Source organism: Cherax quadricarinatus, chromosome 19 (assembly GCF_038502225.1).
Source record: "Cherax quadricarinatus isolate ZL_2023a chromosome 19, ASM3850222v1, whole genome shotgun sequence".
NCBI classification, from domain to species: Eukaryota; Metazoa; Arthropoda; class Malacostraca; order Decapoda; family Parastacidae; genus Cherax; species Cherax quadricarinatus.
In genome coordinates this window covers 38038186-38153185 of record NC_091310.1, presented here as the reverse complement: position 1 = coordinate 38153185, position 115000 = coordinate 38038186, and the positions used below count along the sequence as shown (strand labels likewise).

Below are 115000 nucleotides of genomic sequence, written 5' to 3'. Positions count from 1 at the left end.
CTACAACATCCCCCATCCTTCCTTCATAGTGCAGGTGCTGTACTACCCACCTCCAGGACTACAACATCCCCCATCCTTCCTTCAGAGTGCAGGTGCTGTACTACCCACCTCCAGGACTACAACATCCCCCATCATTCCTTCAGAGTGCAGGAGCTGTACAACCCACCTCCAGGACAACAACATCCCCCATCCTTCCTTCAGAGTGCAGGTACTGTACTACCCACCTCCAGGACTACAACATCCCCCATCCTTCCTTCATAGTGCAGGTACTCTACTACCCACCTCCAAGACTACAACATCCCCCATCCTTCCTTCAGAGTGCAGGTGCTGTACTACCCACCTCCAGGACAACAACATCCCCCATCCTTCCTTCAGAGTGCAGGTACTGTACTACCCACCTCCAGGACTACAACATCCCCCATCCTTCCTTCATAGTGCAGGTACTGTACTACCCACCTCCAGGACTACAACATCCCCCATCCTTCCTTCAGAGTGCAGATGCTGTACTACCCACCTCCAGGACTACAACATCCCCCATCCTTCCTTCAGAGTGCAGGTGCTGTACTACCCACCTCCAGGACTACAACATCCCCCATCCTTCCTTCAGAGTGCAGGTACTGTACTACCCACCTCCAGGACTACAACATCCCCCAACCTTCCTTCAGAGTGCAGGTGCTGTACTACCCACCTCCAGGACTACAACATCCCCCATCCTTCCTTCATAGTGCAGGTGGCCCGGTGGCCTGGTGGCTAAAGCTCCCGCTTCACACACGGAGGGCCCGGGTTCGATTCGCGGCGGGTGGAAACATTTCGACACGTTTCCTTACACTTGTTGTCCTGTTCACCTAGCAGCAAATAGGTACCTGGGTGTTAGTCGACTAGTGTGGGTCGCATCCTGGGGGACAAGATTAAGGACCCCAATGGAAATAAGTTAGACAGCCCTCGATGATGCACTGACTTTCTTGGGTTATCCTGGGTGGCTAACCCTCCAGGGTTAAAAATCCGAACGAAATCTTATCTCTTATCTTCTTGCTGTACTACCCACCTCCAGGACTACAACATCCCCCATCCTTCCTTCAGAGTGCAGGTACTGTACTACCCACCTCCAGGACTACAACATCCCCCATCCTTCCTTCAGAGTGCAGGTACTGTACTACCCACCTCCAGGACTACAACATCCCCCATCCTTCCTTCAGAGTGCAGGTACTGTACTACCCACCTCCAGGACTGCAACATCCCCCATCCTTCCTTCATAGTGCAGGTACTGTACTACCCACCTCCAGGACTACAACATCCCCCATCCTTCCTTCATAGTGCAGGTACTGTACTACCCACCTCCAGGACTACAACATCCCCCATCCTTCCTTCAGAGTGCAGGTACTGTACTACCCACCTCCAGGACTACAACATCCCCCATCCTTCCTTCAGAATGCAGACTAACCAGTCTACTAGTTTCCACGAATCCCTTCGTAAGCGATACCTTGCTCACACTCCAACAGCACGTCCAGCCAAGAAAACCACTTATCTCCACCCGCTCCGATTTAAGAGGCTCTTACAAGCCCCTACCAACATTTTAATAGGTTTCTAATAAGGTCACAGTTATTTTCAAATTACCTCACTATATCACACATTTCCTAATTACCTCACAGGCCTATTAAAAAGATAGGCTGTTTCTTCAGTTAATTCACCATAACGAGGCACTTTTCCAGGACAGCCTACTGAGCCGTTGTTTTACATTTAAATATACCTGCCAGGTATATTAGAGGTGTGTCCAAGTACCGACATGGGTCTGAAACTGCGTCTAGGTACCGTTAAAACTCTTGGTATCGTCCTCTCACTAGTAATACCGAGTAATTATATATATATATATATATATATATATATATATATATATATATATATATATATATATATATATATATATATATATATATATATATATATATAAACAATTCGAATTTGCATGAAAACTACCACTACCAAGGCTACTACTACTACCACCACTACTACTACTACCACCACCACTACCATCAACACTACACACACACACATTATATAGAAATTCCATCAATATCCTGGTATCAGTTTTCTTCAGAAACTATTACGGACTCTCACGAGAGTCTGAGAAAAATACACTAACAGTTTTCTCCAATGATAAAGCAAAGCTGCCATGACGTGGCGGCCTCTGATTGGGCATAATGGCTTCATTATCGCTATTGGTCCACATACGAAGCCACCGGGGGGAGGGGGGGAGGGGGGGGAGGGGGGGGGAGGGGGGGGGAGGGGGGGGGACGCTAGTGAAAGGGTTGAGACACTGGTGAGGGGGGAGGGGGGTGTGGATGACTGGTGGGGGAGATGAAAATGGCAGGATGATGCTAGGAGTGTTACTTATGGATACGATCTGGTATACAGAGGCTTATTTAGTTTTCATATATATATATATATATATATTTATATATATATATATATATGTATATATATATGTATATATATATATATATATATGTATATATATATGTATATATATATATATATGTATATATATATATGTATATATATATATATATGTATATATATATGTATATATATATATGTATATATATATATATGTATATATATATGTATATATATATGTATATATATATATATATGTATATATATATATGTATATATATATATATATGTATATGTCGTGCCGAATATGTAAAACTGGTCAATTAGCAAGAACTCATTTAAAATTAAGTCCTTTCTACAATTTTCTCTTATACGTTTAAAGATATATTTTTTTCATTAATGTTAATGTAAAAATTTTTAATTTTGCAGCAAAAGAATCTTAGAAAACTTACCTAACCTTATTATAACAAACGCAATTTATTTTAGCCTAACCCAACTAAATATATTTTAGATTTGTTGACAGTAATTTAATACTAAACAAACACAGTGAAATATATTTTTTTCGTTAGGTTCAGAATGATTTTGGCGAAATTATTGCATACACAAATTTTCACTTGTCCTATATGGCAAGATGAACGTTGCTATTTAAGCCAAGATCGCAAGTTCTGCCTATTCGGGACGACATATATATATATATATGTATACATATATATATGTATGTATATATATATATGTATATATATATATATATAATTATATTATATATATATGTACATATATATGTAGTGCCTAATAGGTATAACTGGTCAATTAGCAAGAATTCATTTAAAATTAAGTCCTTTCTAAAATTTTCTCTTATAAGTTTAAAGATATATTTTTTCATTAATGTCAATGTAAAAATTTTTAATTTTGCACCAAAAGAATCTTAGAAAACTTACCTAACCTTATTATAACAAGCGCAATTTATTTTAGCCTAATCCAACTAAATATATTTTAGATTTGTTTACAGTAATTTAATACTAAACAAACTCAATGAAATATATTTTTTTTCGTTAGGTTCAGAATGATTTTTGCAAAATTATTGCATACACAAATCTTCGCTTGTCCTATATGGCAAGATGAGCGTTGATATTTAATCCAAGTTCGCAAGTTTTACATATTCGGCACGACATATATATATATATATATATATATATATATATATATATATATATATATATATATATATATATATATATATATATATATATATATATATATATATATATATGTATATATACATAAACATACGTACACATAAAAGAAAAAAACAGTGGAGAGTAGGTTACCTGGGGTGTGGGGAGATAGGTACTAACTGCTTGCAAATTCTTGACCTAACCAGGTCAACTAGCTAGTAACTTCAATGGGGAGACATAACTAGTTCATCGTCGTAACTACAGTGAATGTTGCCTAGTTAACATTTGCACTGTCTAGTATTCTTGAAGTATTGAATCTCTAACATTCTTAAATTTAATATATTCTATGCTTAACTTATTGTATACTTGGAGTAGCTTCCGGACGTCACCGCCCCGTTGCCCGGTCCCAGACCAGGCTTCCTGGTTGTTAAATAACAAAAAAAGGCACAATACTGTGACTGGAACGATACATAAATAACCCGCACATAGAATAGAGGAGTTTACGACGACGTTTCGGTCCGATTTGGACCATTTACAAAGTGACTTTGTAAATAGTCCAAGTCGGACCGAAACGTCGTCGTAAGCTTCTCTCTTCTATGTGCGGGTTATTTGTGTTTCCTGGTTGTTACTTGATCGATCAGGCTGCTAGTGCCCGCCGCCCACATTTCGACGTATGCATCATAACTCGGCTGATCAGGGAGTATTTTGAGTAATCTGTTGAGTTTTCACTTAAAGGCAGCTAAGTATCTCTTGGTGATTCCCTTATGCATGAAGGCTGTTGAAGAGTCGTGATCCTTTAACATTTATTGAGTTCTCTCTCACTGTATTCATAAGTAATAATTTCAGAATGCGAATTTAGACCAGTCCCTCCAGTATCTTCCAGGTGTAGATTATAATGTATCGTTCTCATCTACGTTCTAAAGAGGATAGTTCGAGGGACCTCAAGCGGCCCCAGTAATTTACGTGCTTGACTGATTTCATAAGAGCTGTGAAGCTTCTCTATACGTTTTCCAGCTCAGCAATTTCACCTGCCTTGAAGGGGACCGCTAGTACACAGCAATATTCCGGCCTAGAGAGAACAAGTGACCTTAGGAGTGTCATGCTTGGCATCTGCTGTTTGGAAAGTTCTCGTTATTCAAAGCATTATTTTTTCTTAAAGTTGCGAGGATAATATTATTGTATTCCTTGAACACATTATCACATTGTCTCTCCCATGTCTCTCACATTTGACTTACTTTCTCTTGAGTGGTTTAGGTTTCATCTTGTTATTTTTTCCTCCATTCATTCGTAACGAAAAAAACTTAAAACTGTCCTCACTGAACATCATATTTTTGTCAGTGGCTCACTGGAAGACTTGGTTCATGGCTCACTGGAAGACTTGGTTCATGGCTCACTGGAAGACTTGGTTCATGGCTCACTGGAAGACTTGGTTCATGGCTCACTGGAAGACTTGGTTCATGGCTCACTGGAAGACTTGGTTCATGGCTCACTGGAAGACTTGGTTCATGGCTCACTGGAAGACTTGGTTCATGGCTCACTGGAAGACTTGGTTCATGGCTCACTGGAAGACTTGGTTCATGGCTCACTGGAAGACTTGGTTCATGGCTCACTGGAAGACTTGGTTCATGGCTCACTGGAAAACTTGGTTCATGGCTCACTGGAAGACTTGGTTCATGGCTCACTGGAAGACTTGGTTCATGGCTCACTGGAAGACTTGGTTCATGGCTCACTGGAAGACTTGGTTCATGGCTCACTGGAAGACTTGGTTCATGGCTCACTGGAAGACTTGGTTCATGGCTCACTGGAAGACTTGGTTCATGGCTCACTGGAAGACTTGGTTCATGGCTCACTGGAAGACTTGGTTCATGGCTCACTGGAAGACTTGGTTCATGGCTCACTGGAAGACTTGGTTCATGGCTCACTGGAAGACTTGGTTCATGGCTCACTGGAAGACTTGGTTCATGGCTCACTGGAAGACTTGGTTCATGGCTCACTGGAAGACTTGGTTCATGGCTCACTGGAAGACTTGGTTCATGGCTCACTGGAAGACTTGGTTCATGGCTCACTGGAAGACTTGGTTCATGGCTCACTGGAAGACTTGGTTCATGGCTCACTGGAAGACTTGGTTCATGGCTCACTGGAAGACTTGGTTCATGGCTCACTGGAAGACTTGGTTCATGGCTCACTGGAAGACTTGGTTCATGGCTCACTGGAAGACTTGGTTCATGGCTCACTGGAAGACTTGGTTCATGGCTCACTGGAAGACTTGGTTCATGGCTCACTAGAAGACTTGGTTCATGGCTCACTGGAAGACTTGGTTCATACCAGCTTGGAGGTTCAATGTGTCTTCTCTGATGGCAAATTCTAATATTGTCTGCGAAGATCGATGCAATGTTATGATTTTATGTCTTTATGTCAGAAATGAGAATGAGGAAGAGAAGCGGGGCGAGTACCGTACCTTGTGGGACAACAAAGTGGGGCGAGTACCGTGCCTTGTGGGACAGCAAAGTGGGGCGAGTACTGTACCTTGTGGGACAGCAAAGTGGGGCGAGTACCGTGCCTTGTGGGACAACAAAGTGGGGCGAGTACCGTGCCTTGTGGGACAGCAAAGTGGGGCGAGTACCGTGCCTTGTGGGACAGCAAAGTGGGGCGAGTACCGTACCTTGTGGGACAGCAAAGTGGGGCGAGTACCGTGCCTTGTGGGACAACAAAGTGGGGCGAGTACCGTGCCTTGTGGGACAGCAAAGTGGGGCGAGTACCGTACCTTGTGGGACAGCAAAGTGGGGCGAGTACCGTGCCTTGTGGGACAACAAAGTGGGGCGAGTACCGTGCCTTGTGGGACAACAAAGTGGGGCGAGTACCGTGCCTTGTGGGACAGCAAAGTGGGGCGAGTACCGTACCTTGTGGGACAACAAAGTGGGGCGAGTACCGTGCCTTGTGGGACAGCAAAGTGGGGCGAGTACCGTACCTTGTGGGACAGCAAAGTGGGGCGAGTACCGTGCCTTGTGGGACAACAAAGTGGGGCGAGTACCGTGCATTGTGGGACAGCAAAGTGGGGCGAGTACCGTGCCTTGTGGGACAGCAAAGTGGGGCGAGTACCGTGCCTTGTGGGACAGCAAAGTGGGGCGAGTACCGTACCTTGTGGGACAGCAAAGTGGGGCGAGTACCGTGCCTTGTGGGACAACAAAGTGGGGCGAGTACCGTGCCTTGTGGGACAGCAAAGTGGGGCGAGTACCGTACCTTGTGGGACAGCAAAGTGGGGCGAGTACCGTGCCTTGTGGGACAGCAAAGTGGGGCGAGTACCGTGCCTTGTGGGACAACAAAGTGGGGCGAGTACCGTGCCTTGTGGGACAGCAAAGTGGGGCGAGTACCGTACCTTGTGGGACAACAAAGTGGGACGAGTACCGTGCCTTGTGGGACAGCAAAGTGGGGCGAGTACCGTACCTGGTGGGACAGCAAAGTGGGGCGAGTACCGTTCCTTGTGGGACAACAAAGTGGGGCGAGTACCGTGCATTGTGGGACAGCAAAGTGGGGCGAGTACCGCGCCTTGTGGGACAATAAATTGGGGCGAGTACCGTACCTTGTGGGACAACAAAGTGGGGCGAGTACCGTGCCTTGTGGGACATCAAAGTGGGGCGAGTACCGTGCCTTGTGGGACAGCAAAGTGGGGCGAGTACCGTACCTTGTGGGACAGCAAAGTGGGGCGAGTACCGTGCCTTGTGGGACAACAAAGTGGGGCGAGTACCGTGCATTGTGGGACAGCAAAGTGGGGCGAGTACCGCGCCTTGTGGGACAATAAATTGGGGCGAGTACCGTACCTTGTGGGACAACAAAGTGGGGCGAGTACCGTGCCTAGTGGGACAACAAAGTGGGGCGAGTACCGTGCCTTGTGGGACAGCAAATTGGGGCGAGTACCGTACCTTGTGGGACAACAATGTGGGGCGAGTACCGTGCCTTGTGGGACAACAAAGTGGGGCGAATACCGTACCTTGTGGGACAACAAAGTGGGGCGAGTACCGTGCCTTGTGGGACAACAAAGTGGGGCGAGTACCGTGCCTTGTGGGACAACAAAGTGGGTCGAGTACCGTGCCTTGTGGGACAACAAAGTGGGACGAGTACCGTGCCTTGTGGGACAACAAAGTGGGGCGAGTACCGTACCTTGTGGGACAGCAAATTGGGGCGAGTACCGTACCTTGTGGGACAACAAAGTGGGGCGAGTACCGTGCCTTGTGGGACAACAAAGTGGGGCGAGTACCGTGCCTTGTGGGACAACAAAGTGGGGCGAGTACCGTACCTTGTGGGACAACAAAGTGGGGCGAGTACCGTACCTTGTGGGACAACACTCTTCCTTGCAGCAACCTATGACTTTACTCGGTATACTATTACTCTATTACTTTATGGGTTCTATTAGGAATATCCACACAACCTTGCATCTGGTACCTTCCCAGTTATTACTTTTGCACGCATTTTGTGTACAATCCCCCCATCCTAGGCCGTCCTAGGCCGCACTTGTCAGTGTACAGTAATGTATACAAATATATTATTATTTCCTTGTGGTAAGCCTAATTACCTCACATCCCTCAGGCGATACATGAACCTACGGGTTTACCACTTCTCTTTGAATACAATAATAACTATGATAATATTAATAATGAGATATATCCCACACCCCCGTTATCAAGCATCATGTTAAGAGACGTGAAATATATCCTATAACTCTTATAGAACGTAAAATATATTTCGTACGTTTGTTAAGGAACGTACAATATATGGCGCCTGTGACTAAAGCTTTGTAACGCAAGTCTTAACCTCCGGTTCTTAACTGAACGTTTGTGTTCGGTGACAAAGCACCGCAATCCAACTCTAAATGACCCTTATTAGCAAGAGCATTTACCCGGTGGCTGAAGTTCCGCCCTAGCTAAGGTGGTCATTAGAGCAGAGTGCAGTAATTACCTGTGATTACTATACATGTAGGTGGTAATTACCCTCTCACGTGCCTCTGCCTGCAAATACAACCCTCATTACACTGCTACTGTTTATGTGTATATATATACATGTATATATATATATATATATATATATATATATATATATATATATATATATATATATATATATATATATATATATATATATATATATATATATATATATATATATATATATATATATATATATATATATATATATATATATATATGTCGTGCCGAATATGTAAAACTGGTCAGTTAGCAAGAACTCATTTAAAATTAAGTACTTTCGGAAATTTTCTCTTATACGTTTAAAGATATAATTTTTTCATTAATGTTCATGTAAAAATTTTTAATTTTGCAACAAAAGAATCTTAGAAAACTTACCTAACCTTGTTATAACAAGAGCAATTTATTTTAGCCTAACCCAACTAAATATATTTTAAATACGTGTACAGTAATTTAGTACTAAACAAACACAATGAAATATATTTTTTTCGTTAGGTTCAGAATGATTTTGGCGAAATTATTGCATACACAAATTTTCACTTGTCCTATATGGCAAGATGAGCGTTGCTATTTAAGCCAAGATCGCAAATTCTGCCTATTCGGCACGACACACACACACACACACATATATATATATATATATATATATATATATATATATATATATATATATATATATATATATATATATGTCGTGCCGATTATGTAAAACTGGTCAATTAGCAAGAACTCATTCAAAATTAAGTCCTTTCTAAAATTTTCTCTTATACGTTTAAAGATATATTTTTTTCATTAATGTTGATGTAAAAATTTATAATTTTGCACCAAAAGGAACTTAGAAAACTTACCTAACCTTATTATAACAAACGCAATTTATTTTAGCCTAACCCAACTAAATATATTTTAGATTTGTTTACAATAATTTAATACTAAACAAACACAGTGAAATATATTTTTTTCGTTAGGGTCAGAATGATTTTGGCGAAATTATTGCATACACAAATTTTCACTTGTCCTATATGGCAAGATGAGCCTTGCTATTTAAGCCAAGATCGCAAGTTCTGCCTATTCGGCACGACATCTATATATATATATATATATATATATATATATATATATATATATATATATATATATATAATATTATGTATATATATATATATATATATATATATATATATATATATATATATATATTATGTATATATATATATATATATATATATATATATATATATATATATATATATATATTTTTTTTTTTTTTTTTTTTTTTTTTTTTTTTTTTTTATTATCACACCGGCCGATTCCCACCAAGGCAGGGTGGCCCGAAAAAGAAAAACTTTCACCATCATTCACTCCATCACTGTCTTGCCAGAAGGGTGCTTTACACTACAGTTTTTAAACTGCAACATTAACACCCCTCCTTCAGAGTGCAGGCACTGTACTTCCCATCTCCAGGACTCAAGTCCGGCCTGCCGGTTTCCCTGAATCCCTTCATAAATGTTACTTTGCTCACACTCCAACAGCACGTCAAGTATTAAAAACCATTTGTCTCCATTCACTCCTATCAAACACGCTCATGCATGCCTGCTGGAAGTCCAAGCCCCTCGCACACAAAACCTCCTTTACCCCCTCCCTCCAACCCTTCCTAGGCCGACCCCTACCCCGCCTTCCTTCCACTACAGACTGATACACTCTTGAAGTCATTCTGTTTCGCTCCATTCTCTCTACATGTCCGAACCACCTCAACAACCCTTCCTCAGCCCTCTGGACAACAGTTTTGGTAATCCCGCACCTCCTCCTAACTTCCAAACTACGAATTCTCTGCATTATATTCACACCACACATTGCCCTCAGACATGACATCTCCACTCCCTCCAGCCTTCTCCTCGCTGCAACATTCATCACCCACGCTTCACACCCATATAAGAGCGTTGGTAAAACTATACTCTCATACATTCCCCTCTTTGCCTCCAAGGACAAAGTTCTTTGTCTCCACAGACTCCTAAGTGCACCACTCACTCTTTTTCCCTCATCAATTCTATGATTCACCTCATCTTTCATAGACCCATCCGCTGACACGTCCACTCCCAAATATCTGAATACGTTCACCTCCTCCATACTCTCTCCCTCCAATCTGATATTCAATCTTTCATCACCTAATCTTTTTGTTATCCTCATAACCTTACTCTTTCCTGTATTCACCTTTAATTTTCTTCTTTTACACACCCTACCAAATTCATCCACCAATCTCTGCAACTTCTCTTCAGAATCTCCCAAGAGCACAGGTATATATAAAGGGAGCGGGACGGGACGGGGTGTAGGTGAGTCCATGGTATTGGTGAAGGGCTCTATCTAGGTAACTATCTTTCCCTTCCTCTTCTTCCCATTCCCCAGATAACGACCCTATCAGTATATAACACTGTTGTTTCTCCATCTTCAGGAGGACGAGAGTGTGGTGAGAAGACCATGGTGGGCTTTATCCTTCACCACCATCAACGCCACCACCACCACCATCACCTATACCACCATCACCACCACCATCCCCTGCTACTCCTGCTGCTCCTGATGCTGGCTACGGTGAGTGCACAGTTGATCTTCCATGGGTACTTTTACTAGGAAGGCAGCTAGTACACGTACCCTCTCGATACCCTCTAATAGCGCCTCTCTCTATGTTAACTGATGGAGTATCGAGCCTCCACAAGTCCTTGCACTGTAGCTTTTACAAAATTTGTATAACGCACCCTCCCTCCTCCAAAAAATAAAAAGACTAAACCCAATTTGGAGTGTTATTGACAAATCCGATACTCGATTCGGATTTGAAACTCGCGAACGATCAACCTAGAAACCCAATATTTGATCTCGTTACGCTTCTCTCTCCAATCTCTCAAACATCATCGTAAAAGACATATATGCCTTCGTGAATAATGAAATGATGGCGTGCGGGAGCAGAAGAAAAAAAAACCCACGTGTATAAACCCATTCACCGTGCGTGTAAATTGGCCTCCAGCCTGAATTACCGGAGGTTTTTTAGCGTGAGAGTGATGGGTGGCGGCGCGGCTCTCTCCTCAAGAACGCCAGCCACTTCATCCGTCTGGACGACACGGTCTTCAAGATGGATTACACCAGTAAATTGATGCTGGCGATCTCGGTGAATGGAAGAGTGTTGTACGTTTCTCACACTTGAGGAATGTCTTACAAACTCTTATTAAGAGAGAGAGAGAGAGAGATAGCAGGATGGAATATAACCTATATTATGACGTGAAAATGGCATAGATTTAGAGATGAGTTGAATGGGGGTAGCACCTTGCTTAGAGAACTGACGTTGGCACATTTCCTAGGGAGAGTTGCGAGTGGTACCTTTGCTAAGGAGAGTTGCAGGTGACATCTTTGCTAAGGGATTTGCAGATGGCAGCTTTGTTATGGAGATATGCAGGTGTCATCTTTGTTAATTTGCAGGTTACACCTTTGCTAATTGAAGATGACACATTTGCTAATTGCAGGTGGCACATTTGCTAACTGCAGGTGGCACCTTTGCTAATTGCAGGTGACACCCTTGCTAAGAGAATTGTAGGTGGCACCTGCAAGATAGATGCAATCTGCAGGGATAGACAGATGTAGTTTTCAGGAATAGAGAGATTTATTCAGCAGGGATAGATAGATGCAATCTTCAGTGATGGACAGATAGACAGATGCAATCTGCATGGATTTAACGCCGAGCTAATAATAATAATAATAATAATAATAATAATAATAATAATAATAATAATAATAATAATAATAATAATAATAATAATAATAAAACGATGTTTCTTTTGAGCTGTGAAACATCTCTTAAGGAAACATCTGTGAAACATCTCTTAAGGAGGAAACCTTTGACGACGTTTCGCTCAGTCCTAGGACCATTATATTTCGGTCCTTTCTGGACCATTACTTTTCGGTCCGTCCTGGAGCTTTGCGTTTTGGTCCGTCTTGGACTGAAGTCAAGTTAACAGAGCGACGAGTAAACAAAGGTCGTTCACCACTGGAACTGACGGTTTCACCACTGGAACTGACGGTTTCACCACTGGAACTGACGGTTCACCACTGGAACTGACAGTTCACCACAGGAATTGACGGTTCATCACTGGAACTGACGGTTTACCACTGGAACTGACCTAATCGCTGCTAATTTCTTCCCAGGTTTCTTTATATATACATATATGAGAAAAAACACAGGTAAGGACAGGGTAAGGACGACGCAGGTAAGTACACACACAGATAAGGATGCTGACATGGACACGGATATTGAGGCATATTGTACCTCTCTTAAGTTGTCGAGAGAACTGCAGCAGATATTTGCAGCCATTTCTGATGTTCTCCCTTCAGGTGTTTTATGCACTGTAATACGTCTTCCACTAACTTGGCGAGTTCTCCTCCCCACGTAATCCCCTCCTACCACCACGTTCTCGTCACCTTCGTGTTTTGTGTTGCAGGGGTCGTGGGCGCAGTACCAAGCAGACTTCGGCCTTGAGAGAGCCGGTAACCCAGTGTCCATCAGTCAGTTGGAGGTGATGTGTGGGAAGGACTACCTAACAGTGCAGCTAGCTTTTACCGCTCCCTTCCAGGTCAGTAACCCCCCCCCCCTCTCTCTCTTCTGTCTCTGTTTCACCTTCTCTTCTACAAACCTTTCCTCGGACTTCAACTTCCATCAGTTTCTGCATAAACAGTGTGACACACTCTGCAAACGTTATATAAGCCTAAATATTTCATATATATATATATATATATATATATATATATATATATATATATATATATATATATATATATATATATATATATATATATATATATATATATATATATTATATTAGTAGATGAAAGTTTCCGTGTGGCAAATGTTGCTAGATTAAACACCAAAGAGCCTTAAAAAAAAAATCTCGATATTAGTGCACATGTCGATGCTCATTTACCATCATGGCCGCCAGCCACTCCCTCACCCAAATCCCGTGACACCCCGGGAGTTTGGGAGGGATGAAGTCTTTATTCGGATAATTAATTCCGGTGGCTTAATAACCCCGTATAATTTAATTAAGGAAGTCAAGCATTGTGGCTTATCACCATCAGAATATTTAATCCTTCTTCCCCAGGATATGACCCATAACAGTTGATTAATACCACCAAGTAAATATTTGCTACTAGGTGCATAGGGACAGCAGGTATTAGGATATTTGCCTTTATGTCTTACCCTCTCCCAGGAACGTATCAGGGGTTATTTCGGCCGTGGACTGAACGTTCCACCACGGAGCCCCGTGTCCTAAATTCCTTCTCCGGGCTTGGCTTGCTTGTGTTTCCCAGCCCCGTTATTCAGTAACTCTGGCAGGTACTTGAAGGTTATTTGTGTATGTAAGAGAACCTCAGATTTGTTTGTATTTCCCGGAGCAGCCAGACGTTCATGGTGCAGGCCGCACGAGGCTTGACTGCTCTTAATATACCGCTAGAAACCACGGTGAACATATGGTGAGAGAGAGAGAGAGAGAGAGAGAGAGAGAGAGAGAGAGAGAGAGAGAGAGAGAGAGAGAGAGAGAGAGAGAGAGAGAGAGAGAGAGAGAGAGAGAGAGAGAGAGAGAGAGAGAGAGAGAGAGAGAGGGTGGTACGAAGTAGATAATATCACTGAAAACAAATCAACATTCACTGACTCTTGTATGCGTGAACGACATGACGGAAGGGATATAGATGTGACTGTTCGCAGATGTTGGGAAACTAATGAGCAGAATACAACCAAGAGAGGATCTGGTAAGATGACAAATGGATCTGCACAAGCTGCAGGATGGTCCCATAAGTGGATCCTGGAATTTAATCCCAGCAAGTGCAAAGCTGTGAGGCTTGAGATGGGCGAAGAAGACCATGGGCTCGAGAGGCAAAGACTTCAATCCTCACCCAAGAAGGACCTTGAGGTGAGCATAGTACTGAGCATATCACCTGATGAGCGCATCAGCCGAATAACTGCTGCAGCAAATGCTCATTTACTTCCAGAAACCTAAGCAAGGAGTCATTCCTCACACTGTACACCGAGTACTTCAGGCCCTTACTGGAGTATACAGTACCAGTATGAAACCCACACCTGGTCAAACACCTCAAGAAATTGGAGAAAATGAAAAGGTTTGCAACAAGACTAGTCTCGGAGCTAAGGGGTATGTCCTGTGAGGAGAAGTTAAGGGAACTCAACCTGACCACATTGGAGGACAAGAGGACTAGGGAGGGAGGGGGAGGACATGATAACAAAGTACAAAATACTGAGAAGAAATGACAAGGTGGACGAGGGCACATTGTTCGAGAGGCGGGAATCAGGAACAAGAAGGCGCAGCGCTAGAAATTGAAGACACAGACGAGCCACATGGATGTTAGGAAGTATTTCTTCAGCCTTAGGGTAGTCACGAAGTGAAACAACCTGGACAGTGGAATGATAGAGGCAGGATCTAAACACAGCCTTAAGAAAAGTACGAGAAAGCCTAGCAGTGAAGCGGGGCCAGGAGCTGATACTCGATCCCTGTAACCACATATAGGTGAGTACAGACAGACAAACACACACACACACACACACACACACACACACACACACACACACACACACACACAATTATGCATCCCACTTCCATCATATATCGAAACCACTGCAGCTTACGTGTCACCCCCCCCCCAACCACCACCACCACCACCTGCGTGTGTCTGAACGCTGGCAGCTGTTCCTACACCGGTATCTTAACACACACCAGTACCACTGGACAACAGCTGAGTCTCCATCTCTTGGCGTCTCTCGCAAAAAGAACCTTCAGACACAAAATATTGTATACAAAATATAACGCCAACGAACTTACGTTAGACTTTATTCTAGAAGCTATACACCCAGAGTGTATCTTAGAAGTAATCACTTCTCTGTACACACACACTCACACACCGGTGTTCTTCAGGGTGTTCCACTGAACCTTGCCACTTCTCCATACGGCCTGGTGTTCTCCAAGACCCAGTACTGACCTTCCTACTTCTCCATCGGGCCTGGTGTTCTCCAAGACCTAGTACTGACCTTCCCACTTCTCCACAGGGCCTGGTGTTCTCCAAGACCCAGTACTGACCTTCCTACTTCTCCACAGGGTCTGGTGTTCTCCAAGACCCAGTACTGACCTTCCTACTTCTCCACAGGGCCTGGTGTTCTCCAAGACCCAGTACTGACCTTCCTACTTCTCCACAGGGCCTAGTGTTCTCCAAGACCCAGTACTGACCTTCCTACTTCTCCACAGGACCTGGTGTTCTCCAAGACCCAGTACTGACCTTCCTACTTCTCCACAGGGCCTGGTGTTCTCCAAGACCCAGTACTGACCTTCCAACTTCTCCACAGGGCCTGGTGTTCTCCAAGACCCAGTACTGACCTTCCTACTTCTCCACAGGGCCTGGTGTTCTCCAAGACCCAGTACTGACCTTCCTACTTCTCCACAGGGCCTGATATTCTCCAAGACCCAGTACTGACCTTCCAACTTCTCCACAGGGCCTGGTGTTCTCCAAGACCCAGTACTGACCTTCCTACTTCTCCACAGGGCCTGATATTCTCCAAGACCCAGTACTGACCTTCCTACTTCTCCACAGGGCCTGGTGTTCTCCAAGGGTCAGTATGGCCAGCCAAACTGCATGTACGCGGGTCCACACTCCGGTAAGACTCACTTCGAGTTTCAGATATACTACAACAGCTGCGGCACCAAGCCAGACATGGGTGACAAGTTCTACGAGAATACTATCATCATCCAGTACGACGCTGACCTCATCGAGGTAGGTAGGACCCGAGAGGTGGTGCTCACTGGTCAGTTCATCACTACGCTGGACTTGCAGGTCAGTGTATTAATACACGGGACCTGCATGTCAGTAGTCGATGTATTATCATGTATAAATCAAGGAATTATATATGAAAGAAACAAATACAGTTCCCCTTAACCGTAGTTACTCCCATCCAATAACAAGTGTAGACTATACATAATATATGTCACCTGTATACCAGGCGTGTTACTCCGCATAAACAAGTGTTACATGTGAGGTGTACGTGTGTGACAGGTATGGGACGAGGCCAAGCGTCTACGGTGTGAGTGGTACAATGACTACGAGAAGACGGCCAGCAAGCCTCCCATGAAGATTGCTGACCTGGAGGTAGTCGAACTCAACTTCAGAGGTGAGCAACGATACAAGAACAACAATTATACACTCAAAATATACAGATAATGTGTGTATATATATATATATATATATATATATATATATATATATATATATATATATATATATATATATATATATATATATATATAAGAACAAGAACATAAGAAAGGAGGAACACTGCAGCAGGCCTGTTGGCCCATACTTGGCAAGTCCTTTACAATCCATCCCACTAATCAAACGTTTGCCCAACCCTATTTTCAATGCCACCCAAGAAATAAGCTCTGATAACTCAAATCCAACCCCTCTCACTCATGTATTTATCCAACCTATATTTGAAACTACCCAAAGTCCTTGCCTCAGTAACCCAACTAGGTAGACTGTTCCACTCATCAACTACCCTATTTCCAAACCAATACTTTCCTTCATCCCTTCTAAATCTAAACTTGTCCAATTTGAAACCATTACTGCGAGTTCTCTCCTGGAGAGATATCCTCAAGACCTTGCTAATATCCCCTTATTAATACCCATCTTCCACTTATACACTTCGATCATGTCTCCCCTCATTCTTCGTCTAACAAGTGAATGTAATTTAAGTGTCTTCAATCTTTCTTCATAAGGAAGATTTCTAATGTTATGTATTAATTTAGTCATTCTACGTTGAATGTTTTCTTACGAATTTATGTCCATTCTGTAATATGGAGACTAGAATTGAGCTGCATAATCTAGGTGAGGCCTTACTAATGATGTATAAAGCTGCAGTATGACCTCTGGACTTCTGTTGCTTACACTTCTTGATATAAATCCCAATAATCTATTTGCCTTATTACGTACGCTTAGGCACTGCTGTCTTGGTTTTAGGTTGCTGCTTACCATAACCCCCAAATATTTCTCGCATTCTATACGGCTAAGTTCAACATTATTAAGCTGGTAGGTGCTAGGGTTATGAACATTTCCGAGCTTTAGAACTTTACATTTATCTACATTGAACTGCATCTGCCACTTTTCTGACCACAAATTGAGTTTGTCTAAATCCTCCTGAAGTTGTGAGACATCAACGTCTGAATCGATTATCCTACCTATCTTCGTGTCATCAGCAAATTTGTTTATGTCACTAGTAATTTCCTCGTCAAGGTCGTTTATATATATAATAAACAACAATGGGCCTAAAACTGATCCCTGCCGAACGCCACTTGTTACAGATCCCCACTCAGATTTAACCCCATTTATACACACTCTCTGCTTCCTATTAGTGAGCCATGACTCCATCCATGACAGCATTTTCCCCCAATGCCATGAGCAGCTACTTTCTTCAAAAGTCTCTGATGTGGTACTCTATCAAAAGCCTTACTAAAATCTAAATAAACAATATCGAATTCTTTATTCTGATCAACGGCCTCAAAAGCTTTGCTGAAGAAGGTTAATAAATTAGTTAGGCAGGAACGGCTCCTGGTGAAACTGTGTTGAGTATCATTAATCAAATTATGCCTATCTAGATGGCTTCTTATATTATCAGCTATAATTGACTCTAGTAATTTGCCTACAATTGAGGTTAGGCTTATTGGGCGGTAATTTGACGGTAACGACTTGTCTCCTGCTTTAAAAATAGGAATTACATTAGCCATCTTCCACATATCAGACACTACACCTGTTTGAAGAGATAAATTAAAGATATTAGTTAAAGGTTCACAGAGTTCCATTTTACACTCTTTAAGAACCCTTGAAAAAAGTTCATCAGGGCCCGGGGATTTATTTTGCTTTAATCGGTCTATCTGTTTGATAACCATTTCGCTGGTGACTGTGATATTGCATAATTTATCATCTTCAAGCCCACTATAAAAATTAATTACTGGGATATTGTCAGTGTCTTCCTGAGTGAAAACCGAGAGAAAATAATTATTAAGAATAGATCACATTTAATTCTCCTTGTCAGTGAGATGCCCAGAGTTATTTTTAAGGGGACCTATCTTATCTCTAACTTTTGTTCTATAAACCTGGAAAAAACAAAAGTTAGAGATAAGATAGGTCCCCTTAAAAATAACTCTGGGCATCTCACTGACAAGGAGAATGAAATGTGTTCTATTCTTAATAATTATTTTCTCTCGGTTTTCACTCAGGAAGACACTGACAATATCCCAGTAATTAATTTTTATAGTGGGCTTGAAGATGATAAATTATGCAATATCACAGTCAGCAAAACAACCACTGTGAAAGAATTTCACTACTCTTTCACAGTGGTTGTTTTGCATATTTTAAAAATCACCTGTTTACTGTGATCTTATTGCATATATATATATATATATATATATATATATATATATATATATATATATATATATATATATATATATATATATATATATGAAAATATACATACACACATACATACATACATAAACACACACACACACACATGTATATATATATATATATATATATATATATATATATATATATATATATATATATATATATATATATATATGTATATATATATATATATATATATATATATATATATATATATATATATATTATATAATGTGTGTGTGTGTACATATGTGTACATGTGTATACATGTATGTGAGAGCGTACGTGTGGGTGTCTTTGTGTTTATGCATTTATTTACCTAGATGAGCGTGTGCGTGTGAAATAATTCAGGTGTCTGTATATTTTGTAAGAGAGAGAGAGGAATGAGGAGGAACAAGATACATATGGGGGACCAATAACGAAATAGATATGTGCACCAGTGTTGATCCGAGGCTTCCTTCTACAGGTGACAACGTGGACTGTTGGATGGAGATCCAGGACGGGAAGGGTCCCTGGGCCTCCCCTATCACCGGCATCGTTCCTCTAGGCTCCACTCTCACCATGGTTATTGCTATCAATGATCAGGCAGGTCGGTGTGCCACGCTCGTACCTCCTTTGTTACACCGCTACCCCTTCACCTTATAACATAGACATGGGGTATATACTGTTCATTGTATATACACTGAAATATCACTTTAATTCCTATTTTCAGAATTCACGTAATTTTGGATTCTGTTTTTTATGGCTCAGATGCAGTATATAATTGTGTAATCATAAACTAACTTACCTACATAATATATCTCCACTTCCTGCCCTTGGTACCTCGGTACTAGTTAATCACCTTTGTCACTCGGCACAAGTTCTGGAACTTACAATGTGCCACTTGATTTTGTAAAAAATGTGACTTTATCACGCAGGATATAATTTGATCTTACACCTGAGCACTTGTTCCTTACAATATTGAATTAGTTTTCCCCTTGTGTTAGTTTTTACCTTGCAATATTGATCATGTCTTTGTAGTGGTTTTTTCTTTTTCTCTGTAGGCGAATTCGATATGCGGGTCACGTCATGTGAGGCGTCAGACGGCGTCAACTCCCCCATATACTTGAGCGACCAGTATGGGTGCGTCCTGCGTCCCAAGATGATCTCAAAATTCATGAAACTTCGTAACAACGACGGCCGCGCTACCGTCCTCACTTATGCTCACTTCCACGCCTTCAAATTCCCTGACTCAATGGCGGTCCACTTGCGCTGCAAGGTTGAGATTTGCCGATTTGGCTGCCCAGACCATTGCCAGAAACCCACTGCCGGCAATCCAATTGGGGACTACAGCCGTCAGACACTAGCTAGACAACCCAGTGACGTATATGCTGCCCCAGCGGAGCCCGTTGCCCAATACCAGGAGCCTCCAAACAATGTCGACACCTCTAATTTCGGGGACAAGAAGGATGCGGAAGAGCCCCGGCCTCGCCATGCTTCCCTCGACTCTATGGCAATAAAGAACAAAGTACCCAAAGGTCCTCTCATCATTCCTGACGAGCAGTCTGCCCAGATATATCTCGACGGCACACCACTCCAGGGCAGCGAAACTATCGAACTCCCTAACTTCAAGGAAGACTTCCCCTGGGGCCCAAGAAACCTTCGCCGTCGACGCCGCAATGTGATTCTAGAGCGTCATATCCGTGCCTCCAACATCGGTGTCTCATCTGACTACCAGGTCATCTCGGAGGCAGATCTGGAGTTCACCCCTGAGCTGGATGACCGTGTCACCGTCTTCAAGGGTCACCGTGAGGACGTGGTGTACGGAGTTTGCTTGCCGGCACCAGGGTTCTCCGCATTATTCGTGCTACTAGCCATGTGTACTGTTATCTCTGTTCTGGTGGCCGGTTTCATGTGCCACCACCGACAGCTGCAGAAAGACACAACAGAGTCCCCCGCTGCTCCACACTCACATCAACAGGTCTTCAGCATGGTTCAATTCCTAAGGGGTCATCTCCCGGGCTACGCTCAGTGATAAGAGATATCACCATTTCAGGACAAAACTGCTCAAACCATAACTATCTCTCTCAACTTCTACCACTTCTAGGACTGTCGTGACGATGCGACCAGCGCGTAGCTGTTTCATAAAAGTTGATTGTTGAGAGATATTAGTAAAGTACAAGAGAAGGATCAATAAAAGAACGAATCACCTCATAGCAGTGATAGCACCTAGGACACGTGCTGGCAAAGCAACAATTTTAAATTAATCTCTAGCCTTTTGTTCCTGGTCCTTCACAGCTTGATGAGCGCCCCGAGCAGCCATCACATCAGTCCGAGTGTTGTATATAGTCTACCTGAATCTCCTCTCGTGCGACTAAATGGGTCTTGCTAAATTATCGTTTCGACATAATCTTTCAATACTCAGAATAAACCTATTTTTATAGTTTTACTAATTTTTACAGTATTTTAATATGATGTTTCTTGTATATTGAGGGCCCATTTAGTCCATGTCAGAAGCTGAATTAAGAAAAGCACAAGATATTACTCCAGTCAAGTTCTGTGTATTAATGACGTTATGACAACTGTCCAGCCACTGGGGTGTGGGCGGCTAGGGATCCGGGAAGGTCTATGAGTACTGCTATGAATCTTTCTGCCTGTGGGAAACTCAACAGGTATCCCCCTCGGACCAAAACACACTTTCCCATTAGATGAACGAGGCTCTAGAAGTCACTTTCGCTGATAATGCACTGGTGTAAGCGTTAATACCGAGCGTGGGGGTGTAGTGGTGCTGTCCGTGAGAGGGCCTCCTCTCTAACATTAAGGCTTGAGAGCTGCCTTCGTATCAGCTGGCAGAGAACACATAAGTAGATGCAGTGGATACCTTTATTATCGATAACGTTTCGCCCACCCAGGGGGTTTTGTTAATAAACTGATAATGACCCTCCCTTAACGAGTTGCTCGAGTTTGCCCAAGCCTAATAGTGATACACTTTTGACTACATGACAGCTGGGGTTAGTGACCCTGCCTACTGGTGACGACACCAAGCCCAGTCAGTGATTCTGGCCAAGTTGGTAGGAAAATTCCCAAAGTGACTCCCTCGGAGTTTATTCTCCTTGGTTGTGTTGACACAGCCGCGATCCCGAGAATGTTATTGTGTACATTGTGGCGGCCCCGGGGTGATCCACGGCACCCAGGTGACCTCTACAAATTAGTTGCGAGTGTATGTTAATTTATGTGTGTGAAAGCGATTGTATGTGCGTGTTTATGTAAGGGCGGGGAGTATGTTGGCTCAGTCCGTAATGTTTGTACTGTGTTAATTATAAGTTAAGAACCCATCCGTCGCCTCCCAATAATTTTCTCCTTTTAGAAGTTATTTATAGCATAAACTGACTTTCTGTTTCCCTTTTAAAGATGCTTAGAGATCTGCAAATGTCTACTTTGACTCGTGGCTCAGAGTGCCTTAATCTTGTAACTAATATACCCGGGTTCGATCCTAGGGTGAGTAAAGACGTTGGGCATGTTTTATTACCCCTGTTTTTCCCCACTGAGCGACAAAGACCCATTGTGACCTCTGTAATCCTGATTTTTTGAGCTACCGGTGACAGGATGAGCTGTAGGTATACAATATACTAGCCGTTCAGACGACACAACTAACACACCTGTTTCTCCTGTTCACCTTGCAGTAAGTAGATACTTGGGCGTTAGTCGACTGTTATGCGTCGCATCCTGAGGAAGAGGCCCATGGGACCCAGTGGAAATAAATCACCGATTGGTTCTCTTGGGTTATCCTGGGTTACTAACCCTGTGAATTAATCCGAAAATTCTTCTTCGTCTCATCCTAAGACAAACAGTGACTTAGCGGCTGCTTTTCAGGTCGTATATCATATCCGTCTATCCAGAGGCCTCTAGTATCTAATTTAATGCGTTATGCTAGCCGTATAGTGTACTTATACCTTACTTTGTTAATAACGTAAATAAAAAGAAGTAAGAAAGATGATATTTTTTGACCCTGCATACTTTCAAAATAGAAACTCAATTCATTTTTAGTTATGATTATTATTATTATTATTATTATTATTATTATTATTATTTTTAGCAGTTTAGCCTGCATCACCCAAAAAGTCATTTTCTTTCACTTCCTCATCAGTAACAGAAAATGGAAACCTAAACCCATCGCTGGAACTTTTTTTGTCCAGTTTTCGTTAATGTTCTCAAGTATATAAAGATGATAAAAACTTATACCGCAATTGAACGTCTGTTGATAAGCTTCACTGTCAGTATGATGTTGACTAGTGACCACATGTATGGTGAGTGGTCGCCCCTCACTATGAGAGCCAGGGACTCCTCTACGTATATCACTGACTTACACAACTAATTGTTATTGATACTAATAAAAAATATTTTGAATAAAACGTTTTTGTATGTTTTACCTTGTGTGTGTGTGTGTGTGTGTGTGTGTGTGTGTGTGTGTGTGTGTGTGTGTGTGTGTGTGTGTGTGTGTGTATGTACAGAGCTGTATGACTCAGTATCTCTCTCAATCAGTCATGTTAGTGTACATTGTGATATATCCAGAATCGTGGAGCAGTGTTTGGCCAGTAGCTAGGTATGGTGGCTCTTGGCCTGGTATGGTGGCCCGTGGCCTGGTATGGTGGTCTAGTATGGTGGCCCGTGGTCTAGTATGGTGGCCCATCGCCTGGTATGGTGGCCCGTGGCCTGGTATGCAAAGATCTCGCTTCACCTCGACCAGTCGGGCTGTGGTTCGTACGCTGGACTGCGTGCAGCCAGCAGTAACAACCTGGTTGATCAGGCCCTGATCCACCATGAGGCCTGGTCACAGACCGGGCCGCGGGGGCGTTGATCCCCGGAACTCTCTCCAGGTAAACCCGTTGAATTTCCGTGGTTCGATTCCCGGTAGGGGTGGAAATATTGAGCGTGTTTCCTTACACCTATTGTCCTGTTTACCTAGCAAGTAAGTAAGTACCTGGGTGTTACTCGACTGGTGTGTGTCGCATCCTGGGGGACAAGATTTAGGATCCTAATGGAAATAAGACAGTCCCTAGATAACGTACTGCCTTTCATGGGTTATCCTGTGTAGCTAACCCTCCGGGGTTAAAAATCCTAACGAAATCTTATCTTACCAAGTAGTTAATCAGGATACAGAGATTCCAATCAACGAATATTGGATATTTAAGACTCCTAATGTCGATAGGGAAGGTCACACAGGCTTTGTGACCACAGACTTTCATAAGGTATTTAACAGAGTTAACCATAGCAGGTTGTGTAAGGAACTACATGGAAGCGACAGATTCTGTAGACTGATTTAAGTCTTATTTGAGCAACAGAATTGGCTGGTAAAGCAGCTCACACACTGAGTGTCCGTGGTTCGATCCCCGGCACGGGCCGAAATATAAGAAAGAATGAACACTGCAGCAGGCCTACTGGCCCATGCGAGGCAGGTCGAAGTCACCTCCCGGCTTCAATTAATGACTCACCTAATCAGGTTAGGTCACATCCACTTAAAGAAGGATCACGGCATCCGACCTTGTAGCACAAGCTAGTCAGGCCCAACTCACACCCACCCACACCCACTCATGTATTTAACCAACCAATTTTTAAAACTACACAGCGCCTTAGTTTCTATGACTGTGTGAATATTAACATGGTATACAATACCGACAGGTTGGTAGGTAAGGCACATGAGCAACAGTTAGGCAACACTACATTCTCTCTACTACCACCCTGCACGTCTCCTTCCCACAGTATATAAGTCTCCACACTGTCGCTTGTTCCTTCAGATTGTTTCAGACTATGGAACAGAACTCCTCCAGGCTGAGGGACTGACAACCTCAAATCTTCGATTTCAGGGTGATGGAATGATTATATCGTCTTCACATCTCTACTGCTCCTGCCTACTTTTGTACTCGACTGAAGAAGCCTAAAGTGTAGGCGAAACGTTTCGGAATAAAGCTGCCTAACTGTTGCCTATGTGTCTTACCTTCTATGACGGTACTTGGGGGTTTGTTCCACTCATCCACAATTCTATTACCAAACCAGTGCTTTCCTATATCCTTACTGAATCTGAATTTTCCCAGCGTTGGCCATGTTTCCTTATACCTGCTGTCCCTGCTCACCTAGCAGTAAGTAGGTACCTGGGTGTTAGTCGACTTATGGATCACATCCTGGGAGATAAGAATAAAAGACCACAATGGAAATGACGCACTGACATAATTAGGTTTTCCTGAGTGGCTAATATTCCCCCGGGTTAAAAATCCCAACAAATCTTATCTCAGAGTTAAAACCACTGCCGATAAAGTGTGGAGTTCCACAAATGGGCATTCTAGGTCCCTTACTGTTTCTGTGTAATATCAATGACATGCCCATTAGTGTTACGTGTAAACTCCTGCAGTATGCAGATAACACACAGTGTTAGTTAAATCAAGTGGATAAAGACCCATAGAATATAACTAAAGCATTATCACTGCAGTCTTCTAGCAGACAGTTTAACAAACTCTCGTTACACTTAAGAAAAACTAAAGCCATACTGTTTGACTTAAAGGATAAACTTAAAAAGTTTAATAATTTCAGAGCGGTGCGTACCGAGGAACCCGTCACAGAAGTGACTAGCGAAATATCCTTCGATCTGTGCATGTCAGATGTAACAGTGAGCAGTACAGCAATAAAAAACAAATGTATCCAACTCCAGTAGTGGAGAACTGACGAATTGGGTTCGAATCCTGCTGGGTGCGATAATCTATGTATGTCGTGCTGAATAGGTAAAACTTGCGATTTGGGTTTAAATAGCAACGCTCATCTTGCCGAATACGACAAGCGAAATTTGTGTATGTAATAATTTTGCAATAATTATTCTGAACCTAACGAAAATAATATAATTGTAATTATTATTAAATTATTGTAAACTTATATAAAATATATTTAGCTGGATTAGGCTAACTTAAATTGCGCTTGGTATAATAAGGTTAGGCAAGTTTCCTAAGGTTCTTTTGGTACAAATTTATTAATTTTTATATTACATAAATGAAAAAAAATTTTAAATGTATAAGAGAAAATTTTAGAAATGACTTAATTTTAAACGAGTTCTTGCTAACTGACCAGTTTTATATATATATAATATATATATATATATATATATATATATATATATATATATATATATATATATATATATATATATATATATATATATATATATATGTGTGTGTGTGTGTGTGTGTGTATGTATGAGAGGGAGACTATAAAACGCACATGTTACTAATATGAAGACATCTAGTGGTGGATCAGGGCATGATCAACCAGACTGTTACTGCTGGCCGACATACAAACCACAGTCCGGTCGGTCGGGAACTAATTTTAGGTGTTTGTCCAGCTTCCTATCGAAGACAGCCAGGGGTCTATTGGTAATTCCCCTTATGGCTGGTGGGAGGCTGTTGAACAGTCTTGGGCCCCTGCCACTTATTGTATTGTCTCAGTGTACTCAACCCTACTTTTCACTGGGGGATATTGCATCACCTGCCGAGTCTGGGAGAGACTTCCGGGTACGTTATTCTAAATTATATATCATACAAATTACAGATATTCTTTAAAATTTAAGTGTTGAAACCGAGCCTCGTATATTCACCCGGCCGGTCCATCATTATTATGATCAAATAAAGCGCTACACCGACAAGGGTCATGCAGCCGTCCATCAGAATTATGTTGCACACGAAGAAACATGACTGATGTTATGACCATCACTGACCTGTCAACAACATACCTCCCGTTCAATATATTTGGTCCCCTTTTTAAATGATTTTATGGATTTATGATTGTGGATGTGATAACTGACCGGTAAAATATGTCTGCATTCGTATTATAATCAAGGGGGAAGCGCCAAACTCGTAGGAGTATACAGGGCCTGTGGGGGTTGGATTCAAGGTATTCCGGCTTAATTCAGGGAACCAGAGCACAGATCCAATTGCCTAGATCAAGAGCCCCTCACCAGGGACAAGGAAGCTTCCTCGAGGGTCAGCATTCATAGATCTAACAGTCCTGGCAGGTAACTTGGTCATCAAGTCACCATTATCGTTACAAGCCACGTTAATTCACTCATTACAATGGTCATTACTTTTCTATTTACTGTAAGTTAACATATATCACTTCTGCTCTACATGAAGTGTCAAAAACTTTCTTCCACAACTGATTACGTATTATTATAATCAAAATAGAAGCGCTAAACCCACTAGGGTCATACAGCACTGTTTCCACAAGTGAGTTATGACACCTGACTCATCCTTCACAGTTTTGCGATGTAAACAAGCCCAAAGGGACACATTAACAATATGTTAGTTAGTAAGGTATGGTTTGTTAGCAAAATATTGGTTAGGCCTCGCATCTGGGTAAGCCCAAGATGCAATAACACGATACACTCAAGGACATAACAGCTCCCGTTTCTCGGCTCAAGAGCCCCATACCATTATTAAGGCAACCCCTAATGAAGGAGCGTGAGGCTCACCTCAACATCAGAATGTCTTACTATTGAAGAAAGTGTTGATTACTAAATTTATAATAGAATTTTTGGTAAAGTGGATTTTTTTTATTTTACGTACATTTTACCTGGGTTAGGCTTGTTTGCTATGTTAATTTTGATGGAAAATAAAAGATACATATTGCTGGGGACAACTTCATTTCGTAAAAGAAATAATATGAACTGAAGATGTAGTCATTTTAAACCTCTTTCATTTTAGGTTATGATAAAAAGAAAAATGTTCATTGGCAGAGGACGACCTGGGAATTGGTAATTCATGGAAATACCACAAGGCAGACTTAACGAGAGAGGATATTCCTGGCCGACCCTTAAATACCTCTCAGTGGCAAGGAATTGGAAAGGCAGATGTTGCTCTCCTCTTTACCTGTATCATCCACGAAGGATCCAGATGGGAAAAGATCACTAGACGTAACAGTACTTGGCTAGAATAGATGCCCACGCAGCTTCCGGACATTCTAAAAATTCCTCAGTGGATAGTGGTCAGGCGCTGGAGCGGAAAACCGCATCCGCTGGGACCAGTGGCACACACACAGACGTAAACAAGATAATAACTCAAAAACACTAACCATGGACGAACTTTTATTTTACGTTTCATCCTATGGCCACAAGTAATGTTTACCTACACACATGAACAATCAGCAACAACCACAGTTTCCCTACACACATTCTGCGACAACCATAGTTTGCCTACACACATTCAGCCACAATCACAGCTTACAAACACATTTAGCAACAATCCTGATCATTAGAAGACTCTCAGAGAAGCTCACAGACGTTGTGACAACTAGAGGAAGATACAGCAAACTTCACCAAGGCCGCACTCTCCCTTGAGGTCCCTTGGGGCTCTACCACAGACGCTTTCAGGGACACAATCTCCCCCACGTTCCCTGCACACGATTATGTTGTCTGGCACTGTGGAGGGAGACAGACATTTATTTTAATTAAAAATACAGTAACTGCACCAACAATATGCTGCTACATTGCAATAGCTAAATCATAAAAATGTTTTATAATTCCATAAATTAGGAGTTCATCAGCAATGTTTCCCAGTCATATTTCATGACACGGGATCGGTTTTAAAATAGATGACGTAATGAAATCTATCAGCCTGAGGTGGGAGACTCGGACTGATAGCTGCTATCGTAGTTTCAGATTTCTCTCTAGCAGAGTTGGAGTTACTGCTATGTGGAAATTACCATCTCTCAGGGTGACCTCTCACACAGGAAGAACCAAGTAACGTGAGCAGGGAAGCTATGCACACGAAAGGATACTTTTTTTTTATTATTGTTAAAGAATATTACGTGTATCAGTAGTTTTCCACTTTGAGAGAGACTGAATGATAAAATTATTCGACTTATTTCCATCAGGGTCCCAAATTTCCAGTCAAGGTTCGTACTCACCCCCGTAGCAGCACTCTGCGCCCAGACCCTGCTGGGCTGGACACAGTCCCTTCTCCGGATGTCGCAGCTCAACCGGGCAGGCAGTACCCAGACCACAGATCCCACCTTCCGCCGAGCATGGATCCTCTGGCCGGAACTATGGAGACGCAGAAAAAAAAGTGAGATATTAAGAGAAAATGGGGAACTTTAATTATTTCCACATTAATTGAACAAAAAAAAACGTTAAATCCGTAAGGATCATGCAGCACCCAGGAATGGGAGGTAATCATGGTTCATCTTAGGAAAGGTAAAGTAATTTCAATTCCATAAATCAAGAGCCCTTCACCGGCATCAAAGTACTGCTTGAAGGGAGAGGGGATGGGATGTGTAAAGAGAAAACAGGTGATGGTAACTGCCAAGAAAAATAAAATAATTTAAGCCGAAGGAAAACGAGTGGGTGGTGTCGACAGAAGAAAACGGGAGGTGAAGTGCCAAGAGAAACTGATGAGGGGAAAATCAAAAAGTATATACAGTGGTCCCTCGTTGTTCGTAATTAATCCGTTCCTGGAGCCGTTACTATAAACGAAATTTACGATTTACGAATCAATTTTCCCCATAAGAAATAATGTAAATACAATTTATCCGTTCCTGACACCCAGAAGTATTAAAACAAAAAAATTTTTAACATGAAATATACATGTAGTACATAAACAATACAATGGGAAATGATGAATGAAACATTAACAGCATAACACTTACCTTTATTGGAGATTCTTCTTAGTGTATGGGAGACTGGAGGAGGAGAGAGAGTGGATTGTTTATAGTTTCGAAGGGGAATCCCCTTCCATCAACACCTCAGGTACCATTTGCTTTTCTGAGGTTGATTCTCTTCTCTGTTTCTTAATGCCACTAGGACCACCTTAAGAGTCACTGGAGTCCTGTCTCACAAAATAACTGTGGAGAGAGCTCTGTTTCTGGCGTCTCTTTAACACTTCCCTAAAATGGCCCAAGACTTTGTCACTGTACATGTTGCCAACCTGGCTTGCAACAACCTTGTTAGGGTGATGTTTCTCCATAAAGCTTTCCATCTTACCCCACATAGTAAAAATCTCTAATTTCTGCAAAAGGCACCTTCTTCCATCTCTCTTCCTCCTCCTCTGCAGCAAGATTCTGAGCTGCAATGTGTTGCTCTTCCTGCTGAAGCTCTTGCAGTTCCTCAGTGGTGAGCTCTTCATTGTGGTCTTCCACCAATTCTTCCACATCCTCCAAACTCACATCTAACCCCATGGAACTCCCCAGTGCCACAATTGATTTTACAACAGACATAGGCTCATTAGGGTCAGTCCCAAATCCTTCAAAATCCCTCTTGTCGACACAATCTGGCCACAATTTTCTCCAGGCAGAGTTCAAAGTCCTGGTAGTCACTCCCTCCCAAGCCATACCTATAAGGGTTATGCAGTGGAGGATGCTGAAGTGTTCTCTCCAAAATTCCCTTAGGGTCAAGTGAGAGTCTGTGGTCACAATCAAGCACCTGTGAAACATTGCTTTTGTGTAGAGCTTTTAAAAGTTTGCAGTAACCTGCTGGTCCATGGGTTGGAGGAGAGGAGTGGTATTCGGGGGCAAGAACTTTACTGTGATGAACCCAAACTCCTCGAAAATTAGGTCATCCAAGTTTGGAGGATGAGCAGGTGCATTGTCTATTACTAGCACGCACTTGAGATCCAATTTCTTTTCCAGGAGATACTCCTTCACACTAGGGCCAAACACTTCATTGAACCACTCTACGAAAATTTCCCAAACACACACAATTTACTCTTCATAACATTGTTTTTCCTGAACACTCTGGGATTTTCAGAATGGTACACTAGTAATGGCTTCACTTTGAAGTCCCCACTAGCATTAGCACAGAACATTAGTGTCAGCCTGTCTTTCATAGGCTTGTGTCCTGGCATTGCCTTTTCCTCTTGTGTAATGAAGGTCCTCTTTGGCATTTTCTTCCAAAAGAGGCCTGTTTCGTCACAATTGAACACTTGTTCAGGTTTCAGTCCTTCACTGTTTATGTACTCCTGGAATTCATGCACATATTTTTCAGCCGCCTTGTGGTCCGAACTGGCAGCCTCACCATGCCTTACCACACTGTGTATGCCAGTACGGTTCTTAAATCTCTCAAACCAGCCTTTGCTGGTCTTAAATTCACTCACTTCACCACTATTTGCAAGCAATTTCTTTACCAAATCTTCATGCAACTGCCTAGCCTTTTCACAAATAAACGAAGTCATAAGAGTATCTCCTGCTAATTGTTTCTCATTTATCCATACCAATAATAACTTCTCAACCTTTTCCAGTACTGGTGATCTCATTTTTGTCAGCATAGTTACTCCCTTTGCAGCAACAGCATCCTTTATTTCATTTTTCTTGGCCACTATGGAACATAAGGTTGTGTAGGGTTTTTTATACATCCTTGACAGTTCGGCCACACTTTTACCACTTTCATATTGTTCAATGATGGTTTTCTTAAATTCAATCGTATTTCTCACCTTCTTTACCACAGGCTTGGCACTAGGAGCTTTCTTTGGAGCCATGGTAGCTTATTTAGTACTTGCAAGCACTAAAATAAATGGAATATTATGAAATATTTCGCTGGAGCATGTGAGGGGACCTTCGCTCACTGGTAAACAATGCCAGACTGGCTGCCGCCCTGGCTCACGCCGTGGGTACGCGTCCCAGACGAACTACGACTCGCGAGTCAACCTATGAAAAGCGAGTCCATGTTTATACGAAAATACCTCTATGATTGGCGAATTTTACGATTGCCGGGAACTACGAAAAGCGGGGGACCACTGTATATATAAAAAAGACGCAATATGGAACACATGAGTTGTTAAAGCTGAGAGGAATGAAGACAAAACAAGACAATGAGTGATATAAAAGCAAAAAATAGTGATAGAAAGGTACTGAAACAAAAAAATTAAGTGATTGAAGCAGAGCATAAGTGGTTTCAGGTGTATGAAGTACACGAGAGCCATTAAGGCTGCGTATAACCTATTGACCACCTGTCAAGAATACTTTAATCACTAAAATAGGGATTTACGTAAACTTTCAGTGTGTATACGCTGAGACACTGAAACAAACACACACATACCTCGGTGTACAGTATACTGTATAACCTTGTTTGACCGTCAGAAAAGTTTCTTTACCCTAGTGCACATGCGTTTGGGACGTTTCGACCATTAGCGAAACTTTTCAACTGCATATGTATATATCCACAAACCTGAGCCTCGTTCGAAAAATATCAGTGTAGTATTTACCTTTGTAATCTTATCAATAAAATTAAGAATTAGTTCAAATATACGAGTATGTATAATTTTGATGATTAAATTCCAGCAAGACAACACTGTGAAAACTTCATGTATACCAAATTTTTTACCAAAATTTTACAGGCACACGTCTCCTGAGAACCAATTAGTCTTATACCAGCTGCCTCTGTTCACCTAGCAGTAAGAAATATAAACACATATGAAGTATAATGTGATCCTTTATTGACAACGTTTCGCCCACACACTGGGCTTTTTCAAGTCCTGTGTGGGCGAAACGTTGTCAAAGTATCACATTATACTGCATGTGTGTTTATATTTCCACTGTGTCGGTATTTTATACCATTTATTTCCACCTAGCAATAAACTGGTACCAGAATGATAGTTTCTTTACGTCTGCTGCCTCTGTTAGTCTAGTAAATAGGTACCTAGGTGAATCTCAATATATCTGCTGTCTCCGTTCACCTGGCAGTGAATAGGTACTTGGGTGTTAGTCGAGTGTTGTGGGTTTAATGACAATTGTGTTGCAGAGGTCAGACCTCTGCAACACAATTGTCAAAGATTTGTTAAGTTATACCATGAATTAAGGAAAGATCCTGGACTTCACCTTACGAAACAGACAAAGTAAATGCGATAGTAATTATGGACAAGGTAGATTATAATTGAAAAATTAATATATTAGAAGACGGAGGTAACATATGTGTCTTAAAGTCTGTGTTGACAAATTTTTGTTCTTAACACGTCAGTGAAGTCAGATGTAGTTTTATTGCCTTTTTTAAGACGTGGTACAATACTTGGCTTTCAAGGGAGAGACTTGAAAGTAGGAAGACTTGCATTAGTCCATTATTATTATTATAATCAAAAAGAAGCGCTAAGCCACAAGGGCTATACAGCTTTAGTCCAGCCTTGAGTGTTCCACTTACTGTGCAGTTTATATAATGAGAGAGTCAAGGACAGTCAGCGACAGTCAAGGACAGTGGAAGGACCAGAAGAATGTTAAGCCTATATGTCAGTCACAGAGCACTTATATTCATGTAGGAGGCGTTAAACTCTTAGGGAATGGGAGATAATGAGATATGATTCAAGGATTGAGAAAATATCCCCATTCGAATCAAGAGCCCTTCACTAGTATCAACACCAGCTGAAGGATCTTACCTTGATACTCTCCCCAGCCTCCTGGGCAGCTCCCTCACCTGTAACAACACACAAGCACTTTACTCTCCCTCACTGATGATGGTTGATATATCAAAAAACAGGACAAGTGCATCAATGGTGGTGATTCATATGTCAGGATAAAAAGGATAAGCGTATTCTGGCTCAGGTCTTAATTAAATTATCATCATTAACTGGTTAATGAAGCATCCACTGCTTCGGTTTTTCTCTCCTTAAAAAAAAAGGATCACTACCTAATGGGGTGGTTGGTTAATGGGGGTTGAAAGCGAATTGACTATACGAGCCTCCTTAAGACAGCTCGTCGCCTGTTCATTACCAGTCAAGAAAACTTTCATTCTTAAAATAATTATCAAAGTATCGGTGTACTTACACAATGTCATGATATGAAGTAATCTATCTTAAGACACATGGCAACTGCGGCTTATTTAATTCCATTAATTTCCTTTCCTAGTGTATAACGTCAATTTTCTAACGCTTCCTGGAACCTTACAAACACCGTTCCTTTAAGTTATTTTAGGTTAGGCTGGGATGCGTTCGATTAAGTTATTTTGACGTACATTTTTTTTACCTGTCTACACATTAAAAATAAAAAAAAAAGTCAGTGATACGTCTGGCAATGAGGTTGTGGAAGAAAACCATGAAACGTTCAAATCAGTGTAATTAACAGTGCTGGTGCGAATCAGGGCTACACTTGAGTGTACAGTGTTGTGTACAATAACAAGGTGACCCTTCCTAAGTGAATTATTATAATCATTATCATAGGGGAGCGCTAAACCTCATAGGGATTATACAGTTTGTTGGGAGGGAAGATGGAAGACATTCAGTTCTTGGTGAAGCCTCACCCAGTGTTGCAATAGATCTCTTGTTTAACTACACACCAGACGGTTCAGGCATTGACTGCCCGGATTAAAAGGACATGCATTATTAGTGTAGTCATGGGGAATCTCTAAACCCGTAGGGGTTATGCAGCCCCTGGGTAAGAGGTTTGCCGTGTTGAATTTGGAGGGTAACTAGTATAATTTCGAGGCGTCGGATACAATATTCTAATTCACTAGTGAAGAAAACATTCGGTACCGTCACTGTACTCACCAACGAGGAGACAGAGGAGCAGAGAGGCACCAGTGAACACTGTCATTAACACACTTTTCTCAACCCTCATCTTGATCCTGTAAACATTAACAAAAATTAAACTTGCGTCGCCACTGGGGAATTATTATAATCATGGGGGAGCGCTAGACCCGTAGGATTATACAGCGCATGGGGGGAATGGAAGGTATTCAGGCTCAATTAAGGGAACCGGAGCACAGATCCAATTCCCTAGATCAAGAACCCCTCACCAGCGTCAAGGAACCTCCCTTGAGGGTCGCCACTGGGGAAAACCTCAATAACACTGATATAAGCATAAACTTTCATGTTAAGCATAGTTTCATCCCATAATAATAACTAGTTCATTCCACACACCATTTAGAAATTGTGTTTTCTCTCTATCATATAACACGTTGATAACAATACTTACCTCACAGTGAAATGTTGAAGACAAAGGAGTAACAATTTTACGTGAACCCCAGGATAATGGTGACTGCTGACACATTGTAGTCGACACTCGTATTTATGGTGATGCCAGGTAGAGGTGACACGTCTCGCCAGGTGATATATCAGAAGTTCTTTGAAAACCTCTTATTAGTGTTTACAAACTTCTATTCTTTGACGTCACTCAGGTTGAATTATTTTTTTTTTATTTCCAATAACGCCGGGTAGACATGACTTGCACACCTGGTACAATACTTGGCTTCCACGGGTTAGGCTGGAAATAACATACAGGAGTTGTGAAGGATGGCTGCGTCAGCGTAGCCTTGAGTGTAGTTCAGCTTTCTGGTTATGTCCCGTATGATTGTAGATATATTTCTGTGGCAGCCCGTTTGTAATAACTTGTAGTTACAGGAGCAGATAAGTTCGTGCTGTCCAGTATGTACTCACCTAATTGTGGTTGCAGGGGTCGAGACTCAGCTCCTGGCCCCACCTCTTCACTGAACGCTACTAGGTCCTCTCTCTCCCTGCTCCATGAGCTTTATCATACCTCATCTTAAAGCTATGTATGATTCCTGCCTCCATTACATCACTTGCTAGACTATTCCACTTCCTGACAACTCTATGACTAAAGAAACACTTCCTAACATCCCTTTGATTCATCTGGGTCTTCAGCTTCCAACTGTGACCTCTTGTTTCTGTGTTCCATCTCTGGAACGTCCTGTCTCTGTCCACTTTATCTATTCCACGCAATATCCCGTATGTCGTTATCATGTCTCCCCTAAGCCTTCTTTCCTCCAGTGTCGTCAGGCCGATTTCCCTCAACTTTTCTTCGTAGAGCATTACCCTGAGCTCCGGAATTAACCTCGTTGCAAACCTTTGCACTTGTGTGTGTGTATGTGCTCACCTAATTGTGGTTGCAGGGATCGATTCAAAGCTCCTGGCCCCGCCTCTTCACTGGTCGCTACTAGGTGTGCGTGTGCGTACTTACCTAGTATATGTGGTTGCATCATAATCATGGGGGAGCGCTAAACCCGTACGATTATACAGCACCTGTAGGGGTGGGGATGTAAGGAATTCAGGCTTAATTCAGGGAACTGGAGCACAGATCCAATTCCCTAGATCAAGAGCTCCTCAACAGCATCAAGGAACCCCCCTTGAGGGGATATGTGGTTGCAGGGGTCGATTCACAGCTGACCTCGCCTCCGCTGGTCGCTACTCTCTCCCAGCTTCAAGAATCTTATCGTACCTCTTCCTAAAGCTCTATATGGATTCTGCCTTTACTTTTGGCATTTCTAAGGCGGAAGAAATATTTCCTAACATCCTTATGACTCACTGAATTTTCACCTTCCAAGTGTGTTCTGTTTCTGTTTGCCATCTCTGAAACATTCTTGCCTTGTTCACCTTGTCAATTCCTCTCAGTATTTTATACATCGTTATCATGTCCCCTTACATCCCTCCCGTCCTCAGGTGTCCTTACTTCCGGAACTAGTCCTCTTGCAAACTTTTGAAATTTCTCAAATTTCTTGATGTGCTTGACCAGGTGTGGGTTCCATACTGGTACTACGTACTTCAATATGGGCCTGACATACACGGTGTACAGTGTCTTGAATGGTTCCTTACTTAGATGCCGAAACGCTATTCATAGATTTGCCAGGCACCCATATGCTGCAGCAGTTATTTGTCTGATGTGCGCCTCAGGTGATATGCTCAGTACGATACTCACCCCAAGATCTTTTTCCTTGAGTGAAGTTTACAGCCTTTGACCCCCGAGCATGTACTCCGTCTGCGGTCTTCTTTGTCCTTCCTCAAACTCATGCCTTTGCACTTGGTGGGGTTAAACTCCAGGAGCTATTTGTCAGACCAGGCTTGCAGCCTGTCCAGATCCCTTTGTAGTATTTCCTGATCTTCGTCCGCTTGTATTTTCCTCATTAGTTTCACGCCTGTCTGCGAACAGGGACACATCTGACATGTCAGTCACATATACAAGAACCCCAATCGACACATGCACCCACTCCGACACATCGTCACACACCATCATTCATTGTTTCCTTCTTGTCAGGTATTCCCTGATCCATTGAACTACTTTTCCTGTTATTCCTGCCTGCTCCTCTAGCTTTTGAACCAGTTTCTTGTGCGGTACAGTCCAATAATATGCAATCTACCCATCGCTCTCTCTCCCCTGTCTTCTGTTACAATGTCGTAGAACTCCATACAATGTTATAGGATTTTCCATTCCTGTAACCGTGCTGGTTGTTGTGTGTGAGCCCACTCCTGTCTAGGTGCTCCACCACTCTTCTCCTGATAATCTTCTCCATGACTTTGCATGCTATACATGTCAGTGATCGTGATCTGTAGTTTAATACTGCCTGTTTGTATCATTTATTAAAAATTGGGACTACATTTGCTGTCTTCTACACCTCTGGCAGTTGACCTGTTTCGGTAGATTTGTTGTTGTGTGCGTACTCATCTATTCCTTGTGTGTGTGTGTGTGTGTACTCCCCTAGTTGTACTCACCTAGTTGAGGTTGCGGGGGTCGAGTCCGAGCTCCTGGCCCCGCCTCTTCACTGATCGCTACTAGGTCACTCTCCCTGAGCCGTGAGCTTTATCATACCTCTGCTTAAAGCTATGTATGGATCCTGCCTCCACTACATCACTTCCCAAACTATTCCACTTACTGACTACTCTGTGGTTGAAGAAATACTTCCTAACATCCCTGTGATTCATCTGTGTCTTCAACTTCCAACTGTGTCCCCTTGTTACTGTGTCCAATCTCTGGAACATCCTGTCTTTGTCCACCTTGTCAATTCCTCTCAGTATTTTGTATGTCGTTATCATGTCCCCCCTATCTCTCCTGTCCTCCAGTGTCGTCAGGTTGATTTCCCTTAACCTCTCCTCGTAGGACATACCTCTTAGCTCTGGGACTAGTCTTGTTGCAAACCTTTGCACTTTCTCTAGTTTCTTTACGTGCTTGGCTGGGTGTGGGTTCCAAACTGGTGCCGCATACTCCAATATAGGCCTAACGTACACGGTGTACAGGGTCCTGAATGATTCTTTATTAAGATGTCGGAATGCTGTTCTGAGGTTTGCTAGGCGCCCATATGCTGCAGCAGTTATTTGGTTGATGTGCGCTTCAGGAGATGTGCCTGGTGTTATACTCACCCCAAGATCTTTTTCCTTGAGTGAGGTTTGTAGTCTCTTGCCCCGTAGACTGTACTCCGTCTGCGGTCTTCTTTGCCCTTCCCCAATCTTCATGACTTTGCACTTGGTGGGATTGAACTCCAGGAGCCAATTGCTGGACCAGGTCTGCAGCCTGTCCAGATCCCTTTGTAGTTCTGCCTGGTCTTCGATCGAGTGAATTCTTCTCATCAACTTCACGTCATTTGTAAACAGGGACACCTCAGAGTTTATTCCTTCCGTCATGTCGTTCACAAATACCAGAAACAGCACTGGTCCTAGGACTGACCCCTGTGGGACCCCGCTGGTCACAGGTGCCCACTCTGACACCTCGCCACGTACCATGACTCGCTGCTGTCTTCCTGACAAGTATTCCCTGATCCATTGTAGTGCCTTCCCTGTTATCCCTGCTTGGTCCTCCAGTTTTTGCACCAATCTCTTGTGTGGAACTGTGTCAAACGCCTTCTTGCAGTCCAAGAAAATGCAATCCACCCACCCCTCTCTCTCTTGTCTTACTGCTGTCACCATGTCATAGAACTCCAGTAGGTTTGTGACACAGGATTTCCCGTCCCTGAAACCATGTTGGCTGCTGTTGATGAGATCGTTCCTTTCTAGGTGTTCCACCACTCTTCTCCTGATAATCTTCTCCATGATTTTGCATACTATACATGTCAGTGACACTGGTCTGTAGTTTAATGCTTCATGTCTGTCTCCTTTTTTAAAGATTGGGACTACATTTGCTGTCTTCCATGCCTCAGGCAATCTCCCTGTTTCGATAGATGTATTGAATATTGTTGTTAGGGGTACACATAGCGCCTCTGCTCCCTCTCTCAATACCCATGGGGAGATGTTATCCGGCCCCATTGCCTTTGAGTTATCTAGCTCACTCAGAAGCCTCTTCACTTCTTCCTCGGTTGTGTGCACTGTGTCCAGCACATGGTGGTGTGCCCCACCTCTCTGTCTTTCTGGAGCCCCTTCTGTCTCCTCTGTGAACACTTCTTTGAATCTCTTGTTGAGTTCCTCACATACTTCACGGTCATTTCTTGTTGTCTCTCCTCCTTCCTTCCTTAGCCTGATTACCTGGTCCTTGACTGTTGTTTTCCTCCTGATGTGGCTGTACAACAGTTTCGGGTCAGATTTGGCTTTCGCTGCTATGTCATTTTCATATTGTCTTTGGGCCTCCCTTCTTATCTGTGCATATTCGTTTCTGGCTCTACGACTGCTCTCCTTATTCTCCTGGGTCCTTTGCCTTCTATATTTCTTCCATTCCCTAGTACACTTGGTTTTTGCCTTCCTGCACCTTTGGGTAAACCATGGGCTCATCCTGGCTTTTTCATTATTCCTGTTACCCTTGGGTACAAACCTCTCCTCAGCCTCCTTGCATTTTGTTGCTACATATTCCATCATCTCATTAACTGGCTTCCCTGCCAGTTCTCTGTCCCACTGAACCCCGTTCAGGAAGTTCCTCATTCCTGTGTAGTCCCCTTTCTTGTAGTTTGGCTTCATTCGTCCTGGCCTTCCTGCTTCTCCCTCCACTTGTAGCTCTACTGTGTATTCGAAGCTTAAACCACATGGTCACTGGCCCCAAGGGGTCTTTCACATGTGATATTCTCGATATCTGCACTACTCAAGGTGAATACTAAGTCCAGCCTTGCTGGTTCATCCTCTCCTGTGTGTGTGTATGTGTGTGTGTGTGTGTGTGTGTGTGTGTGTGTGTGTGTGTGTGTGTGTGTGTGTGTGTGTGTGTGTGTGTGTGTGTGTGTGTGTGTTTGTCTATGTGTGTGTGTGTGTGTGTGTGTGTGTGTGTGTGTGTGTGTGTGTGTACTCACCTATTTGTACTCACCTATTTGTGGTTGCAGGGGTCGAGTCCTAGCTCCTGGCCCCGCCTCTTCACCGGTTGCTACTAGGCCCTCTCTCTCCCCGCTCCATGAGCTTTATCAAACCTCGTCTTAAAACTGTGTATGGTTCCTGCCTCCACTACGTCATTTTCTAGGTTATTCCACTGCCTTACAACTCTATGACTGAAGAAATACTTCCTACTATCTCTCTGACTCATTTGTGTCTTCAACTTCCAATTGTGGCCTCTTGTTTCTGTGTCCCCTCCCTGGAACATCCTGTCCTTGTCCACCTTGTCTATTCCACGCAGTATTTTATATGTCGTTATCATGTCTCCCCTGACCCTCCTGTCCTCCAGTGTCGTCAGGCCGATTTCCCTTAATCTTTCTTCATAGGACATTCCCCTTAGCTCTAGTGTGTGTGTGTGTGTGTGTGTGTGTGTGTGTGTGTGTGTGTGTGTGTGTGTGTGTGTGTGTGTGTGTACTCACCTAGTTGTACTCACCTAGTTGAGGTTGCGGGGGTCGAGTCCGAGCTCCTGGCCCCGCCTCTTCACTGATCGCTACTAGGTCACTCTCCCTGAGCCGTGAGCTTTATCGTACCTCTGCTTAAAGCTATGTATGGATCCTGCCTCCACTACATCGCTTCCCAAACTATTCCACTTACTGACTACTCTGTGGCTGAAGAAATACTTCCTAACATCCCTGTGATTCATCTGTGTCTTTAGCTTCCAACTGTGTCCCCTTGTTACTGTGTCCAATCTCTGGAACATCCTGTTTTTGTCCACCTTGTCAATTCCTCTCAGTATTTTGTATGTCGTTATCATGTCCCCCCTATCTCTCCTGTCCTCCAGTGTCGTCAGGTTGATTTCCCTTAACCTCTCCTCGTAGGACATACCTCTTAGCTCTGGGACTAGTCTTGTTGCAAACCTTTGCACTTTCTCTAGTTTCTTTACGTGCTTGGCTAGGTGTGGGTTCCAAACTGGTGCCGCATACTCCAATATGGGCCTAACGTATACGGTGTACAGGGTCCTGAACGATTCCTTATTAAGATGTCGGAATGCTGTTCTGAGGTTTGCTAGGCGCCCATATGCTGCAGCAGTTATTTGGTTGATGTGCGCTTCAGGAGATGTGCCTGGTGTTATACTCACCCCAAGATCTTTTTCCTTGAGTGAGGTTTGTAGTCTCTGACCCCCTAGACTGTACTCCGTCTGCGGCCTTCTTTGCCCTTCCCCAATCTTCATGACTTTGCACTTGGTGGGATTGAACTCCAGGAGCCAATTGCTGGACCAGTTCTGCAGCCTGTCCAGATCCCTTTGTAGTTCTGCCTGGTCTTCGATCGAGTGTATTCTTCTCATCAACTTCACGTCATCTGCAAACAGGGACACCTCAGAGTCTATTCCTTCCGTCATGTCGTTCACAAATACCAGAAACAGCACTGGTCCTAGGACTGACCCCTGCGGGACCCCGCTGGTCACAGGTGCCCACTCTGACACCTCGCCACGTACCATGACTCGCTGCTGTCTTCCTGACAAGTATTCCCTGATCCATTGTAGTGCCTTCCCTGTTATCCCTGCTTGTGTGTGTGTGTGTGTGTGTGTGTGTGTGTGTGTGTGTGTGTGTGTGTGTGTGTGTGTGTGTGTGTGTGTGTGTGTGTGTGTGTATGTGGGTAAAAAACATCAGAGATATATGACGTCAGCTTCCACGAAGACAACAGCAGACAAATATTGCAGCTGTGCCAGCCAGTGAACATGTCCTTCCCTGCAAGCATGGCGTCAAGGAGACTCAAGACCACCTTGACAGCAAGGTGACTTATGTCTCTACCTACCCTGTCCCGTCACCACCAACATAACTACCACTATCACCCCACCAACATTACTACCACTATCACCACCAACATTACAACCTCTATCACCACCGATATTACAACTACTATCTCCACCAACATTACAACCACTATCACCACCAACGTTACAACCACCATCACCACCAACATTACAACCACTATCACCACCAATATCATCCACCCACCTAAACCAAGAAGACACCATCCTGAGAGGTAGTAATTCCCAGGCAGTAATCAACTGCAGTTGTTGTGAAACATCTTCTGAAGCTGTCGTAGCTACGAAACCCATAATGTAACACATGACGATATTCATCATTATTTTACTAAAATCTCGCAGCTCAGATTGATAAATTTCAGTGTGTTAAGTATACAACCAAACTGGCGTGAAGGAATATAGCAGAGAAACATAGCTAGCTTTAGTTCCCACAGTGTTATTAGCATGATAAAATACAGGAACTATGAAAGCAATGTCTCTGCAAGGAGAATCATAATCTGAGGAATAACTGCAGTCCATATCGGCCATGAATTTTTGGCTGTAAGAGACGCAGTAGGTTGGACTTGGGGGGTAGGAGATGTATCTGGGACATTGGTAGGAGATGGTGTATCCTGGATAGGGAAAAGGAGGAACTGAAGAGGTTGGCACGTAGACCTGGGCTGGCTCTAGGTATCTTACACTCCGTCTGCAATGATTGCATTCCACGAGAGGAGCTTCCCAGATCTTTTAGGAAACGGGTGATCCTATCTGACGTGGATGTACCTCATGACAAGGTCTGGGCGAGTGATGCATCAAAACACTCTGTTTCAGAAGTGGTTTGCCTAAATGGGAAGGCTAGAAGCCTCTGCGATTCTTCCGTGATGTCTGCATTAGAATGTTCAGAAGAGATCGGGTCAATCTTACCCTTCTTATGGGATGAGTTGCTCCACAGTTCCCATGCTTATTTATAGATTATCTGCCAATTTCTCAGACATATAATAGTAGAGGGGTGTTCAGATGTTGTACTTTGTAGACCTTTGTGTTGACTGCCATTCGAATTCAAGTCCAGCTCAACTGGCAAGAAGAGTGATTCGCACATGAAGGCAGCATACTCCTTGTGGCTTAGCGCTTCTTTTTTGATTATAATAATAATTCTTCAGGAGTGAATAAATGCACAAGATCCGTTTACAGTGTGGATAATTAAGACATTGCAGGGTTAGAAGATGACATCGTAGAGGAGTCGTCAGGCGGGGATGTGTTTTCAAGTTTCAGTGTCGACGTGGATGCAGCAGCACTTGTTGTTGCTGATGTGGAAGGATAAGAACCTTCCGTTGTCCTTTTCACATACTTTTATTCAATATCAGCATCTTCTCCCTCTGATCTATCGTGGTTTCGCTTAGATAATCCTAAATCTATAGCGTGGAGAGAGTTATAAAGTTCCAAGAAGGATGAAGAAGGCAGCTCAACAGCTGAGGACACCTGCCACCACACATTGCCTGGATCACATCCAAGACGGATCAACAGAATTCTTCTCATTACTACTTATTTACTTATTCCTCCCTTCATTACCACCTACTGGGCAGGATGGGCAGTCCAAACTCCAACTTTAACCACAAGACAGGAGTCTGGAGGCTATTATCAAGAGTTGCTCACACTTTTCACGGAGGAAGATAAAAAAAAAAAAGACTTTTTTGGCTCCAACCTTCACTCGGTTTGATCATTACTAACACAGACTCGATGATATGAGTTCACGAATGAAGGATCGAGCCTCCACTACTCTATAAGCTGAGAGATTCACATCAAGCAGATTCTTTTAAATAATAAACCCTAATTCACGGAGTCTGGATATGGCTTTGAAATACACAAATACGACAAACACAATTCTAAATTTAAATACATTTTCGATTAAAATATTTACCAAAAATAAAATTACTCAAATGTTTAATAAGTTAAGTTATAAGGTTTTAGTGGTGGTGTTAGCGGCGACAAGCCCAGTATGGGCGTGGCCCGAGGGCCAGCCCAACTGCCCCCTCAAGGGCGAGTGGGAGGACGTGCAGGGGCGGGAAGGCCTGGTGGTGGAGGTGCTGCCTCTTCCGCCCCAAACAACCCCTCCCAGGGTGCCTGCCAGGCTGCTCTCCGGGCACAAGCAGCAGCAGCAGCCTCAGGACTCCTCTATGGGCACGTACCTGGTCAACTACTACTCGACGACTGGCCGGTACAACGGCACCACCCCTGTGCATGACCTCAAATCCACCGCCCTGGAGCTGTCTAGCACCAGTGGTCCCACCAACACTGTGCTGATGCTGCTCACCTGCAGCAACGATGTCCTTTGGGCGTTGCAGACACCCCAAGGAAACAATCAGCGCGTGATAAGAGTATTCACCCTCAGGAAGAAGATAACGACACCTCCGTCTTCAATCCCCACGAAGACTCAGGTGATCGTCGTCAATATCACTTTGCCCAAGAGGCAGGAGGACGGTACCTATGACGATGCCGCTCGAATGGAAGCCCCCCCTAACGATGATACCATCCCTGATGTCCCCGCGCAAAATAATGCCATCCACGAGGACGTTGCTACGCCAGAGGACAGCGTTGCTCGCGAGGACGCCCATGCCTTTGCTTGATCCTCCCACTTGAGTCTGCTCTCTTGTCCACCATTTCCCCGTCATATTTAGGATGCCATGGGTACCACTGTAGGAGGCTGCCATGCTAATGCTCCCCTCTCTCTTTCCATCACGTCTTGAATGAACCACGCGGGTTTAGTGCTTCATGTGGGTATCACACCGCTGATAATAGCATATTTACTGCTTTTAATCTTCTCTTATTGTTTCCCGGCATCTTTTTTTGTTTTCCTTAGCCGTTCCTCCCTGCATTGCCACTCCCATTTCGCGGCCTGATCTCTGACAGGGCCACTTACGTCCTTACGGAGCTCTAAGTCTCCTGGTGTATAAAGTATGTTTTAAGTACCCTAGTAGCCTAAGTGTGCTTTAAGTAACCTAGTAGACTAAGTGTGCTTCAAGTACCCTAGTAGCCTAAGTGTGCTTTAAGTAACTTAGTAGATTAAGTGTGCTTTAAGTACCTAAGTAGATTAAGTGTGCTTTAAGTACCTTAGTAGATTAAGTGTGCTTTAAGTACCTAAGTAGATTAAGTGTGCTTTAAGTACCTAAGTAGATTAAGTGTGCTTTAAGTACCTTAGTAGATTAAGTGTATTTCAGATACCATTATACAACTGATGCTACGTATGCATCTCTTGCTTTCCACAGATCCTGCAACTGAGTACTGAGGATTAAGAGGCTTGTTTGTTGAATCATCTTCTTATATAAAGTCATCCCTACCTAATTCGTATATATAACTTGAATCACCTTCAATTCCGCAGTCGATCGAGGATTGGCCTTCATCATCCAAGCCTTGCTTATGAGGTTTGAGTCATAGCTCTTGGCCTCTGAGAGGAAGAAATAACAAAAGGCACAATACCGTGACTGGAACAATACACAACCTGCACAAACGAGAGAGGCGCTGACGACGACTTTCGGTCAAACTTGGACCATTTGCAGAATCGCTCACCGTGCCACCAGGATGCTATCATGTACAACAACAGGTACCAGCTCACCCCCCCCCCGTCCCCACAATCCTGGTTCTTCCCGGACGTCCTCCCAAATGCCTCTCGGCTAAACTTTACCGTAGTCCGGCAGTTTTCAGTGGATGAAGCCAAGGATGATAGCCAGGTTTCTGTAAGCCGAGTGCGTCCAAAAGAGGCAGGGGGCAGGCGTGGCACATCTAGTATGCGCGGATGTCCCGTGGCTGGGTTGGTAACGCGCTCGTCTCGTACACAAGTGTCCGTGGATCAGTCCCCGGCAAGGGTGGAAACGTTGGACATGTTTCCTTACAGCTGCTGTCCCTGTTCACCTAACAGTAAGTAGGTACCCGGACGTTAGTCGACTGTTGTGGGTGGCATCCTGGAGGACAATATTAACCTAAGTTGCCAGAAATGCTCTGCATAACCTGGAGTCCACTACATTTGTAACTTGCTCAGCTATCAAAACTTTGGGGCCTAGTCCCTGGACCCATTATGTACCTCTGTAATCTCTTGACTACCGCCCACAGGACGGGTCTGGGGTACATAATAAACTAACATAACCAGAGACTTTATCTATAGTATGTCAGTTAAGTTTGTATCATTTACATCATATACTGTTAGAGAAATAAAAATTATTATTATATTAGAGTGCTGGTGTATTTCTCAACATCAAATTCTGTGCATTAACTAGAAAGGTCTCTTCTGACTGCCTTAAAACAGCTTTTTTTTTTTTTTAAATCTTGTGTGTTGTGTAGGTGACAGGTCTGCCATGTTTGTTACTGCGATAGTTCCACTGCGATAACTATTAAAGGCCTCTTCTGAATGGATTTACATCGTCAACACTGATGATATTTAACTACATAGAAACTGGCGTTACACTTTGTACCATTTATTTTGTGTTCACTGGGGGTAGGGAGGGTAGAGGAGGCTGGTTTTTGGGATATCGGGATACCTTTCTCTTACAGTCCAGTGACTGAAACACTTTTCTTTCTTCCTATTCTTCTTCTTAGTCGTCCTCTTCTTCTTCATTATTATTATACTTTATATTATTATTATTGTGGAAAATACTGTATATATTTTCCAGAAATACAGTAGTTATATGTAAATAGATGGTAATACATTGTATTTAATAAAATTTATATTATAAAAAATGGGAAATTCTGCGCCTGCTCAGAAGAGACTCGCCATGTTTGAACTAGTCAACACAAACGGTGAATAATCGGAAGAATTTTCGTGCTCTAGAGGTTAAAATTGGGCTGACACCTTTCAAATAGGAGCCGAAATTGTTGGATATGCATTCCTGTATAACTTGAGATATCAGGCGACTGGACAAGACAGTTCCAGGAACCTCAGATAAGTCTGTTATGTTGTAACTGGCCAGTGTTATTTTCATGTATAGACAGTGAGGTTTTCCGAGTATGATACACATTAATCTCCAGTCAAATTAGTGAGTGATATTAAGATATATTCTCCTTCTGTTATATATATATATATATATATATATATATATATATATATATATATATATATATATATATATATATATATATATATATATATAATCATTTATTAATTTTAATATACAGTCCACAAATTTATATATTTACCAGAATTCTTGGTGATGCATATTTCATTTGTAAATAGGTGTAGAGCAACTTGTGAATATGACAGTTGTAGGTATCGAAGAGGGACATTTTTGCGACCTAGGTGTCCCAAATTCCTACTTGTCTAAGTAACTTTGATAAATAATAATTATCTTTGTTATTTACTGGTATGCACATTATGAGTTACATCCAGGTAAATGTAATTTTCCACATTTAATTTGCCCATTGGTCCTTTTTGAACCGGATGTGATTAGTGAAGTCATTAATTAATAACTTAATAATTATATGTGAAATGACAGAAGTAGATGGATGTTAAGTTCACAAATTTACTTAATGTGTAGTGGATTATAATTATTACAATATTAATTTGAATAAGCCAAGTGTGGCTAAAGATTATATTGTGTATAATATTAATTTTGCTATGCCAAATTCTGGCAAGGATTTATATTAATTTGTATAATATTAATTTTGATAAGCCAAGCCTGGCTAAGGTTTGTATTAATGTACATTTAAATTTTATATTATAATTTTCTTACAATTATTATTATTATTATTATTATTATTATTATTATTATTGTTAATTATTATTGTTAATTATTATTATTATTATTATTATTATTATTATTATTATTATTATTATTATTATTATTATTATTAATATTATTAATCACAATACGGTTCTATTAATTCTACTCCCCATAATAATTATCGCATGCTTACAGAATGTGTATAAAACAATGAATAAAAACATTCCACGTTTATTAAAACATTCTTAGAAGGAATTTACCCCAAAATTAACGATTAATTATCCAAATGTAAATACGTAACATATTTTTCTAGGTCAAAAGAGGGCGCGGGAAATTCACTTCATCCCAACCCTAACCATTTATTTCGACGATTGTTTTTTACTCTTCGGTCTCAGGCGCAAATTAGATTGATGTAAATCGTGCAAAAATTGGTAGAAATACACGCTGAGCGAGTACGAATTTATTCACAGTGAATGAAATAGATGTTTAAATGGGAAAAGTTATATGTTAAGCCACAGGTGGAGGATTGAGACACTGGCGGGTAAACAGCTGGACGCAGCAGCCATCAGGAACCGTCTCCACTTTATTTATTTCCGTTTGATCCCTGCCCGGTATTAACTAGCTGGTTATTGGTAGGTACTTAACTGCCTGCTGCGTCGTCTGGGACGCAACACATGCTTGGTAAGTTGAATTACGTCAGGATGTTAGTGTTAGGGAGGTTCAATAAGAGGGAAGATCTTGGTGTAGAAATTTCCAAATTTCTCTTCATGGAGATGCAAGGGGGGGGGGGGGATGTATTTGATGCAGGTAGAGGGATCTTGATCCAAGAAATTGGGATTGGCTTTCTTTTCCTTGGATCGAAGCTGGATGCTACTCGTACCCATGCGCTAAAGGAAACATACGAGTTTACCGCTTCTCCCCCCATAAATAAAATTTTCATATTTTTACACACACATACTATATATATTTATATATATATATATATATATATATATATATATATATATATATAATATATATATATATATATTATATATATATATATATATATATATATATATATATATATATATATATATATATATATATATATATATATATATATATTTATTTTAAAAAAAAATGACTGGATGACAGGTGAACAAATGACTGAATGGTTTAATTAAACATTGTGTTCACAGAGACCTCTAAAGAAGGGGAGGAGGAGTTTGGCTCTTGATCCAGGAAATTGGACCTGCCCTCCATTTCCATTGACCGAATTTGAATACCTCTCATTCTTTCTGCTGTTTGACCCATGTGGTTTTAGCGCTTCCACCATGAATTTAATAATGATAGTAATGAGTTCACACTGAATTTGGTTACTGTGTAATGGAACCTCTGCAGGGAACGTCCTTGATGCTGGTGAGGAGCTCTTGATCTTAGGAAGTGGATTTGTGTTCCTGTGTTCCCTTTCCTTGAATCAAACCTGAACACTTTCCATTGCCCCCAGGAACTGGATAACCCCTGTGGGTTTAGTGCTTCCCCAATGAATATACTGTTGTATTAATATGTAATGAAAATAGAGTACTACTACATAATAATAATCTTTATTTCTACAAGTAGTGTATGAGGTATACAGTCCTAGATGACATCAGTGACACACTATTATATAGAAAGCCCCTTTTCATGCAGAGCATTTCGGGCAAATTAGGTCAATTTTGTCCCAGGATGCGACTTGCACCAATCAACCTACACCCAGGTATCCATTTTATACTGATGGGTGAACAGGGACAGCAGGCGTTTTATGGAAACGTCCTAATGTTTTCCAGCCATACTTGGGATTCGAACTCCGGACCTCAGTGTGTGAGTTGATTGAGCTAGCGATTGAGCTATGGGGCAACAGATTCATCCAGTGCCAACCATAAAGATAAGTTTTGTTGGGACTTTTAACCCTGAAGGTTAGCCATAGACATAGACATAGCTGGCATCAATGACATACTATGTAGAAAACCCCTGGTTATGTAGAGCATTTTGGGCAACTTAGGTTAATTTTGTCCCCCAGGATGCGACCCACATCAATCGGCAAACATTCAGGTACTTACTCGTGCTACATGAACAGGAGCAGTAGGTGTCTTAAGGAAATGCCCATTTTTTCCACTCCTACCGGGTATCGAACCATGGACACTCAGTGTGTGAGCTGGGTGCGCTACCAACCAAGCTGTGGGAAACCATAAAGGAACCTTGAGTGTTCTCTGAAGATAGCTTCAAATCCAAAGAAGATGCAGTGTTCCCTAAAGATGTGTACAAAATTATATTTAGTAATATCAACAGACAGCAAAAGAAAAGTGCACTAGGATTCAAGGCAGCAAAGTGTTGCTTCAACTAATTGCTTTGCACTAATGCTTCAGGCACTTAGACCCTTGGTTATTTACCATTCTAAGACTTCTTGTGCTTTAAAAGGTACAAATAAAACCTCCTTACCAATTATTTGGATGAGAATAATTATTTGATTGGTTTAAGCATCAGTTTATTCCCGAAGTCATGTTATACCTGTGCATCAAGAACCTTGCATTCAAGGTTCTCATCGCTTTTGATAATTCTCATACTTGTGCAGAAGCTTTGGTGGTTGTGCATCCATATGTAAAAGCTGTTTTTACCATCTTGTGCAAGATTTTTAATACATTGAAAGGAATGTGGAAATTTTTAAGATATTTAAGTGTAAGTACACATGAAAAAGTGATGTGGAAATATGTAGCAGCAATAGAAACTGACCAAGTTTGGAGTGACAGACTTTTGGTGTACATTTAGCATTGCAGATGCTAAATGTCCCCTGCGTCAAAACTGCAGGGGACGAATTGCCCTAATCAAATTATGGCTTGGGTGGTGAATACTTTCACAGGGTTTCCCCACTGTTGAGAGTCAGGTCCAGAAAATTGCTCAGCTGACAGGGTGATTGCCAAGTGAGGTTTTTGAAGATATGAATGAACTGTTGGAAGATGATGAGGAAGGAAGGCCCAATGGAAATGTTGACAAGAGTTCAGTGCCCAGATACAAGGAAGGCAGATAACAGACAAGGAAGAAGAATCTGAATAAAAATAGTTAACACTAACATTTTCACTGAAGAGGACCCTGACAAATCTAAAAGCAGTGTTCTGAAATGAAGTCTGGAGCAGTTGATGCCTTAATATCAGCTGTATAAAGTACTGTAGGATAAAATAGACCAGAAATGCATTACAGAATTCCTCAGCACAAGTACTCTACAGGAGACATCAGTGCAAGAACCTCATCCATACATTTCAACCAACGATCTACAATCTTTTGCATTAACCCACCAAGGCTATGTCCCTCTTCACTCCTTTAAAAATCAACTTAAACCAGCAACCAGAATTTATGATAAATAATATTTATGTATCCTTTGTAGCCATAAGTATTGTTTTAACTATAACATCACTACATCAGCCTACAATTACATTATTGCTTTTTACAATTTCAAAAAAAAAAAAAAAAAAAAAATTGTTAGCTTTTTGAGGTCTGTAGATTATTATTCATTTTTCCCATATGTTCTTCAGTTCATTTTACACGGCTTTTTGATTACAGGCCATTTTTTCAGGAATGTAACTTCAGTACAGTGTTAACAGATGGTCATCTGTGTATGCATTCCAAAATTACTTCATATGTACTAGAGGTACCTTTCTGTGTAATACAGCCTTGCCCCGCCTAGCGACGTATTCGTTTACCGACAACTCGGACTTACGACGGGTTCTCAGACCAGAATACTGTACATGTCTAAATAATGTATATTAGCTGATTTCCTCTATTCTATTTATTGCAATATACAGACACTGCTGTATAAACATTTAAAAATATACCAGAAATGTTATAAACGGTGCAAAGGTGACATTAAAACAATATCAAAGATGGTTGACACAAACCCACTACCATTATAGTATGCTCCTCACTTAGCGATGAATTCGTTCACCGACGTGGTGTTAGGAAAGGAAATCCGTTGTTAAGTGAGGAGAGGCAGTATTAAAAACAACTTTTAACAAGTTTCAAGTAGTGTGGTAGTAACTTTTCTTGTTTTTTTAATTATGCAAGTACATACAGCACAATATATGTATATATATATGGCATATCGCTTGGTATTTATTCTGTAGAGGAATAAAAGTTGGTTTACACATCAGGGACCAGGAGGAAAGAAACAAACACCTCACCTGACTTAACAGTTAAGTCTGAAATGAGTCACTGACTAATGCCTCAGCAGTAAGTTTATCAGTATGTACATAACAGTTTTAACTTGTAGGAAATGGGAGCTAGGTTATATTCTTTATTTTTCACATTTAAGATCGGAAGTTTTTGTTAATTGTGCATTCTGCTTACTAAATACAGCATGGTTATATTAATGACTTGACTTTCATTACTTGCAGCAGGGACAATGACTCGCAAAAGGAAGTTGTGTGAAATTGTTGATGCGGAGTGGAACAGTGCAGAAGATGTAGGAGAAAAGGATTCTTCACAATCCACTGTAGATGCACAAGAAACCCTCTATGTCTGTGTCATGGACCAGAGTCAGGAGGAAGCTGTTGATGATTTCAGTGCACCTCCTGCAGGTCAAAGTGTAAGCTTTCCTTTAATTTTTAATTTGGTTCTTTATGTAAACTTTAATTACACATAATTTTGGAAGTCTCTCCCTCCAGTAGCTGCACTGAGCAATCCATATGGGTTTAGCTCATCATACAATAATAATAATGATTATAATATACCTTCAGTAGGTTAAACTCCCCAGAAGGGATGTTTTTTGAGTCTGGTTAGGGGCTCTTGGTCCAAGGAATTGAACTCTTCCTCTCCTTCTTTGGATTGAACTTCATTGTGTATCATTCCCTGGGTACTGTATAAGCCCAATGAGATTAGTGCTTTTTCTTGAATATAAAAATAATTTATTAAGTTAAAACTATGATATTCAGATAATACTGTCATATTTTGACCAAATATATTATAATAGGTTTTACGTACTAATTAATATATCTTGGTTCTTATTATCTTAGTATTTAAGTTACTTTATTTGCCACTTGCATTATTCTAGATTAATATTCAGTAGAAATATTGGCAGATTTCACTGATGGCTTCCCAAAAATTTCTTAAAAACAAAAAAATCTTAGTCAGCCCCAGACATTGAAGATAGCACCATAATGCTGGTTAAGGGCTCTTGATTCAGGGAATTGTACCTACCAGTACACTCCCAGGATCTGATTCTTTCCCTGTTACTTAGGTGCTGTATGACCTTACAAGTTGAGTACTTCCCTTTGTATTTACAGTGGTCCCTTGAGTTATGATGGTGTGGAGTTATGATAAATTTAAATTAAGATTAACTTTCATGAAAGAATTTAATTTTGAGTTGCAATGAAAAATTTGAGACATGACATGCATTTGTGATTTAATGAAGTCATATTTTGTGTTACCAAGTTATCATGGCTTTTAAAGCGTGAGGTAAACAGGCAATTTCTCTGAAGATCAAGCAAGAAATTGTGAAAAACATGGTGTTAGAATTAGTGCATTGGTGGGGGAGTATGGCTGTCCACAGTCAACCACCTCTGCTATTATCAAGCAGAAATTGTGAAAAATGTTAAAGTGGCTGACAAATCTAGGCTAGTCAAAAAAGTCATAGAAATTATCGTTGAGTGGGAAAAGGCTATTGTTATTGTGGATAAGAGAGAAGTAGACGAAGGAAAATACAGTCCAGGCACGTTACATCTGTGGGCATGTAAACCCATGCAAGGTAAAATAAAAGTTACATTCATGGGGTCTTGGAGTGAATTATGATAAAATCGTGTACAGTATTTTGGGGTTTGAGTTGTGATAGATTTGAGGTATGGTAAGTCTTCTGGAACGGATTAATATCATAACTTGAGGGACCACTGTAATAGGTAAACATCCAGCTTGATTGAGATTTTTTAAGATAAAGTACACCCTTGACATGGCTGAAGTTAATTTACAGAAGAGGAAAATGGATTTAAAGATAAAATATACAAGCAGAAAAAATTGTATAAAAAAATTAGTTTATCTTGTAAAAATTGTACATAGTCTTTGTCAGTGGCAGCTCGTCCATAGGACCTGCAGAGCTGCAGTCCCCTCGGATGCTCACTGCCAGACATATGGCTTCATCAACCTTGCGCTAAAATAATTTGCAACTGACAAATATATTGCAGGAAAAATCTGTTTTATGTTTTCAATATAATTATAAGTTAATTTTTATTTTTTTTTGAAACGACATAAAAATAACTAAAATGGAAGTTTGATACGATACGATAGTATAGGTATTACTGGCGCTACAAGCTGCCACTGGTCTTTGTATTTTAATAAATTTACCGTAGATCAGTATAATCAGGTTTTGATTGCTAGACGTGGAAAAATTCTATAAGTAAAGAAATGATTTAATTTTACTAACCGTCACAGAATAGTGAAACATCTGAACCTAGGAAGATTACCACCAAGAGAAAGATTGTTTCTTCTGAAGTGCTGATGAATCGGATAAGTTTAAACTGTGAGTGGAACATGTGTTGTGCCATATACAGGAAAATGGAGCAATTTGTGTCTCATGTTGCTGATCATCTTTCTGCTGAAACAGGTGTGTTCATCATAAAGTGGGATGAATTATTAAGATTAGAAAAATATTTCTGATTATGGTATGTGATTGACCTTGTGTTAGGCTCCCCCATTAGGTCACCAGGCTTCCCTAATGACTGCCTGGTTAGAAAAAACTGTTGTTGCTTGAGATTCAAAGACCAACAAATCTTCCATAACTCAGCTGATGCAACACATATCACATGAGGTAACTAGTACCGATAAATATATAAAGATGATATTTGTAACATATGGGGGACCTTGAGATGTTTTGCCCACCAGGGGATTCTTCAGTCCAATATCACATAAAATGAAAGTGCAGTATATATATGGTCTAAGGAAGGTGAGATACAGTGTGGTCAGGAGCATTATGGTATGCTAGGTTGATGACTGTCCTTTAATATTAACTTGCTCAGAACTTTTGATGTGCTGAGGTTTTTTATTTGGCACAACTGCAGTGCTATTACTCATATTGTGACTGATTCAAGATGACAACATCTATGTGGGTCTTCATCATCCCTCTTCATATGATGTCCATTAATGTTTGCATGGTACATGCATTGTTATGGCCATCAGTGTGGCATTCATGTGTATACTTATTGATTCTCTTATCCAACTAGCTTTCACCAAGCTATTTTGCCCAATTTTATTTATGATTTTATTTTATTTTATTTTATAAACAAAGAGCACACCATATTCTTTAAACCTCAAAGTTGACACTTCTAGCAGATTTGTTGTACAGTGGTACCTCGAGTTATGAACTTAATTCGTTCCAGAAGGCTGTTTGAGTGCCGATACCCAACAAATTTGCTCCCAAAAGGAATAATGTAAATTAGATTAATCCATTTCAGACCTCCAAAAATACACTTACAAAAGCACTTACAAAAATAAGCTTACATAATTTTTTGAGTTGGGAGCTGTTCAAAACTCGAGGTACCACTGTACTTGCTAACTTCAATGTCATCATTTTTCCCAAAAATCTTCCCAGCTGGGAGTCTCAGACTTGGTACTACCTCCAGTACCAAAATCAAAGAACTTGGCTAGAGAAAATCTAATAATACCTCTGACAACAAAGCAGGAGTGTCATTCCATACTAAGGTTGTAACAAGGTCTTTGTGAAGGAACCTATGAGAGATTTGGACACAAGGATCACTGAACATGAATATGCATCTTGCACTGACTAATAATAATAATGCACGTATGTATTATACATATAAACACTTGATGGATATCTAATAAAGTGTGATGAGGTCATAATCATTATAAAAAAGGATCTATACAAGGACTTGCCTAGAATCAATCATAAAATGTCTTAGCCATATAGTACAGTTGTGCAAAACCAGAATATTCAGTATATGAAGGTTTCTAGCCAAGTTAATCTAGCAAAACACTGCTGTCAAGTAACTTGATACACAGTTCCATGTTTGACCTTGCTACGTCGGATCTTCCTTTGACTGTTGTACAGGATTCTCTGATTTTAGGTGTGGTACACTGTATAATCCTCCGGGTTTAGCGCTTCCCCCTTAATTATAATAATAATAATTAGGTGTGGTACTGTGTTATGTTGAAGAATCCCCTGCTTGGCAAAATGTAACCTTAATGAAAGTTTCTCCCTTTTGCTGCACATGCTTTCATGATTCAGTGCATAAAATATTGTTGAGCAGAAGTAGAAATCTCCAAGAAGGATCAAACTGGTTGTACGCTTGTCTGTGATAGCTTTTGGACCACAACCACCATTACCCTGTAATTGTAATTGAATTAATGTAGCTCAGTATACAGTGAACATATTAGTGGACTTAATGCTGATGGCATTGTGAAACTTTCAACCCCCAATAAAAAAAAAAAACTTGCATTGTGGATTCAAATGGCACAACAAACAGTAGCCTGTACCTGCAATTTTGATTATTACAGCCCTGCATTCAGGGAAAATATTGAGAAATCTCTAACAGAGCAAAATAGTGTCCCAATAATTATAGATTGAACATTAAAATGGTATAAAATACCGACAGGTTGTTAGGTAAGACACATATGCAACAGTTAGGTATCTTTATTTCGAAACGTTTGGCCTACACATAGGCTTACTTCAATCAGTACAGAAAAGTTGATAGAAGCAGAAGAGACTTGAAGCAGATGTAATCAGTCCATCACCCTTAAAGTTTTGAGGTGGTCAGTCCCTCAGTCTGGAGAGCATTGTTCCGTGGAGTCTGAAACAGTTTCAGACTGCGACAATGCTCTTCTCAGACTGACTGTTCAACCTCAAACTGATGATGGCTGTTATCGTCTTCAAGTCTCTTCTGCTTCTATCAACTTTTCTGTACTCGACTGAAGAAGCCTACTGTGTAGGCGAAATGTTTCGAAATAAAGATACCTAACTGTTGCATATGTGTCTTACCAATAATTATAGTTTCTGTAACATGTCTTTTCTTTAAAATTATGGAACAGTCAAAGCAAAATATTCGTTTTTGTTTTTTAATTCAATATGTTGTACCCCTCAACTTTTTGATGGCGTAAACTTATAATTTATATTGATTATTTCCTTGATAAATGGCACCAGACTTTTCATGCTTACCAATTTAGGACCTTTTTAGTAAGAAATGCACGTGTTTATCACTACAGGTGTTTACTGCCCATATTAACCCTTTCTGGGTCGAGAGGCCCACTCCAAAACTTGTTCTCAGGGTCGAAAATTTTTCGGAAAAAAAAAAAAATTCTCATGAAAAGATAGAGAATCTTTTCCCAATCGTAATGACACCAGAAATATGAAATTTGATGGAAAACTTACGGAATTATGCTCATGAAGTTAGCAGTCGTGACGATATTTATGCATCGCGATTTTGCCCACTTTGAGCCCTATTTTCTGCCAATTCCAGTGTACTAATCGACAAAAATCATAACTATTTTGCTAGAACTCCATTTTTTCTATCGAATGAGTAAAAGAAACCACCCATTTACCAATTTCAACTATCCATTAAAGTGGGCAGAAATTAGCTTAATTTTGCCAATTTCACACAATTTTCAAAAGATGCCAATTTCCAAATAGGGTCCAGAATAAACAAGAAAGACATTCCTGGCACTAAAATAACATTTCCTCTGTTCATTAGTCATGTCCCCACGCCCACTTACATTTCTTTTACTTTCCACTTTGAATTTTTATTCTCACAAAAAACAGGAGATTTACTGTTATGCAGACTACTGCATTAGTGTAGAAATGATATAAATAATATCAGCGCACTTATGAAAGAATATTGGACTCGCCAGTTGATGTGTATTGGAACGCGTGGCATGATTTGTTTACTTTTGAACTTTGGCAAAAATTAAACATTTCTGCTATTTTGAGCTCAATTTCAAGGTACTTTTCATTGTGAAACCAATCAAGATCGTCTCAATTTCTATAATATGTCTTCCATTATATAAAATGAGACCAGGAAAACTAGAATACAATCATAAATACCATATGAAAATACAGTGCAAAGCCACTGTTTTAAACCAAAAACACTGTCAGTTTTTTTTTTTTTTTTTTTTTTTTTTTTTTTTTTTTTTTTTTTTTTTCTCATTTTGCACTGTGTGCTGCAGGATATTTTATACTACGCACACTGACCACATAGACCCATTCTTTCATATGTAGGCCTACCAGCTTTCTCTCACTAGATTTGAGGGCGCTAGAATTTAGGCATTCTAGTACGTCAATAACCCTGGTGCGTAAGCCTGATATGCGCAGAAACCCTGAAAGGGTTAAAAGAATATGATGTACTGTATTTGCAGGACCTCCGTCAGGTGATGGATATCTGTGTCACTGGCGAGAATGTGGATTTGTGTGTAGCACGAAGGATGAGCTTGAGCGGCATGTGTTCTTCCATGCTTTCCATTCTAAAATCAAAGGTCTTGGTGCAATCCTGATGGAGGACAGAGAGGAACAGGTAAACCTGACAGTATTCAAGTAGGTTTTTACAAATGCTTATTAAATTTCACATAAGCTAGCATCTTGCACCTTAACATTTATATAGATTTTTTAAACAGCTGTAGATTATACCTAGGTAATAGGTTGGTAGACAGCAATCTCCGTGGGAGGTACTATTGTCCTGCCAAGTGAGTGTAAAATGAAAGCCTGTAACTGTTTTACATGACGGTAGGATTGCTGGTGTCTTTTTTCTGTCTCAAACATGCGAGATTTCAGGTACATCTTGCTACTTCTACTTACACTTAGGTCACATTACACATGCATGTACATACAAGCATATGTATATACGCACCCCTCTGGATTTTCTTCTATTTTCTTACTAGTTCTTGTTCTTGTTTATTTCCTGTCTCCTTGGGAGAGTGGAACATAATTCTTCCTCCGTAAGCCATGCATGTTATAAGAGACAACTAAAATGCTGGGAGCAAGGGTCTAGTAACCCCTTCTGTATACATTACTGAAGTTAAAAAGAGAAACTTTTGTTTTTCTTTTTGGGCCACCCTGCTTTGGTGGGATATGGCTGGTTTGTTGAAAGTAGTAGTAGATTATAATAACTGACTTGCAGTGGTTATACTTTAAGTACTCTAATCATTGCTGTTTGTTAACAGTTAAGTAATTACAGGTACCAGGAAACTTCCCTGATGCTGGTGAGGCTCTTGACCTATCCTCCTCTTGGATTGAACCCGATTACCTTTCATACTCCATGTGCTTCATTACCTCCCTTTTGGTTTAGGACTTTTTTCTGATTATGATTAAATCAACCCTCATTACAGTATAGCTCATACTATAAGCATTTAATTAAGTAAATGTTTGGTTTCAGGGCTTTTAGTACTTTATATACATATCCCTGCTGGCTAGTGAAAATTCACGTGTTTCATAAATATTTAGTTAAATGGGGTAGGATGGTTCAGTTCATTGCAGCTTGAGACTAGGAGACCAGGGCTTGATCCCTGGCACTAGTGGAAATGTTGGGCATGTTTACTTATACCTGCTGGCCCTGTTCACCTAGCAGTAAGTAGGTACTTGGGTGTTAGGCAACCAACATGGGTCACATCCTGTGGAAGAGGATTAAAGGAACATAATGGAAACAAAACAGTCCTCAATAACTTTGACTTCATTGGGTTATCCTGGGTTACTAACCCTTTGGGTTAATAGTTTAAACAAAATCTAGGGTTGGGAGGGACAAGTGATGTACAGTACCTTGGTATCTCTACTGATCTATTATAATAACATGGGTGCCTGTGAATGAGGGGTCTTGTTAGTAAAACAATTTTTGCCCTTCCAATCCTTTCAGGAAAGGGGCCTTGATGCTGGTGAGGTACCCCTCATTTTATTTATTCTTAAATGAAAGCTGATTACTTCTCATTCTCCAGCCATTGTATAAACCCTTACAGGTTTAATGCTTCCCATGAATATAATAATAAATAATAATAATAATTAATGTTAATAAGCTTGCTCCTCCATTACATGATCATCTGTGAGTCTTGTGGGGGCCTAATACTTAAGAAAAAGGTTGACACATTGACCTATAAAGAGTGCATAAGCAGGAAAATAGGGAAGGAGGGAGAATACTTTTTTAAAAGTGAAAAATTGCTTTTATTAATCTTGCACAGTGCTCTATGATCCTTTTGTGTTTCAGCAGTTAAATTGATTATCATCTTAAAGGACATGTTTATATTATTTTAGTTTTTTATTTCATCAGAAATTTGTTAACATTTTTTCTTATGAGATTTATATGTTGCAAGTAAAATTGACATTGCAATATTTTTTCAGTGCATTTTGGATAATAGTGGTCATAACATGATACCAGAGATTCCAGAACCATTTCATTGCATGTGGGAAGAATGTGTTTTAAAATTTGTCTCTGCACAAGATTTCTACTGGCATGTTCTAGGCCATGTACAGTGCACCGATCCTTCTGGTCCTGACAAGACATTCTTTTGTGCCTGGGAAGGTAAGCTGCAGAGATTTAGCATGATCTTACACTTTGAGTTTACAATCTTACCTGTTTCATAGTATTATTGCTTGCACAGGAACCAAGACAGTTTGAGAAAGTCAAAGGTAGATTAAAATGGGAGGAATTATAAAAAGAAAAAATGTGCATGTACTGTATTAGGAAACGAGAGATTAGAACTTGTTACTGAAAGGACAGTGCTAATGTCAAGATGACTTTCTTAATTTTTGTTACGTATGAGACAATGATATCTTGACATATTGGTTAAGAAAATTTTTGAATTCTGTTTAGAACATTATGTTAATAAGAACATTTTTTTTTTATCCAACTTGGTGTATTCATTTGATGTAATAAAGAGATTTAGGGCAAAGTAAATTGCAAAGTGTGAGGCAGTTAAGAAGATGCTTGGAATTTTTTATTATCCCTTTGAAATTAGGATAATTTTACATTTTGTTACAGGATGTAAAGCTGGTTTCAGGCTAAAGATTCGACTTAGAGATCACACTCGCAGTCACACACAGGAGAAACTCATTGGCTGTCCTAATTGCGGTGGAATTTATGCTTCCAACACCAAATTCTTTGATCATTGCATTCGTCAAATTCCACTTAATTGTAAGTTGACTTGGGTATTAGTAGTAATATTAGTGAAAGCTATTCACATGAAGTTCAAAAGATTAAATAAATTTTTTTTTAACTAGCGTCATTATTGTAACTGTTGAAAGAATTTACAGTGAGAAGTTGAATTTTTTTAACACTTGCGATCCAAAAGAGAGGAAACACATTCACAGTTCTTCATTTAATTGCTGTCTTGCCAAAAGTGTGTAGGCATCACATTTCAAATAAACTGAACTGCAAATTGACTGATAGTAAATTAGGAAGAGACCATCATCTGCTTAGGGTCTGTGGCTAAGGTTAAAATGTAATAATCTTTTTTGTTTTCATATATTTGTTATTTTTCACTTTCCATGTACGTTTTCAGCTCAGCAGTTCCAGTGTTCTCACTGCTCAAGGAGGTACGGAAATGAGAGATTGTTACGAGACCATGTACGACACCACATCAATCTCTATAAGTGTAATGAGTGTGATATGACCTGCCCCAACAAGTCTGCACTTGCTGTACATGTTCGATACCGACATACTAAAGACAAGCCACACAAGTGTCCACATTGTGGCCGAGGGTAAGAACGTATTTTATTCAAGGTTTTGTGCTAATAGTTACTGGAAGAGAAATATGAAATGTTTTAAACCAATAGTTTGATAATTGCCCTGATATGAGACAAATTAGTTCCTCAAATTTGTAAACCTAATTTTTTTCAGAATCTTAGGGTTAGAAATTTTTTCTTCCCCTTCTGGCTGTTTTCCAAGGCAGGGTGATCCAAAGAAGGAAACACATTCACCATCATTCATTCAATCACTTTTACCAGAACTGCTGGCATCACAATTCAAATTCATATTACTCGCAGACTTCAACATACCCACCTCTACTTCAGGGTACAAGCACTGCCCTATCCACCTCTTGGACTTAAACCTGACTAACCGAGCCTGGACCATGGCCAGGTTCCGAGAGTAGTGAAACTCGTTTTCCACATTGCTTACCTATCAGCTGTAGGTTGGTGACTGACAGTAACCATCCAAGGAAGTGTTACCATCCTCCCATGTGAGTGTGAAACAGAAGTCTTAAATGTTTTACAGTTAATTCTTAACCCTTTGAGGGTTTTCGTCGTACTAGTACGTCTTACGCGTAGGGTTTTTTGACGTACTAGTACGCATAAATTCTAGCGGCCTCAAATCTAGTGGGAGAAAGCTGGTAGGCCTTCATATGAAAGAATGGGTCTATGTGGTCAGTGTGCACAGTCTAAAAAAAATCCTGCAGCACACAGTGCATAATGAGAAAAAAAAAACTGACCATTTTTTTGGAATAAATCAGCGACTTTGCAGTGTATTTTCGTATGGTATTTATTGTTGTATTCTAGTTTTCTTGGTCTCATTTTATAGAATGGAAGACATATTACAGAAATTGAGATGATTTTGGCTGGTTTTACAATGAAAGGTGCCTTGAAATTGAGCTCAAAGTAGCAGAAATGTTCGATTTTTACCAAACTTCAAAAGTAAACAAATCGTGCCAAGCGTGCAATACACGTCAACTGGTGAGTCTAATATTCTTTCACAAGTGCACCAATAATATTTATACCATTTTTTACACTAATGCAGTAGTCTGCATAACAGTAAATCTTATATATTTTGTGAGAATAAAAATTCAAAATGGAAAGCAAAAGAATATAAGAGGGGCCTTGAGACATGACTAATGACTAGAAGAAATGTCATTTTAGTGCCAGGAATGTCTTTCTTGTTTATTCTGGACCCTATTCCGAAATTGGCATCTTTTGAAATTTGTGTGAAATTGGCAAAATTGCTAAATTCTGACCACTGTACTGGATAGTTGAATTTCATAAATGGGTGGTTTCTTGCACCCATTCGATAGAAAAAATGGAGTTCTAGCGATATATTCATGTTTTTTGTCGACTAGTACAGCGAAATTGGCCGAAAATGGGGCTCAAAGTGGGCAAAATCGCTGATGCGTAAACATCGCCGAGACCGCTAACTTTGCGAGAGCATAATTTCGTAAGTTTTCTATCAAATTTCAAACTTTTGGTGTCTTTATGATCAGGAAAAGATTCTCTATCTTTTCATAAGAGAAAATAATTTTTTTTTTTTTTTAAATTTGGCCGACCCTGAGAACGAGTTTCGGAGAGGGCCTGTCGACCCTCAAAGGGTTAAGCCATGACTGGCACACAGATTTCAGCCTTGACAGACTATGAGTCTTGTCTCATCCCACAGCCCCAGAAGCTTTCTGGTACATATGTTTTCATACCTGTCAGGGCCATCATATAGTCCATAAACCCAAGTTAAGACTGAATGACTTGATGAATAAACAGAAGAATCGATGGAGCATTCACTGACAGTCGTTCGTTACAATTTGCCTCGTGTTTATAGACTATGGTTTTGATGGGTATGAAAACAGATGCACCAAGATAGCTTCTGGGGTGTGGGAAGAGACACTAGTGCCACAGATGGTGGTGGATGGTGCAACACTATCACAAAAGTTCTCGTTGTAAAATCATCTTATTGTGACATTATGGGTGAATGTAGAGCACTGAGACTGCCACACTCGTGCACCACAGTATGAAACCTTATTCATTTTTCAGATTATTCATTAACAGTTGCTCATTTTGACTTTATCTTGGGTTTATATACATAAATATAGCCTCTCCTCACTTAGTGATGCACTCGTTTACCGACGACTCGGACTTCGACGGGCTCTCGAACCAGTATGTACACCTAGATAATGTATATTAGAGCTGATTTTCTCTTTTCTTTTTATTACAGTATACAGTACACTGCTATATAAACATTTAAAAATATGCCAGAAATGTTGTAAATGGTGCAAAGGTGACATTAAAATATTATCAAAGATGGTTGACACACTCATTATAATGTGCTCCTCACTTAGTGACATACTCGTTTACCAGCGTGATCATAGGAATGCAACTCCGTCGTTAAATGAGGAGAGGCTGTACTGTATACACTCGGTAATACAGTACATTAATTCTGTGCCCGTATATTATATAAAACAAGGATTTGTGCCTCCCATGTGGAAGTCTGTCACACTAGCAACTACATTCTGTAAAAGTAATTACCAATTTGAGTTTTCTGGGGAAAAGGAGGAGAGGTAAATTGAGCACCTGGTCCTGCCTCTTAACTTAAAACTGACTGACGAAGATTCAGTTGGGAAGACCAAAAATAAGTTAAACAAAACATTTTATATAACCCTCGTCACATTCATGTCTTGGTAACTCAGCCCTTACCCCAAAACTTCTCTATAATTCTATTGAAATGCCACAGCCCTTTGAGTATAGCAGTGTCAAATAGCAGACTTGTGTAAAGTAGACTTCTGTATCCTACATATAATGTTCGTGTTGTAAAAGAGAAGAGTGACTACTGTATGTGCTTGTAGACTATAGTAGCCTTCCTGGAGTTTATACAGTTCTTATGCATAATAAATTTTGTAGATTTGGCTGTTTTGTTGTGCTACACTGATATTTTAAAGTGAATGTTTGTGCCACTAATGTTTATGCATAATCTCTTATTGTACACTGTGTATGAGTAATATAGTTTGTATGTTTACATGAATTTTTTAGAAAATGTATTGCTTTTCAGCTTTACACTTATTGCGGATTTGACTCGCCATCTGTTTGTCCATTCTGAAGAGCCAGCCTATGTCTGCCCTTACAACAATTGTGAATATAAATGCCGCTCATCACCTACTCTGAACAGACATATTAAAATGGTGAGACTGATGAATCTGTGTGACTCTTATCAAAACTTTAGTCTGGGAAAATGTTGGTCACGTATACCTCTCCTGTCTAATCTGTTAGTCTGTCCTATGTCTAATTTTTGTACAGCAGTTCTTTCCGTTTGAGTCTGTGCTGGTGTTGTGTGAGGATTTTAGTGCTTTCCAGTTTGTTTTTTCCATTTAGTATAATCTGTACAAGCAATTTGTATATTACATTTGTTAAGGTACCAGTCTGTAGTTCAGGACTTGTGGCTTGTCATCTTTCTTGAATGTTGGTATCACATTGCTATGTCTGACACTTTATCAGTCATAAATGATTTAAATGTCTGCACAAGTAATTTGCACAGTATTTCAACTTTCAGTATTTGTGGTGATATTCTGTTTGGTCTAGATGTGTTTAATGTGTGAAGTTCCATAGTCTTTTTTTACTTTCTTATCCATTTCATTTCTTGATGTTGTTGGTTGTTATTTTTTTTTTTTCAACAAGTCGGCCGTCTCCCACCGAGGCAGGGTGACCCAAAAAAGAAAGAAAATCCCCAAAAAGAAAATACTTTCATCATCATTCAACACTTTCACCACACACACATTATCACTGCTTTTGCAGAGGTGCTCAGAATACAACAGTTTAGAAGCATATACGTATAAAGATACACAACATATCCCTCCAAACTGCCAATATCCCAAACCCCTCCTTTAAAGTGCAGGCATTGTACTTCCCATTTCCAGGACTCAAGTCCGACTATAATTATTATTATTAATATTATTTTTATCATTATTATTTGAAGGTGACTACTAAATTCATAACAGGTCATATAGCATCTGGGGAATGGAAGGCCATCAGGTTCGATCCAAGAAAGTGGAAGATAATTCTTATTTCTTGGATAGAGAGCCCTTCACCAGCATAAGGAACCTTCCTGGAGGGGTCGTTGCTCGATAATCTCTTAGGTTTATCCTCGCTTCTATATATGATATTGATCCTGGCTCGTTTGTAAACACACTGTGGAATTAATGGTGTTTATTGCATTCCTCCTTGTCATTTCCTGTGAGTGTTCCCTCTTCTGTTCTATAAATTATCACTCAGTCCTTTATTCTTAATTTCCTTTTGATGAGGTTGGGAAGATACTTTGGTTTTATCTTTGCCTTGGCTGCTCTGTCAGTTTAAAATTGTTTTTCCGCTTCCCACCTTACCTGAAAATAATCTCTCTCTATACTGACAATTAAACCATAGGTTATTTCCAGGGAGGATTTATCTCTGTATTAACTATACTTAAACCTAAGATATTTTGGGCAACATTTTTGCAAAGTTTTCTGTAATAGGAAGTCTGAATTTTGTACTTGAACCCTTCAGCTGTCCAAATGTAGATCTATGGTTTCGCGCATAGCGCTCCGACCTTGATTTCCTCCATAAGAAAGCGTGTAAAAAAAAAATCGTAGATCTACATTCAGAGCAGTACATGAATGAACGTAGATCCACGTTTGGACAGTTTAAGGGTTAATATGCTTCAAACTCACATATATTATGGCATTTTACAGGTTCATAATGGCTTAAGAAAGGATCACTATGCTTGTCACATGTGCAACTTAAAATTCAACATGGGAGAGGTATTGACAAAACACCTGATTAAAGAACATGGGTTCCACTCTCCTGTAGGGCACACTCGGTTCAGGTAAGGTCAGTGGTCATTTAAGTGATATCTGAATTGTATTTTAATATTAAAATAATGATTTGACAAGAAATTTTGATAATGCAGTATTAACCATTCATTGATTAAAGAAGGACTGGAGAGGCATCACAAAGATCCATTGATAATGCTTCTGGGATTTATGGTAATAAAGTATTTTTGGGAAGTGTGAGGAGATGAATAACTTAAGTTGTAAATAACCTAAAAAAAAAAAAGGAAAGGCTGAAAAAAAAGGTATCGTAAAATGTTTATAAGATAATTATTTTTTAAGTCTCAATAAATGTGCTGTCACTTTTTTTTTCTAACCTCAGTGAAACATCGTGTTGCTAATGAAGATTCTACAAAGGAAAAATTTTAGCAACCATATTAGTTAATGCTGAATTGTTTTATTTATTTTTTTACATAGATAAAATGTTAAGCTAGTCCATTCTACTGGCAGTAATAGTTAATTATCTATACATTGTCCACTTTAAACTTTAAAGTTGGTAAAGATTTATTTTTGCTCATGTGAAATACTTGTCTAGTTATTGTTTATACACCTCGCTGCTAGACCTATAAAATGGCAAATTTTGGACAGTTTTATTGCAGTCATAGGATATATACCTAGAGGGGCATATATCTCTTTGTATATATGCTGAAAGTTTACCTTAATCTCTCTCTTAGGGTTTAACCCTTTCAAGGTCGAGAGGCCCTCTCCTAAACTTGTTCTCAGGGTCAAAAATTTTTTTGGGAAAAAAAAAAAATTCTTATGAAAAGATAGAGAATCTTTTCCCGATGATAATGACACCAAAAGTATGAAATTTGATGGAAAACTTATGGAATTATGCTCTCACGAAGTTAGCAGTCTCGACAATGTTTACGCATCTGCAATTTTGCCCACTGAGCCATTTTTTCGGCCAATTCCAGTATACTAGTCAACAAAAATCATAACTATTTCGCTAGAACTCCATTTTTTTCTATCGAATGAGTACAAGAAACCACCCATTTACCGATTTAAACTATCCAGTAAAGTGGTCAGAAATTAGCAATTTTGCCAATTTCACACAAATTTCAAAAGATGCCAATTTCCAAATAGGGACCAGAATAAACAAGACAGACATTCCTGGCACTAAAATAACATTTGCTCTGTTCATTAGTCATGTCCCCACGCCCCTCTTACATTTCTTTTACTTTCCACTTTGAATTTTTATTCTCACAAAAAATAGAAGATTTACTGTTATGCAGACTACTGCATTAGTGTAGAAATGGTTTAACTAATATCAGCGCACTTGTGAAAGAATATTAGACTTGCCAGTTGACGTGTATTAGATGCCTGGCATGATTGGTTTACTTTTGAACTTTGGCAAAAATCAAACATTTCTGCTACCTTGAGTTCAATTTCAAGGTACTTTTCATTGTGAAACCAATCAAAATCATCTCAATTTTTGTAATATATCTTCCATTCTATAAAATGAGATTGGGAAAACTAGAATACAACCATAAATACCATATGAAAATACAGTGCAAATTATTATTATAATAAAAAAGATGCACTAAACCACAAGGGCTATACAGCACTCGGGGCAGGAAGGAAGCGAGGGTATCAGGTGGCAAAAGGGAGATGGATGAGTAATAGGTTATGGAGAACAGCAGGGCAGTGGATGGTGAAAGGGTAGAGGGCAGCAAGAGATTGAGGTAGAAAGGGCTGAGGGGAGTGCAAAAGGTATCATCAGAGTTTGTGGAGTAAATCAGTCGTTGTCAAGAAGTCAATGAGAGAGTCATGATTAAAGGAGGGTCCATCAGCAAGAAGGGAAGGTAAAGAGAGAGAGTAGTAGAGCGGAGACGACGTTGGAGGTAAATTCTGCGTGCTCGTTGATAGAGAGGGCAGTCTAACAGAATGTGGCTAATCGATACTGGAACTTGACACTGCTCACAGAGAGGAACAGGGTGCCTCTCCATGAGATACCCATGAGCAAGACGAGTGTGGCCAATGCGAAGGCGGGAGAGAGTAGTCTCCCAACCTCGGCACTGTTGACAAGACAGCCAGTAACCTCTGCTCGGTTTAATAGAATGACGTTTGTTACTGAGCAGAGTTGACCAACGTTGTTGCCCAGTGGGTGTGAGGTGGGTAGCTATTAAAGCAAAATAGTCCAGAAATGGAACACCTCTATATGAAATTGGTAGGTCATGTACTGCTGACCGCGCAGCAGTGTCTGCCTGTTCATTGCCCTGTACGTCAACATGACCAGGGACCCAACGAAAAACAATATCTTTATGCTTGGTAGAGATACGGTGTAGCCAAAGTTGGATATGGAGAACTAGGGGGCGAGGTGTATCAAATTTCCGTATAGCCTGTAGAGCACTAAGGGAGTCTGAGACAACCACAAATAATGACACAGGCATAGATGCGATACGAATAAGTGCTGCAAGAATGGCATACAATTCAGCAGTAAAAATGCTAGCCGAAGATAGTAAATGCCCTCGCACGACGCTGTCTGGAAACAGTGCTGCGAATCCGACGCCGTCAGAAGACTTAGAGCCATCTGTGTACACTGCGATGGCATGAGAATGAGAGTGGAAGTGGTCAAGAAAAAGAGAGCAGGAAGCTCAGTTGGGCTTTCGAGCAAGGGAGTGAGAAAGAACAGACCCAAACAACTGGAACTTCCCAGGGGGGGTAGGGAAAAGCAAGATGCTACATGAACATATAGAGGTGGTAACTGAAGGGAAGACCCTCTTCAAGGGGGGCTCCTTGGCGTGGTGAAGAGGCTCTTGGTCTGAGGAATTAGCCCTGTCGGTCTTCTTCCTCAGACCGAACCTAATTACCCCCCATTCTCCCCTCCCCTATCCCATCCTCCCCATCCTCCCCTTTTTCCATTCCTCCTCCTCCTCCTCACCCCTCCCTTTTGCCCTTCCTCTTTTTAGCCTTCGTGATTTCTCCCACAGGCGCGCTAGTTCCTAGGTAGGGGAAAGGACACCGGGGTCGATCCCATTCCGTTGAGGTTTCTTGGCGGTGGCGTAGTTTGCCGTGGAATCTGGATTGCCTAGGGATGTCCCGATCCCTCTCCGGTATCCCGGAGTAGCTTTGGGTGTCTTTTGGGCGACGGGTGTATCTCTGGAAGCCACCTTTCGGATTCCGGGGGTGGTGGCTGAAGGAGGTATGCTTTGTGGCGGATATCCGGCCGCCCTCTCTTTTGTCCACCGAGGTAGCTCGGCAGATGTGAGGTTGCTATCCCGGATTGCTGGTTTACTGGCATGAAGGGTAGGGTATGGCACGGGTTCCATGCTGCATCTGCACTACTAGCGGTGTCGAGTCCTCTTGGGCGCGGAGGGAGATTTCCGGCCCTTTCATTCCTCCTGGGAACTATTCCTCCCCGCTCCCCCCTTTTTTTATTCTTTTTTTTGTTTTTATTTTCTTTTCTTCTTTCTTTTTTTTTCTTAAAAACAAAAAGCAAAGGAGTAACCTAACCATGGCAGCCCTAGTCCATGAAACCACTACCCCCGGGCCCCTTCTTGATACCGCACCCCATTCTGACCCTGCCTTGTGTTTAGACCACTCTTCGGACACTCCTGATGCCCCTGTACCTCTTGCTGGTGCTGTTTCCTCACCCGCTTCAGGTACCGGGGCTTCGACTGACTCCTTCGATTTGTCTGAACTCCGCTCTCCTTTGACTATGCTTCCGGCTTCTCCCTCTACGGTACGGCAATTTTCGAATCGCCCACCCATTTCATGCCGGACCAACTCCGGTCCTACTCCTAAACGCCAACGTCAATCTCCTGATGATGCTCCGTCGTTACCTTCCCATTCTACTCGGAAACGACCGACACGTCAAGCACTCCCTCTCCACGCTCAGTTTCGGACCACACAATGGACTAAATTCTTTACTTTAAGACCAACTTCTTCTTCTGCCTACCTTTCTGACCATAGTATTGCCAAAGCGCTCCTGCGTCATGTTGGCAGAGATATTTCATTTCACGCTCTCAGGAGCGGTACGCGCATCGTCACTGTCCAGAATGCTACCCAAGCTCATGATCTTTCTCTCCTTTCGAATATCGATACTACTCCTATCACTATTGAAAAACATCTTTCTCTCAATTCTTGTAGTGGTACTGTCATTCTGCCCCATACCATAGTCCAACAGAATTTCCAGTCATGTGGCAATGACATTTTTGAACAGCTGGAACTCCAGGATCTCCCAATCCTCAAAGTAGACACTTATGTCCTTCCTGCCCGGGGGCGGAGACGTTACCCTTGCAATGTGGCTCGTTTAACTTTTGACAGCCGAGAACTCCCGTCCTCTGTATATGTCGCGGGACATCGGTTACAAGTTCGAAAGGTGATACCTACACCGCAACAATGTAGAAATTGCTGGCGTTTTGGTCACCCAGCGAAATATTGCAGATCTATGGCCGAATGCCCAGTCTGTGGTGCCGACAACCATTCTAATACATCTTGCAGTCAACCTCCATCTTGCCTTAATTGTAATGAAGCTCACCCTTCGTACTCCCGCCGTTGCCAGGTCTACTTAAATGAACGTGAAATCCGTTGCCTCAAAGAGGCAGAAGGTCTCCCTTATGCTATGGCAGTTACTCATCTCCGCCTCCAAGGGAGACTACCCCGTGTTTCTTATTCTCGTGTTTCCAAACATCCCCCCACTTCTGGGGTCCCATCTTCTGCAGCCTCCTCTGTTGTTACCCCTCCCATAGCCATTACGGCATCTAATCCTTTTGCTGTCCTTGGCTCTGACGTCCCGACTACAACTCAGTCTGTTCTCACATCTTCGCGTCCTTCCTCACAAGCCCCAGTATCGACAAGACCTCGTACGACACCTAATACCAATCGCCCCTCTACTCAGAAGTCCAAAAAATCCACATTGCTCAAATCTTCTTTGCCCCTTCCTTCCCTTCTTCCACCTCCACACGTTACCTTTCCAGTCTCTGTACCTAGTTCTTCCCCTCTCTCTGGCTCTATTACAAGTGTGGAGATTCACCCTCCTCCTCGTACTATGCCTTCCACCCCCGTCCCCTCCCAAGTTTCTCCCTCTTCTGTCACCTCCCAGGTTTCTACCTCTTCTGTCCCCCCCCACACTTCATCTCCAGTCCCTTACACTTTTCCCTCCCCCTCTACTTTGGTACAGTCCATTACTGTCCCAATCTTTACTCACCCTCCTCCTCCTATCTCCAATATGGTTTCCCATACATCTTTGAATTCAGAAACACTTGAAGCCATTTCAGAATATATTGCAGAGACTAAACCTTCAATGGACACTGATTCACTTCCTGTTCCTTCTCTTCCCTCTCCTCCATCTTCACAACCCCATTCTTCGCAACGCTCCGTTCCTTCGCTACTTGAACATCTTCCAATGCCACCACACGTTGACTTTTCTAACCCCTCTAGTCCGTAGGTGCCTTTACCTACAGATTCCTGATATTTTCTTCATCGCCAATCATGGCCTATTTACAGTGGAATATCCGCGGCCTCAGGGGTAATCGGGGTGAGCTTCAGATGTTGCTTTCCAGGTTTTCCCCTGTTGGTGCTTGCTTACAAGAACCAAAATTACACTCGGCTGTTTTCCAACCTATCTCAGGCTATAATTTATTGTATTCTTCGGATCCTTTCTCAGATGGGACCTTTAATGAAAGTGCCCTTCTTCTACGCAATGATATTCCGTACTGTCAACTATTTGTCCATACCTCGCTGCATTACACTGCAGCCCGTATCCACTTGAATAAGTGGTTTACAATATGTTCTTTATATCTCTCTCCTTCTCGAGCATTTTCTATCCCAGACTTTGCCTTTCTTGTTTCATCCTTACCACCACCACTTCTGTTACTTGGTGATTTTAATGCCCACCATTTCCTCTGGGGGGGGTCTCATTGTGACTCACGTGGCATTCAGTTGGAGGCTTTTCTTGCCTCTCACCCCCTCCATGTTTTAAATACGGGTACTCCCACCCATTTTGATCCTCGTACTCATACTCTCTCTTGCATCGATCTATCAGTCTGCTCTTCCTCCACTGCACTAGACTTCACCTGGTCTGTTCTACCAGACTTACATGACAGCGATCATTTTCCGATCATTCTTACTTCTCCTTCCTATTCACCACCTTCCCGTAGCCCTCGCTGGCAATTTGATCGGGCAAATTGGGATCTTTACTCACACCTCACTGCTTTTAGTGAGGTTCCTTCTTCATCCTCCATTGATGAGCTCCTACACATCTTCTCGACATCAGTTTATACCGCGGCTTCTCATTCTATACCCCAAACCTCAGGCAGGCATTCTCAGAAGTGCGTGCCTTGGTGGTCTCCTGCTTGTGCTCGTGCAGTACGTTTGAAACGTGCTGCATGGGGCAGGTACCGGTACAATAGAACCGCTGAGAGACTTGTTGATTTTAAGCAGAAGCGTGCGATCGCTCGCCGTGTCATCCGTGAAGCTAAACGCACTTGTTGGCGAGACTATGTTTCCACCATCACCTCTGCTTCTTCTATGAGTGCAGTCTGGAAAAAAGTGAGGAAATTGAGTGGTAAATACTCTCCTGACCCGGCTCCTGTTCTACGGGTCACTGGTGTTGATATAGCAAACCCTCTCGACGTTGCCATTGAACTTGGCACACATCTGGTCCGTATTTCCCGAGGGCTCCATCTATGCCCCTCGTTTCTTTCCTCAAAGTCTGCCAGAGAGTTAGTACCCTTGGACTTTTCTTCTCTCGGAGAAGAACAGTATAATGTGCCTTTTACACTTCAAGAACTGGAGGCAACGCTCTCAGCTTGCCGATCATCGGCAGCTGGGCCTGATGACATTCATATTCGTATGTTACAACATTTACATCGGTCAGCCCTTGTAGTCCTCTTACACCTCTTCAATCTTATTTGGGCACAAGGAGTTCTTCCCCAGCTGTGGAAATCTGCCATTGTTCTCCCTTTCCGCAAACCGGGTACTACAGGACATGATGCCTCCCACTATCGCCCCATCGCTCTTACAAGTGCAGTTTGCAAAGTGATGGAACGCCTCGTAAATCGACGTTTAATGTGGTATTTAGAGACTCGCAACAGTCTCTCCGCTAGTCAATATGGCTTTCGTAAGGGTCGTTCTACCATAGACCCCTTACTACGCTTGGATACGTATGTTCGTAATGCCTTTGCGAATAATCACTCAGTTATTGCCATATTTTTTGACCTTGAGAAGGCATATGACACAACTTGGAGGTATAATATTTTGGCCCAGGCCCATTCCTTAGGCCTCCGAGGCAATCTACCATCCTTCCTTAAGAACTTTTTAACTGACAGACATTTCCGTGTTCGAGTCAATAATGTTCTTTCCCCGGACTTCGTCCAAGCTGAAGGTGTCCCTCAGGGATGTGTTCTAAGCACAACACTTTTTCTCCTTGCTATAAATGATTTGGCCTCTGTTCTTCCACCCAATATTTGGTCATCACTCTATGTTGATGACTTCGCTATTGCTTGTGCAGGCGCTGACTGTCACCTTATTGCAGTTTCTCTCCAGCATGCGGTCGACCGTGTTTCCACTTGGGCCACCACACATGGGTTTAAATTTTCAAGTACCAAAACTCACCAAATTACTTTCACTAGACGCTCTGTTATCTCCGATCATCCTTTGTATCTCTATGGCTCCCGTATCCCCGAACGTGATACAGTCAGGTTTCTAGGCCTTCTCTTTGACCGTCGGTTAACCTGGAAACCTCACATTACCTCTCTGAAGGCAACTTGTCACAGCCGGCTAAACCTTCTTAAAACCCTTGCTCATCTTTCCTGGGGAGCTGATCGTCGAACTCTGCTTCGCCTACATTCAGCCCTCGTTTTATCGAAACTCGATTATGGTGACCAGATTTATTCCGCGGCCTCTCCTGCTACTCTCTCTAGCCTTAACTCTATCCATCACCAAGGCTTACGTTTGTGCCTTGGTGCTTTTCGCTCTTCCCCTGTTGAGAGCCTCTATACAGAAGCAAATGTTCCATCCTTGTCTGATCGCCGTGATGCCCATTGCCTTCGTTACTATGTACGCTCTCACGATCTACACAATCCTTCCATTTATAGAATGGTCACCGATATTAGTAGACATTCTTTATTCGTTCGCCGCCCCTGTTTGCTCCGTCCCTTTTCTCTTCGCCTACTTTCACTCTTGTCTTCCCTTCAGTTACCACCTTTATATGTTCATGTAGCATCTCACTTTTCCCTACCCCCCTGGGAAGTTCCAGCTGTTCGGGTCTGTTCTTTCTCACTCCCTTGCTCGAAAGCTCAACTGCCTACGGTGGCTTCCCGCTCTCTTTTTCTTGATCACTTCCACTCTCATTCTCATGCCACCGCTGTGTACACAGATGGCTCTAAGTCTTCAGACGGCGTCGGATTCGCAGCAGTGTTTCCGGACAGCGTCGTACGAGGGCATTTACTATCTTCAGCTAGCATTTTTACTGCTGAACTGTATGCCATTCTTGCAGCACTTATTCGTATCGCATCTATGCCTGTGTCATCATTTGTAGTAGTCTCAGACTCCCTTAGTGCTCTACAGGCTATACGAAAATTTGATACATCTCATCCCCTAGTTCTCCGTATCCAACTTTGGCTACGCCGTATCTCTACCAAACATAAAGATATTGTTTTTTGTTGGGTCCCTGGTCATGTCGACGTACAGGGCAATGAACAGGCAGACACTGCTGCGCGGTCAGCAGTATATGACCTACCAATTTCCTATCGAGGTGTTCCATTTCTAGACTATTTTGCTGCAATAGCTACCCACCTTCGCACCCGTTGGCAACAACGTTGGTCAACTCTGCTCGGTAACAAACTTCATTCTATTAAACCGAGCATAGGTTACTGGCCGTCTTCTTGTCATCAGTGCCGAGGTTGGGAGACCACTCTCTCCCGCCTTCGCATTGGCCACACTCGTCTTACTCATGGGTATCTCATGGAGAGGCACCCTGTTCCTCTCTGTGAGCAGTGTCAAGTTCCAGTATCGATTAGCCACATTCTGTTAGACTGCCCTCTCTATCAACGAGCACGCAGAATTTACCTCCAACGTCGTCTTCGTTCTCCTACTCTCTCTTTACCTTCCCTTCTTGCTGATGGACCCTCCTTTAATCCTGACTCTCTCATTGACTTCTTGACAACGACTGATTTACTCCACAAACTCTGATGATACTTTTCGCACTCCCCTCAGCCCTTTCTGGTTCAGTCTCTTGCTGCCCTTTACCCTTTCACCATCCACTGCCCCGCTGTTATCCGTAACCTGTTGCTCATCCATCTCCCTTTTGCCACCTGATGCCCTCGCTTCCTTCCTGCCCTGCAGCGCTGTATAGTCCTTGTGGCTTAGCGCTTCTTTTTGATTATAATAATAATAATGAAGGGAAGACAAGAGCGAATGTAGGCGGAGAGAGAAGGGACGGAGCAAACGGGTGGCGAACAAATAATGTCTACTAATATCGGTGACCATTCTATAAATGGAAGGATTGTGGAGATCGTGAGAGCATACATAGTAGCGAAGGCAATGGGCATCACGGCGATCAAACAAGGATGGAACATTTGCTTCTGCATAGAGGCTCTCGACGGGAAGAGCAAAAAGCACCAAGGCATAAACATAATCCTTGGTGATGGATGAGGTTAAGGCTAGAGAGAGTAGCAGGAGAGGCCGCTGAATAGATCTGGTCACCATAATCAAGTTTCGATAAAATAGAGGGCTGAATGTAGGCGAAGGAGAGTTCGACGGTCAGCTCCCCACGAAAGATGAACAAGGGTTTTAAGAAGGTTCAGCCGTCTGTGACAAGTTGCCTTCAGAGAGGTAATGTGAGGTTTCGAAGATAACCTACGGTCAAAGAGAAGGCCAAGAAACCTGACTGTGTCACGTTCAGGGATACGGGAGTCATAGAGGTACAAAGGATGATCGGAGATGACAGAGCGTCTAGTGAAAGTAATTTGATGAGTTTTGGTACTGTAGAATTTAAACCCATGTGTGGTGGCCCAATTGGAAACATGGTCAACCGCATGCTGGGGAGAAACTGTAATGAGATGACAGTCAGTGCCTGCACAAGCAATATCGAAGTCATCAACATAGTGATGACCAAATATTGGATGGAAGAACAGAGGCCAAATCATTTATAGCAAGGAGAAAATGTTGTGCTCAGGACACATCCCTGAGGGACACCTTCAGCTTGGACAAAGTCTGGGGAGAGCACATTATTGACTCGAACATGGAAATGTCTGTCAGTTAAAAAGTTCTTAAGGAAGGATGGTAGATTGCCTCGAAGGCCTAAAGAGTGGGCTTGGGCCAAAATATTATACCTCCAAGTTGTCATATGCCTTCTCAAGGTCAAAAAATATGGCAATAACCGAGTGGTTATTCGCAAAGGCATTACGAACATACGTATCCAAGCGTAGTAAGGGGATCTATGGTAGATCGGCCCTTATGAAAGCCATATTGACTAGTGGAGAGACTGTAGTGTGTCTCTAAATACCACATTAAACGTCGATTTACCAGACGTTCCATCACTTTGCAAACTGCACTGGTAAGAGCAGTGGGACGATAGTGGGAGGCTTCATGTCCCGTAGTACCCGGCTTGCGGAAAGGGAGAACAATGGCAGATTTCCACAGCTGGGGAAGGACTCCTTGTGACCAAATAAGATTGAAGAGGTGTAAGAGGACTACAAGGGCTCACTGATGTAAATGTTCTAACATACGAATATGAATGTCGTCAGGCCCAGCTGCTGATGATCGGCAAGCTGAGAGTGTTGCCTTCAGTTCCTGAAGTGTAAAGGGCGCATTATACTGCTCTTCTCTGAGAGAAGAAAAGTCCAAGGGTACTAACCCTCTGGCAGACTTTGAGGAAAGAAACGAGGGGCATAGATGGAGCCCCCGGGAAATGCAAACCAGGTGAGTGCCAATTTCAATGGCAACGTCAAGAGGGTTTGCTACATCAACACTGGCGACCTGTAGAACAGGAGCCGGGTCAGAAGAGTATTTACCACTCAATTTCCTCACTTTTTTCCAGACTGCACTCATAGGGGAAGCAGAGGTGATGGTGGAAACAATCTCGCCAGCAAGTGCGTTTAGCGTCACGGATGACACGACGAGCGATCGCATGCTTCTGCTTAAAATCAAGAAGTCTCTCATCACTTCTTTTGTACCGGTACCTGCCCCATGCAGAGCATTTCAAGCGTACTGCACGAGCACAAGCAGGAGACCACCAAGGCACGCACTTCTGAGAATGCCTGCTTGAGGTTTGGGGTATAGAATGAGAAGCTGCGGTTAAAACTGACGTTGAGAAGAGGTGAAGGAGCTCATCAGTGTAGGATGAAGAAGGAACCTCACTAAAAGCAGTGAGTTGTGAGTAAAGGTCCCAATTTGCCTGATCAAATTGCCAGCAAGGGCTACGGAAAGGTGGTGAATACGAAGGAGAAGTAAGAATGATTGGAAAAGGATCACTGTCATGTAAGTCTGGTAGAACAGACCAGGCGAAGTCTAGTGCAGTGGAGGAAGAGCAGACCGATAGATCGATGCAAGAGAGAGTATGAGTATGAGGATCAAAATGGGTGGGAGTACCCGTATTTAAAACATGGAGGGGGTGAGAGGCGAGAAAAGCCTCCAACTGGATGCCACGCGAGTCACAATGAGACCCCCCAGAGGAAATGGTGGACATTAAAATCGCCAAGTAACAGAAGTGGTGGTGGTAAGGATGAAACAAGAAAGGCAAAATCTGGGATAGAAAATGCTCGAGAAGGAGAGAGATATAAAGAACATATTGTAAACCACTTATTCAAGTGGATACGAGCTGCAGTGTAATGCAGCGAGGTATGGACAAATAGTTGACAGTATGGAATATCATTGTGTAGAAGAAGGGCACTTTCATTAAAGGTCCCATCTGAGAAAGAATCCGAAGCATTCAATAAATTATAGCCTGAGATAGGTTGGAAAACAGCCGAGTGTAATTTTGGTTCTTGAAAGCAAGCACCAACGGGAAAATCTGGAAAGCAACATCTGAAGCTCACCACGATTACCCCAGAGGCCGGTGGATATTCCACTGTAAATAGGCCATGATTGGCAACGAGGAAAATACCAAGAATCCGTAGGGAAGGGCACCTACGGACTAGAGGTTAGAAAAGTCAACCTGCGGCAGCATCGGAAGATGTTCAAGCAGCGAAGGAACGGAGCGTTGCGAAGAATGGAGTTGTGGAGATGGAGGAGAGGGAAGAGAAGGAACAGGAGGTGGATTAGTGTCTATTGAAGGTTTAGTCTCTGCAATATATTCTGAAATGGCTTCAAGTGTTTCTGAATTCAAAGACGTATGGGAGACAGTATTGGAGGTAGAAGGAGGAGGGTGAGTAAAGATTGGGACAGTAATGGACTGTACCAAAGTAGAGGGGGACAAAAGAGTGTAGGGGACTGGAGAAGTGTGGGAGGGGACAGAAGATGCAGAAACCTGGGAGGTGGCAGAAGAGGGAGAAACTTGGGAGGGGATGGGGGTGGAAGGCATAGTACGAGGAGGAGGGTGAACCTCCACACTTGTAATAGAGCCAGAGAGAGGGGAAGAACTAGGCACAGAGACTGGAAAGGTAAAATGCAGAGGTGGAAGAAGGGAAGGAGGGGGCAAAGAAGATTTGAGCAACGGGGATTTTTTGGACTTCTGAGAAGTAGAGGGGCGATTGGTATGAGGTGTCGTACGAGGTCTTGTTGATATCGGGGCTTGTGAGGAAGGACGCGAAGATGTGAAAACAGACTGAGGTGTTGTAGTAGGGACGTCAGAGCCCAGGACAGCAAAAGAATTAGATACCAGAGTGGCTATGGGAGGGGTAACCACAGAGGAGGCTGCAGAAGATGGGACCCCAGAAGTTGGGGGACGTTTTGAAACATGAGAATAAGAAACACGGGGTAGTCTCCCTTGGAGGCGGAGATGGGAAACTCCCATAGCATAAGGGAGACCTTCTGCCTCTTTGAGGAACGGATTTCGTGCTCATTTAAGTAGACCTGGCAACGGCGAGAGTACGAAGGGTGAGCCTCATGACAATTAAGGCAAGAGGGAGGTCGACTGCAAGTCGTATTAGAATGGTCGTCGGCACCACAGACTGGGCATTCGGCTATAGATCTGCAATATTTTGCTGGGTGACCAAAGCACCAGCAATTTCTACACTGTTGTGGTGTAGAGATCACCTTTTGAACTTGTAACTGATGTCCCGCGACAGAAGCAGAGGACGGAAGTTCATGACTGTCGAAAGTTAATCGAGCCACATTGCAAGGGTATTGTCTCTGCCCGCGGGCAGGAAGGACATAAGTGTCTACTTTGAGGAGTGGGAGATCCTGGAGTTCCAGCTGTTCAAAAATGTCATTGTCACATGTCTGGAAATTCTGTTGGACTATGGTATGGGGCAGAATGACAGTACCACTACAAGAATTGAGAGAAAGGTGTAGTATCGATATGCGAAAGGAGAGAAAGATCATGAGCTTGGGTAGCATTCTGGACAGCGATGATGCGCGTACCTCTCTTTGAGAGCATGGAATGAAATATCTCTACCAACATGGCGCAGGAGCGCTTTGCCCATACTATGGTCGGAAAGATAGACAGCAGAAGAAGTCGGTCTTAAAGTAAAGAATTTAGTCCATTGTGTGGTCCGAAACTGAATGTGGAGAGGGAGTGCATGACGTGTCAGTCTTTTCCGAGTAGAATGGGAAGGTAACGAAGTAACATCATCAGGAGATTATCGTTGGCGTTTAGAAGTGGGATCAGAGTTGGTCCGACGTGGGACGGGCTGGCAATTTGAAAATTGCCGCACCGTAGAGGGAGAGGCCGGAAGCATAGTCAAAGGAGAGCGGAGGTCAGACAAATCGAAAGAGTCAGTCGAAACCCTGGTACCTGAAGCAGGTGAGGAAACAGCACCAGCAAGAGGTACAGGGGCCTTAGGAGTGTCCGAAGAGTGGTCAAAAAACGAGGCAGGGTCAGAATGGGGTGTGGTATAAAGAAGGGGCCTGGGGGTAGTAGGTTCATGGACTGGGTTCTCCATGGTTAGGTTACTCCTTTTCTTTTTGTTTTTAAGAAAAAAAAGGAAAATGAAAATTAGGAGGAATGAAAGGGCCAGAAATCTCCCTCTGTGCCCAAGAAGACCTCAGCACCGCAAGTAGCGCAGATGCAGCATGGAGCCCGTACCATACCCTACCCTTCATGCCAGTAAACCAGCAGTCCGGGATAGCAACCTCACATCTGCCGAGCTACCTCGGTGGACAAAAGAGGGCGGCCGGATATCCGCCACAAAGCATACCTCCTTCAGCCACCACCCCCGGAATCCGAAAGGTGGCTTCCAGAGATGCACCCGTCGCCCGAAAGACACCCAAAGCCACCCTCCGGGATACCGGAGAGGGATCGGGACATCCCCAGGCGATCCGGATTCCACTGCAAACTACGCCACCACCAAGAACCTCAACGGAATGGGATGGACCCCGGTACCCTTTCCCCTACCTAGGAACTAGCGCGCCTGTGGGAAAAATCCCAAAGGCCGAAAAGAGGAAGGGCAAAAGGGAGGGGTGAGGAGAAGGAAAAAGGGGAGGATGGGATTGGGGGGTAATTAGGTTCGGTCTGAGGAAGGAGACCGACAGGTCTAATTCCTCAGACCAAGAGCCTCTTTGCCATGCCAAGGAGCCCCCCTTGAAGAGGAATACAGTGCAAAGTCGCTGTTTTAAACACACTGTGTGCTGCAGGATTTTTTTTACTGTGCACACTGATTACATAGACCCATTCTTTCAAATGTAGGCCTACCAGCTTTCTCTCGCTAGATTTGAAGGCGCTAGAATTTAGGCGTACTAGTATGTCAACCCTGGTGTGTAAGCCATACTAGTATGTCAGAAACCCTGAAAGGGTTAAAATACAATATTTTTGTCTGGTGGAGGAAAGGATATGTACAGTCACAATGACTCTTATGTAGTTGATAGGATTTAAACCCTGTTAACCAATCATCCTTACCAACATGGCATCCAGCTAGAAGAAAATGCATATAGAAATGTATGAAACTAATGTGAATAGTAGGAAAAACTAAAGTTGAAAAAGCATAGTATGACTGCATAATTGAGTCGAGCAGGATTCATGCGATGGAGAAAGACTTGAAATAGAATCAGTAAAGCATGGTTATTGGACACATTTTGATCTTGATACCTAATTTATTTCAAATGTGGAGTGATCAAATTCCCAGGCTAGCGTGCCAGTCTGGAATTTTACGAGTCTCTAACCGTGAGTTCAAGCCCCGCCCATGGTATGATTTATTTCTAATAAACATGTCCTAGTTGCTTTGTGTCTTTCTCCACTGCTTGTCAGTGTTGTATACCTTTATATCCAGGATTCATGTGAAAGGAATGAGAGTAGCTTCTGGGAACAGTTATTGAGGAGTACAGTGGACCCCCGGTTAACGATATTTTTTCACTCCAGAAGTATGTTCAGGTGCCAGTAGTGACCGAATTTGTTCCCATAAGGAATATTGTGAAGTAGATTAGTCCATTTCAGACCCCCAAACATACACGTACAAACGCACTTACATAAATACACTTACATAATTGGTCGCATTTTGGAGGTGATCGTTATGCGGGGGTCCACTGTATATGAAAGATTTCTCAAGTGCATAGGGGCTGAAAAATGCTGAAGCAAGAGGCTGGTTAGCGCAGGCTGGAATTTTTTTGTTGCACTTACATGGTGGGGAATAAGTTTTAATATGAATGATTAAATTCAAGATTTGTTGCATTATATTTAAAATAATATCACTTCAAGGGTGATTTGAAGTTGCCCTCCCCTTCTTGGATCAAATTGGATTCCCTCCCATTACCCAAGTCCCTCCCCATGAATGTAATAATCGAGAGAATGTAGTGAGCAAAATTTCCAGAGGTGAATATTTTCATCATTTATACTTGTGCAGTAAATAATCTATTTTATTCGGGGAGGCAGTCTGGTTCAATCTAAGGAAGGGGAGGATAAGTCCATTTCCTTGTATCAAGAACATGTCAGACCATCTCTGTTGAAGGGGTATATAGATGAGCAACGAGTAGGTTTTAGGTGGTTGGGGCTTGGGCATCCAACAGGTGTGTGAGAGCATGGTGGATTATGAGTGGAGAGAAATGGTTTCAGGGAATTGACATGCTGTTGGAGGGTAAGAAAGTTGACATGGGAAGGGATTCAGTGAAGTAGGTTTGCCAGACAGTCCTGAAGGTGGGAAGTAGAATGCCTGCTCTCTGGAGGAGGGGTGGAGATGTTATGGTTTGGAGTATTACTTAAATTGTGATTTCTGCATATTTTTGGCAAGACAGCTATTGAATAAGACAAATGGTTTCATTTTAATGGGTCACCCTACCTTGGTGGGAGATGACTGATGTGTTAAGGAAAAAAAAAAAGTATTGTTGGAAAACCCCATTAGTATTTTAATTTGTTGCAGCAATATGATATATTTAGCCTTCTAGAGTATTCATTTGTACTGATCTTCCTCTTTAAATAGATACAAACAGGATGAAGATGGCTTTTATAGAATCCAAACAGTTAGATATGAAAGCATTGAACAAACACAGGAAATGTTAAATGAGGAAGAAGAGAATACTTTGCAAGAGGAAGAAGTGGATTCACCTCAGCCATCATTACCTCCATCTCCATCTCCACCATCACAAAACATTAAGACTGGCTGGCTACCATACAAGAGCACTAAGCGAGAATACGTGTATTCTGTGAGTAATTGAATCTATCTGTATTCATCAATAATTGTCTGAGTTTATGGGGAGAGTGAGATTCCAATGATTCTTTATTTTCTTTAAAAGAAATGAAAGAGCCTGTTCTTGTCTACCCTGTTTATGCCAAGAGTATTTTTGTTGTCCTCATTGTATCCCGTATCTTCCTATGATGGATGGTCTAACTCCCTTTTTACAGTAACTTGTGTGCTACTATTGGTATTCTGTTTGTATACTTTAAGTAATCACAGTTCAGCATGTAAATAAGCTTTCAGCAACTTAATATTATAATAAAAAAAAGTTATTAAAAATAGCAGTAGGAAGGAGCATAGGGTGATGTTAGGCTTAACTGTGGTAGCCCATAGCACCCCCCCCCACACACATGCATGTGTCCTTGTTTATCAAAGAATGAGTGTACCAACTAAACTGATGTACAAATGCAGATAAAGTAGGTACTGCATACACATTACATCCAGATTCCTTTTAACCTTGATTAGGGAAAGGAAGATAAGCAGAGGGGATATAAATACTTGTAGGAGTCTTTCTCATGGACATGAGCAGTTCCATGTCAACCCAGAATATACAAGTCATTTATTTTCAAAAAATTAAAGTTTAACTGAATTGGTGCACGGTATAAACAAGGTACTAAATTCACACTGTATTTAGTTTACTCTCATTGTAGCCCTGATTATGGAAGGAAGCGAAGGATATATAAATCTTGGAGTTCCTCTGTTTGTATATAAACTATCTCCAGTATCCTCGCATTTTTAATCCTGATGATATCAAGGATATGAAAAAACTTCACTTGTTGAATATGTAGGAAATAACTAACTTGATCACATTTGTTAGTTTTCTTGAGACTCCTGTGATTAACAATTGACAGTACAGGAGGACCCCTGTATCCACGGGGGATATAGTAGGGCTCCACTTTATGGTGTTCCGTTAATACAGACATTTAAAATCATGACCGAAACTCGCTATACGGCTCCTCCCACCTGACTTTCTAATAGTTACCATGCCCCATCCAGTTTGTTTACATTCTCCGTGAGCACCGCATCTCTACATTATGTCTAAAACACATGAAATTTTGGAAATTTTTCAAAGTTATTTCATGTTTTATATTTACTGATAATTATACTCTTGTGTACCTGTACCTAGATAAACTTGCACACTGTGCTGGCGTGCAGATACACATTAAAATCACTAAGAGTGTCTTATTTGTCTCGAGGACGATATAATAATGATTATTGCATATTATCACCGAGGCGCATTAAATGTAGTATATTACATTAATATAAACATTTTCATTAATCCATTTTTTTTTTCAAAATCATATAATGAACACGATAAATACACCCCACAGTAGAATAAATTAACATTAATATGAGATGTTATGTGTATGAATCAAACCCAGACATGTTCATCTGCTTTTTTACTTCTGCATCTCTCTGTTTGCTCACCTTTCACCCTATATTAAGACTACAGATGTTTTAAGGTAAGTAATGAGTGTACTGTATGTGCATTTTATCGCTCTAGTCCACTTTAAATGTCGTAGTACTGTATTACGTGTGGGTGGGGTGGCCTGGCTGGCTACCATACCTACCACCCCTGACTTACAATAAATACTACTCACCTCGCATCCTACTTTAAGACTACAAATGTTTTAAGGTAAGTAATTAGTGTTGTGCATGTGTATTTTTTTAATGCCTAGTTCTATTGCTAATACATGTTAGTATAAACTTATTATAAATGACATTCTGCTTTCTGGCAATAGCCTGGAACCTGACCTGCTGTGCAAGTGGGCCTCTACTGTACATTCCAAGACCTACTGCTGATAGTAGTGAACCTATATTTAAAGTAATTTTTTGTTTATATACATACATATGATAAAGTTTAATTGATAAATTATGCACAAGTGGAGAATTAGCACTTTCCACTGATGGGAAACACTTCACGACTTCTCTTAGGCTTTGAAGAAATGTCACCATCACACTTTTGTACCTTGTTGTTATTAAGCAAAATTAAGGGTTATTTTTTGGGCTAGGTTAAACCACGGAAACCAAACCCACAGATATAGCGGTCCTACTGTACAGCCTCTCCTCATTTGGCAACATGCGTACTTGTTTACCAACGACTCGGACTTAAGGTGGGCTCTCTGACTGGTATACATATCTAAATAATGTATGTCAGAGCTGATTTCCTCTATTCTGTATATTACAGTATACAGTACACTACTGCATAAATGGTGCAAAGGTGACATTAAAACAATATCAAAGTGTTGACACAAATCCACTACCATTATGGTATGCTCCTCACTTAGTGATGAATTCATTTACGAATGTGGTCTTTGGAACGGAACTCAGTCATTAAGCGAGGAGAGGCTGTATACTGTGGCAGCAGTGCTGCAAGATTATTTCTTCACTCATTTACTTACTGTGCTTTCCACACACTAATATCAGTTGCTAACGTAAGTGAATGACTGTTAATGGCACTGTAACATGTAGTTAATTATGGGTCACTAGCATTATATAATCTAGCTCATATATGTAATTATATTTTTAAAGGGATGGCCGGTAAGCCAGCTGAAGGCCTGTCAAATCACCAAAAATTGCAGTGGAGGATTGTCATATTACCAAGACCTGCATCTGGAAACAATTTCCCTGTTTCTTGACAGGGTTTTTAATGACTTTTCTCTATATTTAGTCATAAAACCAGTCATGATTGTGTCTTAATTGATGGTCTGCTGTATTTTGTTTATCTTGTGACCACACAAAGGTATTATACAGCATTAGAATTATATTAAGTTTGTTCTAAATGTTTAATTTTTTTTTTTAATTTCAGAATGATTTGGAAAAACGTGTTAATTTGAAGCCACCTAGAAGTGTAAAAACTATTGAATATCAAGAAATAATTCTCCCATCAGAATTTTAGCTACCTACTGTGACCATGGAGAGAGTTTCCTAAACTGAATTGTGCATTGCATCTTTCAAGGAAACTGATCAAAAAGCGCTAAACTCACAAGGGTCATACAACACTTAAGTAATAGCAAAAGAAATAGTTACATTGCGACATTAGATTGAACTAAATATGTACATTAAAATGCTTGCTTCATCGTACTGTGATTACCTCCTTTAAAATTTCTTTTGCTGTGATATAAAATGTATTTGCTTTTATAAAGTAATAAAATGTAGAGTTAGCAATTTTTTACATACATGAAAAATGGTTACTGAAATTATATTGGTTGGGGTATTGTGCAGTACTTTATATATTTTGCTTGTTCCACTTCAGGCAATTATTCTAATCAAAACCAAGCTATGGTCATAGCTCTGTCACTTCAACATAATTACAATTTATAAATGCAAATAATATGAATGTTGATGAACAGTTGTTAACCCCTTGCCTGTGTCAACCCCAAATACCGAGGTGTCTCCTGGTGTTGCAAAATTTTCTTATGCAATGATAGAGAATCTTTTCCCGATTGTAACGACACCAAAAATGAAATTTGATGGAAAACTGACGTAATTATGTTCTCGAAGTTAGCGACAGCGATATTTACGAATTGGCGATTTCGCCCACTTTGAGGCCTATTTTCGGCTAATTCCATTGTTCCAGTCGACCAAACTGCTATTTCTTTAGAGCATTTTCTATCGATTGAGTAAAAGAAACTGCCCATTTACTTATTTCAACTACCCAGTAACGTGATCAGAAATTTGCTATTTGGCCATTTTCACAAAAATTAAAAAATATGAGAATTTCAAAATAGGGTCCTGGATGAACAATGCAAACATTTCTGGCTCTAAAATAGCATTTTGTTTGTTCATCAGTCACGTCTCCAGGCCCCTCTGATGTTACTCTTGCTTTCTATTTTGAATTTTTATTCAAACAAAAAATAGATTTACTGTTATGCAGACTACTGCAATATTGTAATAATTGTATAAATGTCAACCCATTCATGACTGCATATTAGAATGGCTACTTGGACATTTATTGGAAAATTACATTTGTTTACTTTTGAACATTGGCAAGAATCAAGTTTTTCCTGCTTTGAGCTCCATTTCAAGGCTCTTTTCATAGTAAAACCAATCAAAATCACCTCTATTTCTGTGTTTTCCATTCTATCAAATGAGACCAAGAAAACAATACAACCATAAATACATGAAAATAGGCCACAAAGTCAGCATTTTAATTAAAAAAATTGACAGTTTTTTTTTCTCCTATGCATTGCATGCTGCAGGAATTTTTTTTATATGGTGCACACTGACCACAGACCCATTTTCTCGCATGTGGGCCTACCAGCTTTCTCCTGCTGGATTTGAAGCTGCTAGAATTTACGAGTACTCAGTGGAACCTCAAATATCGAACTTAATCCGTTTCAGGAGTTAGTTCTAAATTCAAAAAGTCTGAAATTTGAAGCAATGTCCCATAAGAAATAATGGAAATACAATCAACCCGTTCCAGAAACCCAAAAATATTCATAAAAAAATTTACACTTTATAGATTAATTATAGTTTTACATACAACAAATGGTGTTCATTTATGTATTAATAAATTTAAATAAACATTTAAAATAACATTTTACTTACCTTTATTGAAGATTGGTGATGGCATCTAGAAGATAGGGAGGAGGAGTTGGGGTTAGTGTTTGGAAGGAGAATGCCCCTCCATGATGACTTCAGGTATCAAAGCCCTCTGGGGTTACTTCCCTTCTGTCTTTTAATGCCACTAGGACCAGCTTGAGTCACAGGACCCCTGTCTCAAAATAACCATCCACAGTTATTTTGAGAGATTGAGAGATTTCCCTAAAATAGGATATGGTTCTATCACTGAACTTATTGCAAAGATGGCTTGTTTCAGCTTGCTCAGGGTGGTACTTCTCCACAAACATTTGGACATCATTACACTTCTGTATTATTTTCTTCACATTATTATTATTATAATCAAAAAGAAGCACTAAGCCACAAGGGCTATACAGCGCTGCAGGGTAGGGAAGGAAGCGAGGGTATTGGATGGCAGAAGGGAGGAGGGATGATCAGTAGGTTACAGAAAACAGCGGGGCAGGGGATAGTACGGGGGTAGAGGGTAGCAAGAGATTGAAGTAGAAAGGGCTGAAGGTATCAGAATTTGTGAAGTAAGTCGGTTGTTGTCAAAAAGTCAATGAGAGTGTCTGGATGAAAGGTGGGTCCATCAGCGAGAAGGGAAGGTCGAGAGAGAGCAGCAGAGCGAAGACGACGACGGAGGTAAATTCTGCGTGCTCGTTGATAAAGTGGGCAGTCCAACAGAATGTGGCCGACTGATAATGGAACTTGGCAATTCTCACAGAGAGGAGCAGGGTGCCTCTCCATGAGATATCCATGAGTAAGACGAGCCATAGAGGTACAAAGGATGATCGGAGATGACAGAGCGTCTAGTGAAAGTAATTTGGTGGGTTTTAGTGCTGGAAAATTTAAACCCATGTGTGGTGGCCCAATTGGAAACACGGTCAACTGCATGCTGGAGAGAAACTGTAATCAGGTGACAGTCAGCGCCTGCACAGGCAATATCGAAGTCATCAACATAGAGTGATGACCAAATATTTGATGGAAGACTAGAGGCCAAATCATTAATAGCAAGGAGAAAAAGTGTTGTGCTCAGAACACATCCCTGGGGGACACCTTCAGCTTGGATAAAGTCCGGGGAGAGCACATTATTAACCCGAACACGGAAATGCCTGTTAGTTAAAAAGTTCTTAAGGAAGGATGGTAGATTGCCTCGAAGGCCTAAGGAGTGGGCTTGGGCTAAAATATTATACCTCCAAGTTGTCATATGCCTTCTCAAGGTCAAAAAATATGGCAACTGAGTGGTTATTCGCAAAGGCATTACGAACATACGTATCCAAGCGTAGTAATGGATCTATGGTAGAATGTCCCTTACAAAAGCCATATTGACGAGTGGAGAGACTGTTGTGTGTCTCTAAATACCACACTAAACGTCTATTTACTAGGCGTTCCATCACTTTGCAAACTGCACTGGTAAGAGCAATGGGACGATAGTGGGAGGTTTCATGTCCCGTAGTGCCTGGTTTGCGGAAAGGGAGAACAATGGCGGATTTCCACAGCTGTGGAAGAACTCCTTGTGACCAAATAAGATTGTAAAGGTGTAATAGGACTGCAAGGGCTGACTGATGTAAATGTTGTAGCATACGAATATGAATGTCGTCGGGCCCAGCTGCCGATGATCGGCAAGCTGAGTGTGTTGCCTCCAGTTCTTGAAGTGTAAAAGGCACATTATACTGTTCTCTGAGAGAAGAAAAGTCCAAGGGTGCTAACTCTCTGGCAGACTTTGAGGAAAGAAATGAGGGGCATAGATGGAGTCCCTGAGAAATATGGACCAGATGATTGCCAATTTCATTGGCAACATCTAGTGGGTTTGCTATATCAACACCGGCAACCCGCAGAACAGGAGCCGGGTCAGGAGAATATTTACCACTCAGTTTTCGTACTTTTTTCCAGACTGCACTCAGAGGAAGCAGAGGTGATGGTGGGGAGACAATCTCGTCAGCAAGTGCATTTAGCGTCACGGATGACACGGCGAGCGATCGCACGCTTCTGCTTAAAATCAAGAAGTCTCTGTGGTTCTATTGTACCGGTACCTGCCCCATGCAGCGCGTTTCAAACGTACTGCACGAGCACAAGCAGGAGACCACCAAGGCACGCATTTCTGAGAATGCCTGCCCGAAGTTTGGGGTATAGAATGAGAAACTGCGGTTAAAACGGAGGACGAGAAGAGGTGTAAAAGCTCATCGATGGAGGACGAAGAAGGAACCTCTCTAAAAACAGTTTGGTGTGAGTAAAGGTTCCAATTTGCCTGATCAAATTGCCAGCGTGGGATGCGAAGAGGTGGTGAATATGAAGGGGAAGTAAGAATGATTGGGAAATGATCGCTGTCATGCAAGTCCGGAAGAACAGACCAAGTGAAGTCTAATGCGGCGGAGGAAGAGCAGACAGAGATCGATGCAAGAGAGTGTGTGAGTCCGAGGATCAAAATGGGTGCGAGTACCTGTATTTAAAACATGGAGGGGGTGGGTGGCAAGAAAAGCCTCTAACTGAATGCCACAGGAATCACAGTGAGACCCCCCAGAGGAAATGGTGGCCATTAAAATCACCAAGTAACAGAATCGGTGGTGGTAATGACGAAACAAGAAAGGCAATATCCGGAATAGATAATGCCCGAGAAGGAGAGAGATATAAAGAACAGAGCGTATACCACCTATGCAAGTGGATACGGGCTGCTGTGTAATGCAGCGAAGTACGAACAAATAGCTGATGGTATGGAATATCAGTGTGTAGAAGAAGGGCACTTTCATTAAAGGTCCCATCAGGAAAAAGGATCTGAAGAATACAATAAATTATAGCCTAAGATGGGAGAGATAACAGCAGTGTAATTTTGGTTCCTGTAAGCAAACACCAACAGGGGAAAACTGGGAGAGTAACATCTGAAGCTCACCCCGATTACTCTTGAGGCCGCGTATATTCCACTGTAAATAGGCCATGATTGGCAATGATAAAGATACCTGAAATCCGCAGGTAAGGGTTCCTACGGACTAAAGGGGTTAGAAAAGTCCACATGCAGAGGCAGTGGAAAACGTTCAAGCAGCGAAGGAACGGTGCGCTGTGAAGAAAGGAGTTGCGCAGATGGAGTAGAGGAGAGATAAGGAGCGGAGGGTGGATCAGTGTCCATTGATGGTTTGGTCTCTGCAATATATTCAGAGATTGCTTCAAGTGTTTCAGAATTCAGAGACGTCGTATGGAAGACAATATTGGGAATGGTAGGGGGAGGATGAGTAAAGATTGGAACTGTAATGGACTGTACCAAGGTAGGGGGGGGGCGAAAGGGTGGAGGGAACTGGAGAAGCATGGAAGGGGACAGAAGAGGCAGAAACCTGGGAGGTGGCAAAAGAGGAAGAAACTTGGGAGGGAACAGGGGAGGAAGGTACAGTACGAGGAGGAGGGTGAACCTCTACACTTGTAACAGAGCCAGTGAGAGGGGGAGAACCAGGTACAGAGACAGGGAAGGGAAAATGAGGAGGTGGAAGATAGGAAGGTGTTAACGGACCTTTTTTTGACTTTTGAGAAGTAGAGGGACGATTGGGAGGAGGTGTCATACAAGATCTCGTCGCTACTGAGGCTTGTGAGAGAGAACTCGAAGAAGCAAGATCAGACCGAGACGTTGAAGTAGGGACGTCTGAGCCGAGGACAGCAAAAGAATTAGCTACAGGAGTGACTATGGGAGAGGTAACCACAGAGGTGGGTGCAGAAGATGGGATACCAGAAGTGGGGGGACGTTTTGAAACACGAGAATAAGAAACACGAGGTAGTCTCCCTTGGAGGCGGAGATGAGAAACTGCCATGGCATAAGGGAGACCTTCTGCCTCTTTGAGGTAACGGATTTCCCGCTCGTTTAAGTAGACTTGACAACGGCGAGAGTACGAAGGGCGAGCCTCATGACAATTAAGGCAAGAGGGAGGTCGATTGCAAGACGTATTAGAATGGTCATCGGCACTACAGACTGGGCATTCGGCGATAGATCTGCAATATTTCGCTGGATGGCCAAATCGCCAGCAATTTCTACACTGTTGCGGTGTAGGGATCACCTTTCGAACTTGTAACCGATGTCCTGCTACATAAACTGAGGATGGGAGTTCACGGCTGTCAAAAGTTAAACGAGCCACATTGCTAGGGTATCGTCTCCGCCCACAGGCAGGAAGAACGTAAGTGTCTACCTTGAGGATTGGAAGATCTTGGAGTTCCAGCTGTTCAAGAATGTCAGTGCCACATGTCTGGAAATTTTGTTGAACTATGGTATGGGGCAGAATGACGGTACCACTACAAGAATTGAGGGAATGATGCTTTTCAATAGTTATGGGAACAGTATCAATATGGGAAAGACGAGAAAGCTCATGAGCCTGGGTAGCATTCTGTACGGTGACGATGTGCGTACCACTCTTAAGAGCATGAAAAGAAATATCTTTACCAACATGGCATAGGAGTGCCTTGCCAATACTGTGGTCAGAAAGACAGGCAGTAGAGGAAGTCGGTCGTAAAGTGAAGAATTTAGTCCATTGTGCAGTCTGAAACCGAGCGTGGAAAGATAGTGAAGGACGTGTCGATCTTTTCTGAGAAGAACGAGAAGGTGGAGAAGTATCATCAGCAGGTAATTGTCGTTTAGGCGTGGGACCAGAGTTGGTCCGACGTGGAACGGGCCGGCAATTCGAAAATTGCCGCACCGTAGAGGCCGGAAGCATAGTCAGGAGAGCGAAGGTCAGATAAATCTAAGGAGTCAGTCGAGGCCTCAGTACCTGAAGCGGGTGAGGAAACAGCACCGGCAAGAGGTACAGAGGCATGAGGAGTGTCTGAAGAGTGGTCCAAAGACGAGGTGGGGTCAGAACGGGGTGCGGTATCAAGAAGGGGCCCGGGGGTAGCAGGTTCATGGACTAGGGCTGTCATGGTTAGGTTACTTCTTTCTTTTTGTTTAAGAAAAAAAAGAAAATAAAAAAAGAAAAAAAGGGGGGGACCAGGGAGGGATAGTTCCTAGGAGGAATGAAAGGGCCAGAAATCTCCCTCCGCGCCCCAGAGGACCTCAGCACCGCAAGTAGCGCAGATGCAGCATGGAACCCGTGCCATACCCTACCCATCATGCCAGTAAACCGGCAATCCGGGATAGCAACCTCACATCTGCCGAGCTACCTCGGTGGACAAAAGAGAGGGCGGCCGGAAATCCGCCACAAAGCATACCTCCTTCGGCCACTACCCCCGGAATCCGAAAGGTGGCTTCCAGAGATACACCCGTCGCCCGAGAGACACCCAAAGCCACCCTCCGGGATACCGGAGAGGGATCAGGGCATCCCCAGGCAATCCAGATTCCACGGCAAACTACGCCACCGCCAAGAACCTCAACGGAATGGGATGGACCCCGGTACCCTTTCCCCTACCTAGGAACTAGAGTGCCCGTGGAGAAAAAAAAAAACAAAAAGGAAAGGCAAAAGGGAGGGGTGGGGAGGAGGAGGAGGAGGAGGAAAGGAAAAAAGGGAGGATGGGATAGGGAATGGGGGATTGGGGGGTAATTAGGTTCGGTCTGAGGAAGTAGACAGACAGGTCTAATTCCTCAGACCAAGAGCCTCTTCACCATGCCAAGGAGCCCCCCTTGAAGAGGATTTCCTTCACATCTGTGGTGTTTCTCACTTTCCACAAGGGTACCACTAGCAAGTTTCTTTTTGCCTATTGTAGCTTATTTCACAGTCCCACAAGCACTAAACAATGAAAAAATCTATATGTTTGAATGAGAGTTGCAGGTTAGTGTTCACTCAAGCATTAACAAAACCAGACTGGCTCGCAGTGCCTGCACGGGGACGCTGACAGAGCGGGCTGCCAGAGAGGTCCAGTAACCGGTGGTTCGAAAATAGGGGCGAGTTCGATAATAGGGACAAAGTTGGTTCGAAAAAAAAGTTCTTTTCGAAGAGTTCGACAAGCGATATGTTCGAAATTTGAGGTTCCACTGTATGTGCGTCAAAAACGGTGGCTCATAAGATGTATATATACAACCAAAACAGTTGAAGGGTTAAAGTAGTTTATGCAGACTGATCAAAAAAAAGCAGTGAATTTTTTTTTTTACTGAAAAAAAAAAAAAAAAAAAAAAAAAAAAAAAAAAAAAAAAAAAAAAAAAAAAAAAATGCACAAATAGCCCACGCACAGCTTATTATGTTTTGGTCTGACTTGGACCATTTGCGTATTGAAAATGAATAGCTTTTTACAAGGGGTACCTAGAGGTTGGTGAAGGACTGGAGAAATGAGCCATCCTGCCTTACCTCAGCTTTCAGTTTGCCTCCTCTTCAAGGGGGGCTCCTTGGCGTGGTGAAGAGGCTCTTGGTCTGAGGAATTAGACCTATCGGTCTTCTTCCTCAGACCGAACCTAATTACCCCCCAATCTCCCCTCCCCTATCCCATCCTCCCCATCCTCCCCTTTTTCCTTTCCTCCTCCTCCTCCCCACTCCTCCCTTTTGCCCTTCCTCTTTTTGTCCTTTGGGATTTCTCCCACAGGCACGCTAGTTCCTAGGTAGAGGAAAGGACACCGGGGTCGATCCCATTCCGTTGAGGTTTCTTGGCGGTGGCGTAGTTTGCCGTGGAATCTGGATTGCCTAGGGATGTCCCGATCCCTCTCCGGTATCCCGGAGTAGCTTTGGGTGTCTTTTGGGCGACGGGTGTATCTCTGGAAGCCACCTTTCGGATTCCGGGGGTGGTGGCTGAAGGAGGTATGCTTTGTGGCGGATATCCGGCCGCCCTCTCTTTTGTCCACCGAGGTAGCTCGGCAGATGTGAGGTTGCTATCCCAGATTGCTGGTTTACTGGCATGAAGGGTAGGGTATGGCACGGGTTCCATGCTGCATCTGCGCTACTAGCGGTGTCGAGTCCTCTTGGGCGCGGAGGGAGATTTCTGGCCCTTTCATTCCTCCTAGGAACTATCCCTCCCCGGTCCCCCCTCTTTTTTTTCTTTTTTTTTATTTTTATTTTCTTTTCTTCTTTCTTTTTTTTTCTTAAAAACAAAAAGAAAGAAGTAACCTAACCATGGCAGCCCTAGTCCATGAACCTGGTACCCCCCGGGCCCCTTCTTGATACCGCACCCCGTTCTGACCCCGCCTCGTCTTTGGACCACTCTTCAGACATTCCTCATGCCTCTGTACCTATTGCCGGTGCTGTTTCCTCACCTGCTTCAGGTACTGAGGCCTCGACTGACTCCTTCGATTTATCAGACCTTCGCTCTCCTCTGACTATGCTTCCGGCCTCTCCCTCTACGGTGCGGCAATTTTCAAATCGCCGACCCGTTCCACGTCGGACCAACTCTGGTCCCACGCCTAAACGTCAACGACAATTACCTGCTGATGATACTTCTCCACCTTCACCTTCTCGTTCTTCTCAGAAAAGATCGACACGTCCTTCACTACCTTTCCACGCTCAGTTTCAGACTGAACAGTGGACTAAATTCTTCACTTTACGACCAACTTCCTCTACTGCCTATCTTTCTGACCATAGTATTGGCAAGGCACTCCTACGCCATGTTGGTAAAGATATTTCTTTTCATGCTCTTAAGAGCGGTACGCGCATCATTACCGTACAGAATGCTACCCAGGCTCGTGAGCTCTCTCGTCTTTCCCATATAGATACTGTTCCTGTCACCCTTGAAAAACATCATTCCCTCAATTCTTGTAGTGGTACCGTTATTCTGCCCCATACCATAGTTCAACAAAATTTCCAGACATGTGGCACCGACATTCTAGAACAGCTGGAACTCCAAGATCTCCCAATCCTCAAGGTAGACACTTACGTTCTTCCTGCCCGTGGGCGGAGACGATACCCTAGCAATGTGGCTCGTTTAACTTTTGACAGCCGAGAACTCCCATCCTCAGTTTATATAGCAGGACATCGGTTACAAGTTCGAAAGGTGATCCCTACACCACAACAGTGTAGAAATTGCTGGCGATTTGGCCATCCAGCGAAATATTGCAGATCTATCGCCGAATGCCCAGTCTGTGGTGCCGATGACCATTCTAATACGTCTTGCAATCGATCTCCCTCTTGCCTTAACTGTCATGAGGCTCACCCTTCGTACTCTCGCCGTTGTCAGGTCTATTTAAACGAGCGGGAAATCCGTTACCTCAAAGAGACAGAAGGTCTCCCTTATGCCATGGCAGTTTCTCATCTCCGCCTCCAAGGGAGACTCCCACGTGTTTCTTATTCCCGTGTTTCAAAACGTCCCCCCACTTCTGGTATCCCATCTTCTACACCCACCTCTGTGGTTACCTCTCCCATAATCACTCCTGTATCTAATCCTTTTGCTGTCCTCGGCTCAGACGTCCCTACTTCAACGCCTCAGTCTAATCTCGCTTCTTCGAGTTCTCTCTTACAAGCCTCAGTATCGACGAGACCTCGTACGACACCTCTTCCCAATCGTCCCTCTACTTCTCAAAAGTCAAAAAAAGGTCCGGTAACACCTCCTACCCATCTTCCACCTCCTCATTTTACCCTCCCTGTCTCTGTCCCTAGTTCTTCCCCTCTCACTGGCTCAGTTACAAGTGCAGAGGTTCACCCTCCTCCTCGTAATGTACCTTCCTCCCCTGTTCCCTCCCAAGTTTCTTCCTCTTCTGCCACCTCCCAGGTTCCTGTCTCTTCTGTCCCCTGCCACGCTTCTCCAGTTCCCTCCACCCTTTCGCCCCCCCCTACCTTGGTACAGTCCAATACAGTTCCAATCTTTACTCATCCTCCCCCTACCATTCCCAATATTGTCTCCCATACGACATCTCTGAATTCTGAAACACTTGAAGCAATCTCTGAATATATTGCAGAGACCAAACCATCAATGGACACTGATCCACCTTCCGCTCTTTCTCTCTCCTCTGCTCCATCTGCGCAACTCCTTTCTTCACAGCGCACCGTTCCTTCGCTGCTTGAACATTTTCCACTGCCTCCGCATGTGGACTTTTCTAACCCTCCTAGTCCGTAGGAACCCTTACCTGCGGATTTCAAGTATCTTTATCATTGCCATTCATGGCCTTTTTACAGTGGAATATACGTGGCCTCAGGGGTAATCGGGGTGAGCTTCAGATGTTACTCTCCCAGTTTGCCCCTGTTGGTGTTTGCTTACAGGAACCAAAATTACACTCTGCTGTTATTTCTCACATCTCAGGCTATAATTTATTGTATTCTTCAGATCCTTTTCCTGATGGGACCTTTAATGAAAGTGCCCTTCTTCTCCGCACTGATATTCCGTACCATCAGCTATTTGTTCATACTTCGCTGCATTACACAGCAGCCCGTATCCACTTACATAGGTGGTATACGCTCTGTTCTTTATATCTCTCTCCTTCTCGGGCATTATCTATTCCGGATTTTGCCTTCCTTGTTTCGTCATTACCGCCACCAATTCTGTTACTTGGTGATTTTAATGCCCACCATTTCCTCTGGGGAGGGTCTCACTGTGATTCCCGTGGAATTCAGTTAGAGGCTTTTCTTGCCACCCACCCCCTCCATGTTTTAAATACAGGTACTCACACCCATTTTGATCCTCGGACTCATACTCTCTCTTGCATCGATCTCTCAGTTTGCTCTTCCTCCGCCGCATTAGACTTTACTTGGTCTGTTCTCCCGGACTTACATGACAGTGATCATTTCCCAATCATTCTTACTTCCCCTTCATATTCGCCACCTCTTCGCACCCCACGCTGGCAATTTAATCGGGCAAATTGGAACCTTTACTCACACCTGACTGTTTTTAAAGAGGTTCCTTCTTCGTCCTCCATCGATGAGCTTTTACACCTCTTCTCATCCTCCGTTTTCACCGCAGCTTCTCATTCTATACCCCAAACTTCGAGCAGGCATTCTCAGAAATGCGTGCCTTGGTGGTCTCCTGCTTGTGCTCGTGCAGTACGTTTGAAACACGCTGCATGGGGCAGGTACCGGTACAATAGAACCACAGAGCGACTCCTTGATTTTAAACAGAAGCGTGCGATCGCTCGCCGTGTCATCCGTGACGCTAAACGCACTTGCTGGCGAGATTATGTCTCCACCATCACCTCTGCTTCCTCTATGAGTGCAGTCTGGAAAAAAGTACGAAAACTGAGTGGTAAATATTCTCCTGACCCGGCTCCTGTTCTGCGGGTTGCCGGTGTTGATATAGCAAACCCACTAGATGTTGCCAATGAAATTGGCAATCATCTGGTCCGTATTTCTCAGGGACTCCATCTATGCCCCTCATTTCTTTCCTCAAAGTCTGCCAGAGAGTTAGCACCCTTGGACTTTTCTTCTCTCAGAGAAGAACAGTATAATGTGCCTTTTACACTTCAAGAACTGGAGGCAACACTCTCAGCTTGTCGATCATCGGCAGCTGGGCCCGACGACATTCATATTCGTATGCTACAACATTTACATCAGTCAGCCCTTGCAGTCCTATTACGCCTTTACAATCTTATTTGGTCACAAGGAGTTCTTCCACAGCTGTGGAAATCCGCCATTGTTCTCCCTTTCCGCAAACCAGGCACTACGGGACATGAAACCTCCCACTATCGTCCCATTGCTCTTACCAGTGCAGTTTGCAAAGTAATGGAACGTCTAGTAAATAGACGTTTAGTGTGGTATTTAGAGACACACAACAGTCTCTCCACTCGTCAATATGGCTTTCGTAAGGGACGTTCTACCATAGACCCCTTACTGCGCTTGGATACGTATGTTCGTAATGCCTTTGCGAATAACCACTCAGTTATTGCCATATTTTTTGATCTTGAGAAGGCATATGACACAACTTGGAGGTATAATATTTTAGCCCAAGCCCACTCCTTAGGCCTTCGAGGCAATCTACCATCCTTCCTTAAGAACTTTTTAACTGACAGGCATTTCCGTGTTCGGGTTAATAATGTGCTCTCCCCGGACTTTATCCAAGCTGAAGGTGTCCCCCAGGGATGTGTTCTGAGCACAACACTTTTTCTCCTTGCTATTAATGATTTGGCCTCTAGTCTTCCATCAAATATTTGGTCATCACTCTATGTTGATGACTTCGCTATTGCCTGTGCAGGCGCTGACTGTCACCTCCTTACAGTTTCTCTCCAGCATGCAGTCGACCGTGTTTCCAATTGGGCCACCACACATGGGTTTAAATTTTCCAGCACTAAAACCCACCAAATCACTTTCACTAGACGCTCTGTCATCTCTGATCATCCTTTGTACCTCTATGGCTCACGTATCCCTGAACGTGATACAGTCAAGTTTCTGGGCCTCCTCTTTGATCGTAGGTTATCCTGGAAACCTCACATTACCTCTCTGAAGGCAACTTGTCACAGCCGGCTGAACCTTCTTAAAACCCTTGCTCATCTTTCGTGGGGAGCTGATCGTCGAACCCTCCTTCACCTAAATTCCACCCTTATTTTATCGAAACTTGATTATGGTGACCAGATCTATTCAGCGGCATCTCCTGCTACTCTCTCTAGCCTTAACCCCATTCATCACCAAGGATTACGTTTATGCCTTGGTGCTTTTCGCTCTTCCCCTGTCGAAAGCCTCTATGCAGAAGCGAACGTTCCATCCTTATCCGATCGCCGTGATGCCCATTGCCTGCGCTACTATGTACGCTCTCATGATCTCCGCAATCCTTCCATTTATAGAATGGTCACTGATATTAGTAGACATTCTTTATTTGTTCGCCGCCCCTGCTTACTCCGTCCCTTCTCTCTTCGCCTTCATTCGCTCTTGTCTTCTCTTCAACTACCACCTTTCTATGTACATGTAGCATCACACTTTTCCCTACCCCCCTGGGAAGTTCCAGCTGTTCGAGTCTGTTCTTTCTCCCTCCCTTGCTCGAAAGCCCAACTGTCTACGGTCGCTTCCCGCTCTCTTTTTCTTGACCACTTTCACTCTCATTCTCATGCCATTGCTGTGTACACAGATGGCTCTAAGTCTTCTGACGGCGTAGGATTCGCAGCAGTGTTTCCGGACAGCGTCGTACAAGGGCATTTACTATCTTCAGCTAGTATTTTTACTGCTGAATTATATGCCATCCTTACAGCACTTATCCGTATTGCATCTATGCCTGTGTCATCATTTGTGGTTGTCTCAGACTCCCTTAGTGCTTTACAGGCTATACAAAAATTTGATACACCTCACCCCTTAGTCCTCCGTATCCAACTTTGGCTACGCCGCATCTTTACTAAGCATAAAGATATTGTTTTTTGTTGGGTCCCTGGTCATGTTGACGTACAGGGCAATGAACAGGCAGACACTGCTGCGCGGTCAGCAGTACATGACCTACCAGTTTCTTATAGAGGTATTCCATGTACGGACTATTTTGCTGTAATATCTTCCCACCTTCACACCCGTTGGCAACAACGTTGGTCTACTATGCTCGGCAACAAACTTCAGTCTATTAAACCGAGTATAGGTTACTGGCCGTCTTCTTATCACCAGTGTCGAGGTTGGGAGACTACTCTCTCCCGTCTTCGCATTGGCCATACTCGTCTTACTCATGGATATCTCATGGAGAGGCGTCTTGCTCCTCTCTGTGAGAATTGCCAAGCTCCATTATCAGTCAGCCACATTCTGTTGGACTGCCCACTTTATCAACGAGCACGCAGAATTTACCTCTGTCGTCGTCTTCGCCCCGCTGCTCTCTCTTTACCTTCCCTTCTCGCTGATGGACCCACCTTTCATCCGGACTCTCTCATTGACTTTTTGACAACGACTGACTTACTCCACAAATTTTGATACTTTCAGCCCTTTCTACTTGTATCTCTTGCTACCCTCTACCCCCGTACTATCCCCTGCCCCGCTGTTTTCTGTAACCTGCTGATCATCCCCCCTCCCTTCTGCCATCCAATTCCCTTGCTTCCTTCCCTACCCTGCAGCGCTGTATAGCCCTTGTGGCTTAGCGCTTCTTTTTGATTATAATAATAATTTCAGTTTGCCTTCCATGAATGCAATAACTAGATATTTCAGTCAATGCATCAGAAAATAAAACCAGACCTGGTGGCTAAAGCTGCTTCACACACTGAGGGCCCGGGTTCGATTTCCGACGGGTGGAAACATTTTGATACGTTTCCTTACACCTGTTGTCCTGTTCACCTAGCAGCAAATAGGTACCTGGGTGTTAGTCGACTGGTGTGGGTCACATCCTGGGGGACAAGATTGAGGACCCCAATGGAAATAAGTTCGACAGCCCTCTATGATTCACTGAATTTCTTGGGTTATCCTGGTTGGCTAACCCCCCGGGGTTAAAAATCTGAACGAAATGTTATCTCGTTGCATACAAAAAGGATTATTATTCGAGAGCCGCTTTGAAGCCAGTGGGGGGGGGGGGCTGAATTCAAGGAATTGGACCTACACTTTTTCCTTGTATGAAACATCAATGGCTTTCCATTTCCAGGCACTGTACAACCTTTATAGGTTTAATGCTCAGAGGTGGGGATATTTGCAGTTTGGGAGGGGCATCTGAACTATTACAATTAAAACTAAGCAATAAATCCACAAGGGTCATGCAGCACTACAGGGCTGGATGTGCTAAAGATTAAATATGTTTAGATCAGACCAGTATACCAGAGGCAGAATTAGTAGGGTTATTGAAGAGAGCTAAAGGGGAAATATAATCAAATTTGACGCTATAAAGCAGTTGCTGATAGTGAGGGAGTCTGCACGAAAGTTATTACTGTCAGCGAGGCCAGATAAAGTGCATGCAATAAGGCAATGAAGATGTGAAAGGTAAATTGTCTGCTGATACAGGACATTATTAGAAGGTGAACTGACAATGGAACTACAATTCAGAGTGGTGCTGGCATTTCTCTACGACAGCCAAGAGCAAGACGTGTTCAGTTCGAAGGCAGGAGATTGTAGTCTCCCAAACACTACAGCGATAAGATCAGAAACCCAAACAAGGGTTGACAATACAATTTTCTTTATAAATCAACTGATAAGTTATCAATAGTTGCAAAGCTGTCTAGAGATTACTGCAGTATAGTTTGAGAACAGTATCCCTATATAAAATGAAGTCATGAACAGCTAACTGCACAGCAGAGTCCACCTGCTTGTTGCCCTGAACATTCGCACTTTCGGGGGGCCCAGAAAAGTACGCATTTTTTACTTAAATATAGTGCAACCAGAGTCATGTATGAAGCTGATGAGAATCAAATTTATGGATAGCCTGTAAAGCACTAAAAGGAGTCTGCAACCACAACAAATGTTGAGGTAGGCAGGTATGCAATGCTTATAACAATGAGAATTGCATGCAACTATGAAAAGGCTAGCAGTGCTGACAACCAGACTTCAGAGAATTTAGAACCATCAGTGTAAACTGCAACAGCATGAGAATGAGATCTTGAGTGGTTAAGAAAAAGTGAGAAGCTACAGTAGAAGAGCTTTCACACTGAATTGGTGAACAGTAATCATTGGAACTTCCCAAGGGGAAAGAAAAAGATGGAGGGACAAAGAGGGTAAATGAGAAGCCAAGAGTGAATACAAAGAGGAAAGGGACATTTCTTTATTTGATTGCCACTATTCTATACTATTACTACTGTTAATCTTTGTATGTATGTATATGTATGTATGTATGTATGTATGTATGTATGTATGTATGTATGTATGTATGTATGTAGAGAGTGAAGGTCATGAGACCAGATAAAGTATCAGACAACTGGCATCACATTGATTGTGCAAAGATGAACATTCACCTCTGCACATAGGCTCAACTGGGAACAAAAAGCACCTAGATAAATGAAGTAAAGTTTAGAAATTTGCAAGAAGCACCATAATATAGCGGGCTGGTTGCCAGTCCAGTGTTGACAAGATTAGGGCAGAATGAAGACCATCTCTCAACATTTCCCCTCCCCCTCCAAAAATAAAAAAAAATGCAAAGAATTGCATCACTGACCCTTATGTAGGTAGAAGGGGAGTAGAACACTCCTACATATAAAGATTAACTTTCAATCTCTCAGAGGTGATCAGCTTCAGTCCAAAGAAAGGGAAAACCAGGTTAAGGTCCTTTGATCAAAAGATCACTCATCTCAACTCTGGCTTCACTACAAATAAGCAAATAGGAGTGCGTTAGAGCAAGTTTGACAAAATTCGAAATTAGGGCATTTGGCACATAGCCCTTTGTCAAGGGACCCTAAATAATTGTTCCTTGAAGTTGGTGAGGGGCTCTTGATTTAGGGAATTTGATCTGTGCTTCAGTTCCCCGAATTAAGCCTGAATGCCTTCCACATCCCCCCCCGGCTCTGTATAATCCTACGGGTTTAGCGCTTCCCCTTGATTATAATAATCCTTCCTTTCCCTGCATTCAACCTGGTACCTATTTTCCCAGGCTGTGATCCTTATAGGTTCAGCTCCAAGTATGGCCCGAATTAAGCCTGAATGCCTTCCACATCCCCCCTCCCCTGGGCGCTGTATAATCCTACGGGTTTAGCGCTTCCCCCTTGATTATAATAATAATCCAAGTATGGCGTTTCATTTGTAGAAGTCTTTTCTACAAAAGGACGTCTATCCCCTTCTCTCCAATTCATGGACATGTGACCTAGTTTCAGAGGGAGAAGACAACAGGAAAGGGGAAAAAAAGGCTATTGGGCACACCAAATTTCATAATACATGGCACTGAAGAAAATTGAGCCAAGGGTCATCAATCCTTAGAAATTAAGTGCTCATGCACGATCAGGAAACAATGCCTTCTTGAATCTAGAGACTTACACCAGCTGCTAAAGCAGCTCTAGCTCCCACCTCCCCCCCCCCCCAAAAAAAAAAAAAAAAAGGTTAAGTTATAATATATACAAGTACTCGAGACTTTAAAAACTGGTAGTTTTGGGAAACTAGTTGCCAAGAGCCTTACAAGTTCCCCCAGTTAACGATAACCATGATTAAAATTAAGGCCAGTCATGGGGTAAGCAGTTTAAATGGTATTTCAGTTAACTGAAGGAGATGGGGGCGGGGGGGGGGTCACCAGCAGAGTTTAAATTATCGGTAGATTCTCGGTACAAGCTAAAGTGGCACTTCCTGCTGGAGGACCAAGCACCCACGTCCTGCCAAACCAATAACTTAAAAGTCTGCCAAAGAAACTAAGATAATATTACGTCCTTAGGGCCTGCCGCTCAAGGACATTAATGCACGTGGCCAAGAAGAAATTAAATACTAGTTTATAGTGAAAGCTCTTCGCCTCTGACAGTAAACACCTCTCCCCCCCCCCTTCCTGTCCATACTAACAACTTTAGCAGTAACAAAATTCCACAGCCTAGAGACTGGCTAACCATTCCTAGATCTATTTGACTAAGGAAAGAGAGAGAGAGAGAGAGAGAGAGAGAGAGAGAGAGAGAGAGAAAAGGGGACAAGTATGCTCCATGGAATAAAGGCAACCACCAGGGTCACGCACTAAAGGGTCCTTATCCACTGCAAAACCTCATTGTCCGAGAGATGAGAGAGGAAAAAAAAAAAAAAAAAAAAAAAAAAAAGGTCCCTCTGCCTGTCGACACGCTAAGATTCAGACCAGGCCGCATCTGAGCGAAGACCACGATGGTTAAGCCACGCACAAGCAAATGCAGCTCTCCACAACAAGAAATGGTTTATAGAAGTATGCTAACCCCTCAAGTGGTAACTCAGACCTAACTACTCACACCAGGAAGAGAAAAAAAAAAAAAAGATTTAAGGAGGCCCAGAAATTACAATTCATTCCTGCGAAATAGCAAAGATCTGGTAGTATAGTAGATAGAAGGGGGGGGGGGGGGAGGGGAGGAGCCGCGAACGCGCCAAGATATACTAGTCCACGAGAAACTAACGTATTATTATTATTATTATAATCAAGGGGGAAGTATGTAGGAAAGAGGGAAATTTTTTCCCAGTAAAAGTAGGCCTTAGACAAGGATGTGTGATGTCACCGTGGTTGTTTAATATATTTATAGATGGGGTTGTAAGAGAAGTAAATGCGAGGGTTTTGGCAAGAGGCGTGGAGTTAAAAGATAAAGAATCACACATAAAGTGGGAGTTGTCACAGCTGCTCTTTGCTGATGACACTGTGCTCTTGGGAGATTCTGAAGAGAAGTTGCAGAGATTGGTGGATGAATTTGGTAGGGTGTGCAAAAGAAGAAAATTAAAGGTGAATACAGGAAAGAGTAAGGTTATGAGGATAACAAAAAGATTAGGTGATGAAAGATTGAATATCAGATTGGAGGGAGAGAGTATGGAGGAGGTGAACGTATTCAGATATTTGGGAGTGGACGTGTCAGCGGATGGGTCTATGAAAGATGAGGTGAATCATAGAATTGATGAGGGAAAAAGAGTGAGTGGTGCACTTAGGAGTCTGTGGAAACAAAGAACTTTGTCCTTGGAGGCAAAGAGGGGAATGTATGAGAGTATAGTTTTACCAACGCTCTTATATGGGTGTGAAGCGTGGGTGATGAATGTTGCAGCGAGGAGAAGGCTGGAGGCAGTGGAGATGTCATGTCTGAGGGCAATGTGTGGTGTGAATATAATGCAGAGAATTCGTAGTTTGGAAGTTAGGAGGAGGTGCGGGATTACCAAAACTGTTGTCCAGAGGGCTGAGGAAGGGTTGTTGAGGTGGTTCGGACATGTAGAGAGAATGGAGCGAAACAGAATGACTTCAAGAGTGTATCAGTCTGTAGTGGAAGGAAGGCGGGGTAGGGGTCGGCCTAGGAAGGGTTGGAGGGAGGGGGTAAAGGAGGTTTTGTGTGCGAGGGGCTTGGACTTCCAGCAGGCATGCGTGAGCGTGTTTGATAGGAGTGAATGGAGACAAATGGTTTTTAATACTTGACGTGCTGTTGGAGTGTGAGCAAAGTAACATTTATGAAGGGATTCAGGGAAACCGGCAGGCCGGACTTGAGTCCTGGAGATGGGAAGTACAGTGCCTGCACTCTGAAGGAGGGGTGTTAATGTTGCAGTTTAAAAACTGTAGTGTAAAGCACCCTTCTGGCAAGACAGTGATGGAGTGAATGATGGTGAAAGTTTTTCTTTTTCGGGCCACCCTGCCTTGGTGGGAATCGGCCGGTGTGATAATAAAAAAAAAAAAAGGGGGAAGCGCTAAACCCGGAGGATTATACAGCGCCTGGGGGGGGGGGAATGTGGAAGGCATTCAGGCTTAATTCGGGGAACTGGAGCACAGATCCAATTCCCTAAATCAAGAGCCCCTCACCAACATCAAGGAACCTTCCTTGAGGGGAGAAACTAACGTAGAATCTATTCTGAAGCAGCATAAGTGGTGACCATGCATAGGTGGCCGGTGCCAGAGAAGTTTAACCGATTCAGCCAATGAATCGGGGGAAGGCTTCTTAATCGTTACAGATTAATATTCACAAGCAAGTATCAACACCAGAGTTAAACAGAACCTGGGAGGTAATCAGGCTAAGAGTCAATGTTATCTAATTAGTCCGATAAAGGGCTAGTTACCAGCATAAAGGTGCTCTGGGAAGGCAACTCTAGGGGGGGGGGAAGTCTAGGGAAAGGGAAGATATGAATTAGCTAAATTCTTTGGTAGAAGTTTCCAGGTAATATGCTTAACTGCCTTAGGATTGACAAGGTTTAAATTAAAATACAGAACAAAAAAAATAGTACTTTATTAGAACTTAAAACAAACCTAGATATCACAGCATAAAAGAGGTAGCACCATAACAGGCTTGTCAGAATCTTAACTTAGCTACAAACCAAGTTGAGGGCAAGCAGTTTATATATAGAGGCTTCATATTCACAATAGTTCACCAAACTCCAGCAGAGCTTCCAATGCTTTATACTTTTCATTCGATGTAAGGAACCCCATTTTCTCAAGTTACCCGAAAAGCCAAGTCCAAAACCAGTACCAAAATCCATAATCTTCATCAGGCGGAGTGGTGACGTCTAAAAGATTATCCAAGAGTACAGTATCTTCGGAAGTTCCTGAACTAGAATTAGAACTTACCAACATACTAAATACAGCTTGCGGCAAACTTTCATTATTTGCTACACTGTCTTCAGGTTGGTCAACAGCATCGAGCTCGGCAACTGGTGTTTTGTTGCTACTGCAGTGTGCCAGTGAAGGGTCACAGGCAGAGCTATTCGAGTCACTTTCGTCTTCTACTGTCGAAGTCAAGGTTGCTTCAGCTTGTACCACTGGTGTACTATCAGTGGAGATGCTCGATGTAGTTTCCAAAGTCTGAAGGTCCTCGCTCGATATGCTAAATTGGTTAGTACTCATGGAATCTTTAGTGACACCCATAGTATCAGTGTATCTAGTAGCCAGAAGAGAAAAGATATACGGAGAGTCAGGAAGATTAACACTTCCTTCTTCTGAGGCAGACTGTATCTGAGTATTTCCTGGTGAACTGTTAAGCAATGTTGAAGTGGCATTTACAGAAGTGTAGTTCCTGTATTCAGAAAACTGGGTAGAGTTTGACGAATTATCCGCATCTCTGGTAAAAAATAAGTTAAATTTATTCTCGATAAAGCGCCCATAGTTGTAGCCTAAGCTTCCGTTAGCACTCTCTGAGCGAGTGTCTCTACTTTCCCCAGTAGAGTCTGGCAGATTTTCATGTTCGTTGGGTGTAATAAGATATTTATCGGTCTCTTCTACTAGAGAATGAGAAACATAGTCAGTGTCATCTTCAGTGTCACTAGGCAGTGTCAAGTGGGAGTTTATTAAAGTAAGAGGATCTGAATAAGCGTCAGAGACGAGAAATTCAGATTCCTCTTCGTTTAGTGTCGTAGGCTCTTCGAGATTAAAGATGGTATTCTTTCTTTTACCAACTGAAAAGAAAAAAAACAGATTGTTACTTTTAGCATAGACTAGCTTGCTATGCTAAAAGTAATATTTAAAGTTCAAAAGTTTATTAACAAGAGTGAACAAGGTTTAAGCAAGGCTCTGTAGGAACACAGACTGCTACACCTTACTAGTTTAGCAAAGTGATCACTAATTTTACAAACAAAGCAAGCAAGGAGGGAAGAGGAATTAAGACCCAACAGTTCAAATCCGCAAAATGGACTAAATCTACAATACAGTTTTACTGATTTAGAAACTTTACCCGTGCTGTAGCGAAGCTGTTTATCGTGGTAACGTTCCAAGGAAGAAACTTTCACCATCAGTGTATCTACGTCTGGAGGACTGGAACCGTAGTCGTCAGTATGGAGGTAATGTGGGACCTCAGAGTCACAGCACATACGAGTACCCAAGATGCAAGTATATGGCTGGAAGAGAAACTAATTTAAGCGTAAATATAGGTTAGATTGGGGAAAAGTTAAAGTTATTAGATTTAAGGTAAACCAAACTAAGGTGGTTTGGAAGGGTCTAGTATGAAGACCCTTCATATCTTTCCCTCCGCTCTACACCAGGATAAACTTTTCAATGCACTGACAGCGAAGGACGAGGCGGCGACGACTGAGAGGGGAAGTACTTCTATGGCGCAGACTTCAGATTTAGGTACACACCGACAGTCCTTCCTGCGGCCCATATATGGTTGTGCTGGAGCCATGCCGCTCCATACTCCACACACTTGCATGCTGGAAAATAAGAAAGCAAAATTCATAAGTTCAACGAATTGCTAGCCTGATTTCGCATTGCCAAGAGCATACAAATTAATGTTTACGTTAGACGTCTGCAAGAGTGGCGGGGTTGGGAGATCCAGGGAGGTACGGACACGGCAAGTTAATTCCCTCCTTATCTTTACACTAAACTATTCACGAAGCGTTTTGAAGGTAGATTGTTGCTGTGACAGTTTGTCAAATCCAGTTTATTCTTCCTTGTCAAAGTGCTGTTAAATCGCACCTTCAGATATGGTAGGCAAGAAGGCAGCAACAGTTGCCCTAGTCTCGTCGACGGGTACGGATTTACGTTGAAGTAGAGAAGATTCATGGGTAAATGTTCCAGCGATGTACCATGTCTAAATTTTATCAGAAGCCTTAAACCTTTAGGCAGACATACGGTTCCTTGTGTATCCTATTCAAATTAGGAAAGGAGAGAGTTTGAACGATCACTTAAAGAATAGTGTGACTAGTCCCAAATCTGTACACTGAAATCACCGGAGAGGGCAGAAACACCCCGCCGGCCAAGGGGGGGGGGGATATACCCTTCCTAGAGGAGCAGGGGCGCCACGAGAAGTGTTAATCCCCGTTCAACTACTCAGCATACACAAGGGGAATAACCAATAGATTCGTGGCTGCTTCAAGGAACTGGACAGTCCTAAAGTTGCAGCTAAAGATCAGCGAGTCTAGTTATAAATTTAAAAAAAAAAGGAAGGGGAAGAGGGGAGGGGGAATTTGCACTAGTAGATTCTAGTGCTTTCTATGCAGGAGAATTATTATTATATTATAATAATCAAGGGGGAAGCGCTAAACCCGGAGGATTATACAGCGCTTGGGGGGGGGGATGTGGAAGGCATTCAGGCTTAATTCGGGGAACTGGAGCATAGATCCAATTCCCTAAATCAAGAGCCCCTCACCAACATCAAGGAACCTTCCTCGAGGGGATGCGGGAGCAGAGATGACGGGTCCTCCGACGAGAGGGATTTCTGCAGTAGTGTTTTCCGTTTACACTGGTGTGGAATGAGGGATGTTTTACAGTCCTAAATGAAAGATTACCATATTTGTGTATAATTACATATTTAGAAGTTTTAACAAGTCGTGTGATATGACGAATTTACCAGTGATAAATTAAAGCAAAGACCTCACTTAACTCCTTCCCAGCCCCACCCCTAGACAGTTCCTAAAACTGTCTACTGTTAGGACAAAACGTTTCGTTAGTACTTTTTGTAGTATTTGAAGAGATCTACATTAAAAATAAGTAATTTATTCGAAGCTCGTCTACAGCTTTAATTTTCCTCAAAACTTATGAATAAATCAAGTAGCACAATGAAGAAATAATATCAAAAAGACTTCTTACCATACAACGAACCACGTCACCGGAAACCACATTACGATAGACAATAAGCTTTCCTTCACACACAAAGCACAAAACCTCAATGGACGTCAGAATGATGAGAATCCACACTGAACAAAGAGTGAACTTGGCTGTGATGGAGGACAACTAGTTGAGGCTTGAAGCTCACCACTCAGGAAACCTTCACACTTCACTCGTAACTCTCACTCAGCGCCGGTTTCGAATCCCCGAAGCTGGTTAACTGGGTTGTAAGTTTATCGACTAGGTGAGGCGGTCATAAGACTGCATTTCGTTTGTTCACCACCGATGGAGAATAATTTAATGCCTAAAATAGGGATTAAATCAAACTCTCGGCGTACATACACATACACCTCTCTGGTCCATAGAACCTTGTGTGAAGTTGTCGTTGCTGGTAGAGTTTTTTTTTTATTTATTTTTTATTTAAAATATACAATATACATGCATATCACACATTGACGGAGTCACAATACATGAAACATTTATAAGAAAACATCCTTATAACTAACGGATGACAACCTACCCCTGAACATACATAATAAAATTGCCACTAGCCAAACACTGACATTTATATTCATATCTTGTATGAAACTGTATATACAAATGTTTTTATATATAAAACAAATGCTTTGGCCTCTTAACTGTACGTTGTAATATTAGCATTTTATGTACCTAAACATTCCGTAGCTATTCATCCCCTAATATTGTATGTTTTATTTAGAGCACAGGTATACAATATACATGTAATCATACATGATTGACTGAAATCACTAAACATGAAGCTATAATAAGAAATACACCATCCTTGTAACTAAACGATTTACTACCTCGTACCTCCTAACACCTACTAACCACATTGAACCTTCCCTCGGTTCCATCTTAGCCATACACCCACACCACACCACACGCACACACACACACACACACACACACCCGACGGCGAGCCCATTGAAACCCCGGATGACATTCTCAATCCTTGCCCCAGCCATGACAACCCCCCCCCCCACTACAAAGCGAGTAAGATCCCAATAGTTAAACTACGATAACCTACGGGGAAGGCCCCCTCCCACCGCGATCCTTATATTTCCCTGCTCCTGCAAACCGTCCTATAAAAGGTAGCTGCCAGTACCCGTTTCTTCGCCACCCAATCCCCATTCCCACGCATACCCCACGACACGTACACGAAATCTACCATTAAATATGCCAATGCACGTTGTGTACTCTCTGGCACCCCTCCCACATCCAAAACGAGCGCCCTCAACACAGGTATGCCCCCCCTCCCACTAGCCTGACAATCCTACTCATCCAATCCCTAACATTCCCCAAACATTCACAAAAATACACCGCATGATATGCCGTATCCTCGCCACCACACACTTCACATCCACTCTCCTCTACTATTCGCCTCGCCCGCAGGACCGCTCCTGACGGCAAAATGCCATGCAGGAAACGGAACATAACCTCCCGCACCCGAGGTCTGAGCTTCAACTTACGAAAACGACACCAAATATCTCCCCATCCATACATGGGGTATATCCCCTCCACCGGCACCACCACCCGGCTCCCAATTACTCTTGCCAAAACCCTGATGCGAATCTTGCCAGGCTCCCGGAGGACCATGAGGGTACGCAGCACCTCCTCACATTCCCTCAACTCTGCACCCACATACCACCTCTGCACTCCCTCATACAGAAGCTTTAACCCCCCCCACACCCGACCCGTACATATTCCCTTCGTAAGAAAACACATTTTACCCAACGCCGTAGAGCCAATAACCCTAACCCCCCCTGACGTACCGGCAGCATTACCACCTCCCTCCTCAGCCAATGACACCCAGAACCCCATATAAACCTAAACACCTGCTTTAAAATTCTCGTAATTCCTTGCTCCGTTAATGGGTAAACTGCCGCCACATGCCAAACCTTACTGTATAGTAACGTGTTTACCACGATGGCCCTCTGCAACAATGTCAAATGATACGGCCGCAAACTCCCCAATCTATGCTGTACCCGTTCCACAATACGCTCTGAGTTCACCTCTCTCGACCGCACTTGATTCTCCATAAACACTATTCCACATATCTTTAAGCTATCCACCACCCTCCACTCCACACCAGCATCCCAATCCTCCTGCCAGTTCCAATTTCCCAACTTTAAGAAGCAAGATTTCTCCACATTAACCCTCATCCCCGTAGCCTCCCCAAACGTATGAATGACCTCTCCCGCCTCTCTTAAACTATTTCCCTCCGGAACAAGTACCGTCGTGTCGTCGACGTATCCTACAATCCCCGGCCCACACCCCACGTCCCCTGTCCCCACGCCCCCGCAGATACGTGCCTCAATGAGTCTGTAAAAAGGGTCTTGAACACTGGCAAACAGGATTTGAGATAGTGGACATCCTTGCCTGAGACCCCGCCCCATACACACTGCTTCCCCTATGCGACCATTAATTTGCACACGCACCCGCGCCCCTCGATACAATGTCTCCACCCATTCCACAACCTCTTCCCCAAATCCCTGCTTTAGAAGTATCTGCTGCAACGCCTCCCGTTCCACACGGTCATAAGCTCCCTGCCAATCCAAAGCAAGTAAGCCCCCACCTTTTCCCCCCAAATCCTCTACAAACCCCTTAAGACGTCCGTAACCCTCGACCATAGATCTGCCAGGCAACCCATATTGCCCTCCAGATACGACACGCCCCACGACACATTTCAGGCGATTTCCCAGTATTTTCGCAAACAATTTGTAATCCGCACAAAGTAAAGATATCGCCCGATAATCCTTGAGGGTATTCTGGACCTCTCCCTTTGGGACCAGAACAACCACTGCTGTGGCTTGCAACTCCCCCAACACCCCCTTCTCCTTCATGATATTCATCAACTCCACCAGGAATCCACACATTAACTTCCAGTTCTGCAGGTAAAATTCACAGGGTAATCCATCAATTCCTGGAGCCTTTCCCATACGCATACTCACTAATGCCCGCCAAACCTCGCTCTCATCTATTTTCCCACCCAGCGCTACTCGATCACTACGCCCCAATGAACATGGCACTAGCTCACAGACACTATGCAATGCTGCACCTCCCACTGCACTACGTCCCAAATACTGCTCATACCATGCATCTGCATAACCACTCATTCCCTCAGCCGTCCTCAACACTTGCCCCTCACGATAATCCCCCACTTCAGAGTGAACGATTAACCTACCAACCTCTGTGGCCGTCCGACGTCGCTGCTGACCTCGTAAAACACACGCCGATGGTCGATCGCCCCATAACACCTCCTCAACCCCTCCCCCCCCTGCACACGCACTGCATTAAACCGTTCATTTTGCAGCTCACGAATCCTTCCCTTCAACGTTTCTATCTCCTCTACAGGATATACTCCCCTGTGTCCACCTCTCCCATAGCAATCCCTCAACCTACCCTCTAGGTACTGAAGGAGCCCATACGATTGTTGCATCATGCGTTTCCCCTCCCTCACATAAAACTTATGTATTCGTGCCTTAGCTACCCCGTCCCACCACCCCAGTAAATCCTCTATGCCCCGCCTTTCCTCACTGAGCTCTGCCCACAACATCTCAAATCCTCCCTGCCCCTCCTCATCACTCAGAATCCTCCTGTTTAGTTTCCAATAACTCTTCCACCTCCTGGCCAGCCCATCCCACCCCAGGTCTACCACGACCGCCCTGTGATCTGAATATTCCACCTCCACCGTACGCAAGGACTCCACTCGAACCCGCTTTGTGATGTACACCCGATCTAGCCTCGCCGCATATCCTCGTCTAACAAAAGTGTGCTCCACCTCCCAAGCCCCACCCCCAAATACGTCACGTAGACACACATCTCTCAGAAGATCACCTAGGATAGTGGAAAAATGCCCTGCCCCACGCGGCTCGACGTCTGCCCTGTGAATAACACAATTCCAATCCCCTCCCACAATAGCAACAGGTGGTAAAGAACGGAAAAAATAAACGAGCTCATCCCTCACAAAATCCGCTTTCAGACGTGCATCACTCTCTGCAGGTGCGTACACACACACTAACGCCACTCGCTCACCCATCCACCATCCATCCACTCTGATAATACGCCCCTCGCCCCCCCCCTTCATTTCTACTAACCACAAATGGGCTCGCCTCCCGGAGTAGGACTCCCACTCCCTTCAAGTGACCCGTCTGCATCACAAAAGCCCTATAACCATTCACCTCCAATACACGCCCCACCTTGATATTGTGCTCTTGCACAAATACAACATCCACTCTATGCCGGCACAAGAAACTTGCAAACCACGCACGCTTCACATCCTGGCACAAACCATTAATGTTAACTGTCATACACCTTAGGCCAGCGGTGGTTTCTTCCCCCTGTGCTTTGTCACCTTCCTCACAACACCACCATGTCCTTTCGGACCTCCTTTATGCACGTCCCTACTGGCAGCCCTAACCCCTCCCCGGTCCAGCTCCGGGTCCAAAGTCCCCGAGGGACCACCACTCTCCTCCTCCACCACCACCACCTTGCCAGTCCTCTGTGCTGGAGTCAGGACATCATCTGAATCCGATGTCACAGCCTCCACCTGTTCCCATCCTCACCTCCTGTGACACCTCACGGTGAACCTCCACCTCCACCACATGTCTGACCTTCCCACCCTCTGGGCACAGTGCCCCGTGAGACACCACCAAGTCGATGGGCTCAGTTTGCTGTCCACACAGGTCTGCAGCATTCCTCACATCAGCCCTCGTCACCAACTCGCCCTCCCCATCGGACTGGGGAAACAGCGAGGTGAGCACATTCTCCAGGACCTCGTCAATGGCTTCCTCTGCTGAACCATGCCGTCCCCCACCATCAGGCAAAATGGGTCCCACAGGGCCCCCAGCCACAGGGGCCGTCAGGTCCGCACCCGCCACTGCCTCTGCCTCCTCCACCTCCTCACTCCACAGACGACCAGGCCCACGTCCTTCCTGTATCTCTAGAGCACGTCCAACTTGCCCAGGTTCCCCTGCGGCAGTACATTCAACACCATGGAGTCGAGTCTGTTGTTCACAATATGCAGCAATGTGATCATAACCACCACAACGCCTGCATGTCCTGCGTTGTCCAGCATAGGACACCATGAGCCGAGTCCTGAAGGCCTCCAATATAACATATGACGGTATGGGGTGCCGTATCGTCATTTTCAGTGAAAACGTGCCCTCTGGGTATCCCACCTATGCACCTTCCACCCACTTGCCGGGCTGTGCCAGGTGAATGGTACCGTAGTCCTTAAAAACATTGCGTATGCCCGTTTCATCAGCCTCAAACGGTACATTTCGCACTCTAACCCATGTATAGTGCCTGGAGACGTCATGAAGGCGGACACTCACCATAGAATTGACGTCCACTCGAACATCCTGGTATTTCTCTACCAGCCGCTCGTAGACGCCGGTGTTTAACAACTTAACAAACACCCTGTATGCACCATTAAATGCTACACCATACAGTGAGGTGAAATTGCCCCGCGAACCAGCAGGATACCCACAGTATTTACCCTCCTCCTTACACTCTGCGCCATATTGGAAAAAACAGAAAAGATAACTCAAGTGTATAATATATATTGAAGTTTACTTTGATACCTGTTTTAGAATTAGAGTGATTTTGACTGGTAATGAACAGATTATCTGCGCCGTTAATGATCCTCAACTACTTGATAACTTTTAGACCCAATAAATCAACCATTCATCTCTCACAAAATAGGTTCCTCGTATTACTTAGGGAAGTGTATATCTCTGGCAGCAACAAAATAGTATATACACCGAAAAGCCCCTCTAGGGACGTGCCTTGATGACGGTGAGGGGGCTCTTGATCAAAGGAATTAGACTTATCCTCCCCTTCCATTTATC

The 115000-nt window shown here is 42.7% G+C and overlaps 4 protein-coding genes across 5 annotated transcripts in view; 2 read left to right on the top strand and 2 right to left on the bottom strand.

Annotated features, from left to right (window-relative positions):
• The window catches only part of LOC128688298 (uncharacterized), a 99061-nt gene extending 75642 nt beyond the window's left edge, over positions 1–23419 (top strand). For both annotated transcript variants that reach the window (XM_070086669.1, XM_070086670.1), the window contains exons 2-7: positions 10995–11131; positions 13027–13158; positions 16175–16354; positions 16634–16748; positions 19509–19631; positions 20086–23419. In XM_070086669.1, the coding sequence (XP_069942770.1) occupies positions 11021–11131; positions 13027–13158; positions 16175–16354; positions 16634–16748; positions 19509–19631; positions 20086–21056 (1632 nt within the window). In that variant the 5' untranslated portion in view covers positions 10995–11020 and the 3' untranslated portion in view covers positions 21057–23419. The remainder of the gene's footprint in view (positions 1–10994; positions 11132–13026; positions 13159–16174; positions 16355–16633; positions 16749–19508; positions 19632–20085) is intronic.
• Positions 23420–27684: 4265 nt separating this feature from the next.
• On the bottom strand, positions 27685–35034 carry LOC128688299 (U-scoloptoxin(19)-Tl1a). Its single transcript, XM_053776060.2, has 5 exons — positions 34946–35034; positions 34519–34595; positions 33412–33449; positions 28964–29099; positions 27685–28475 (listed from the first exon to the last, which is right to left on the bottom strand). The coding sequence occupies exons 2-5, from the start codon at positions 34586–34588 to the stop codon at positions 28348–28350; spliced, it is 372 nt and encodes a 123-aa protein (XP_053632035.2). The 5' UTR covers positions 34589–34595; positions 34946–35034; the 3' UTR covers positions 27685–28347.
• Positions 35035–48033: 12999 nt separating this feature from the next.
• LOC128688300 (histone H4 transcription factor) lies at positions 48034–85782 on the top strand. Its single transcript, XM_053776061.2, has 11 exons — positions 48034–48174; positions 51900–52090; positions 53926–54097; positions 57856–58010; positions 59822–60002; positions 60462–60614; positions 60982–61180; positions 64221–64350; positions 65890–66023; positions 82485–82707; positions 85549–85782. Exons 1-11 carry the CDS (start codon positions 48168–48170, stop codon positions 85636–85638), a joined length of 1635 nt encoding a protein of 544 aa, XP_053632036.1. The 5' UTR covers positions 48034–48167; the 3' UTR covers positions 85639–85782.
• A 20021-nt stretch (positions 85783–105803) lies between these two features.
• Positions 105804–109268, bottom strand: LOC128688168 (uncharacterized). The gene is made up of 4 exons (XM_053775876.2): positions 109110–109268; positions 107587–107731; positions 107257–107419; positions 105804–106981 (listed from the first exon to the last, which is right to left on the bottom strand). The coding sequence occupies exons 1-4, from the start codon at positions 109139–109141 to the stop codon at positions 106029–106031; spliced, it is 1293 nt and encodes a 430-aa protein (XP_053631851.2). The 5' UTR covers positions 109142–109268; the 3' UTR covers positions 105804–106028.
• Positions 109269–115000: the final 5732 nt, after the last annotated feature.

Bases quoted from the DNA above. Each gene is read 5' to 3' on its own strand.
- LOC128688299 (XM_053776060.2), bottom strand. From the start codon at position 34,588: ATGAGGGTTGAGAAAAGTGTGTTAATGACAGTGTTCACTGGTGCCTCT. The intron at 33,450-34,518 runs GTGAGTACAGTG...GTGTTGTTACAG, and splicing joins GCTCCTCTGTCTCCTCGTTG to GTGAGGGAGCTGCCCAGGAG. The intron at 28,476-28,963 runs GTGAGTACGAAC...CTCCCTCCACAG, and splicing joins CGCAGAGTGCTGCTACGGGG to TGCCAGACAACATAATCGTG.
- LOC128688300 (XM_053776061.2), top strand. The intron at 60,615-60,981 runs GTAAGTTGACTT...GTACGTTTTCAG, and splicing joins TCGTCAAATTCCACTTAATT to CTCAGCAGTTCCAGTGTTCT. The intron at 66,024-82,484 runs GTAAGGTCAGTG...CTCTTTAAATAG, and splicing joins GTAGGGCACACTCGGTTCAG to ATACAAACAGGATGAAGATG.
- LOC128688168 (XM_053775876.2), bottom strand. From the start codon at position 109,141: ATGTGGTTTCCGGTGACGTGGTTCGTTGTATG. The intron at 107,420-107,586 runs GTCAGTGCATTG...TTTCTCTTCCAG, and splicing joins TCGCCGCCTCGTCCTTCGCT to CCATATACTTGCATCTTGGG. The intron at 106,982-107,256 runs GTAAAGTTTCTA...TTTTCTTTTCAG, and splicing joins ACAGCTTCGCTACAGCACGG to TTGGTAAAAGAAAGAATACC.